Source organism: Adiantum capillus-veneris, chromosome 6 (genome assembly GCF_014529385.1).
Source record: "Adiantum capillus-veneris isolate H3 chromosome 6, ASM1452938v2, whole genome shotgun sequence".
NCBI classification, from domain to species: Eukaryota; Viridiplantae; Streptophyta; class Polypodiopsida; order Polypodiales; family Pteridaceae; genus Adiantum; species Adiantum capillus-veneris.
In genome coordinates this window covers 15,224,202-15,368,380 of record NC_140936.1, presented here as the reverse complement: position 1 = coordinate 15,368,380, position 144,179 = coordinate 15,224,202, and the positions used below count along the sequence as shown (strand labels likewise).

The 144,179-nt window shown below is 44.1% G+C and overlaps 3 protein-coding genes across 3 annotated transcripts; all 3 read right to left on the bottom strand.

Annotated features, from left to right (window-relative positions):
• Nucleotides 1–5,623: 5,623 nt before the first annotated feature.
• On the bottom strand, nt 5,624–6,193 carry LOC147455183 (uncharacterized). Its single transcript, XM_086513673.1, has one exon. It carries the CDS (start codon nt 6,191–6,193, stop codon nt 5,624–5,626), a length of 570 nt encoding a protein of 189 aa, XP_086369799.1.
• A 42,077-nt stretch (nt 6,194–48,270) lies between these two features.
• Nucleotides 48,271–137,623, bottom strand: HEN2 (RNA helicase, ATP-dependent, SK12/DOB1 protein). Its single transcript, XM_086514015.1, has 17 exons — nt 136,366–137,623; nt 104,796–105,110; nt 104,598–104,702; nt 104,447–104,515; nt 102,556–102,723; nt 102,388–102,459; nt 102,195–102,311; nt 50,824–51,051; nt 50,594–50,752; nt 50,382–50,471; nt 50,212–50,307; nt 49,932–50,085; nt 49,416–49,564; nt 49,224–49,316; nt 49,050–49,142; nt 48,739–48,949; nt 48,271–48,638 (listed from the first exon to the last, which is right to left on the bottom strand). The coding sequence occupies exons 1-16, from the start codon at nt 137,386–137,388 to the stop codon at nt 48,839–48,841; spliced, it is 3,042 nt and encodes a 1,013-aa protein (XP_086370141.1). The 5' UTR covers nt 137,389–137,623; the 3' UTR covers nt 48,271–48,638; nt 48,739–48,838.
• Nucleotides 106,419–107,078, bottom strand: LOC147455182 (uncharacterized). Its single transcript, XM_086515163.1, has one exon. It carries the CDS (start codon nt 107,076–107,078, stop codon nt 106,419–106,421), a length of 660 nt encoding a protein of 219 aa, XP_086371289.1.
• Nucleotides 137,624–144,179: the final 6,556 nt, after the last annotated feature.

The window sequence follows — 144,179 nt, the reverse complement described above, 5'->3', positions numbered from 1 at the left end:
AGAAATGATTAGTTAAATTATAAAGATGAAAAGTAGTAATGCTGATGTATGAATCTTGTTAAGTACACAAAGTGCATGAGAAGGGTGAACTTCAAATTCTTTATGATTAACGTTTTTAATTCAAGAGAAAATGGTACGAAAGTTGAAGTATTGCAAGAGAATATTGACTTTTTGCTTCTATGACCTTAACTTGATCATAAAACAAATTTAGACAAAACTACTGCAATTTTAATCCAGATTTGACCAGAGTTTAGACCTAGACTAGCCCTTGGGACAAATGTATAGACTGGCATGTGAAAATGAGCTTGGAGTACATGGATTGAGATCCAATATTTTTGGCAAAATTCACTTTTGATGATATGGGTTGGATTAGATTAACTAGTAGGTACTCAACCATGATACTTTGGGGTTTGGATTTTGTAAATTTTAGAGATGTAAGTCAAGAAGTGGCTTTTGGTTGTGGTTTTCACTTCCAAGCATGAAAAGATTATAGGATTGGATTTTCTTGACACTCTAGAGCAAGGTTGCATGGTTAGATTTTTCAAAGACTTAGGAACATGGGTTGGCGATCCATCATTGGTCATATCTGGGGGTGAGACTCATACACTAGATTCTAGTGACTAGTATAAGCTTATTGGTGAAGTTCAATTCAAATCTAGATTAAACGAACACAAGCTAGCCCTATTTTTTGTTGTTTGACCATAACTTTTTGCTTTTTTAATTTTATTTCTATTTCTTACATACTTTTTAAAGTAAATTTGGGCATTCACAATTTTTTATCATGCTAGCACACAATCTCCTTAAGTAGATGGCTCTATGAGGGTGCTAGTGGTTTAATCTCGTTGCTTTTTGACTTCATGTACTATTGATTCAAGAATTTTGAAACCTCAACAACCTTGAATCAATTTGTGAGTTTCTTGTTATAGTTTTGTTGTCGTGAAGGTTTTCTTAGCTCTCTGAGTGGGTTTAATCTGGTTGCCAAATGTTGGGCTATATAGCACGCTGGATGTATTCACCAATCTTTTTTCCTACTACCACTATGTGGGGGTACAAGGATTGCAATCAATGTGCTAATGATAAATTTACTGCTTTTGATGGTGCAACTTGATAAATGACATTGAGATAAGCTGTTGCTACCACACTTTTGTAGATGCCTCTGATCTCATGATTTGTGATGATAATTATTGGTCTCTGGTAGGAAGTCTGCATATTTTTATCTTTGAATTGCACTCATTGGCTTCAAAGTTGGCCTTGTTTGCCTCTTCATCTATTCCTCATTCTCTTTGATGGAGCTTTCTGGTTGACCTTGAAGCTTATATTTACTCTAGCAAAACATAGCTTCATCTTGTATTTCTTTGCTATGATTCTTTGACCATTGATGTTCTTTATTCCTATTACACTATGTAGATGAAATATGTACAAGAGAATAGTGATGTGTGTTTCTAAATTAGGGTCCAAAACCTGGATGACCAAAGGAAAAAAACCTGATGGAAAAAAGTGCCTTTGGTGTATACTCTTACTCGAATTGAGCCCTTGGCATTTAAGTACTTGTTTGTGGTGAGTTCCTGGGAGAAATAACTAAAGAGTTCCTAATGCAAGTGCTAGTTATGGGACACTCTAAATTTTGTACATGAAAATTGTCAAGAAAAGTATGCGGTGCAAAAAATGGAGGTGATGGGTACTGCAAGAAGGAACAATTATAGCACATGTGACATCAATAGCTTCCAATTTTCCAAGAAGGGGTTTTGATGTAGAAGCTTCTCCACTCATAACTCACTTTCCTCAATACGTGTCTTTGGGACTTTTCTCCTTCACTTTAGCAGACGTATAATACATAGACTTTGATTCTTATGCTCACCTATACTAGCATGAGCGACACAACATATATACGATCAACTCTCTAGCTTGAATAATATCTAAAATAGCTAAGACTCTTAGATCACAAAAAGCATTAGTCAAAGCTTTGTGACTAATTTCTTGCTTATTTATTGGCTTAGCTACCCGACTTTTACTATTATGCCATCTATTATTAATGGAGACTTTGACTTACCTGGTCAATGCCAAAAACCCAATGGCAATGTTCTTAAGACTTAGGCCTCTTGCATTGTTTTGGTTTTTGGATGCTACCAGTTTGTCCAGTAAGCTGGCACATTTATGCTTTTCTTTATTCTTTTGTTGTACGTTGGTAATGCTTTATGAAACGGGTTCTAAGGTTTCAATAGGGGTCGATTAAGCCTTTTGAAACTTATTAAGCTCATTAAGGATTGCTCCTTGTTGTACCTCTATTTTATCTCTTTTGAGAAGAGTCTATAGATGAGGGTTGGGTCTTTGTAGCTGAGTTTTTAATAGCAGTTTGAGAACCCACTTTGCTCTAGTTCCCTGTGTGGATTGATGGACCCTAGGCTTTGGTATCCATATATGTGGCTATTTGAAACCTTGCTCTTGTGGTAGAGGACGAGGGATCCATATGGAGGTTGTATTACCCTTGGTTGTGGTTGGTTGCCTTTGGTTGGAGCCCTGTGCTACGCAACTCTTCTTAGTGGTTCCAAATTGAGATAGTACTTTAAGAATTCATATTTGAGAGTTACCCTCACAGAATCCTTATGCTTCAAGTAGCTTGATCGGAATCATTTATACCTTCACTTGACTTACCTGGGTAGTTTGGAAGTAGTCAAAGGCAAGAAAAATCCATTGGTCAACCTTCAAGATAGTATAAACATAAGTGAGATGATGCTCACATATTCATGGTAAGGACAATAGTAGCTTTAGCAAACTCAAGTGCATTTCTATGCTCAAGCTTAAGAGACAGTAAGCTCATTGTTATACAGCATAACTGGCACATGCTACAAGAATATAGTTTCATTGAGATCAAAAGAGGGTGGATGCATCCATATTAACTTTTATCAAAGCTCACATAAGGTGAGAAATCCATTCAACGAGCCAAAAGGACCTGCATGACTTACATTAGAGTAGGATCTCCCATCTTTTTCACATGGGGAAGTGGAGGTATTAGAGCTTGTAGCAAGAGAAGTGGGGAAGGGTATCCATTTCCTTTGCGTGTGAGTGCAACAAGGGTGACAGACAGGGGCACAAAAGAGGGGACCTCTAAGCAAGATCGTGACGAGGAAGGAAATAATAATTGCCTTCCACAAGCCCAATAAGTATTAGGTGTAGAAAAATAAGTAGAGGTTCCCATTGTACATCCGCAAGTTTTTAACCAATGAGTTAAATAGTGTCCCAAGATAAGGGCATGCAAGTTAAGGACCTATATCTACAAGGTATAGACTCATGGTAGTCACCCACAAGACAATATAGCCATTAGATTCATCATGCATAGTATTGACCAACTACTACGATACATCACTAACATTGTCATTGACCAGTAGTGGTGTTGAAAAAGTTACCATCCTCAAGGATCCTCTCAAGAAGTTATAAGGCCCCAAAGAAAATGAAGTGTAGCTACTAGTGTGAAGCATAGGTCGTGCCTACTTACCAGAGAGAGAGAGAGAGAGAGAGAGAGAGAGAAAGCCTCCACACACACACACACACACATTGTATTACTAAAAAAGCCCCTAGCTTATTATGACATTTAAAAGGCCTCACTTTATTAAAAACCACAGCATGGGACTTGGCCCATCCATTACACTGGAAATACGTGTTTGTCTTTTGAGTGGTTTACCACCCTATGGAAATATTGGCCGTGAAGGCTCTAAGGTTACCTCCCCTGCTACATAGGCGGTCGTGAAGGCGCTAGGGTTACCTCCCCTGCAACATGGGCGGCCTTGCTGTCTCCGAGGAAGAGTCGCTCCACTCATACCAATTCTGCTCATCACAAAGGACTGATGGCCCAGTGCCCTCCTCTATATAAAGAGGTGAGGGTGAAACCTCTGCCTCTCACTTAGCATTTTTTGGTGTTCTATTAAGATCGTGTTTCTTTTTTACACTAAAGTATGGAGCTCACTACAACAATAACTCGGGTTGGCCACACTGCCTGGACATAATTTGTTGCAGGTTTTATTATAAAATAGGAAAGAGGAAAGGGGCATTTATGTAATGATGCCAGTTTTTGATATTTTGGTCTGCATATAGTTTTCGCTCTGAACCTGGTGATGGCACTGGAGTCATCCCCATCGCATTTGGAGCTACCCAAACAACGTCAGGGTTTTTTCAAGGAAATGTCTGCACCCACAGAGCCAATTCCCTCAGGGTTTGAAGTTGTCCGACACTCCTGCATTCTTTGTCGCCATCCTGCAACTACGGAATCCTAAGACAATCGGCCTCGCCCCAGAGGCGGCGTCAGAACAGGAGGTGGTGTGGAAAGAAAATCTTCCTTCCATCCTCTCTTGCGACTCGATGTCCCCACAGTGGCCATCTCCAGTGAAACAGGGGCTACCACTGCAGTAGAAGCACCAGCTACATCCATTACACGTGCAGGCGTATATGGAAACTCCTCACTCGGCACAGAACTCTGAGCCTCTGCAGATGGAGCGGTGTTGCGGGTGATAAATTGATCATCCTCAAAATGACACAAAGGTTTGACGGCAAGAGGAAACACTTGTTGTAAGGGAAACACCAATGTCAAAAGTTGCCCCACCTTTGTATTAGTCAGGGTACTGCACCCCATCTGCCCCACCACTCGTTGACACTCAGCCAATAATCATTCCCTGATGATCACTGCCCAGGCCACGGGCCCAAAATTGGCTAAATGTAACACATTGCGAGCTTTGGCAGAGATGGTATAATTTTTGACTTGTGGCCAAATAGCTTCCAAGAACCAGCGATACGCATCCGTAATTGTTGCATCAGTGAGCCCTGATAGTTTGTATTTCCCTTTCACTTTTTAGCCAAATTCACGCTCTGCCTCTGCAACAGGCATAGCATGTGAAGCACGATCAACACCATCGATAGGCAGACAAAAACACCTTGAAATCCTTTCTGTCATTAACTAAATCTTCTAATTGTTCACTTACACCATATCTCCAAGAGCCAATAGCTCAATCAATGCAGTAGCCTGCGGGTGAACAGGAATGCTCTGCCAGTCAAGGTTGGTGAAGACTCGCAACCGCAAATCCTGCAACCATGCGTCTACCCTTCTGAGAGCCAGTTGTTTCACAGGTGTGAAAGGAATGCACTGAATCAAAGAAGCCATCATGGTGGCGAAATCACACAAAAGAAGAGAGAAACGCAGAAACACAGCAGTGCAAAAGCTCTACAAATAGCGCGAACAAAGTATAAGGAATCTGTTATATGCACAAAACCACTCACAAAGAGTTCTCAAAATAGGGAGTGTCATGGTGTCGCAACCATCATAGCCCTTTTCCCGCTTTTTGAGATTGCATGGTAAAGAATCTCCAATCATGATTAAGGCGGCTTCCGGATCTTGTACCACAGTAAAGGGACACTTGATAGTGGTAGGTGAAAAATAATGGCGAAGCCAGAAACCATTCACCGGAATAGAAATCACCTCCCCCCGTAAATCAGTCAAATAAAATGAAGTGGGTCCACATGACTGAAAGATCTAGATCGGCCCAGACCATCGTAATTTTAGCATCCCGGGCATCTTCCCAAGTCGAGAATTAAATACAAGAACCAACTGGCCTCGCAACAATTTCCGCGCTTTGGGTTAGTCCAGCCATATTTTTCGTCGGGATTGTAGATCTTGCAACACAGCAAAACTGTGCAATCCCTCTTCATCTAATTCTTGAAAAAAATCCAAACAATAAATGACGGAAGCTTCCGTGAGAAGCCTATCCGCAATGAGCATCTGCAAGCTTGGCACAACATGCTCCACTGGGGTAATTGCCTCCATACCGAATGCCAATTTGAAAGGAGTTAGGCATGTTGCCACTTTATATGACGTATGATAGGCCCATAATGCGGAAGGAAGTTTGACATCCCAATCCGTTTTGTGCACATTAAATAGTTTTGTCAAGATGCGGACCAATTGCTTATTAGTTGATTTTGCCTGCCCATTTTCTTGAGGATAATCTAGAGAAGATTTCTTGTGTAACACAAAATAGAATTGGAACATTTTCTCCATCACCTTATTCAAGAAATGGCTACCCCGATCACTAACTAACTCAATGGGACAGCCATATTGGAAAAAGATATCCTTATATAAGCACTCAGCAACAAAAACCGTTGTATTATCTTTCAAAGGCCATGCTTCCACCCATTTGGTTGCATCATCCATGGCCGTCAAAATATACCGATTACTAGTGCTATCTGCTGGTGGTTTAAAAGGTCCAAGAAAATCCAAGCCCCATTTCTAAAATGGCTCCAAAGGTAATACTGGTTCTAAAGGCATTCTGGACATCTTAGTGGGTTGCCCCAATCGTTGACAAACATCACAATGTTGTACAAAATCCCTCGCATCTTGAAATAACGTCAGCCACCATAATCCAGATTGTAGCACTTTCCGTGTTGTGATCAAAGCTACAAAGTGACCCCCAGCAATGCCTGTATGAACCTCCTTTGAAACAAATCCTTGCTCTTGTGGTAGGAGACATCATAGCAGAACATCCACCATTGTGTAATAATACAACTTTCCCATCACTATCTAAAAATTCTGGCTACGAATAGCCATCCGACGATGTTGATGTCATGACAAGAATGAAGGCATTTATCCACTATCCAGAAAATGAAACATCTCCTCATACCAGGTCCACGAAATGCTGGGAATCATATGAAATGATTGTGCAACTGGAACCTCATCCACAACTACTCAAAAAGAGAGACGCATCCAAAAATTCATCTGCAACCCCTGTTGGTAGCTTGCTAGAATCAGGGACAGGTAATAAGCTATCGTATGCTGCACTCCAAGACGATGTCAGAGGAATCATGATAGGAGCTTTGGACATTTGAATTTTTAATCTCCTATAGGCCAAATCACATTCCTGGGTTCATTCAAAAACTTTGGCATGTGCTGCTTGGTTAAGAGGGATCGCCAAATATGCCACCAAAGCGCAAATGCCTCCCATGCCACCGAGCTTGACCCAAAAATATTGCACACTATTTTGGATTTACTGGCGGAAGTGCTTCCATAATTGCTGCAATTTTATCAGGGTCCACTGAAATGCCATCCTTGAAAATCACATGGCCCAATAATCTACCACTCCGCACTGCGAATGCACATTTCAGAGGATTTAAACTGAATTTCACCTCTCGACACTTCTTAAAACATAACCACAATTGCTTCAAATGCTCTAATGCACTCCAAATACAGTGAGGTCATCCAGAAAGATTCACATAAAATCTGTCAAGTAAGCACCAAAAATTTGAAACATATCCCTTTGAAAAGTTGAGGGCGCATTCCACAAACGAACCACATTACGGTGCATGCAAAAACACCCACGCCGTAATGAAAGTTGTTCTAGCTGATCCCCTTCAGCCATCCGAATTTGATTATAGCCACTAAATCCATCCAAAAAAGAATACATTTCATGACCTGCCACATCATGCAAAATAGAATCCAGAAATGGAAGGGGAAAAGGGTCTGGAACAGTAGCCGCATTCAGCTTCCGATAATCCACACAAATTCAAATTTTCTTGTTCTTCGTTGGTACAATAGGCGAAATCCATTATGGGTTATCAATAGAGGTAATAAAGCCCACTTGCAATAAGCGATCAATTTCCACCTTGACTTGCTTGGTCACATTCAGACTCATCCTATATGAATCCTGCTTCACTGGCAGTGCATATGGTTTCAAATGAATCTTATGCTAATAGAACTTCGGATCCAATCTTTTCATATCCGCATACTCCCATGCAAAAACATCCTTAAATTCCATCAACAAATTAATCAAGTCCTCTCATAATCTTGCCTCCAGTCGTCAATTGATATGGATTGGCTTAGTCTCCTCCGGAGCTCCTAGAAAGAGTGTATCCAGTTCATCCTCCTTCACCCTTGTTACTTTACTCATCTGTGCTTGAAAATCACGTTCTTGCCGAATAATCTCCTCCAATGGTTCGGGCATAGGCAAGGTTTTTTCTTGCCCATCTGGAGCTGCCATTTCTTGATCCCATAATGACTTCCCCTCCGAAATCATAAAAACATCTGCAAGATAAAGAGAAACAAAATCCGGATTAGCCTTCAAGAATTGCTCCTCTTCATCCTCTTCTAATCCTTCCATCATATTCATTGTCTCCGCTATCACAAGCCATGCTACCTGGATGGTTGTCTGCATGTTCCCAACATCACCCAAACTTTCTTGCGACCTTTTTTTACTTTCAGCATGTTTGCTTCCTAATTATGCTTTACCTTAGCTTGGCGTAGCCATGGTCTCTCCAAAATAATATGATAATTCTGACTATAATCTTCAATGTTTAACACCACTAACAAAATAGCAAAGGATAGACCAGCCACATCCAGCACAATGCCTCGAAGGAATCCTATTGGTTGTACTCTTCTACACACACAATCCCTCTCTCTCTCTCTCTCTCTCTCTCTCTCTCTCTCTCTCTCTCTCTCTCTCTCTCTCTCTCTCTCTCTCTCTCTCTCTCTCTCTCTCTCTCTCTCTCTCTCTCTCTCTCTCTCTCTCACACACACACACACACACACACACACACACACACACGCACGCACGCACGCGCGCGGACACACACACATATTAATATTGTGAGATGGATCTCGGGGCTTGAGGCTTGAATGATCTAAGTTTTGGGAGTTTAGGGGCTCATCCAAGAGGGCTTGAAGAGTGCTTTCTCTACACATTGGAAGATTTTAGATAACATGAAAGTGGATAAAGCAATTGAAGGAGCAATAACACACAAAATTAAAACTAAAATGCAATCCAAATGAGGGATATATGATTCAATTGATCGGAGAAAAAGGGAGAGGAGATGTCCAATCAATCTAGCATGAAGGGAATTATTTAATCCATGCCCTAATTGCAACCTAAAGAAAATAAATTCTTTCTAATCAAGTTTGCTGAATTCATGGAGGGAAGTGGGCTCTTGCATCTACCAAGGACGTGCCCACACATAGATAGGTTAGAATTTGATTAGCTAAGAGATGCAACTAATTAGGAGAAAATGTCAATAAACCCTACTGATGATTAAGAGATATAAATCATCCCAATGTCTTTGATGCTAGTTAAAAGTTTAAATGGGACTAGAAAGCATAGCATTCATAATAGCATAGTTGAAAAATACAATAATTATGCAATGCAAGAGAGAGAGAGAGAGAGAGAGAGAGATTGTGTAGATTAGAAACTAATGACACTTGGATAAGTAGCTACTTATATAGTAGTCATATGGCTAGGTGCATCTCTCAAGCATCAAGGGCCAACTCCACAAAATGGGGAAAGCTAGGGTGAATGGAATTATCTTTTAGAATCTTGTGCAGCTCACCATGCCATGTGTGCTAGGCCATGTGCTCTCACATGCTCATGCATAAGATGATTGGTGATGACTGTAGTGTTGGGATTAAAGCCCAAGTGGCCTCTTATACGGATATGGCCGCCCGCCCGCCTAACTCACTTATCACTAACTCTTTGTATATACTCACTTATACTTTTGTGGATAATAAGGTTTTGGGAGATAACCATTCAAACTAATTCTATGCGTACTGTGTAAGCTCTCTGTGTATCTCTATGTGTGTCTGTGTGAGTCGATCCACGCTCCACTCCGTCACTTCAATTGGTATCAGAGCTGAGATTCAGTGCGTATTTGCGTAATCGCGCCTGCACATACTTTTCAGGCAGATTCTAGATCTGGAGCTTGGAAATTCACACTCGACGTTTTGGGAGCATTTTCAGCAAGTGACCTACGGTTTTACCCCCCTTTTGAAGCCGTTTATGCCCTTAGAATTTCGTTCTGAGCACTACATCAGAAGATAGGTTTCAGCCGCACGGAGACCCGTTTGGTGTAGATTGGAAAGCAGGAGGTGGTTGGCATCAATATCGGCATTGACATACATCACTCATTCGTCTTCAAAGCATCATCTATAGACGAGGTACATATATCTATCATCAGATATATATATTGCATTCTGCATTGCTACTTCTTGTGCTTGCCAGGTTCCAGGGGAGGTGTGGCCATACGACGGCTTGACACCACTGGCATGTATTGCAGATTGATGTATTGTGATTGTGGGTCTGCTAGTTGTGAGTCACGCTAGCAGACAGACCGCCGCAGCGGTCATAGGACAGTGATTGGTCTATTGTAGGATGTATGCTAGTTCTGGGCAGTTTGCTGAGCCATCTGTGAGGGTCGTGTGTGAGGTTTCTTGAAGCCAAGCACTAGGGGCTGGGTTACCCAGTGTGAGGTGGATTAGGTTGCTGGAGTTCCCCTCTACACGCATCTTCTTCGGTGACTTTTATCCCATAAGGATGTATGACTTTGTGTAGACACTGGATTGCATCTTATGCGTCAGGCCGTTGAGGCATTGTTCAGGGTTCAGTCTTGAGACAGATACAGGTTCTGTCATCGCCCAGACAGGAGACAATGTATGATTATAGGACAGCATATTACAAAGATTTTTAGATCTGTCACTAGTCAGCTATTTATGATTGTTTTTGAGCTATCTTTTGGTTCCCAAAGCTCAGTTTACAGGGGAGACTCTGTCAAAATTTTTCAAAATACTGAGAGTTCCTGAGGAAAGGTGTTCAGCTTGTTGTTTACAGCTTGTTTACTGTGTATAGAGGCCAGTTACAGGGGAAACTCTGTCGGATTTTTCTCAGAAGTAAATAGTTTGGCAGATATGCCATCTTCTCAGAGTGAGACTCTTTACAACATAAAGAAGCTGGATGGCACAAACTTTCCATTATGGAAGAACCAAATTTGGCAGGTTTTGGTGCCGAAAAAACAAGTGAAGCCACTGAAGCTCAAAGGGGAGAGACCAGAAGGTATGGCTGAAGATGAGTGGGAAGAGCTTGACGAGTTAGCTTGTTCCACAATCATGCTGACACTGGCAGAAAATGTTTACTTCAACGTAGCAGAAGAGACTACAGCGTATGGCGTATGGCAAAATCTATGTGGTATGTACAAGAAACAAAGTGCTGCTTCTCAGATTTACTGGCTCAAGAAATTGGTGGATTTGAAGATGAAGGAAGGGACATCCATGTCAAATCATCTCAATGAATTTCACACATTTTTCAGCCAGTTAACAGCACAAGAGATAGCCTTTCCAGATTCAGTGAAAGCTATGTTTCTCTTAATCACTTTGCCAGACAATTGGGATACTTATCGTACAGCGTTAAGTAATTTTGTCGTGCCAGAAGGTCTTACAAGTGCCAATGTAGAAGGCAGCTTGCTCACAGAGGAAGTGAACAGGAAGAACATTGACAAAGGCAAAGGCAATAGTGCTTTGGTCATTCGAGGGAGACAACAGTATAAAGAGAAGAATGGTAAGAAGGCACAAAACCGAAGTAAGTCTCGTGACTCGAAGTCAAAGGATGACATGGAATGCTACCATTGTGGCAAGAAGGGTCAAATGAAGAGAGACTGTATAAAGTGGAAACAAGAAAAAGGCAAAACAAAGAGTTCTGATCAAGATGAAAAGAAGAGTTTAGTGAAGATTGAAGAGGTGAATATCACAGGATCTGGTTCAGACAGTGATTCTGGTATAGCAGCTGGTGACATCTTCCTCACAAGCAATCTTGATTCTGTTTTCTTGACTGCAGAGGATGGACATACTATGAGTGATTGGATTATCGACTCATGGGCATCTTTACATGTTTCTCCGCACAAAGAGTGGTTTACATCATATGTGACTACTAAAGATCATGTCAGACTTGGCAATGAGCAGGTTTGTGACATACTTGGAGTGGGAGATGTGCAGTTGAAGTTTCAGAATGGCTCTTCTTTATGGCTCAAGAATGTCAGACATGTTCCAGCAATCCAAAAGAGCTTGATCAGTACAAGGAAGTTGGATGATGCGGGTTATGTGACAGTTTTTGGGAACAACGCTTGGAAGATCTCCAAAGGTTCGATGACTGTAGTACATGGTAGCAAGTCATGAAATCTGTACACTTTACATGTTTCAGAGGTTAAAAACCATGTATTTAATGTGATTGAGCATCCAAGTGTGTCACTGTGGCATCGTAGGCTAGGTGGCATATGTCAAAAAGAGGAATGGAAATACTTTCTCATTATGGTTATTTGCTTGGATTTTCATTTCAAGATTTCGAGTTTTGTGAGAATTTTATTTATGGTAAGCAAACACAGGAACCGCACAGACCAAAGAGGAATCGCAGGGATGAACGGTTAGCTCTTGTGCACAGTGATCTATGCGGACCAATGCCTAGTTTGTCACTAGGGGGAGCAGCGTACTTTTGTACATTCATAGATGACTATTCTCGCAAAGTATGGGTTTACTTCTTGAAGCACAAGGATGAGGTGCTCAAGGTCTTTAAGACATTCTTGCAGCTTGTGGAGAATCAGAGTGGTCAATGTGTCAATGCAAGGAACTTGCCGATACACCGTGTGCGAGCCACAAATGGCTCCAAGCACACAACAAGCCTAAACTAGTAAGCTCAAAGAAGGCGATGGTGTGTCACTCACCGCTCTACGCTTGCTTCGTGGAGGATTCCTCGTCGTGAAGAAGAAGGAGCCGCCACTGCCGTCGTGCCTTCGTAATGCTCGATCGCCCACACACACACACATACACACACACACAAGGAGGTGAAGAAGAAGAAGATGGAGATGGAGATGGAGCAAGAGCACCTCCTAATGCACAAATGAGAGAATAAGTGAATTTTAGGTTTAGTTGACTTTTATATGAGCTCGCCCCATTCACACTTGGGCGCCCATGCTTAGCCAACTAATCCCTTGAATGTTCCAGTTAGAGTGAGCCTCTCATCGGCGATCACTCTTACCCTTTTCCTATTGGACCGACAAGCCCGATACCTGACTCTAACAAATAAATAATACAATGTCCGTTGTAGGTTACAACGTCCATCGTAGGTAATAGGGTGTCCGTGAGACGTGAGGGTTCACATGTCCCCCTTCCTGATGTAGATTCCGTCCTCGGAAGCTATTGAGTTGAAGCTTGTTATGTCCATGTTGTAGAGCATCTGGATTTGAATCTGCAAGGCAAAGTCACTGTTTCAGCAAGCGGAATTATATTTCCATAAATCATGAGGGGAATGTAAAGTACATGTGGAAATCAGTAAATGCAAGATTTATGAAATGTTAGACTGCCATTAAGGACAAATAAATCGCACTTTGAGTAAATTTATTTAATCAATCATTTTGGGCTTATGTGTGAGTCTATCAATTAGTTAGCTATGACTAAGGTTAAAACAACTACTCTAGTACTAGCTAAGCTAAGAAGATGATCTAAATGCAAGATTCCCTAATTGTGCTTTTCAGCTTTGATTAGCCAACTAGCTCTCACAACTGCAAACAAAAGCTTGAAATGTTAACTGTAAGCTCGATGGAAGTCTTTTAAATGTCATTCATTTTTTTTCTTTTTCTCTTTTTTACTTTGGTGCACAATCATTTGACGTGTGTGCTTATTTTGTATGTCCGGGGCTTTTTGCTTCTCAAAGAAAAGCGCCCACACTGGGAACCTCTAGGGCTCTAGTACCATAGACAATACATGTGAGTGAAGTACCAAATCAAGCCAAGATTTCTCTTCTAGCATTAGATTTTTCATTTGTGGCACTTATGTTTTTTGCTTCCATTTCCTTTGTAATCTCACTAGTGTTTTTGTTGTTTAAGTGAGCAAGCTTCTCCATGCCTTAAACATTCCTAAGGTCTCAAATACGCAGATAATTTTATCAGCTAGGCCTAGTGGTCAAGTAAATGAGTTAACCTAAAGTCACGGTCTCATAATCTCAAGGCTCATCCATAAGATTAAACTCTAGTTCCATCAACTTAAGCAAAGACAAATTTATACATCTATAATGGCAGATAACAAACATGAATCATGGAAAGTAGTACACCTGGAGGTATGGAGTTGCTCATTTCGTCGAAGCAAATGTCCTCAGCCATGTGGATGGAGATCCATATAAGTCCTATCTAACACATCCAAAAGACAAGCACTATACCTCTAGGAGGCATGTCAGTGTGAAAAAATTAAAACTCCTAGAAAACAAACTCAAAACACAATCCAGACCCCTAACCTACCTATCTGTCATCCCTTTTAGAATCAAGGAAAGAGGATATTATATAAACCGGGTGGCAACCCTAAGGCTAGGCCTCTATCCTCATCATTTAGATAAACGAAATATTTTTCGTGAGACCATAGTCTTCCTCGGCATCTATTATTTCTTCTTCATCATCCTCTTGCACAAGCGTGTTAATCAAGAACCTCGTGATGCATGGATACTCATCATGTGCAAAAGAATAAGCATGTGCCACCGGAGAAACATTCGCTACTGGGTAGGGATTAGTAGTTATCCATAGACGTATCAGCCATTCTAACTCCTCAAAATTTCGCTCACGCGCAAGTCTCTCTACCAAATCCCATTCGCAAGAAAGTACAGGGTAGCAGATGTGAAACACTTGAGAAAAAGAAAAAGGGTACCTTTCATCAAAAATAGAAGCGCATGCCTCTGGTGAACTAGCCATCTCTGAGAATACAGATAGATTTGGTTAGGTCTTTAAAACATGAGTTGTTTTTCTGTGTTTCTTGATGTGACATGGTGAATTTAGACTTATGTGTAGGATCTGATAGGATGCTCTTCTCGTTGCTAGTCGCTCTTGCTCTTTTACTTCTTCTTTTTTTTAATCTTTTTTTGTTTGTTTGCTAGAACTAGTATAACACTTTATATATACATTCCCTAGGATTGGAGATTGAGAGGTCAGGGAGGAAGGTTGAGAGGGAAGCAAGTGAATGATGGATGTCAGCAAACACTCCCCCCTTCCTTGGGTAGATCATACCTTTTGGAATGATGTCGTCACCTTTTGAAACCAATTGTTCCAAGTTGTTTTGGGTGAAGGCTTTAACCAATAGTTTTTGATCACCCTATGTGTTTCATTTAGTTGCAAGGGTGGTAAGGTACTCTCCCATGATTTTATTTGCAACATTGTTGTAGGTGGTGAACCTACAACGGGAGGTGCAAACTCTTTCTTGCTTGTATGGATATGTACAATGGTAGGTGGAGGTTGTGTCGAAGCTTCTATTTCCGTATAGGAACTACATGAAGAGCAAGAAGCTTCATTTGCTTTCCCTATTCCTGAGCTAGGTGGAACAAATCGTTCTTTCTTTGGTACCCAAACTAGCTTTGGAGCAGGTGTGTCGCATTCCGTGATTTTTTCCTTTCCACGATTTTCAATTTGTTTTGGATCCACAGGATTGGGTTTACATGGGACAGGTGACGAGTAAGAGTACAATTTACGTTTGGGTACCCAGATTTGATCATTTCCTTCATAGTATCCTTGGGCTTCCAATAGTCGTTTAGGAATCCAACACAATGTTTCTTTACATTTCTTGGAGTGAGTGGGACATTTCTTACGAGGCTTCCGGTTTTTAGCATCAACCATGGTTACTAAAGAAGCTTTAGGGACCCACTTGTATGTTTTCTTTGTTATATTAGGATGGTTCTTGTGTGTCTCAAGCTTTCTTTCAACTACATCAGTTGAACCTCTAGAGAGTTGGGCTATGGGGACATATGGTTCAACCTCCTGGACATTCAATGTCTTGGGTTTTATTTCCTTAGGCAATATCTCAGGGACTATGGCTTGCGTGGCAGGGCTAAGAGTTGGTTTCTGTGTTGTGACACCCCCTCTCCCCCAATCAATAGTGCATTTGGTGGCTATCATCCACGTGCGTCCTAGGTTTATATTACCCTCCGTAGTTCCAACAGGCATGACCAAAAAGTCTTGAGCTACAACCCCATTGTCATAACTGACAGAAGTGTGCCAGATTCCAAAAACCGCAGTTTTTTTCTTATTGACACCCTTGACTTGGATAATACTCTCAGATAGAGGTAGCTTCCCTAACTGACACCACACCCCATATGATAGCAGATTATATTTAGCACCTGTGTCCAATAAGGCGTTATATAGAACTTTTCCATAGGTGCTGTTTAGCTCAATAGGGTATCGTAGAGGTGTGTCAGAGTCCAACCAATCCTCGTCGATTTCAACGTGGAATGCATGTGTGACTCCAAGGTTAGCCTCTCGTTTTTGTCTTATACGTTGTTGTCTCTCCTTAGCCTCAGCTTGAGCTTGTATCTTCTTCAATTCTATTTGTGCCTTGGCTACCTTTTTTGTATGGATGGCACGCAACTCCTCTTGGCTTAAAGGATCATAGTATCTTTTAAATTTGCTCCCATTGAGGAATCCAATGGTTTCAACTCCATCAAGAGTCTCCACACGAATGGTTCCTTGTAGGGTGATCTCACATACTCTATATGATCCTTTTCCCGCATATTTCAACTTTCTCTTTTCGTTACGCACTCCATACATAAGGACTTTATCACCAACATTGATATCTTTGTTCTTTAGATGACGGTCAAACCATTTCTTCCTCCTATCTTTCTCCACAAGTGCATTTTGCACAGCTAATTGCCTCTCTTCATCTAGCCTTTCAAGGATATATAATCGCTCAACTAAGGGGTTACCATCCCAACCTTCTTGAGAAGCTACTCGAAGACTATGAACGACAAACTCCCATGGCATAACCGCTTCTTGGCCATACACCATCTTGAATGGTGTGCAGTTAATGGCAACTTTATACGCAGTACGATAAGCCCATAGAGCTGATGTAAGCTTTAAATCCCAATCTGTGCGATGAGCTTCCACCGTTTTGGTTAAGATAGAGATTAAGGTCTTATTGGTGCTCTCAGCTTGGTCATTTGCTTGTGGATAATAAGGTGTGGATTTATGGTGAGCTATCATAAAGTTGGTAGTGAGTTCTTTTATTACTCCATTTATAAAATGAGTACCATTGTCACTCACAATCTCAAAGGGACAACCAAATCTTGTAACAATGTTCTCAAAGAGAAACTTGGCAGTTGACCTTGCATCGGCCTTACGTGTCGCCCTGGCTTCTGCCCACTTTGTCACATAGTAAGTGGCAACGATAATATATCGAGATTGAGTGCTACGAGCTGCCGGACTCATTGGGCCTACAAAGTCTAAACCCCATTTTTCAAATGGTTGAGTCACTTTAACAGGATGTAAGGGCATCCTATCCTTTTGTTGTGTGATCTTGTAACGTTGGCATTCATCACATCCTTTTGCAAAAAGTGATGCATCCTTAAATAAGGTTGGCCACCAATAGCCTAATTGTTGTTAGTTCCCCTGAGAAATGTCCTCCGGCTATACCCATGTGGGCTTCTTGCAGTATGTATAAATACTTATCCTCACGGGCACAACGTCTAAGGATATCATCCTTCCCTAGCCTGTAGAGTGTTCCCACAATGAGAGAGTAAGGTTCACATTCTTTTAACAGTTTTCGAGCTCTGTCTTTATGAAGCTCTTTGGGTGGAAAACCATTAACTAGAAAGTCCACAATCTTCTCACTCCATTCAGGTATGGTTTCGACTAGGAATAGAGAAGTATCAGGCAATTCATCATCGACTCCAATAGGGGCTTCACCATTGGGTATGCGAGACAAATGATCAGCCATGACATGTCTTTTACCAGGTCTCACCACAATGGTAAAATCAAAGTCAAGGAGAATTAACAACCATCGTGTAATTCTTCCCGTGGAACAAGGTTTATTTACGAGATACAACAAGGCTTGATGATCAACATAGAACACAAACTTGTTGGCCAGAAGGTAGTAGCGAAATTTCTTCACTGCATAAATCATACCTAAACCTTCTCGCTCTGTAGTGGTGTAGTTTCTTTCGGCATCATTCAACTGACGACTTGCAAAGCGAATGGGGTAGTCCAGTTTATGTTCTCCTGGTTGAGCTAGAACACACCCAATAGCAAAGTTCGATGGATCAATATGCACATGAAAAATTACATTCCAATCGGGCACTCGTAGAATAGGAGCGCTAGTCAAGGTCTTTTTCAATGACTCATAAGCATGGTCACACTCTGTAGTCCATTGGAACTCAATAAGAAGCTTGTACAAAGGACGAGCTATCTCGGCAAAGTTTAAAATAAACCGTCGGTAATAACCAACATGGCCCATGAACCTTTGAACTCCTTTATAGTTTGTAGGTGGTGGCAATTCTGCAATGGCTTTAATTTTGCTCTCATCTGTGGAAATCCCATTTTTGGACACTATATGCCCTAAAATGACTCCATGTTTAACCCAAAATTTGGCATTTGAAAGGGTTTAAGGAGATGCGATACAATCTACACTTCTCAAACACTTTTCGTAAGCATGATAGATGTTCTTTCCAAGAGGATTAAACACAAAGGTCATCTAAGAAAGCTTCACAAAACTCCCTCAAATATTCTCTAAAAGCAGTGTTTATTAATCTTTGAAAGGTAGCAGGGGCATTGGTTAAACCAAAAGCCATAACACGAAATGCGAACACTCCAAATTCGGTTATAAAGGTTGTTTTAGCTTGGTCCTCTAGCGCAATTGTGATTTGATCGTAGCCAAAGTACCCATCTAAAAAGCTATAAGCTTCCTTCCCTGCAACTCTTTCAAGCACGTGTTCTGAATATGGCAAGGGGTAATGGTACCTCCTAGTGGCGGCATTGACCTTTTTGAGATCCACGCACTCTCTGAGTTTCCCATTCTTTTTTGGCACAATCACTATTGGTGACACCCATTCTGAGTGCTCAATAGGGTATATGAATCCGCATTCCACAAGCTTTTCAATCTCTTCTTGAACGATCTTTGCATATTTAAGATTCATTGGGTAGGGTCGTTGCTGAACTGGTTTAGCCATGCTATTCATGGGGATTGTGTGCTGCACCACGGAAGGTGGAACACCTTTCATATCATGATATGTCCAAGCAAATATATCCTTGAATTCCTTGAGAAGTTCTTTAAGTACACACTCCTCAGTATCGGTCAGATCTTGGGCAATGAAAACAGGTTTAGACTCTTCTCCTGGGTCTGCTAACTCTATTTTCTTAACTATCGCTGGACCATCATAGACTCCATTGCTCCGATCGATAGGTTTTCTTTGAGCCTTTCTATACACAACCTTACTTTCCTCTATGGTATAGGATTTGAAATGTTCAGGTGCAGGGTGTAAGTCTGTGGGGTCCTATTGTTCTGTGGACTGTGATTTAACTTCTGATTCCTTTTGCTGTTGAGCTAACTCTTGATTTTGTCGTCTCCTTACGGTACGGCTCAACTTTGGCTTCTCTGTAGCCTCTAGTTGTGCGATGTCAATGGGTTGTGGACTACACCACATAACGCTTTGAAGGTATTCACCCCAGTTATCTACCAACTTTCGATGAGCATCACATGCCCCTATATAATTAAGCCATTCTGTGGTAGATTTCTTTTCATTTATTCTAGCACGCACATTTGCTCGATATCGTCGCCTCTTATATCTCTTACTCTTCTTGTTTAATTCTCGATTACGGTCGATTTCTAGTGAAGACTCACTAGATGAATCACTACTTGTGTCTTCTGCTCCCTTGGATAGATTATCATCTAGGTTACCACTAGGCCCTTAATGGTTTGTCCCCACATTTGCACTAAGATTTAACTCAGATTATTTGTCCTCAGAGTCAATTTCAACTGATGATTCTGACCCCAAATCGTGTGGGCTATAGTCTTGTGAGGCGCTACTGGTTTCAATGTCAGTCAAACTTTCATCTTGTAGATCATCAGAAGCTATATGCATTGCTTCTAGCATGTTTAAGGGTACAAGTGGTGGTATTTCATCCCCCTCAGGTGTTACCCAGGTCGTCCCCTTATTTCCCCAAGTGTTTATGGTTGCTACTAGGTGGACCCAATCCACATTGTCCGACTCAGTCATCCCAGGTAGTACATCCATATAAGGAGAATCTTCCCCAACATCAGTGTCCGCTTTACACGTGTAACAATACTGCAATGGGGCCGAGTGAACTGTGGTGTCAGATCTATGATCAATTATAAACCTGTTTCCTAGAGGATGTGCTCGACCCGTCACAAGATCCACTCGAATGACAGAATCTTGGAACTGCAAGTAGACATGGTTTTTGGACCAGTCATGCACCATTTTTGCTTCCCTCATGAAAGGACGTCCTAAGATCATCTCCGATGCCATAGTGTGTTTGGAGAAATCCATAACAATAAAGGTAATCCTTATTTTATGTCCAAAGACCTTGATCTTGAGATCTTCTAGCATCCCAATAGGTTTAACAATAGACCCATTGGCCATCTTCACTACTATGGTTGTGGTCGCAAGGTGAGGTCTTCCCATAGCCTGAGTTTCCCAGCAATTTTTAGTCACAATGCTAACCCCAGCGCCACCATCAAGGATTCCCTTCACAGTTAATCCCTTAGTAGTGATTGGTATAGTCGCATTAGATTCATCACCCTCAAAGTATTGTCCCAACTTGTTAATAGGTATTTCTATAACAAGGTTCTCATCTAGGTTCGGTTGTGGATCTATGTATTCCTCATCTATTGGCATCTCCCCAGCTCCATCCATCTGTGCAAATTGTGGTAGCCCTGTGCGCGTATGTCGCACGTGTCAATGCAAGGAACTTGCCGATACACAGTGTGCGAGCCACAAATGGCTCCAAGCACACAACAAGCCTAAACTAGTAAGATCAAAGAAGGTGATGGTGTGTCACTCACCGCTCTATGCTTGCTTCGTGGAGGATTCTTCGCCGCGAAGAAGAAGGAGCCGCCGCTTCACCGCACTCAACCGCTTCGCCGCCGCCGTCGTGCCTTCGTAATGCTCGATCGCCCTCTCTCTCTCTCTCTCTCTCTCTCTCTCTCTCTCACACACACACACACACACACACACACACACACAAGGAGGTGAAGAAGAAGAAGATGGAGATGGAGATGGAGCAAGAGCACTCTTCTATTGCACAAATGAGAGAATGAGTGAAATTTAGGTTTAGTTGACTTTTATATAAGCTCGCCCCATTCACACTTGGGCGCCCATGCTTAGCCAACTAATCCCTTGAATGTTCCAGTTAGAGTGCGCCTCTCATCGGCGATCACTCTTAGGACCGACAAGCCCGGTACCTGACTCTACCAAATAAATAATACAATGTCCGCCGTAGGTTACAACGTCCGTCGTAGGTAATAGGGTGTCTGTGAGCTGTGAGGGTTAACATGCCCCCCTTTCTGATGTAGATTCCGTCCTCGGAATCTATTGAGTTGAAGCTCGTTCGTCGAGGTGGAAGAGCATTTGAGATGAATGTCCTTATCCTTCTTCAGTCACTGCAAAATCAAACAACATTGGCACAGTAATTGCATTCTCATAAGCGATTAAAAAGCATATGCAGTTTGAGGCAGACAAATTGATTGGTAACAGAATTTTAAACAATTTGTCAGCAATAAACATTAAATTGCAATGTAATAAAATGCATAAACAGATGTAAAGGTAAAAAATTAAACAAGTCTGGGGTCGCTAATTTAACGATCGAAAGGCACTAGAGATTGACTATTAATACCATGGGTAAGCTTCTTAATTTTCTCTGGTCAATTAAGTTGTTTAATCGCGAGAGCCAAGTATTTCATGTTCGAGGACTGACTAGAGGCTATACCTAGAAGACCTTGTAGTTAAGCTACGATAAAAGGAATTTCTCATGAAATCATCACCTGATTTATTACCTTTTCTTTGATCCCCCAAAGTCTTTTCACAATGATTCAATTTTGATGTGTGTGCTTATTTTGTATGCCTTGGGTTTTTTTCTTTTCAAGGAAAAGCGCCCACATTGAGAACCTCTAGGGCTCTAGTACCATAGGCGATACATGTGAGTGAAGTACCAAATCAAGCTGAGATTTCTCTTCCAGCTTAAGATTTTACAATGTGGCACTTTGATTTTTTGTTTGTTCATTTTCAGCATTTTAATTTTGTAACTTTGGGGGGTCATATAACACTGATACACCTCCCCAGGCTCATCACACTAGTAAACTCCCTTTATAATACTTAAGCTAAAGTTCAATAGGGTCAAGCCCACTAGAAAGACCTAGTACATTTCACACAATGCTACCTAAATCGGATTAAGAACTGAAGTAACCATTGATTATTAGGAAGGCATTCCCCATGGTATTAAGAGAATATCTCTAACACCTAACTTGGTCAAACTAGCTAAGTCGGACTTGCTTGATGTTTAAACCTAGACCAGTGTGTTTGATACTAAGCAAATGTGTTGGATATTATGCTACCAATCACAATCAAAGCAGACAATCATAGATGCAAAAAAGATAACGGGCAATGCTAATGGAGAAGAAACACCTGTTTGTGTCGATGGTCACGCTTGATTTGAAGTGTAAATGAGAGAAATATTCCATGAAGGTCCAAATCCTAACCACAGCAACACGTTCCTGTACACACTAAGAAACACAAAGAATACCTCTAGGAGGCACATCAGTGGGAAAAAGGAACTTTGCTAATCACTCAACTCTAAAACAGAAACACTCCTATCGTACTAATTCTACCTACCCTCCATCACTCGAGTGATGAGGATCAAAGGTGTTTCATGGCATAGGTTTCTGTTTCAGTGTACCGGATGTGAATGTGTAGGTCTGGGTCAATGTTTTGACTTTTATTGTGCACTCGTTTGCTAATTGCTCTTGCTCTTTATTATTTTTGTTTTTTGTGAGTATAAGGCTTTGTATGTACATTCCCTAAGATTGGGAGATTGAGAGGTCAGGGAGGAAGGTTGAGAGGAGAATGAGTGAATGATGACTGTCAGTAAACACTCCCCCCTTCCTTGGGTAGATTATACAGTTTGAAATGAGCTCGTCACCCTTTGAAACCAATTGTTCCAGTTGGTAATAGGTGAGTGTTTTTGCCAGTAGTTTTCTCTTACCTTAGGTGCCTCGTCAAGTTGCAAGGGTGGTAAGGTACTCTCCCATGAACGAACTTGAAGTAGTGCATCAAGTAATAACTGAACAATGGGAGGTGTGGATTCCTTTGTAGCTTTATGGAGGTTCACTATTGTAGGTGGAGAGTGTAGAGAAGCTTTTACCTCTATGGATGCATTACATGCGGAGCTAGAAGCTTCATGGGACTCCCCCCTTCCTGAGCTAGGTGGAACAAATCGTTCTTTCTTCGGTACCTAAACTAGCTCGGGAGTGGGTGTGTAACATTTTATGATTTTTTTCTTTCCACGATTGTCGATTTGTTTCGGAGCTACGGGATTGAGTTCACATGGGTCAGGTGACACGTAAGAACACAATTTACATTTTGGCACCCAGATTTGATCATTTCCTTTATAGTAGCCTTGGGCTTCCAATAGTCGTTTAGGAATCCAGCGCCATGTTTTCTTACATTTCTTGGAGCGAGTGGCAGGTTTCTTACAAGGCTTCTGTTTTTTAGTACTAGCCATGATCGCTAAAGAAGCTTTAGGGACCCACTTGTATGTTTTCTTTGTTATATTAGGATGAGTCTTGTCAAACGCTATATGCATTGCTTGTAGCATATTTAAGGATACGGGCATTTCATCCGCCTCAGGTGTTACCCAGGTCATCCCCCTGTTTCCCAAAGTGTCTATGGTTGTTGCTAGGTGGACCCAATCCACATTTTCCGACTCAGTCATCCCAGGTAGTACATCCATATAAGGAGAATCTTCCCCAACATCAGTGTCCACTTTACACGTATAACAATACTGCAATGCGGCCGAGTGAATTGTGGTGTCAGATCTATGATCAATTATAAACCTGTTTCCCAGAGGATGTGCTCGACCCGTCACAAGATCCACTCGAATGACAAAATCTTGGAACTGCAAGTAGACATGGTTTTTAGACCAGTCATGCACCATTTTTGCTTCCCTCATGAAAGGACGTCCTAAGATCATCTCCGATGCCATAGTATGTTTGGAGAAATCCATAACAATAAAGGTAATCCTTATTTTATGTCCAAAGACCTTGATCTTGAGATCTTCTAGCATCCTAATAGGTTTAACAATAGACCCATTGGCCATCTTCACTACTATGGTTGTGGTCGCAAGGTGAGGTCTTCCCATAGTTTCCCAGCAATTTTTAGTCACAATGCTAACCCCAGCGCCACCATCAAGGATTCCCTTCACAGTTAATCCCTTAGTAGTGATTGGTATAGTCGCATTGGATTCATCACCCTCAAAGTATTGTCCCAACTTGTTAACAGGTATTTCTATAACAAGGTTCTCATCTAGGTTCGGTTGTGGATCTATGTATTCCTCCTCTATTGGCATCTCCTCAGCTCCATCCATCTGTGGAAATTGTGGTAGCCCAAACTTCAGTTTTCCATTGAGGAAGGCTCGAAGAGCTGAGACTAGCTCGGGGTCTTTATATATTTTGGACATGATGGTGGTTCTAACTTCTGAAGACATGAAATCCATCAATTTGGAAATGTTTAACGGCACCTTTTGGCCTTGATTCCCTTGACGTGGGGAAGATGGGATCTCCATTTCTTCAATAGCATCAGGTAGTCCCTCTGTAAACATTCTTTCCATCAATAAGTGAGTACGCCCACTTTCCCATGACTTTAAGTCACTTTCTTCTTGGATGACACTAGGTATGTCCAAGGGTCTATGGACTTGGTGAGGTTGTTGTTGCGTAGGGAACACAGTGTCTATAATCTGGATCTTCCTAGGTGCTGGTTCTAGATCCCTTTGGGTATCTTCTACCAAACTCCTTAATTGCTTGACTTGCTCAATCTCCTCTGTAGGGTTTGGGTAAGTTCCTATCTTCTGTTTGGATCCTGGCCATTGTGGCTCATGAAGATCTTCCTTGTTGGTTTCTATGTTAGTGGTCGTTTTGGTCTCCATGGTTTCACCTGAATCAGAATCTCCTTCAGCGTCGTTCATATATACGGGGTCGTCACCAATCCCTATGTTGGTCTTTGAACTGGGGTTTGACTTCCCTGCTTTATGCGATCTCTTTCTTCGTGTTTTCTTCTTTTTCTGAGATTGGGCAATTGATGCCGTGTCTCTTTCCTCAAGAATATAATTTTGTTTTTAGAGCATCGATCGTGTGAGTGCGTTTACTAGTACCACGGGTGTACTTGGTGATGGCTCCTCGGTAACTTCAATCAAGTTGAATGGTGTGATCTTCGGTGCATTTGGATTATTTGGACATTGGGCAATCAAATGATCTATTCCACATCGATTACACATGAGTATCGGCATTGTAGGCGTGCTCGCTTGATTGGTTTGCATTAGTGTGGCGTTCTTTTGTAGCCTAATAGGACACTCGGCTACACGATGTGGACCTCCACACTCATAGCATTGAAGAGGTGGTCTCTTAGCAGTGTAATTGATATTTTGGCCTCTTGCCGCAAGAGCAGCTACTTGATATACAGGTTTGACTTGTTTCTTCAAGCACATCCATCCCATAGGCGATATTAGGATCTATATCTTCCTCATAGCCTTCCAAACAAGAAATAGACAACTCACAACCCACTTGATTCACAGAAGTGATTCTCGGATGTGGTGGTTGCGGTCCTAGCACTGGAGGTGGTAAGGGTGTTGTTTGAACAACATTTTGGGCCCTAGGGACCATGTGTTGTGCTGTTTGTTCAAGAGGTGGGTCCGGCATCAATGTAGGCACTCGAGGTGTGTCTGTCCATGCTAAGGTTGTTCTATTGGCCATCGCGCGCTTAAATACTATGCAATCCTTAGCTTGATGACCATACCTTCCACATGCATTGCAGTTCCCATTGAATTTTACTCTAAAAGTAGGGCATTCACTGGTACTATGCGGTCCATAGCATACTGAGCACCATTGTTGCTCCCTTCTTGGATACATATGATTGTTCTGCGGAGCACGATTTTCTCTAAGACTCTCTTGAATAGCCTTGGTGAGATCTGCTAAAGTCATCTCAGATATCTTTGGCTCCTTAGCAATAGGCTTTAGGGTCATTGGTTGATGCCCTGATGCTTGTGAGCTAACAGATTTAGACTCAACAGACACAATTTCTCCTTGAATCATTAGATTATCCTCCAATTGGATCGCATTGGTGGTGACTGCTTCCCAAGTGGTGATACCTCTAATGACTAGGCCATTGTAGATATCCTCATGTCGTAATCCCCTAATGAATCTATCAAGCAATTGGTTATTGTTGAAGCGCTCATTTGGATTACAACGAGAATTCAAATGCTTCAAGCGACTTATAAAGTCTCTCACCGACTCTCCTTCCTCTCGTTGGGCTTTCTGGAGCTGAGAGGCTACACCCCAAAGCACTCCCTCTCGTATGTATTCCTTTAAGAAGAGTCTCCTAAGAGTAGGGTAAATCATTTTTTCTTCCACCCTTAGGGTTCTATACCAATCCCCAGCCTTTCCACTCAAGGTTAGGCTTAAAGCATTGCTCTTATGTAGGTCATTGTGTTCTCCTAAAGAATCGCATATTTGTTCAAATACTTCGATATGCTTTCTCACATCCCCGTCTCCACTAAATTTTTGTGTGAGCTTGGCTATTTGTACTGCCTTACTTCTAGGCTCTCTATCAGGCGTGTTACGCATATTCTCAGCTACAGATCGACCCATAGCTTGAGCAAATGTTCCCAAGTCACCTAAGTGAGCAGGCACCGTGGGTGAAAGTGCTCCAGAGACTACATGTGGAGTAGGTATTGGCATTGGGCTTGGCACATAGGAAGCCCTTGGGTTCCATGTTGGGTACGATGTTGTACCATGTGGTGGTCCATAGTTCATATGGGTGGCCCTAGGCATGTGGCCCTAGGCATAGCAGACGTCGGATGTGACATGCTAATGCTAGCCGGTATAGTCCCATGGAAATAAGAACTTGTGTATTGTGGTTGTGGAGCAAAGGTAGTTGAAACAATGGGAGGGGTAGAGACTACATGAGTGCAATGACCCATAGGTGCATACGATTGGCACACACTTGTAGGTACTGTTGCAGGCATTGAGCTACCATGTAGTGGTGCTTTACTAACAAATGAGCTCCATGGCATGTTTCTCGGCATGCCCATCATTGGGGTAGGCATGGTAGCCATGGTGTCATCAAGGGAAAGATGAGCTAGACTTGGAAAAGTAAAGCTATCACTTGTGGGCTCAGATTGCATTGAGACCCCTGGCGAAACAACATATCGGGGATCGATGGGACTCACTGGGGGAGTCTCCATTTGTGATAGAGTGGGTTGTTTCCCTTTCCCGTGTCTAAAAATCGCATAGGACCCGTCGAAGGTATGTTTATTCCTCGATTTTTCCTCTCATACTGGATAATCCTATGGATGACATTGCAGATCATGTGTTGTTGTTCCTCTAGACTAGTGGCACTAGATGTGGATTGTACAAGTTCTAACCAACCCACATGGTATGTGTAGCCCATGTATAGGTCGGTCAAAGTCTCCGTCTGTAGGTCATATTCCCAATTTTCATTGAGAAATACCCCGTCCAAACTTGGTGTACTAGAGGGTTGCCGTGAGGTGGATGCAATGTTGCTTCCCGTGTTTTGACTTTTAGTCACCGCTACCTTAGAGGCGACCTTGGAAGGTGGTAGCTCAGGAGGGCCCTCATTAAATGAGGTAGGTAGAATGTCCACATGGACACTCTGCGGGAGTGTGGGGTCTACAGGAGATGTGAATATTGATTCTACTTCCCCACCCCCTTCGTTTACTTCACTAGCCGTAGGTTCAGAGCGCGTAGCTCTACTAAAAGTTTCCATCAAACGGCTAAAAATACTAGTTCCAGGTTGTTGGGCCCAGCTAGGCACGGTTCATTTTTCCCCCCGGGGCTTTGTATAAGATGCTCTTCCATAATATCGTAGTCAAAGGAAGAGTCGCTAGCCGCTATATTTGGGTCTTGGGTTGCACTACCTTGGGTCCCCGCCGAGGGCGTAGACCCTAGCGTGGAAGGATAGTGAGTATCCCCGTAAATCGAAGCACTAGCTAGTTGTTAGGACTCTAGCACACGACCAGAGCGTAGATACATGTGCTTTGGGTGCCCTACAAGTGTCGGCAAGTACCCTCAAAGGTTACTTGCTTTGTTTTGTGGGTATTTTGCACCCCGTTTTCTACTTGATTTTTTCTTGTTTTTTGAATGTTTTTTAATGTTTGATTTTTTTTTATTAAAGTGTGTGATAGCTCGAAACGAGTGTATCACTTACACGGTCTTTGTGTGCTTGACAGCATAATTTTCGGGAATCTGACGTTCCGTTGGTCCTCAAAAAATAGATTTTTAGCTACGTGTAAAGCTAAAGTTCGTTTTTTTAAAAGGCGATTGAGGCCTAGGCCTGAGCGTGAGCTTGGGCTTGGGTCTGGAGGCCTGAGCGTGAGCTTGGGCTTGGGTCTGGAGGCCTGAGCGTGAGCTTGGGCTTGGTCCTGGGCTTGGGTCTGGGAGATATTCCCGATCCCGGTGCTACCTTTAAAAAAAATAATAATAATAATTTTTTTAAAAAAATTATTTTTAGATTTTTTTTTTTATAAAAAAAAGGATAAGGCCGCCGCGGCCTGCGCAAGAGCACACACACACTCTATGTACCTACTTCTAAATAATACACCTACTCTTACGCACTAACATACTCTATTAACTCTCACTATCTACTTCCTACTTACTGTACACAGAAAACTAACTACCTTAATACACAGAGAATAATCACAGAACCTTTGAAATCTCTATTAACAAAGAAAACTAACTACCTTAATACACAAAGAATAAACACAGAACCTTTGAAAACTCCATTAACAAAAAAAAAACACAGTATAACACCAAATCCCTCTTCTCAACACACACACACTCCTTCCTTACCTTTCCTACAATACAAATTGCACCACGGAGAAGCACAGAGTGCTACTCGAGCTTCATGTATGGCATTCCCCGGCAACGGCGCCAAAAATGTGCGCGTATTTCGCACGTGTCAATGCAAGGAACTTGCCGATACACCGTGTGCGAACCACAAATGGCTCCAAGCACACAACAAGCCTAAACTAGTAAGCTCAAAGAAGGCGATGGTGTGTCACTCACCGCTCTACGCTTGCTTCGTGGAGGATTCCTCGCCGCAAAGAAGAAGGAGCCGCCGCTTCGCCACCGCCGTCGTGCCTTCGTAATGCTCGATCGCCCACTCTCTCTCTCTCTCTCTCTCTCTCTCTCTCTCTCTCTCTCTCTCTCACACACACACATACACACACACGCACAAGGAGGTGAAGAAGAAGAAGATGGAGATGGAGATGGAGCAAGAGCACTCTTCTATTTTACAAATGAGAGAATTAGTGAATTTTAGGTTTAGTTGACTTTTATATGAGCTCTCCCCATTCACACTTGGGCGCCCATGCTTAGCCAACTAATCCCTTGAATGTTCCAGTTAGAGTGAGCCTCTCATCGGCGATCACTCTTACCCTTTTCCTATTGGACCGACAAGCCCGATACCTGACTCTACCAAATAAATAATACAATGTCCGCCGTAGGTTACAACGTCCGTCGTAGGTAATAGGGTGTCCGTGAGACGCGAGGGTTAATAGGGAGCAGCGTACTTTTGTACATTCATAGATGACTATTCTCGCAAAGTATGGGTTTACTTCTTGAAGCACAAGGATGAGGTGCTCAAGGTCTTTAAGACATTCTTGCAGCTTGTGGAGAATGAGAGTGGTCAGAAGCTGAAGTGCTTGAGAACTGACAATGGTGGAGAGTATGTTTCCAAAGCTTTTCAAGACTTTTGTGAATCAAAAGGGATTAAGCGGGAACTTACTGCACCATATAATCCTTCACATAATGGGGTTGCAGAACGTATGAATAGGACCATGCAAGAGAAGGTCAGAAGCATGTTGTCAAATGCTGAGTTGCCTGATGGATTTTGGGCGGAAGCAGTGGCTACAGCAGTCCATTTGATCAACAGGTCTCCTAGTAGGGTTCTGGATAAGAGTGAAGTGGTCGAGATGCTATGGACAGGCAAGGCACCTTCGTATAAGCATCTCAGAGTCTTTGGTTGTGAAGCTTATAGCCATATTCCTAAGGAGTTCAGGAATAAGTTAGAACCAAAGAGCAAGAAGTGTATATTTCTTGGCTACGGAGAATCGGGCGAGATGGGTTACCGGCTTTGGGATCCTGAGTCCAGAAAACTTATTTGTAGCAATGATGTGCATTTCAATGAAGCCAAGTTTCACGCTAAGCTAGAGAAGACAGAGGAGATCAGAAGAGTTGTCTTCAGGGAAGATGGACCTAGTGCTAGCACATCAAGACAGCACGGTCAGGCTCAGGAACAGCCTATAGTGGCTAGAGAGGCAGAATCAGTTGTGGTGAGACGTCCTGAGCGTGTCTCCAAACCACCTGATCGTTATGTGCCATCTCTAAATTATGTCATGCTCACAGATTGCCGTGAACCATCTTGTTACAAGGAAGCATTACAAGTTGTTGACTCGAAAAAATGGCAGTTGGCCATGCAGTCATAGATGATAGCTCTACATAAAAACCAGACATGGAAGCTAGTTAAATTACCACAAGGTAAAAAGGCTCTACCTTGTAAATGGGTTTACAAGTATAAGATCACCGCTCATGATAGTCAACCAAAGTACAAAGCGAGGCTTGTTGCCAAGGGCTTTAAGCAAGAACAAGGCATTGACTTTGATGAAGTCTTCTCTCCAGTGGTCAAGATGACTACATTGAGATGCTTTCTTGCATTGGTTGCTATATTGGATTTGGTGTTGCACCAAAAGGATGTCAAGACAGCGTTCTTGCATGGTGATTTAGATGTGGAAATTTACATGCAGCAGCCAGAAGGGTTTGTTGAGAAAGGCAAGGAAGATTTGGTATGCCAGTTGTTAAAGAGTCTTTATGGCTTAAAACAATCACCGAGGGCATGGTACCATAAGTTCCACCAGTTTATGCTTTCTCAAGGCTACAAACGTAGTGAGTTCGATCACTGTCTATATACAAAGAAGGCTAAGGATGGCAGCTGGCTGATCCTTATTTTGTATATGGATGACATGTTGATTGCTAGCAAACACTTGGAAGAAATTTCATCTTTGAAGTCAAAGATGGCAAAATTGTTTGACATGAAAGACACGGGTGAGGCAAGTCATATACTTGGTATGCGCATTGAGAGAGACAGATCAAAGAAATTGATATGGTTATCTCAAACAGAGTATATTGACAAGGTTTTGCAACGTTTCAATATGGAGAAAGGAAAGGCATTGAGTGTTCCATTGCCACCATATCTGAAACTTAGCAAACAAGATTGTCCTGTGTCTGAGGAAGAAAAGGCTGAAATGGATAAGATACCATATGCGTTTGCAGTGGGTAGTTTGATGTATGCAATGATTGCTACACGTCCAGATATTGCATTTGCAGTGGGAGTGGTTAGCAGATATATGTCAAATCCCGGCAAGAAACATTGGGAGGCAGTGAAAGGTATCATGAGATACTTAAAACATACGAAGAGTATGCGCATATGCTATGGTAGTCAGGATTTGAGTGTCAGAGGATACACTGACTCAGATTATGCAGGAGACTTGGATAAGAGGAGATCTACATCAGGCTATGTCTTTACATTGGCTGGAGGTGCCATATCATGGCGATCTTGATTACAAGATTGTGTTACACAGACTACTACTGAAGCTGAGTATGTTGCAGAAAATGAGGCATGCAAAGAAGCTATTTGGCTTGGTAGATTGGTAGAAGACTTGGGAATCAAAATAGATATGCCAGAGTTATATTGTGATAGTCAAAGTGCTATACAATTGGCAAAGAATCCAGTGTTCCATTCGAAGACTAAGCATATTGATGTGAAATATCACTTCATTAGGGAAGTACTTGAAGACAAGCAGATACAACTGCTGAAGATCCACACCAAGGACAATCCTGCTGATTTACTCACAAAGGGACTTCCAGGAGAGGGCTTTGTGCATTGTCGTGAGTTATTGGGCATTGGATAGATGGCAGCCATGTAAATCTTTGTACATTTATGTTCATAGATTTACAGTTACTTAAAGTGCCACATTGGACTTTAAGTGGGAGGTTGTTAGGATTAAAGCTCAAGTGGCCTCTTATATGGATATGGCTGGCCGCCTGCCTAACTCACTTATCACTAACTCTTTGTATATACTCACTTATACTTTTGTGGATAATAAGGTTTTGGGAGATAACCCTTCAAACGAATTCTCTGCGTACTGTGTAAGCTCTGTGTGTGTGTGTGTGTGTGTGTGTGTGTGTGTGTGTGTGTGTGTGTCGATCCACGCTCCGCTCCGCGACTTCATGTAGAAGAGAGAATTTACATACTTGTTGTTGGTACAAGCCAAAGGCCACAATCCCCAACAAATATTTCCATCCTCAAAAAATTACTTAGAACTTAGTTTATTATGAAATATTTGGGAGATGCAAATCACTTTCTTTGTATGCGTATGAAGAGAGAGAAAATTCATGGAATGTTGGAGTTATCTTAAGTGATGTATATCCACAAAATCTTGCAACATTTTAATATGCAAGGGGGCAAGGCTTCATTGAGTATTCAAATGCAGGCATATGCAAAACTTAGCAAAGATGATACTCCCAAGTTTGATTTGAGAAAGTAGAAATGGCAAATGTGCCATACCATTCAGTAGTGGTTAGTTCTATGTATGCCATGGTAGCCACCGGAATAGAGATTGTGTTTGCATTGAAACTGGTTACCAGGTTTATGGAAAATCTTAGCAGAATGCACTGGGAAGCATCGAAGCACATTTTGAGATACCTTAAGGGTACAACAAGCAAGTGCTTATGCTTTGAGAGTAGTGATGAGTCCATAGTGGGTACACAGATGCAAATTATGCAAGTTGTGTGGATAGTCAAAAATCCACATCTAGCTATGTATTCTTGTTTGCTTGAGTAGCCATTTTATGGAGGTCGTGTCTCTAAGATTGCAACTCATCTTTCACCACAGAGACAGAGTATGTTGCAGCTTCTAATGCTAAGCAAGGAAGCTATATTGTTAGGTCATCTAATGGGAGATCTTGTTGGCATTCATCAAATTCCAATGTTGCGTTGTGATGGTCAAAGTGCTATAGCGTTAGCTAAGAACCCCGTGTTTCACGCATAGTTGAAATATATAGAGGTCAAGTATAATGTGATATGTGAGATATTATCTAGAAAATGCATTGAGCTCATCAAGGTCCATATGGATGATAACCCCACAGATGCTTTTACAAAGATAGCCTCAGAGAAATTTTCACATTGCATTAATATGATGGGTGTAGGGTGAAGCCGTAGGGATCCTTCACAATTGTACACAATTGTGAATGCATAGGCCTCAGAGCAATTTTCACATTGCATTGATATGATGGGTGTAGGGTGAAGCCGTAGGGATCCTTCACAATTGTGCATGCATAGGCCACTTGGGCTATGTTGACCTTCAAGTGAGAGATTGTGAGGGCTTAGGCCAACCTAGTAGGACACCCATCATTAACTGACTATTAAGCTTATTCTTTCACTTAATGGAATAAATAACATAGGATAATTATCCTCACTTGTGCTTCAACACTACTATTATGTGTCTTCTCCTTCCCACACTCATCGAACGTACTCACATTATCTCTCAAGGACTCCTTGTGTAATATGTAGATATATATCAAGGAACTTGGTCTCTAATACTAGAGTCATATCGTGGGCAAGTACCGCTATCATGAATGCTGAGGCTTGGGGTGTATATCAAGTTAAGATATCAAAGGTTGGGTATGTTAACCATAAGATGTAATAAAGAATATTTGTATACTTGCTTGAAATCTTGTTGAACTCACTTTTTCCATGTTTTTAGCAAAAAAATTATATTCCAATCCATGTAGGTATAAGTTACACCACATAGGTAAACATGAGAAACCCATAGGTATACCATTCTCTTGTCTATAAAACTTGTCTAGTAGCTCTAGTTTTTATCAAAGGATAGCCCATTCTTGTATGATTCCATTTACCATGCACCAATGTTACAATGTAGTGGGCATGGATTTGAATGAGATGAAGGGTTCCTTTGATTGTGTATAGGTATAATAGACGAGGTTTTTCGTAAGGTTTATGAGCCCATGGTCACCATCATGAGGGATGTTTTCATAAAACTTATTTATATGTATATAGTGGCCTAGCATGTTTAGGGAGGTCTATAATAACCTCATTACCAGTGTCTATTATCCGCCATGCCTGGATTTTTAAGTGTGGCATAATAGTGCTTTCTGGTGAAGTATGTGACCTCTTCTTTTTAGTAAAGGTATGGATGTTCTTAGGATGATAGACATGAAGAGCGATGCTTGTGAAAAGCAAGAGTTTGAGCAACTTGTGATCCATATGAAGGAATCTTTATGATCCTTGTCTGTAGCCATGAGGTATTGCAAAGGTAGGAAATCTCCATAGCCAAACTCTACTAGAGTTATGTTAATAGTATTGATAATGTGAGGGTTAGGTGTGACTTGAAAGTCATTTCCATCAACTCTTCTAGCTACCTCCAATAGTACCAAAGCCTTATAAATCAAGATAGAATTTTTGGTAGCTTTTTTGAACATTAGATACATAACACGTATTTTAGGGCTTGAATGCTCCTTGAATGTCCCTTTATGTGTTTCTTTCTAAGTAGATTTTAGAATACAATATTGAAAGAAATGTTGTATGTCAATCTCAAGACACTCTTTTTGGTGTGGAAACCATCTTATTAGTAAGTAGTACTTGTACCATATACCATAGTTTAGTAATGGTTCTATGTAGACAAAAAGATGGAGGAATTATGTGATTGAGTCCTTCTTCAAGGGGGGCTATCTTGACAACAATAAGGTGAAAAAAGAGTATGTTTTCATGATCTACATTAAAACCTTGGAACAAAATATTACAAGTGCAAGTCCTATTGTCTGACGGAGTAAGGGTTGCCTTTGCATTACATAAAGTGGGTGACTAAAGCTCCAACTAAAAAGACGTTTAGACCAAAAAGAGGATGTGTGCATCTTAAAGCCAAAAAAGAACATATTGAGGAAAATTCTAACAAATATATCCATGATGTGGTTTTGGTACCTACTAGGATAAAAGATGGCTCCACGATGGTGAAGCCAAAGTACATACTGACCATCCCTATAGATTCTTGTACATATCAATTATACGTGATGTTTTTAGCATTTCTCTCATAATAAGATTAAAAGAAGACCTAGCACATGGGGGAGGGGGGTAGTTAGCCACAAATGGAGGAGTTTTTGTCATGTGAGAAGCACCACGAGACCTACTAACAGAGGAGCAGCTAGGGGAGGACTCTACTTGACATGCGAAAGGAGTTCATGACTATTGGAGAAAGGAGGGTGGTTGGTTTAGGAATCTAGGATTGAAGGATTTTTTCTTTCCTCTGCCTTTATTGGGATCCTCTCTTGCTCTTTTTCTAGCTCTAGTGTCTTCAGGGTCCATGGAAGGTAGTACTACCTTTGAAGAAAAAGCTCCAAGTCATTGTTAGGTCAGTTGGGTGGTATTTGCTAACAAACAATTGCATGTTTGACATATGCTTTTAGACTCTCTCTCTCTCTCTCTCTCTCTCTCTCTCTCTCTCTCTCTCTCTCTCTCTCTCTCTCTCTCTCTCTGTGTGTGTGTGTGTGTGTGTGTGTGTGTGTGTGTGTGTGTGTGTGTGTACCTGAGATGAATCAGTAGGGCCTTGACAGCTTCCTAGTCTTAATTAGCAATCCATTTGAAGAACTTGAGAGTGGATAACGTCAAGGAGTCTATAGGGAAGTAAAACAAATATTTTGTGCAACATGAGCCATAGGGCTTGGTCAAACCACAAAATAATACTGAGTGCAAGTAATAAGATCTAGTTTTTGGACACTTGAATGAGTTCAATATAGTTTTCAGTCAATTGAAGTCGCAAGGACTCGTTTTTGACAAAGAGGTGTAGGCTATATTTTTGAGAGGTTCTCTACCTTTCTCATAGGACACTTTTTGCATAATCATAAGCAACTTTGCACCTAAAAGAAAAATGGTTTACAAAGATGTAGTCAAAACTAGTTTGCTTCAAACTTTTTGCTTTACTATTTGCTTGCATAATAAAATTTCATGTTTTTCTAGATTAGGTTAACCTACAACTTGGCACAGGAAACTATTTCTCTTTGGCATATAGAGTTGTAGATGTTGGGTTTTAATGACAAGGTTAATATTGTCCCTAAATTTTTGCAAGGCTTACTTTATTTATATCAAAGAGATCTGTCATAATAACTAACCTAATTCTCCTAAATGATTTTCTCATGTTAAATTGATCATTTAATATAGGGAAGTACCAAGGGAGAAAAAGCTAGAATATTGGTTAAGCTGGCAGACCGGCCACAATAGGGATCAAAACGAGGGAAAATGGGGATCCAAGGGGGGGGGCATCTGCAAAAGAGCGATGTGCAACAATGGGCTTCAAAGACCCTAAGGTTCAGCCCATTAAGACTTTCAAAATGCTAAGGTTCCAAAATTCAATGTAAGTCCAATGGTCAAACCTTAGGGATATTGGATGCTTTGTAAGTGTACACAAAGTCTTCCTAGATCCCTACATAGGAGGGGGCGAGCCCTTTTAGTAGGGGAGAGGGAAACACACACACACATGCTCCCTTTACACAAAGGGAATAGGGGACACATGTGAGCTTCTAGCCCAGTTGTCCCCAAGGTGCATTCAAATCCTATTGGATGGCCATAGAGGTGGACCAATGAGAATTAGGCTAGAGTAAATCTAGTTTAACTCATTTAAAAACACTTGATAAAAGAACCAATAAGAATAAGCTCTCTAGAAGACTATTGGACAGTCTCCCAAGGGGTCCAATGAGCATTCAGCAGCCCAATGGCTTACCTGATTCCTATTGGCCAGAAGACAAAGGGGTCCAACGAGAGTTTAATTGCCTTAATTATTTACCTAAAACTCTCACAAAAGGGGAAAGGGGAACACATGTCACAAGGCTCTTCATTTGACCACTTAAACCCTACTGGCTAAGTTTGGAGAGGTCCAATGGGAAGCCAACAAGAGGGGTCGAGCAAGAGAGAGAGGCAACTGATTTTGTCAAGGCATTATCTCACACACACACACACACACACACACACACACAAAATCTCATGTGTGAAGCAAAGAAGACTCTCTCTCCTTCTCAAGCTTTAATGGAAAGCTCATCATCTACTCCAAGCTTGTGAGAAGGGAGGCCTACACCAACAACTCTTGGCTTTGTGATGCAAATCCAACCAAAAGCCAAGCTTCAATGCATGCTCATCTCCTCTACCAGGCTAATTACTAAGCTATGCTAAGCTTTGATGAGTGATTATGTGAGGAGATATACTTCTTTCTTGTAAGACTACTCCCTCTCAATCTACTCTCATACCCCACTAGCTCTCACCATCATCAAAGGTATGTGAGGTCTTGGGTCTGAGACCGTGAGGGACACAAAGTATTGTATTGTGAAATGTCTCCTTTGATGGGGAAAACCTATAATACCTTTTGAAGGGGGGACTGGCTCCATGTAAATCCGGTCCTCAACTGTTGTCAATAGCTTAATTTCTCTCTCTTTTGAAGTATTGTTCATGCCTATCTAACTAGGTGTTATGCTTTTTGTTGCTCTCTCCGTCCAAGCACTCTTGTTTTCCTATTAGGAATCTATTCTAATGAAATGCTCACTATGTTTATGCTATTTTCCGCTACACACAAGTTACTAGGTCATTAAATGTTACAAGATCGCACTTCACAAGGCTATCATACAACATGGTATTGTTAGATTGGATGTTAATGCTAATACATGAATTCTTTTCTTCTCTAAATTGGATGGTTCTACTTGGCTGAGGATATATGCCTTGACTAAGGAGAATGCGGCCCTCTCTGTCAATTGGCTACTAGAAACTCCTGCCCCAGTTTATTGAGCATGATGAGAAGGATCAAAAGGAGTGGAATGAAAACTCCCACTCCATCATGCGTAAGTTCATGGACATGCATGGAAGAAAGCCAAGAACTAACCTAATGGTCTAGCAAGGTTGCATGCAAATGCTTCAAGGACCATCAACCATATCTCTCAACCCTTCATGCAACAATAGCAATGGGCTTGTTCCTATGGAGCTTGATGAAGCGGCGATGGTTGACCAGCATTATATCTCACCTCTCTCAATCAGGTAAAAGGATTCAAAGCCCTATGAGCTCTACATCGACCCCTTCATCGTTGAAAGACTTCTTGAAGTACATCTTTTGGATGCCAACTAAAGAACATGGGCTTTTGGTAACTGTGCTCTTTTGACCCCTTTCAAAGAAGGTATGCTCCTTACCAATGCATCTAATATCATGGAGTCTTACAAAATGGTTTGCCCCTTTGCCATGAGTAGTTTTGAGACTTAGAGGTGCTCCACTAAATAAGGTTGTATGGTAGGAGTAAAGGGGGTCATCTCATACACTAGGAGGAACTTCATACACACCTAGCTATGAAATGTGCACCAACCCTTCATCAAGTGTGGTTGTTACTTCATAGGAGAAGAAGTGGTATCAAGCGCTTCCATTGTGCATCCGGGTAGCCATCACCCTCTTGGTGCTCAAAGAGTGACTGCAACTACACATTCTGGATCAAGACGTTCTACATCTACTCTTACCATATGGAAAAGTTTGTGTAGTCAAACCTCCTGAAGTGATAGATGTAATTTTCACAAGAAGAAACCATAATTGCAAGAAATAAACATTATGATGAGAAGACCAAGAAACTATGGGGAGAATTTAGAGGAAACTTTGGTAGAATCTTCCTCATAACTAGAGCAAAATCTCAACTAAAAATGATAGAGAAAGATCTCAAAAATCAACGACTGATGCATGAAGAGTAATAGTGCTAGTTGTGTGTATAAATTGATCATTGAATTGAATCAAATAGATTTCCAACAAAGTATAATCACTATCAAGGATAACAAAAAATACGCATAAACAAGCGCTAAATAAGGCAAGCAATAATGCCAATGCCTCTGGGAATATCACTCTCAACAGAGCTCGCAGCACTCAAAAATTATTGCTTTAGGCATAAACTAATATGCATACTCCCATCTAAAAACATAAAATGCTACAAAATCCCTGTCAAAGGAGATGTGAAAAATGGTGCATGGATTTTTAACAATGGGTGTTTAATTGCTTTTGCTTCCAATGATGAGCTTGACATAAGCATAGAGCTGCTTCTCACATCATACAATGCTAGTGTCTTTGCATTCATTATGCTTGGCACATAAGTACTGCGTTTTCTCCACCAAATCAGAGGTACATATTTCTTGCCTTCGAGGGGTGAATTTGTATCATTCAATGATTAACCTGTTGGATTAGCCTCTTCAAGAGCAACCTTCCACTTTCACGCTCTCAACTACGTTCAAGATCTTGTGGCTTCAGAGGGGTTTTTCTGCTTGGCATTCCCCTTACTTGCAATTGTTGGCTACTCCAAAGCAATGTTTTTCCATCTCATTATTCTGCCTCATATATGCCACCAACTAAATATTAAAGACACACTGCAACCTTATATCCGTCTAGTTGTACATCATGCTCAAAGGCAGTTTTTCCAAGCTTCACACTCCCCTACCCGTAAAGAATACCGTTGCTGTATATTTGCTACAATCCGCTTAAAGCTTCTTGACATAAGTCATTGACCAGCAATAGGATTTTTTTCCCCCATGTCAAGGTCTTGCATAATGCCATGTGGCATCCAGATGTAATCATAGGTGACTGCATTTAGAGAGGAGCCCTCACCTTGCATTCTCTGAAAAAATCCCATAGCTTCCTAGGCCAGCCTTCATGTTGCCGTTTTTACCTGCTGCATTTTCCCCATCGCCCTGCACTGCTGTTCAAGTTCACTTCCGTTACAATTAGCCGCTTCAGTACAATCGAAAAAACGCCCCTCCAAGGAAGCTTGCATGCAAGAGAGTGCTGGAGAGCCAGTGCACAAAGATGTTTTGTGCAACAGTTGACGAGTTTCACCTGGAATAATGATGCTGATGTAATCCCCTTGCATCACCACCATAACCCAAGATCTCGAAAACAACACACCACCTGTATTACTAAAAAACCAACCAACCAAGAGTATCACAGCTGAGGGGGACACAATCCCTCATCCTACAAGTCTTATGTTGCATGCATCTCAAGATCGGCATTTATTTACTGACCTACACTCAGGTTATGACAATAAAGGGCTTACCAATCCAACCCAGCTCATGAATCTCCCCTCGCCATATTAGGGGGTATTTTCACAAAAACACCATCAGTAGATAAGAGGAGGAAATACACAAATCTTTTTCATAAAATATGGAATTTGCATCAAACAACACCCATGTAACAGATTTTGGATGTCAGTACTCCACATTGATTGCCACACAGGTTAGGATCTTTGCAAGTGGTTTTACCTTTTTCAATAGCACAATTAATCCTGACTAAGCTCTTCGATAACACACAATTATGCATATACATATATATATTCCTTGCAATGTCGTATTTGTTGAGATCACAAATCTTATACCATGTTTTTAAAGCGTCCTATCCTACATCACATCGCCTCCTTATTACAAGTTTCAACCTCACCACCGGCTTGGATCATAACATCGAGCTTGGAAACATCATCAAAACCGAAAATAGCTTAAGACCTCGTAGTTCAACATCGAACATTTTTCTTTGCTCATTAATGGACATCACAGTTTCCTCTTTAATGCAGACCAATAATCAACACAACAACCTCACAGACACAAGACTCGATTTGCATCATAGCTTTTTTGAAATATGCTGAGATGCAATTTCAAATTTCAAAAATTCAAAAGAACTTGACAAACAGGTGGAGGATGAATTTGCCAATGTTCTGTGCCTCATTGCTTACCCAGGCCAGACCTCAAACTCTTATCACTATTTCCACATAATCAAAGAGGAAAATTGAGCACACAAGAGCTTGGAGAGTGAAGAAGTGAGCTCGCTGCTGCTGTACTCTCCCGCTGCGCCATCACCATCACCATCGCCTCCCCCCCTCCCTCCCTCCCTCCCTCACGTGCTGCCCGCTGTCCTCCTCGTGCTGCCCTCAGCCCCCGCTGCCCCCCGCCTGCTGTCCCTCCTGCCTGCCCTCTGCCCCCGCTGCCCCCCCCCTCGCGCTGCCCTGTTCCAGCCTTTCTGCCCGCCCTCAGCCCCCTGCTGCCGCCACCCGCCCTCAGCCTCATCCCATGCTGCCGCCTCACGCCCTCATCCCTTAGCCCAAACCCGCTTTATCCCCCCCCCCCCCCCGTCTCGGCCCGTTCACCCTTCAGTTTGGGCCCCCCGCCTCAGTTGCTCCCTGCAGTTTCGGCACTCTCGGCATCTGTTCCAACTCCTTGGAGCAGTGTTTGCGCGCCCTTCTGCAGCATCCTCCCGTCGTCCTCTTCTTACGCCACAGCAGTAGACACAGATGGAGGCTCCAGCTTCGCCACAGAGGGACTCGCCTGAAGCCCCCTCGCCCGACCCCGCTGAGCCCACCATTCGACTTGCTCTTTCGCCGACAGAGCAAGCGAGCCTTGCCGCAGAGGTAGAGCGCTTGCAGGCGACTTCGGTCATCTGCAAGTTTCTCGGCACTCGACCTAGCAGAGGAGAGCTGCGAGACCTTCTCCAGGCCCGCCTTCTCGCAGAGGTGGGCAAGATCTTGGATGTCCAGATTCTCGGACGGGGGTACTACCAGATTGAGTTCGAGACTTCCGAGATGGCCTCCAAGGTCATTGCTATGAGTCCACTGGCCATCCGAGCATCACGCGCCCACTTTCGACAGTGGCGACATGGTTTTGACCCGACTTCGGATGTGCTAGTAGAGGAGGCACACATCCCATCTCAGTCTGCTTTCCGGGTTTACGGAGGGAGTACCTTCCACTTCTCTCCAGGATTGGCTCCGCCATCGGGACAGTCCTGGAGACACCTCATACAGCAGCATCAGTAGCTGCCAAGGCGGCTGGCATCCCTTCAATTCGAGTTTTGGTCAGAGATACCCACACGCTCCCGAAGGTCATCCTTCTGCCTCGGGTGAGTGGGGGTTGGTTTCGACAGAGTGTGGAGTACTCGGGTCTCCCGAACCAGTGCTTCATTTGCAGACAGATGGGCCACCTAGCAAAGGCCTGTCCACGGAGGAGACCACGACCCGCACCCCAGCCTCAGCCCCAACCTGCCAAGGCTGGGCCGCAGCCACAGCCAGCGACACAAAGCACAGATTCAGCGCCACCCTCCGAGCCTGGGGCTCCAGCGGAGGAGGGGTGGCAACAGGCCTGTGGCCGTCGACGCCAGGGGCCACAACGACAGCCTGGCACTCAGAGTGGCCCCCAGGTGCCTACTCAGCAGCAGTGGGTTCCCACGGGGAACCGCTTTGGGCCTCTTGAGCAGGAGGAGCCTCCTTCGCCAACCTCCACCTCCGCTTCACCCTCGCCAGCCGCTCCGCCTTCCGATCTCCCCTCCTCCTCCTCATGCCCTCCCCCGCCCTCTGCTACCGCTCACCCCCCACCTCGCCCCCCCATGTCTCTGCCGCCCCACCCCGCTTCTCCTCTCCCCCGCCCCCCCCCCCCCCCCCCCCCCCCCCCCCCCCCCCCCCCCCAGCCCCTTCTCCCCCTCCTCCTGCTTCAGTACCTCAGTCGGCTCAGGAGACTGGACCCTCGCCGGCGGCTAGGAGATCTCTTGGCAGTGCCTTTGCCACGAGTCGCCTAGCGAGAGAGGGTTAGTCCTTCATGCGGCCCCCTCTGCAGATTCAGACATCTTCTCTTGCAGCTATCCTGCGTGGTTTGACGAGCATTGACCTCCGACGCCGCTGGGATTTCTTCGATTACGGGTTTACTCGTTTTCTTGGCGACTCCGCAACAGACCACGAGGCAGCCTGCTTCAGAGTCCACGCTTTGTTCCTCGCCGCTAGGGGGACAGAGGCCTTGGACTCAGGTGGTTTCTCCTTCCCCCTCTGTGGCAGGACTGAGACAGAGTGGTCCCTCGACTCAGTGGTGGGATGGTTGCATACACAGGTTCTCGAGTTCTCTCACCACATGGGAGAACTTGGCGTTACAGATTTGCTACAGACGTTGTGGCCACTGGCCAAGTTTGCGGTGACACCCCCAGACTCAGCAGGATGTAGACACATTGTGGTGTACTTTTTAGCTGATACGCAGCGTTTGCCTTGCTATGTATTCATTCATGAGGACTCCTGGACAGAGGAGGTTGCTTTACGCACAGCTCGCTCTGCTTGGGCTTGGACCAGGCACTCACTGCAGTCTCGCCTATCTAGAGGACGCTCGGATGCGGACTACTCCCCATCCAAGCCTGCTTCGAAGATAGCTCGTCTTGCTGCTGCGGCAGCATCTGTTCTCTCTCGCTCCCCATGAGGATCGTCTCGTGGAACGTGCAGGGACTGGGTGGGCCCCAGTTTCAGCGACAGCGGGGCCGATTGCGTCAGGAGCTTCAGCGTTGCCTTGTGGGAGGAGAGATTGATCTCCTTATGCTTCAGGAGCACCATTTGTCTGAGAGCCGCATTCGGCGATGTGGTCAGATTTTGCGTGGACGCTATGATACCTTTTGGTCAGCTGCTTTTGGACCTGGAGGCATCCAGGGTGGGGTATGTATGACTCTTGCGGACTCACTACAGCAGGCCATTGTGGGCAAAGGGATTATTGTACCAGGCAGGGCTCAGTGGATTACTATGCAGGTTCAGGGTAGCCTTGTGGGTTTCCTGAACATCTATGCGCCCAATGTGGCGAGTGCTCGTGCAGAGTTTTGGTCACAGATTGTTGAGTCTTTGCCACAGGTTGACCAGTGGTGTGTAGGAGGAGACTTCAACATGTTGGAGGACCCTTCTGACAGGATCGGAGGCAGCCATGCTACTGTGCATGGAGTCGAGTTAGCAGCTTGGGAGAGGTTTTGTATGACGCTGAGGGTCTCGGATACATGGCAGCATTCTGGCTTTGTGAGGCCTCCAGAGAGTCTTGCCTTCTCTAGATCGGACCGCAGAGTGGGAGGAGTGAATCTATCGCGCATAGATCGCTTCTACACTAGTGACCACTTCAGTGACTTGGGGGGATCAGTGGGCATCCTGGCAGGGACATCCTTCTCGGACCATGCACCAATGATTCTCACAGTGGCAGATAGGCAGAGGAGTGGGAGCACGATGCTTCGCATCCCAGAGCGGGTCTTGTTGGACTCGGCACTCAGAGAGAGGGTCGAGGCTCTATGGACAGAGGGCATGGACAGCCAGGCTCCACCTGCAGACAGAGTGGCCTCAGGCCTAGCTCAGCTTAGCCACTTCTTTCTCCAGGAGTCTCTGGCTCGACGGGCTGCAGCGAGAGAGGAGGAGCAGCGTCTCAGACGAGGCATTGCTTCACTACAGAGGATGCAGGAGCAGCATCCAGACAGTCCATGGTTGGAGGAGCAGTTACAGCAGGCTCGACAGGAGCTTGCTTGCACAGAGGAGAGGCGCCATGAGTTTGCCTTTCATCGACAGGCATCTCAGTGGACACAGGTGGGTGACAGGGTGACAGGTGGTTTTTTTGAGACAGTGGGACCTCGGCACTCGCATGCCAAGGTCAATCAGTTGAGGAGACCCGATGGGTCAGTTGTTTGTGAGCCTGAGGATATGCGTGTTGTCGCTACTGACTTTTACCGTGAGCTACTGTCGGCTGAGCCCGAGTCAGAGAGACAGGATGCATGCAGGGAGCAGGTTTGGGCACAGATGCCGTGTCTTGTGACTAAGGAGATGCGGCAGAGGCTTGAGTTACCTCTTCAGCTTGAGGAGCTGCACACGGCTCTTAGGGCCCTCCCTCGTGGTAGCTGTCCAGGTGAGGGTGGGCTGACTCCCAGCTTCTTCTTGGAGTACTGGGACCTGCTTGGCCCAGATCTTTGTAGTGCCTTTCAGTACATTCTGCACACAGGAGTGTTGCCGGATAGCATGAGTGAGGGCCTGATTTACCTCATTCCAAAGGAGGGTGGCTCCTTGGATGAGATTCGATAGTGGCGCCCCATCACCATTCTCAACTCAGCCTACAAAATTCTTGCCAACGCTCTGAGTTTGAGGATTCAGCCACTTTTGGAGAGCCTTATACATGGGACTCAAACAGGTTTTGTCAAGGAACGCAGTATCCTTGACAACATCTTCACTTTTTGGGAGGCTTCTGCCCTTGCACGGCTCCGTGGGGAGGACCTTGTGATTCTTCTTCTCGATTTTGAGAAGGCATACGACAGAGTCGACTGGGACTTTCTAGAGGGCACGCTACGCAGGATGGGCTTCTCAGAGGCTTGGATCAGAGGGGTGTCAGCTTTGTACAGACAGGCTCACAGTCAGGTGCTTTTGGCAGGAGGTAGAGGTGAGCGCTTCATGCTCACACGATCGGTCAGACAGGGTTGTCCTCTTGCCCCCTTTCTCTTTCTGTTCTATGCGGAGGCGATGAGCAGATTTTTGGTGTCACAGCAGGTTGGTTTGAGGGGCTTAGCACTCCCTCTAGGGGGAGATGAGCTTCTGGACGCTGAGTTTGCCGACGACTCAGCCTTGTACTTAGAGGGCCAGGAGGCCAATTTACACAGATGTGGGCAGGCTTTGGAGACCTTCTGCTGTGCATCGGGCGCACTGATCAACTGGAGAAAGACAGTGGCTTTCTCGGTTGGTAGTGCTCCTGTGCCAGATTGGATGCCAGGAGAGGGTTTCAGGTGGATTCCTCCAGGGACTGCAGTTCGGTACTTGGGTTGTCAGGTTGGTTTGGATTTATCCCCCGAGCAGCAGATTGCTCCTCTTCTCCTGTCCATCAGGAGAAAGCTGTTACATTGGAGCTCAGCCCGACTTTCGCTGGCTGGTAGAGTAGTAGTTGCCAATCAGGTGTTGTTGGCGACTATGTGGTACATCACTTCTTGCTGGATCTTCTCGAGTTCTTGCATCAGCCAGGTACAGAGGCTGATCAGGAACTTCCTTTGGTCAGGTCGGGACACTCAGATTGCCCGAGCCAAGGTGGCTTGGTCGGTCATCACACTTCCTTGTTCTCAGGGAGGGCTTGGGATCATTGATCCAGCACAGCAGAGCAGAGCCCTTCTTGGGAAGTTCGTCGTCAGAGGACTTCTTCCAGGCGAGGAGCCCTGGAAGGAGTTCTTGTTGCAGAGGCTTCGTGCCAGGGTGCCTCAGTCAGGAGGCCCTTGGCAACCTTCGACCAGATGGATCTTTACAGAGTTGCGTCGAGTTGGTTTGAGCAGGAGACTGGAGGACCGATTCGCTGTGAGTCTGCTTCGTTCTTGGGAGCTATTACGGCGTGGCCTAGAGCAGAGACAGCCGACGTGCACGGAGGAGCGCCTACGGCAGCCCCTCGTCTGGAACCCCATGGTTAGCACTCAGCGAGGCCACTTGGTTGGGAGTAGGCCTCATGTTTCTTGGGGTCCCATGGCAGCAGGTCCAGCGCGCTCTCTAGGTGACTGGCTAGAGTTCACAGGTTTGTCAGAGGAGGTGTAGGTTGTCCAACTACAGGGCATGAGAGGGGTTCAGAGCATGTGTCTGGACATCTCAGAGTCAGTTCCAGCTGACTGGCTCACGCCTCTCGAGCCAGTAGCACCCCGGTGGATGGGAGCCTTCACACGACTGGAGGTTCTCATTTCAGTCAGGGCTTGCTCAGAGACTGTCCCAGCCCTGTTCTTCGAGCTTCAGGGTGGGGGACGACTACAGAGAGTTGCAGTAGAGGCCCCGCAGGTAGCAGAGTGTTGTTTCCAGAGGATCCGAGTTGTGGGCATCTGTGGGAGGACTTGCGTCATAGACCCTGACCCAGCAGCTCTTGAGACAGGACACTGGAGGCTATGGGCTTGGGAGTGCTGTCCACTGGCACGAGTACAGTGGGATCCTGCTGAGTGGCTATGGAGGGACCCATTCTCTTCTGCAGACCGCCCAGGAGTCCCTTTCTTTCAGTACACTGTTCGGCTTGGACGTCATATACTTGCAGCACAGAGTGAGGCCCGCCCCGCTGCAGCACGTCATTGGCAGGAGGAGGGTCTCACAGTTGAGTTCTTGGCAGCTTTTTGGCAGAGGCTGTGGGACTCCAGACAGCCGAGGCGCGTCACCTTGTTCCAGTGGTTGGTTGCACACAGAGCCACAGTAGTAGGGAGCTGGCTTGTACATAGTGGTCTCTCGGCCGCATGTACAGCCTGTGACCAGTTGGTGGAGAGTCAGCGTCACTGTCTTTGGGACTGTCCCTCGGCCCAGCAGGTGTGGCTACGAGTTCTTCGGCTGATGCCTGCCCTCTCCACGGCTCGACAGTACACTTGGGGGGCAGCGGCTTGGTCCACCCTCACGGGCCCGGCACTTCAGTTTGAGCTATCTTCCACCAACAGGATGATAGTGATACAGGGGGGTCGACCTACACTCCAGCCTGCTACAGACCTTACTCCACAGGAGTGGAGCAGTGAGAGAGCGGAGTGTTGGGAGCTCATCAGCGGCCTAGCTCTCTGGTTCATATGGTGGGCCCGTTGTTTCCGCATCTTTGAGGCTCGCCTTGTACCACCAGCAAAGACTGTTCGTGACTTTTGGCTAGAGCTGATCCATACTCTCAGAGGACAGCTTGAGGGACTACAGGGCAGCTCCGACCGCATGCGAGAGCGCCGCGAGGCTTTCCTTGGACTCTGGCGCCCTGGGCCGTTCTACTCCATGGTCCAGGGGGTGCTCAGATGGCACTACTGTCCACCTGTGTGGCTTTTCCCTCCTCCCATCTCTTGATTTAGCCCCATTGTACATATGCTGTTTTTTCATTGGGAGAGTCTCCCCACCATGCTTGTTGTAGCCCTCTCTTGCAGAGGTGGATGTAGCCCTATGGGCAGTTTTCATTAACTAATAGAAGGATCTTTTTCTCAAAAAAAAAAAAAAGAGGAAAATTGAGCAGCCAGCAATGCTCGCACAACTTCCCCATGACATTAGCTAAACACAATAACATCATTCGTGCGTTTATGCATTAGCCGGGACCAAGGCATTTGTTTATTGAATAACTATTGCTCATGTCCTTACAAGCTTCATACATGTCTCAATATTAATACTCCTCTTGAAAAATACTAGGTCAAACAAACTGAACCATCCATGCATTCTTTATCTGAATCGTATGTTTTCAGTAAAGCCAAGTGCATTGTTACAGCTCACTGTACCTTTCGAAAAGAGAACCCAAAGCTTAAAAACGAGTCCCTCTGTGGATGTCTTAAGAAGGGGATCATGGCACATCCCTTGTACAAATAGTCATCCCTCGAAAGGAGCAAGTGGCAATGAAGTATTTGCAACTGAGGCTCACATTTGCAACTCTGTTTAGCAACTTACCTAGAAGTCTTACAAACAATGAGCACCCACTGATTCTAGCCATGGTCCTTACATATCTCGGCAGCGAAGAGTCTGCATCATTCAATGGATATATCACAGAACATTGGGGTCACATAAAGATGTACAAAACGATACTCCAAAATCATGAAACCCATGGGCTATCCATCCAAATAATGGGTCGGCTCTTCATTAAAGCTTTCAAGAAACCTGGACAAAAATCGTCTCATCCATGTTCTCGGGTTGAATAATACAACAGACGATATATTTGGGAAGATAAACCACACCTTGGCTCCATCCAAACTGAGAGTAGTGGCATGAAACAAGGAGAACTGCTTGCACCATGCGAGGTTTTAAAGGAAAAAACTGGATTGAACTAACTAGAGGTAGCAAGAAAAAGAAGTATACAAAGACCAACAAGCTGGTAAGCTTTGAGGTCTGAGACATTGGGCTATCTGTATCAATAATTCCCATAGCTTTCGCTAATGCTCTACTCAATACCTAGGCCCATCCATGACTTGATGTGGTGAGGGCACCTAATGGCTCCACACAAGCATACAAACAGACACATGGACAATGTTAGAAAAGCCCCTGCCAGCATAAACAACACAAAACAACAAGAGCATCGAAGGTTACCTTCTGAGCCACAAAATGTCTCGGTTGGTTGCAAATTGAAACAATGGCACTCACTTGACCTTCAGCCCATCCATATGGTCATCAAAGAACCTCAAGAATGCTACAGATACAAAGAATTCGCAAAAATGATCCCTCGTCGTATGCTCTCACTGCCAGCAGAGAATTTCTCCTCCAGACTAGTGTCACCGATTGCAAGGGCAGCTTCACGCAGCTAATGGCCAAGGTAAAGAAGCCCAGGTTTAGAACTTCCCGTTATGTGTGATTCTTATTTGTATTAAGGATAAAGCACACAGAGAGACTGATTGTCCAACCTGATTCAAAAACTCATCTAGCCTTCTAGCGACCCGGATAATGCTGCCTTCAAAGATGTCAGTTAGCTTGCAAATATCTGCAAATGCTGCACCCTGTTACCAAGATGCACACAAAACGAATTGGTCAGGAGTGGTGGGAATAAAAAATTTTAAGCCCCAATGCTCATCACCAACCTTTGACCAGCTGTAGAATACATCCATTAAGAAGGGCTGATTATTTTGCACATACTCCTCTGGGTCAATCTCCAGCTTACATTCTTTTTGAACCTTGAGTAATCATGATGAAGAAATACAAGCAAGAGAACGTCTTGAGTGTTAAGCCACAATGATAAACAATACCAACTACATTGTAAGGTTGTACAGTACCTCTGCAATCATTCTGGCAGTGTCCTGCATTTTGCGGAGAGGTATGGCAAGCTCTTGCTTCAAGTGAACTTGTTCATTGGACTTGTCTAGAGGCAAAAAACAACTTGACAGAGCTACAAGTTGATGATGATCCAGCTCATTAAACAAACCTGGTTAATACAAGAATATAAATTTCATCATTTGAATTAGCCAGAATTATGCATGACTCCAATTCAGAATGACAGAAGACGCCCTAGATTTAAAACACCGCATTCATTGACACAAAATAGAAAATGTATATAATGGATCTAGCCAACCTTCAATCGATCTTAAAGATAGTTGTTCTTTAGTATCCTTCTTTATGAGAATCAACCAAGCAAGAAAGTTCATACCATAAGTATTAAAGGGTCGTTTTCTAAGAGTGAGATACTGAATTCAATGATAGAAGTAGGGTTATCTGCATACTTTGCCAAAGAATAACCTAGAATTCTTAACCTAGACCTTCAACAATGTGCAAGCAACCACTCAGACTGTTACCATTGAACATGAGCTCCGTAACCAAAAGTTCGTCTGCAGTATCAATAAGGCATGCAGCCCGGCCCTTGAGCTGAACCACACCATCCGTATTGATATGGCCAAGTCGTTTAAGCACTCTTGAGCGATTTCGAAGCTCTTCCCTAAATTTGTGTAGCTACAGAAAAACTCACCAATAAAGATCATCAAGACAATATAGGACACTCTAAATCACAGTTAACACAAGGAGAAAGATAATGCACTGATGTAACATAGTTAATCTAAGGATTTGAAAAGCTGAAACCTGAGAATCCCTCATTGTCAGCTTCAGACGCTGTGCTTCTGCAGTAATTTGTGCTCTCTTTTGAAATAGGGAGTAGTAATCAACTTCCTGTTCAGACTGTGATGAAATAAACGAACCAGTTAAATCCCACAGATGACAAAGAAGTTTAAACCATTACAGTAAATACACACCTTAAAAAGTGGATGTGCAAATAGTTTGTTCTCCTCCACCTCAATCTCTTTGACTATCTTCAAGAACTCTGGGTCAGTAATGTTCATATCCTGAAAACAAAATTCTCAACATAATGACCTCCCTTTCTCAGCACTTTACAATGTTAAAAGGACCTAACATTGAGTCAAAGTGCACGATCTTTGAAATTATATCATTAGCATCTAAAATACACCTCTATGGGATCCAACTTTGGCAATCCATCTGGAAACCGTTTCTGTAGTTCTTCAATTGCCATGAACACACTCTGCCGAGCCTCCACTGGACGCAAATCTTGCGGAACGGCAACTCTCAGAGCACTCACTCCACAAATCAAGGTCATTTGCACAGGAACCTGATAAATAGCCCAAGAAAAGGTTATATACTGAAGTGCACTAAAAACAGAAGCATGAGCCAGATGCTGACCACTTGCATTTCACCCTTTTCCCCTTTGGCACATGGCCTTGGCTTCTGGCGGGGACCGTCTTGCATGGTAGAAGTTGCACAATGAAGTAGTGTATCAACCAGATAAAAGCTAGGCCTGGGGCTCATCATAATGGAAGAAGGTAAGGTACTCTGCCCACCGGGTTGCTTCTTCACTACATTCACCACCACACCCCAGCCCCAGTCATCCGCTCCATCTCTGACCTTCACCTACAACATACAAGCGACGTGAGATCTCAACCTTCACCTGTCCCTCTCATGTTAATTATATGAATAAGGGAAATATACCTTGTCATGAGACAAGCTTCAGCCTATATTTAAGAAGCCAGTATTGCAATAAAATCATACGTAGAGACGATTTTGTAGGTTCCTCACATGTACAGTGCCTAGCTTAGACAATTTTTCCTCTCTTGTTGATTGTGATAATTTCCTTCGTCCAGCTTTCTCGGGAATTATTAGGGCTTGTGAAGTTTGAAAACGAAGGTAGGGCTTAACCCTTCTCGCCATGTAGTCTACCATGTCGGCAAGAGTCATATTGTTACAGGCTTTAACACTCCAAGTTAGAAATCAATAGCAACACACAAACAGAAACTTCAAAATCACTGAACTTTAATAGACACAGACACAGAGAGAGAGAGAGAGAGAGAGAGAGAGAGAGAGAGAGAGAGCCAGGCGTAGTTTTGTGCCCAAAGAGATTGGCCCCAAAGTCTGACGCCCCTTTCGGTATCTCTTTTATATTAATCTTGGCAAAGTACAATGTCCGAGGGTCCACTGAGGTACAATGTCCGAAGGTCCTCTCTCTACTCAGTGCTCCCAAGCTCATCTGAGAGAGAATGAGGCCTTGGCAATCCTTATAAAGGAGCTTGGCCTTTCAAAAGCAATTGCATGAAAAGTTTCAGGTCCAAAAGCATCTGGTCTCAATTCCCTAGCGCCAAAAGCTGCCATGGAAATCGCGAAAATCCGTACAGATGCCACATCAGCAACCAGCGTGAATCACGGAGCTGTCCGTACAGAGCTGCCACATCAGCAGGTCCACGCGATCGCTTTATTTTAATGGTTCTTGTGTCCCTTGGCCCCATTGGACGGGACCCCATAAGTTGGAACAACATATGACACTATCAGTTTTACTAAGGTTTGTCCGCCGGACATGCCACGTCATCACTTTGTGACATACCCCCCTCTTGAAAGAATTGTAATCGCCCTCGATTACACCTCAAAACCGACATAAGCCGGAAACTAGTTCAGTAGACATTGACTCTAAGTATTGACGCACTAGACAGCACAAATCCAGCACTTGCACAAAGACGATAGTGCGGGGAAATCCACCGATTTCCTTGTCTTCCGAGAGTGCCTCAAGCCTTTCAGTATATGGTTCATCTTTTGCTCAAGAGCTCTATCCAGCTCTTTCTGCAAGTACAGCTTCCGCTTTTCTGCATCGTATGTCCTTTCAGCTTTCCTCCCGACCTGAGAGGAGAATCAATGGCCTCACACCATCTCGAGTGAATCTCATCAATCGGGTAATCCTTCAGGTGTTTCGTAAATCTCGGGTCTTTGAAGTACTTGAACAATCTTTTCACACACGTGTAAACCAATAGTTGACGTTTGTACTTTGCTCTAGCAAACTTCGCTACCGAAAATTTGCCCAAGTCTTCATTCTTTTCTTCCATTCCCACGCCGGATTTCAACTTTTCTTTGCCTTCCCACCGAGGGGTATTATCTCAGTCACATTCTCTGTGAGAACCCATGTGTAATCTATGGTGCTTATGCCCTTTAAGAAAGAGCGATGAAGACGGGAATGCGCCCGATGTGTGATGGACGAAGGGTGGGAGTGGCTAATTAGTCCGGGGTCGGGACATGAAGATTCTTTCACAAAAACCTACATGTGCTGCAAAAGGGATCGGATAGCAGAAGAATCTTTCTAAGCTTTGATACCACTGTTACAGGCTTGGACACTCCAAGCAAGAAATCAATAGCAACACATGAATAGAAACTTCAAAATCACTTTACTTTAATATATATATATATATATATATATATATATATATATATATATATATATATATATATATATATATATATATATAGAGAGAGAGAGAGAGAGAGAGAGGAGGACGACACGGCCAGGCGAAGTTCCGTGCCCAAAAAGATTGACCCCAAAGTCTGGCACCCCTTTCAGTATTTCTTTCTATATTTATCTTGGCAAAGTACAATGTCCGAGGGTCCTCTCTCTACTCAGTACTCCCAAGCTCATCTGAGAGAGAATTGAGGCCCTCGCAATCCTTAAAACGGCTCTTGGCCTTCCAAAAGCAGTTACATGAAAAGCTTCAGGTCCAAAAGCATCTTCAATTCGCTAGCGCCAAAATCTGTCAGCACAAATCACGAAAATCCATACAGATGCCACGTCAGCAGCCACTGCAAATCGCGGAGCTGTTTGTACTACGCTACCACATTAGCAAGTCCACGCGATTGCTTTATTTTAATGTTCGTGTCGCTTGAGAAGACTTGGTCTTCCAAATTTGTGCAATCTTGCACTACGCATTCTCTCACAAGCATTTGCTTTTTTTTGCTTGCGCTGCATAGTACATAGTACGTACTACGCTTGGATGATTTTCATTAATTCCTATATATCGCGTAAATGTCCATACTACATAAGATTGCTCAGCTAGTGCTTGTGAGCGCAATTGGAGCACTTACTATCTTGTACACAAGAAGATTCGAAACCGCCTGAGCACTATGCAATTCGAAAAGTTGGTGTACTGTCGTGCGAACATCAAGCTCGTGCATAGTTTTCATGCTTTGGGGTCACCCAATCAAGTAAGTCTTGAAAGAATAAAGATCATTGCTAGTAGCTGCAAGACTAGGAGACTCAAGTTTGTAATTGATACTTGGCTACTTATCCTCTTGTACAGGTAGATCCGAGTCAAGTGAAGATGATTCCTGAGCCTACTGCAGAGGAGAGAGTGTCGGATCAAAGATGAGCAGGAGATTTTGCTTGAGCTTCATAGAGAGCTGGAGAGCGTGGATCGGTGGGTCATGTTACCATATACATGTGGTAGTGATGTGTGTGAACACACTAGGACCGCCGGGGCATTTTTTACCTCTTTAGGAGGTTTTTTTCCCGGTGCATTGTATATACGCCCATCACTCTAGGGCTATCTATCTTTCCATTGCACACTAAGTAACACACTCTCTATTGTGTGCCTTGAGCTTCCTTCGTCTTCTTCAAGCTGTGTGTTTCTCTGCAACCCTAATTCCTACAATTGGTATCAGAGCTGGTCACGTCCTCCCGGGCTTAGTCACCAGCTGCTTCAGCACACGCCTGCTCACTTTCTCTGATTTCAGTGAGCTTTGGAGAGCGTTCGCAGGTCGACAAAAATTTTGGGAAAGCTCGAAGAGCTTAGTCTGCTCAGAGTTCTGATTTGGGCTCATTTCGGCCTCCGTTTCCACTACAGGCAGTATTGCACAGGCTATTTCGTCATTTTGTGCAGAATTTCTGTCAGTGCCGTTTTCTGCATAACAGGTGCCTTATAGTCTTCTACGGTTTGTGCTATATAGCACAGGTTGTTCCCGCTCAATTTCTCCTATTTTCGGGCAGTTTTCACATCAGGTGCAGCATTTACCATGGCTGACAACAACAACACAGATGTGTTCAAGATGTTTGCTGTTGAGGACAGGTTGGATGGAGACAACTACCCTATGTGGGCTTATATAATGCAACATGTTCTTGGGTCAAAAGGTGTCTGGAACATTGTGCAGGGCATTGATATACGTCCTGGTTCTGAGGATGTAGGCGATGTTGAGGATGTTGCAGGTCTTGCTGCAAGGATTGCAGTTGTTAGAGTTGTTTTGCCTACGGCAGAACAAGCTCGTTGGGATGTTAAGGATGCGCAGGCTCATGCATTGATTGCATTGTCTGTGAAGCGCACCATTGTTCCTCACATCCGTTCAGCAAAATCTGCAAAACAGGCTTGGGATATTCTAGCAGGTCTTTATGCAAGCCGCAATGAGGCTAAAATTGCTTTGCTGCGTAAAGAGCTGGAGTCGAAGATTATGCATGAGGAGGATGATATGGACACTTTCCTTGCTAGTGTCAAGGATATCAATGAGCAGCTTATTTCTGCAGGTGAAGTCATTTCAGACAGTTCCCTTGTGCATACTGTTCTTGATGCCTTACCAGATTCCTACCAGACTTTTGCTAGTACTTGGAGACTGATGACCCAAGGAAATCCAGAAGTTGTCAAGTTTGATGCATTATGCACATTGCTGTTGCAAGAGTCATTGTCCAGAAAAAACAGGACTAGACAGCGTGTAGTTGAACAGGCTTTTATTGCTTCTCAAAGAAAGGGTGGTAACAGTAATGCAGCCACTTCTTATGGTTCTGCTGCGAGTGGCAAAAATTATGTTCCTAATGCTTCTGCTGGCAGCACTTCGTCTGGCAATTCTGGTGATAAGGGCAAAAAGAAGATGCGTTGCCATTATTGTAAAGCCAATGATCACTTGATCAAGTCGTGTCCTAAGTTGAAGGCCAAAGAGGCTAAGAAGAAAGAGGGTGGCTCCACTGCAAATGCTGGTTCCACTACAAATGCAGCCATTGTTGAGTCTTCTGTGAAAGGAGATTGTGTTGCTGATGTTGATGCAAAATGGGCTTTTAGCACAGAGTGCACTTACAATCCTGCTGTCCATGATGCATGCTTGTCAGTTGCTGCAGATTCACATGTGTGGTATTTCGACAGTGGTGCTACAGAGCACATTACCTCACATCGTGAATTGTTTACCTCTCTCGAGTCTGTCCCTCATGGGAATTCAGTCACTTGTGCCAACAACGCCTCTTATCGAGTTCAGGGAGTTGGAAAGATTGTGCTCACTGCTGCTAATGGCAGTTCCTTCACACTTGTTGATGCACTGTATGTACCTGGGATCAAGAAGAATCTCTTGTCTGTATCCGCACTTGCTAGACTTGGACTTGTAGTCAAATTTGTGGATGACAAATGTACAGTTCATGATCTCAGTTTTGGTGATGAAATTGTTGCATCTGGCCTTTTGTGTCGTGGGCTGTATAAGCTCACTTTGTATGACAAGTGTGGACAAAATTTTGCAAATGCTGTTGCAGATTCAAGGGCTATTTCAGATGCAAAACTTTGGCATGCACGTTTTGGTCATCTGAATTTTGCCAGTTTGCTGCGTTTGCAGAAATCTGATATGGTTGCTTCTTTGCCACCTCTTGAAGCACCTGTCAAACATGTTTGTGAAGGCTGTATTTTGGGTAAGATGCAGTGTTCTAAATTTCCAAAGGATGGTTCAGTTCGGGCCACATGCAGGTTGCAGCTTGTGCATAGTGATATTTGTGGGCCCATGCAAACTCCGTCCTTGGGCAATTACCTGTACTTCGTGACTTTCATTGATGATTACACGAGGCGTGCATGGGTATTTCCGCTTAAAGCGAAGTCCGAAGTTTTTATGTGCTTCAAACAATTTCTGGCTATGGTTGAAAATGTCTCGAAATGTACTATGGGCACCCTCCGTTCCGATCGAGGGGGGGAGTATATGTCTCATGAATTTAATGCATTTCTGGCTAGTCGTGGGATAAAACACCAATGTACAGTGCCTTATACGCCTCAGCAAAATGGTGTTGCTGAGAGGAAAAGCAGGTCACTGACGGAAATGGCACGATGTATGGTCAAAAGTCAAGCTTTACCGCATTCTTTTTGGCTTGAGGCCATCATGTGTGCCACTTATGTACTTAACAGGTGTCCTACGAAAGCTTTGCAGTCTATTACTCCATATGAAGCATGGCATGATAGAAAGCCTTCTATTGAGCACATGCGTGTTTTTTGGCTGTTTGGCATATGCTTTGGTGCCACAAGTGCAGCGCAGAAAATTGGATGATAAGGCTGTCAAATGTATTTTTGTTGGTTATAGTGTTGAAAGCAAAGGTTACAGGTTGTATCATCCGCAAACAAAACGTATTCTGGTTTCTCGGGATGTAGTGTTTGTGGAAGATTCTGTTCAGCCCTTGTTGTCATGTACTAGACACAGTAATGTAAGCTCACAGGACATTTATGACACTTTGTTGCCTCTTTTCAGTGGTGGAAATACGAATGTAAGTTCCAATGAGGCAAATGTACAGCCTATGGGGGTTTCTGAAAATGTTTTAGATCAGCCTATTACTGATGCAGATGTACATGATGTACTTGATGAGGAAAGGGCTGAAAATGAGCAGGCTAGAGGTATGCCAAAATGGCTGGTGCACACTTTGCGTGACAGTAAATTGGATGCACCTTTGTCTAGTCGTACTCGTTCAGGCTCTCGCCATGCATCTTATGCATCAGATTGTTATGCTTTGGTTGTGTCTAGTTTACATGATGTTGAGGAGCCTCTGTCTTTCGATGAAGCACAGAATTCAGAAAATTGGATGGCTGCCATGCAATCAGAATATGATGCACTTATAGAAAATGACACATGGACTTTATGTGATTTGCCTCCTGGCAAAAAGGCCATTGGTACGAAGTGGGTTTACAAGTTGAAACGCAAGCCGGATGGTGAGATCGATCGCCATAAGGCTCGACTTGTTGCAAAGGGTTATGCAGAGCAAAAAGGCATAGATTATGAAGAGACTTTTGCTCCCACTTGTCGTTTGACTACTGTGCGTTTTCTATGTGCATTGGCAGCTCATTTTGGTTGGGATGTACATCAATCAGACATTGTTACTGCTTTCTTGAATGGTGACATATTTGAGGAAGTTTATCTAACGCAGCCTCGCGGTTTTGTCATAAAAGGACAAGAGGACAAAGTGTGCAAATGTAACAAGGCTTTGTATGGGTTGAAGCAATCTCCTCATGCTTGGTATGAGAAAGCTGACACTCATTTGGTATAAAAAGGCTATCGTAACAGTCCAACAGAAAGCACATTGTATGTAAAGCGTGAGGGTGATGTACTTCTCATTGTGGTTCTTTATGTCGATGATTTGCTGATCACTGGACCAAATGAGAGACATATTGCTGAATTTAAGGCTGATTTGAATGCTACTTTCAAGATGAAAGATTTGGGGCTGTTGCATCATTACTTGGGTATACACTTTAAGCAGTGTGATGGTGGTATTGCCTTGTGTCAGAAAAGTTACATAGAGACATTGCTATGTAAGTTTGGACTTGAGGATTGCAAACCTATTGCCACTCCCATGGAAACAGGTTTGAAGCTGAGTCTACATGATGCTGGTGATCCTGCTGATGTCACTCTTTACCAAACTGTTGTTGGCTGCCTCATTTATGTATGCAACATGAGGCCGGATATTCAGTTTGCAGTCTCACAGGTCAGCAGATTTATGCATAGCCCAAGGTCTAAGCATTGGCAGGCTGTCAAGAGGATTTTCTGCTACCTTAGTGGCACTTTACATCTTGGCTTGTTTTATCCCAAGGGGGGATCATTGCCACCAGACTTACATGCTTTTTCGGACTCAGATTGGGCTGGTTGTTTTGACACGAGAGTGTCCACAAGTGGTTTTTGTTTCATGCTTGGCAGTTCATGTATATCATGGTTGAGCAAGAAGCAACCTACTATGGCCACTTCGAGTTGTGAGGCTGAGTACAGGGCAGTCTTCACAGCTACGGTTGAGTGTGTATGGCTCAGACGCCTTATGGCTGATTTGGGTGTTGGACAGGACACTGCCAACACTATCTACACTGACAGTCAGAGCGCATTGACAGTTACGGGGAACCCAGTTTTTCATGCTCGCACAAAGCACATTGAGGTGCATTACCACTATGTCAGGGAGAGGCTCTCAGCAGGAGAGATCAGCTTGGCTTATGTGCCAACACAGGACAACCTTGCAGATCTTTTCACAAAGGCATTGTCTCGTGAGAAGCTTGAAGCTTTCCGCAAAGCTTTGGGCTTACTCCCCTTTGTGGACTGATCCTGTCCTCAGGGCATGGCACTTCCCTTTACTCATGTGCCAGCTCTCGTTCACCGCATCACTCCAGGGGGGATTTGTTACCATATACATGTGGTAGTGATGTGTGTGAACACACTAGGACCGCCGGGGCATTTTTTCCCTCTTTAGGAGGCTTTTTCCCCCGTGCATTGTATATACGCCCATCACTCTAGGGCTATCTATCTTTCCATTGCACACTAAGTAACACACTCTCTATTGTGTGCCTTGAGCTTCCTTCGTCTTCTCCAAGCTGCGTGTGTTTCTCTGCAACCCTAATTCCAACAGGTCACTCAATCACGAGCACGATCTCACAACATCCCTCTTCGCCAGGAGGTTGCAGATCCAGAGAGAGCACGACGCGAGAGCATTCGGCGAGGCAAGTTGCCTGTGCGTAGTAGTCGTGGTCGAGGGAATGAGGCAATGCGTCTCATTCAGACTTCGGAGCAAGATGACGCGTTTGAGCAGGAGGCAAGTGCTTCAGGAGGTCCGACCGTTCTTGAGCCAGAGTTTGACGAGGAGGGCAATGTCTTGACTGAGAGAGACATAGTCTCCTCATCTTCAAAGTCAAATGATGATGTTTGAGTTTCAAGATTGTTCATTCTCATGTAGACAGTAGTATGTACTTTGCAGCTGCTACTAGCTAGCATGCTTTCTAGTTTCGTTGACTATTGAGGTTTGAGAATTATGGATTATTAGATGTCCTTTTTTTGTATGGTTTCTGGATTCTATCATCTTGGTATTTTGATAGATCAATGATCGGGGTTTACAATTTACTATCGATTTTTCGTGTGCAAATTGGAAAATCATCATCAATATGAATTTTGAAGTTCTCGAATCTCTATAGTAACTAGTTTGTTGTGAAATTTCAAATTTCAGGTTGTATATAATATTTAAATTGTATATGTTCTTGTCACTGACTCACTTGAATATTGATTCGTGAAATTTTGAGCAAGGAGTCATGACTTGTTGTTATTCGTATGAAAGCTTAGAGCTTTGCCTTGGTTAAAGGTTTGTAGAATAGTGAACTAACATGCTTGCAGTGATACTTGTGAATTTTTTATCAAGTACGCACCATATTGTAGGTTTTTGGCTTTTAGGAAAAAACTTGTACGAATTTTACGTACCTAACTCTATGCATTCGGTACTGCGTACAGGAAGTACCAAATATGTATCGTACCTTACCACCTTGCTTTGTGACACATATAATAGCCCATGTATACCATATGATAGCCATATGCCTTGTTCACTTGGCATTGCTAACCCATGTCATCATGGCATACCCCATAATGCACCACATGATGTCATCCCTCTCTATGCATATAAAAAAGGCACCATTGTACACACTTAATGTTATCTCTATTCACTATTTTCATTGCGACTGCTTCATTAGTGTATCCAAATAAGTGGTCGAGGTGGAAAGGTACGTACTGTACGGTTCGGTTAGTGTACGTAAGGTATGGTTCGCGGTACTAGAAAAAAAATCAGTACAATACGTACCATTTTTTCGCAACGCAAAATAATGTACATTATTGCATTTTCATAAGATGTCAAGATTATTACTTTACTTCAAGAGTCAAAACTAGGCTCTAGCACAGCTACAGTAGTCTCTACTTTAGCATGATTCAGACACTTCAACATAATTCAGTGACTTACGGCTTGACAAGAATTGGTTCCTCACTTAACAATGTTAGGTGGTTGAGCTTGATCTCTTTCACACCACGTCTTTGGACCACCTCCCTTTATTTGTGTCGCCAGGGGGATCCGAGGAGGGGTGGCGACACAAATAAAGAGAGGTGGTCTGTCACATGACACATCCAACCCTGTGTGTCTGTGGACAAGCAACAGCATGATCAGGGTTCAATCAGTCCAATCAAGTCTAGATTAGAAGTGATCTGGCACTTTTGTGAGTCTATTCGTAGACCGTGCATGCCCAATCACTTAGCATAGATGCATATCCTCTGGTTGCACACAGCATGATCATCAGAATTCCCATCAAAATCCATTAGAATCAATTAGGGGAATTTTCCAGTGCATTTAGCCTATTTTCCCTATTTTTGGTATTTTTCACTTATTATTTTTAACTGACTTTCCAACAAAAGTAGGTAGGGCAATTTTGCTAAATTAATATATAAGCAAACCCAAGTTAGCACTCAATGGCAGAAGAGGCAGCAGGAGCTCCCCGCTCAACAGGCACCTTCTCAACAAGAACCCATCATCCCTAGCGTTTTTGGTCTCCATCCTCGCCACAGATACCCCAGCGTTTTTGGATTTCCTCAGCACCTCCCCGATACCTAGCGTTTGCAGATTTGCTTGATCACCATCAGTACTTAGTCCTAGCGTTTTCCAGATCATCGCCAGCACTACCAGAATTGCAGCGTTTTCACTAACGCCAGCAGCAAGCCCCAGCGTTTTTGGTTTTCAGTCTCAATCGCATTAGATGCAGCAGCGTTTTCAGCTTCGAAGACGGTAGCAGATTCAGCCCTAGTTGGTTGCAGATATCCCCCATTTTCAGCCCATAAAAACGCAGCCAAAACAGTCATTTTCAGCCACCGAAACAGTCCCGAAATTCCGAAGATAGAAGACCACAGATTTCAGCCCTAAAGTCCTCGTCATCATCACCGTCGTCGTCCCCGGCATAGTCCCAAGTTGCATCAGTCCATTGCATCCGCATTGTACCACTTTGTGCAATCATAAGTAGACCACTCTCGCCGACAAGAGTGGGGCCTTCGGAGGAGGGTTTTACAACGTCTCTGGTACCGTATCTGTTTTTTCTCTCTATACCTCAGTATCATACACTTGCACGCACAGTGTCCATTCACTTTGTTTCTGATCATAGCACTTTCCATTAAGAACGAAAGGCTCTACCTTCCATAAGAACTAAAAGGAACCTTGAGCACAGTTCGGAGCACTCATCTTGAGCAAAGCGCAACAATCATTCGGCTGCACCTAACATTGGTAGCAGAGCTTTGGCAGTGTTCTGTATCACTCAAGGAAAGAACCACAAGAACCACAAGAATTTTTTTTGCTTGTTGCGGTCGCACGAACCCAAGTTCGCTTGGGCGTGTCGATTCCTAATCGTGTTTTTTGAAGAGTGACAGGAATCCCAAGAAAGAAGGGCTTGTCCAGCATCCCCTTGTGTCTCTTTTCAATCATTGAGAGCGGACCGTGCACTTAACGGCCGGCCAATCGACGTGAGGTGGGAAAAAGCAACCTTGGTGTGAGCGCAAGGCCGCCAAGGGGTGCGCCCGCGGAAAGGAGTAGAACTCGGGTGAAGAGAAGATTCTTCTCAAACACGGTTTGTAAGAGAAAGAAAACCTCAAGACCCTCAAGAACCTCAAGAACCCAAGAACCCAAGACCCTCAAGAACCCAAGTTCCTCGTGAACTTAAGAACCAAAGATCATAGTGCATGGTCGTCACCCGAAGCACAATGAATACTTCGCATACAGGTGATGAGCATGAGAGAGGCGACGAAGACTTTTCCCCACCAGGAGATTTTTTCAACCCTCCCCCTTCGCCATCTACGACGCCAAGTGTACCAAACCCTATGGAGGAGATGGTCAAGCAAATGATGGCCATGATGGATAGACAAAAAGCAAATCGCCTTCCTACGGACCGCGAGCAAGAAGCAAATCGCCTTGCTCAAGACCATGAGCGCGACGAAAGAAACGCAAGACTTGCCGCACAACAAGAAGACAATCGCCTTGCTTTAGAACGCGAGCACAACGCACGCAAAGAACGAAAACAACAAAGAAAGGCGGACGAGGCGATAAGAAGCGCGGCCTTGGAGGCCGAGCGTACAGCTCAAAGATTGGCTTTGGAGACCGAGCATGAAGCTCAAAGAGAGCTACGTACTCAAGAATTGCTTCAACAAGCGCTAGCCTCGAAAACCGAACTGCCCAAAGATCGTGGGAGTTTCTCAAGTGGTGCAAGCCACGATGCAGATTCCAACCATCCAGTCACAGAGAAGTTGACTTTCAGTAAGTATGACGGTAAGATGGATGCTACGGTTATTCATTCTTGGTTGCATCAATTTAATGCTTATTTTGCGACAACTAAGAAGACAGGAAATAGCAAAGTTTTGACGGCAGCTATGTACCTTGCCGGTGATGCCATCAATTGGTACCACGCATGGCAAGAGGCACAGCTAGCCGCGCACCTAGAGGAAGCCGACAGATTCACGTCTCTTTCCTTCAATTGGGCTGATTTCCAAGACAAGCTCAAGACGCGGTTTATGTCACCTCAGTACCTTGCACGATTGAAGGACGATTGGCGCTCTCTCAAGCAAAATGGTAAGCCGGTTATGTCTTTTTCTAATCGTGTTTTGCAGCTAGGTACCCAATTGTGCAAATCGGATGATGAGCGCAAAGAGGCTTTTCTCTTTGGATTGGACAAGTATATCAAGTACGATATCGAGGTGCTTGATCCAATCGATCTCAACAAGGCGGTAGTAATTGCTCTCGCACAAGAGATGAAGCACAACAAGGGAAAGCCTAAGGAGAACAAAAATTCCAGAAGTACCTCGCAGACTTCTTAGAACGGTAAGAATGGTAAGAATGGTAACTCTTCTAACCAATCTTCCAACAGTCTCTCAGAAAAGAATTCTTCCAATGAATCTAAGGGTAAGGCTAATGAATCTAAGGGTAAGGCTAACACAATTGCTAAACCTAAGCTTACTCCAGATGAAAAGGTAGCACAAGGAATTGTAGGAGGATACATCACGTCGGAAGAGCAAAGCACTTATTCTAAGGAAGGTCGTTGTTTTCATTGTCACATTAAGGGTCACATAAAAAGAACATGTCCTAAGCTTGAATCGAATAAATCTAAAGAATCCACAGAACCCACTTCCTCTGTCAATGCAATGAATGATAACACGAGTGTGCCCCACGTTTCTCCTAACCCTCCCATTGATGATTCTCTCATTAAATGTTATGGTCGTACGTCGGGGCAGCGTTTTGTGATATTGTTTGACCCAGGTAGTATGCATGATGTGATCAGTCCCTCTCTTGTTGAGAGAGCCCGCCTCGAAGTTAGTCTGAGATGTCCTATCGAGGTCTCTGGCTTTCGTCCCGGTATGGACGATCTCATTACGGAGGAGTGCCTTGATGTGTTGTTTGCAATTCAACAAACTGCCTTCACTTGACGATTTGTTATTTCTCCTCTCTCAGAATATGGGGCATTCGATGGTTTCGTGATAATGACGCTCTCATTGATTTTAAGACTAACACTATAACTCTCAATGCCAAAAGTGATTCTCCTATTGTCATTCATGGAGAGGACATTGTTCATTCTCCATCTCTCATTGCTCATATGCAGAACAAGATTGAAAGGATTCAAGAAAAGGAGACTCTCTCAGTCTCTTTTTCTCCACAGCATGACACACAGAATTTGCATGATTGTGTGAAGCATGATGATAATTTGATTGACAATGACTTGCATGATGTTTTGATTGACAATGATCAGCACAATGATTTGCATAACAAAGATAAGCATGATCAAGATGTGATTTCTCACAAGCATGATGAGTTGCATGAAGATGATGTGATTGTTCACAAGGATGATGTGTTAGTGGATACTTTCTCTAGTGAAGCTAACCTCGTTGTAGATTCGATCAATCACGAAGAACCGATCTTGGCTTTCGAGTCGAGGTCCAAAGAACCCCCACAGGACGATTCCATCATTCAGGAAGAACCGATCTTGGCTCTCAAGCCTAGCTCCAAAGAACCCTCACAGGAAGTATTATGTGTTCGCATGATTGATACGCACGCATTGTTCGAGTGTTTCATTCGTGATCATTTCCTGTGTTTTAGTCAGCATCGTTATGTGATCCCTTTTACTAGGCATGACATATTGTATGTTGAGCACGTTTCTCTCATGGATGTGCACGAATGTATGCGGATTTTTCATGAAAAGCTGAAAAGTATGTATGTAAGGAAGTCACATTCCATGTCTCTTCCTTGGCATGACACATTTATAGAAAGAGCACATAAAAATATGAGCACCAAGCCTGGGCATTTCCGTTGTGAATTGCCTCAGTTGATTGCTCTAGATCCTAAGAGAAAGATTCGATTTCATTGTTTGCGTGTATATGGTGAACGGTTTAGCACTCCGTTTATTTGTTCATCTACATTGCATGCACAGTCTTTGAGGAAGACAAGCTTTTTTTCCCTTCACTTTACATGGAATGGGTATGTTCATGGTTTTGTGTTGGAAATGGTTTTAGGAATTTTCAGCCATGGAGATTCTTGAAGAAGAAAGAAGCAGGTCTCTAGACGAAGTTGAAGCATCGAAGGAGCCACAGAAGACTTTGTGTCGCTTTCGGTGCAGCCCAAAGAAGCAAGCGTTGCAGACCTTTATGAAGTTCAAGTACTGCACGACCCACACATCAGAGTGGGCAAGCGAAGAGTCCCTTCCAGGATTCCGGATGCTATTGGCGATCTCCCTCGACGCCATACAGCTCGGTACCAGTACCTCACTTTGAAAAGGAGGGGATGTCACGTGACACATCCCAACCCTATGTGTCCGTGGACAAGCTACACCATGATCAGGGTTCAATCAGTCCAGTCAAGTCTAGATTAGAAGTGATTTGACACTTTTGTGAGTCTATTCGTAGAACGTGCATGCCCAGTCACTTAGCATAGAGGATATAGCATAGATGCATATCCTCTGGTTGCACACAGCATGATCATCAGAATTCCCATCAGAATCCATCAGAATCGGTTAGGGGAATTTTCCAGTGCATTTAGCCTATTTTCCCTATTTTTGGTATTTTTCACTTATTATTTTTAACTGACTTTCCAACAAAAGTAGGTAGGGCAATTTTGCTGAGTTAATATATAAGCAAACCCAAGTTAGCACTCAATCGCAGAAGAGGCAACAGAAGCTCCCCGCTCAACGGGCACCTTCTCAGCAAGAACCCATCAACCCTAGCGTTTTTGGTCTCCATCCTTGCCACAGATACCTCAGCATTTTTGGATTTCCTCAGCACCTCCCCAATACCTAGCGTTTGCAGATTTGCTTGACCGCCATCAGTACTTAGTCCTAGCGTTTTTGGTCTCCATCCTTGCCACAGATACCTCAGCATTTTTGGATTTCCTCAGCACCTCCCCAATACCTAGCGTTTGCAGATTTGCTTGACCGCCATCAGTACTTAGTACTTAGTACTTAGACCACTCTCGCCGACGAGAGTGGGGCCTTCGGAGGAGGGTTTCACAACGTCTCTGGTGTCGTATCTCTCTCCTCTCTCTATCTCTCACTATCATACACTTGCACGCACAGTGTCCATTCACTTTGTTTGTGATCATAGCACTTTCCATTAAGAACGAAAGGCTCTTCCTTCCATAAGAACTAAAAGGAACCTTGAGCACAGTTCAGAGTGAGCAAAGCGCAACAATCATTCCGTTGCACCTAACATGGTCTAGGCCGGAAATAGATGCTTTTTGCACTTGATTTTTGTCACGAGGACGTGGCAATTTCTAACTTGAGTTGTTGGTTTCTTTCTGATGATTATTGTTTAATTTTTGGGACCCTCTGTTTGAAGTTGCAATTGGCCGAACATTGTATGGCCAGTGCGAAACGGCCGACAGCCGAGAGTTTCACCCGCAATCGGGAAGGGCAGGTCACCACGAGTTGGTTGGGCCAATGGACACTAGAATCCGAGCAGTAAAAGGGTGTCTAGGCTCAGTTCAAAGTCATTTAGCCCCCTCGCGACACTTATAAGTTGATGGGTACTAGGAAATTAACTCAAAAGAGGCATAAGGGGCACATGGCGGCTCTAGATCATTCTGCGAGATCTGCATGAAGAGGGGCGCCTGATTTGAGAGTGGAGGCTGATTTTTGCTCATTTGGGTGCTACAATGTGTGTGAGTAGTGGGTGCAGGTGCTCATAGCTTTAATAGAAAGCTTGCCTTCTCCCTTGCTCTATGTAGCGCGACGATTTGCTCTCGGGCATCTCTCTCCCCTTTCCACTTATGGCAATGCCCCACTAGTTGGGCTTCTCAGATGACCATGTATAGTTCTGGGGGGTTTTATGCATGTTTGCCAAGGCAAGAGCCTTCTATACAGGAACCGGATTAGCTAATTGCTAATCCCCTTCAAGTACGCACAGTTCCATCATGAAGAAATGCGAGAACGGAGAGTTTTTTCGCATGAAAACTCGTCCGATTTACAAGGGAACTGTCCCATTGTGTGCGACGCGTAAGAGTGCTCGCTCCGCTCGAAATGGTCCAAAACAAAGAATTACAGCCTGCTGTGTTTTTCTGCAGGTTTAGGATTTCGCACCTAAACTGCAGGGAATTGCCAGGGGAGCCTCGGAAAGGCCTTGGGATGAGCGTTCGGGCAGTAGGCACCTAACAGTGGCAAAACAGAAAATTACAGCATGCTGAAATTGACCTGCAGCTCACTGGAAAGCTTCCATACCGCAAGGGAAAGTGTCCTTGACGTGTACTTTTGACCTACAGGGATATTTGCGCCGTTATGTTGGCGAAATTGGGTCATAAACATGCAATTACAGCCATGGACAGGTTTGGACAGCTTGGTGAGGGTTAGGTGGAAGCGTTCGGATTTTATTTGTCAGGGGAGCCTCGGGAAGGCATTTGGTGCTTGTACAAGACAATTTAGAGAGATTTCCCGTGAGGAATCTCGTCTAATTCAAGGGACAAATGACCCTACAGGTGCGAGAAAAGTGATCGGCACGCGGATCGTAGTGCAAAACAGAGAATTCAGCGAGCTGCAATTTCTCGCCAGGTTTTGCAAAAAGCTCTAAAGTGCGTGGAAAGTCAACTTTGCTTGGGATTTTGTCCGTGGAGACTTCTACTGTGGTTATGTTGCCGAAATCGGATTGGAGTAGAGGAATTTCAGCCCGATAAAAGTGAGACAGCTTGTAGAAGATTACAGGTTTTTCTCAAGTATATTAAGCATAAAGAAATACCGAAAGGAGCGTCAGTCTTTCGGGCCAACAGGGTGTCGTTGTTTGCTTGGTAGCGCTCTAGCTGCCAAGCCGTGGTTTGTCTTGAAGTGTTGAATTCCAGTCACAAGCTTATTCGGGAGTTCCTCTGTGTCCTAAAGTCTAAAGTAAAGTTTCAGGTGAAAACCAAAGTCTACAGCCCTACGGGCCGGTTTCAATTTTGCATATAATTTCAATCAAAATTTGGGGGGGGGGGGGGGGGGGGGGGGGGGGGGGGGGGGGGGGGGGGGGGGGGGGGAGAGAGAGAGACTTTGCAATACTTGGATGCTTCCAACCCATGACTGTCTCAGACAACTCAATATGTTCAAACGGTTGTCCAGCCAAAAAGAAAAATATTCGCATACAGTACCTTTCCATACGTACGGATGTACCGTATGTACGGATACAACCTTGCAAGTGGTATCGAAGCCTAACTAGTAGGCTTAATCTTGCTCTAATTTCTATGCTTAAGTAGATTCTCTCTCTCTCTCTCTCTCTCTCTCTCTCTCTCTCTCTCTCCCTCTCTCTCTCTCTCTCTCTCTCTCTCTCTCTCTCTCTCTCTCTCTCTCTCTCTCTCTCTCTCTCTCTCTCTCTCTCTCTCTCTCTCTCTCTAATCATAACCCAAAGGGCTTCTTCCTAAGGGGTAGCTTCAAGCAAAGAGGCCACCTCAAGCAAGAGGCAAGATTCTCAAATAAAACAAAGCAGGAATCAGATGGGCAATCAAAGATAGCCAACTCAGTGGTTTTGGACTTGTTGAAGTCTTATATCTTTGATCATAAAACTCAATGGGAGAAGTACTTGCCTCTAGTGGAATTTGCTTACAATAACACAGTTTGCATTAGAAATTGTCGAGAATCTCAAAAAGGTTCCACTGATTCTGAGCACCAAGGATGTCACGTGCACGTCTAACCCTATGTGTACGTGGACAAGCTACTTCATGACATAGGTTCGATTCAATTCAGTTCAATCAGCCTAGCTTAGAAAGTGTTCTGGCACCTTTGTGAGTCTGTTCACACACCGTGCATGCCCAGGCACTTAGAGTAGATGCATATCCTCTGGTTGCACACAACATGATCATCAGCATTACCATCAGAATCCATCAGGAGCATTTTCCAGTGCACAGAACCTATTTTCCCTATTTTAGCCATTTGTCACTTATTATTTTTAAGTGACTTTTGTTGGGAACTCGGTAGGGCAATTTAGCAAGCTTCTATAAAAGAAAACCTAGCACTAGTGGAATCTGGCAAAAGAGGAAGGAGAGGACAAGCATCAAGTTGCAAAAGGTCCTCTGGAAAGCTTCTCAAGCAAGAACCCTCCCATAACCCCTAGCGTTTTCAGCCTTGGACTACTAGCGTTTTTCGCCTTTTCCAGCCTCGACAGATACAAACAGATTCAGTGTTTTCCAAGCAACAGATCAACGTTTTTCCAAGCAACAGATCAGTGTTTTTGCCAACCAGCAGATCAGATGTCACGTGACACATCCAACCCTATATGCCCGTGGACAAGCTACAGCATGATCAGTGTCAAGTCCGTCTAGATTAGAAGTGATCTGGCACTTTTTGTGAGTCTATTCGTAGACCGTGCATGCCCAGTCACTCGGTATAGATACATATCCTCTGGTTGCACACAGCATGATCATCAGTATTCCCATCAAAATCCATTAGAATCAGTTAGGGGATTTTTCCAGTGCATTTAGCCTATTTTCCCTATTTTTGACATTTTTCACTTATTAATTTAAGTGACTTTCCAACAAAAGTAGGTAGGGCAATGTGGGTAAGAAAATATATAAGCAAACCAAAGTTAGCACTTAATGGCACAAGAGGCAACAGGAGCCAAGCTCAGCAGGCAACTTCTCACAAGACCCTTGGTGGATTCCTCCCAAGCAAGAACCATCGCCATAGCCCCCTTCCCTCTCCTAGCGTTTTTGCAAATGCATCCCCAGCATGGCGTTTTCTGCATCAAATCAACCTCGCCAACAGTAATCATGCCTAGCGTTTTTTATCAAGCCATCGCTAGCAGACTTCCAACCTAGCGTTTTGGTACAGTAGCGTTTTGGACAGTTTTCAGCTTTGGACGGTTATGCAGCGATTTCAGCCATGAAACAGTAACAGATTCAGCCTCCCTAAAGGTAGCAGATTCAGTGTAATAGACTTGGACACTCCAAGTCAAGAATCAACCGCGACAGCACCAAATAACCACTTCAAAACAATTCACAGATCACAATAGATTTGCACTGGCCCGGCGGAGTTCCGTGCCTAGAGATATTGGCCCCAAAGACTCGCGCCCCTTTCGGTATTTCTTTTTATATTAATCAATCATCAAAGTACAAAAGAGCGGTTAGGGTTTCACTCTCAGACTCTGCGTCCAGATGCCCTGAGAAGTGAGGCCCTCACCACTAATTTAAAGGTTACAAGGGATGCCCAAAAGCAGAGCCCCAAAAGCAGAGCCCCAAAAGCTTCAAATCAAAAGCAATTGCTCTCTCTCTCTCACAGAGAGTCAAAACATGAAAGCAAAAGCATTCTCTCTCTCTTTCTCATTTAAGTAGAGAAAAAGCGAAATTTGCGTCGCTCATCATTTTCCAATAAAAAATTTATTTTATTTTATTTTTTTAAATTTCAGCCTCCGCGATTTCCGGAAATTAGGGTTTCTGTTGTCCGCCACATCATCACTTTGTGACATACCCCCCTCTTGAAAGCATTGTAATCGACCGCGATTACGCCTGCAAAACCGACAAAAGCCATAAACCGTCTTAGCAGACACTGACTGTTAGTACCTACGTACTAGGAACACACATCTAACACATGTACAAAATCGACAGACACATCACAGGACATCACCAGACATCACAGGACATCACATGACATTCAACATTCATTCGGATCTTAGACCATGATTTATCGGCAATGTAGCTAGCAATCACATCTAGGTCCAATTGGGACCTCATCGATGTCCGATTGACTAACCCCTATTGCAACCATGTCTATTCGAGATCAAGTAGACCAAAATGCTGCAATCATTTCGTCTATCAGTTCCTCCACTCACAAGAAGTCCAGAACAAATCAGTATCATAATCAGGAATTCCATTTCATAAAGTCATCTAGTAGAATACTGTCAGCTCTCAGTATCCCTGAAGCTCAAAGAGACATCAGTGACTTTAGTATCAAAATCGAGACATCTGTTGACATGGGAGCGGAGTGACTCCCCTCTTGTGCATCCCACTGCACCAGATCTCCGACCAAGCTGAATTCTGGGTTCCGTTTGGAGTAGACTATGCTAAACCAAAACATCGAGGTAAAGTTTCACAATCCGAGGAGTATCTGCTAGATCCTCCTCCTCCATCCACTTCGCATCAAATGCAGGAAAGTTCTTGAACTTAACCAAGAACCGCCTTCGGACTTTACCTTTCTTCGTATCATTATGTGCCAAAATCTGTTCAGAAACAAGGATCTCCTCGTTTTCTTCCACTTTGGGTTGCTCATCAAGCTCCCCATCATCAGGCACATCACCCTTAACAGGTTTCAAGAGACTCACATGCAATGCATTGTGAATCCTCCAAGTATCTGGCAGTTTCAATCGGAAGGAGACATCATTTATCTTGTCAATGATCTGGAAAGGTCCGTAGTATCGCATACTAAGCTTTGGAAAAAGCCTCTCCTTTCCCTTTTTCTTTCTTAGGCGTGCCTTCTCAAAAGTAAGAGCACCCAATCATCCTCCTTCAATTTCAAGTCGCGACGATGGCGATCCGCTGCCTTTTTCTGTCGTTCTTGAGACTCCTGCAAAGTCTCGCGAACCTTGGCAAAAGCCGTATCCAAATCTCGCGAATATTCATCCGCTTCAAATTTCTAATCTTTCGTGCTCAGGAAGGATGGAACCTTCGCAGCAGTTTCAACAATCTCACATGGCGTCTTCCCCGTCGAAGAGTGTATCGTGTTACTATAGGCAAATTCCACCAAAGGTAAGTTCTTTTCCCATTGAGTCTTCTAATCCGAGATACAAGACTTCAATAAATCTAAAATCACTTAATTGGCAATCTCAAAGTGCCCGTCAGTCTGCAAGTGGAACGATGACGAGAACTGCAACCGCGTGCCAATGTTCTCCCAAATTGCCTTCCAAAACAAACTCATAAATCTAGGGTCTCTGTCGGAGACAATCGTCTCATATGTGCCATGTAATCGGAAAATCATCGTGATCATTCTGTGTTCTTGGGAGATCAAAAATGAAATCCATTGCAATACTTTCCCAGGGGTGGGTGGGTATGGGTAAAGGCTGTAACAATCCCTTTGTCTTATGCCTGTCAAACTTGACCTCTGGCATCCCAAGCAACTGCGCATAAACTCTTCCACATCCTTCTTGAGTCTCCGCCAAAAGAAATATCTCTCTACCCCTTTCATGGTGGTAGCAATGCCGCGGTGACCCGTAAAAGGTGGACAGTGGCAATCAGTCATAACCTTTTCCCTCAACGGCTGTGTAACGCACAACATAGTCTTTTTCATCAAGTAGCCTTCCCGAAAGGAGTATCCAGCTACTGTCTCCCCATCCCGTATCCGTGTGAAAATATCTGCAAAATTTGTATCTGTGGCATAGTGATCGACCATATCCTCGAAGCTCCTATGATGTATCGCGGAAATAGCCAGAACCAACGGTTTTCGAGACAAAGCATCTGCCACCACATTCTTCTGTCCCTGCACATGGACAATCTGGAAGTGGAACTGTGACAAGATGTTCACCCACCGCATCTGCTTTTCCGAAAGCTGCTTCTGTGACAAGAAGTAGCGCAAACTCTGATGGTCTGTAAAGACAGTGAAATCCGCTCCGAGTAGGTAATGCCGCCACTGAGTAAGAGCGTGGATAACCGCCAAAAGCTCTTTCCCATAGATCTGTGCTGTCATCTCCGGCCTAGAGAACAAACGGCTCTGGTAAGCTATGACATGGCCTTCTTGCATCAAGACCGCACCCAAACTACGACCACAAGCATCACAAAATACTTCAAATGACTTCTGCAAGTCCGGCAAAGTCAAAACTGGTCCTGTAGTGAATTTCTCTTTCAATGTCCGAAAGGCAGTCACCTCTGTGGGTCCCCACGAAAAAGGTACTCCTTTCTGTGTCAAGGTATGCAAAGGGGAAGCAACCTCTGCAAACTTTCGTATGAACCGCCTGTATTACGAACACAGTCCCAAGAAGCTTCTAACTTCATGGACATTCCTCAAATCGGGCCAATCACGGATAGTCTCTATCTTGGCCGGGTTCATTTGCACTCCTGCTGTTGACACAATGTGTCCCAAAAAATGTATCTCTGGTAGGAAAAATTCACTTTTCTTAGCATTAATCACTAATGTGTGATCTCGTAATGCTTGAAAGACTTGAAGCAGATGATCTCTGTGTTCTGCCTCATTCTTGGAGAAAACAATGATGTCGTCAAAGAAAGTGCCAACAAATAGCCTGTACTCTCGAAAAATCCTATCCATCATCCGGTTAAATGTCGCAGGAGCATTGGTTAAGCCAAAAGGCATCACCAAAAACTCAAATAACCCAAAAGTCGTCCGAAAAGCTGTCTTGTAGACATCTCCTGGCGCTATCCTGATCTAATGATATCCACTCTTCAAGTCAATCCTGCTAAAGCACGAGGATCCCTGTAACATGTCGAGTATATCATCGATCCTAGGAATCGGAAATCTGTTCTTGATGGTGATTTCGTTGAGAGTGCTATAATCGATGCACATTCTCCAAGATCTGTCTTTCTTCAAAACCAACAACACTGGAGAGCAATACGGTGAAGTACTAGGCTGGACAAGACCCTTTTCCAAGAGGTCTATCACTGAGTTCATAATCTTTTCATTCTGTACTCGGCTCACACGATAAGGTGGCCAATTCGGTGGCATGCTTCCAGATATCAGATCAATGGTATGATCTTCAAGCCCTCTCAAAAGCAATCGGCATGAGCGTGGAGAAAAAAAATCTTGGCGTTCTTTTCTTCAGGTCAAAACATATTCAGCCTTTATCCATCGTTCAGTTCTCCCAAAAGAATGAGTAAGAAAACTGAAGTTCATCAAGTACAATCTCTAAGCCCTTCATTTATCAAAGTCGCTTTCTCGGCCCGGTAGTCAACCACGGCGTAGTTCTTGTGGTACCAAGGGATCCCGAGTAGAACGTCACTCGCATGCCCTAAACACCCCTGTCATTGCAAACAAAGTTTGCCAATGCTCGGTGTAATGGCAACATCCCATCCGGGTGCCAGTCGAACTACCTCCGCCTGTGGTGTCAGTCTGTCGGGCGTAGTTCCAAATCGAGCCGCCAATTCCAAGTGAAAAGAAGTTGGCCTTGGCTCCTTCAAAAGAGCTTCCTGATCCTTCACTTTGCCCCAAAAAAAAACGGCAAAGTTTGTACTTTCATTCATTTGATTCGGTGCAAGTCCCACGCCATGTGGTACCAGTTCTACTTTTCTATCTGCCTTTTCTGCCACATTCCTCAGCTGCTCTCGAACTCTCAGACCTGTCGTCGTCTTTATCATTCTGTTCTTTCTGTGCCTTATCAGGGCACTTTGCGGAAATATGTCCATGTTTCCCGCATCCAAAGCACTTCCCCTCTCTGATGAAGCGAGCTCTCTCCTCAGGAGTAAGCTTGGGTCGTGCATCCTTTTTTTTCTCTGGGTTGCTCTTTTTCATTCTACTTTCATCCCAGAAGTCTGTTCGGCTCGTTGTGTCATGGCCTCATCTGTGGGGTAGGTCAGACTGCCAGAGTGAATGGCAAAGCCCCGCTTCGCATGACTCATCAACTCCTGAATAGAAGCTGACTTCTGTTCCAAGCAGTGATCTCGGATCTCTGTAGGTAGACCCAAGGTAAACCGCTCAATCTGTTCTCTGAACGAGATCTTCTTGAATGAAGAGGCAGGTAGAAAAGAGCTCCAGAATCTTTCACAATAAGAATTCACTGTATCGCTCTTGGTCATCCGGAGATGGTTCCAAGCAACTCGTATATCTCGCTCAAACTCTTGAGTCAACCAAGAAGAAATAAAAAGCCTCTTGAATTTCAGCCATGTAACTGGCACAGTCTTGCTTAATAGAAGCGTGGACCACCAAGTACGAGCATTCCCCTTAAAGTAAGAGGTAACTCTCCGAATCTTGGAGTGCTCTGAATAGCGTCCTCCCGCGAAAGCGATGTCAAACTGCTGTATAAAAGACAAAGCCTTCAAAGCATATGAGTATACTGAAAAAGTATCAAACTTGATCGAGTGGCCACCTTCCTTAAACTCTCGGACTTTCTTGCTTTCATCTTCGAGAAAGTCATACTGGTTGGCTTTGTCAAAATTCTTCTTGTTCGCATAAAACTTTCCGTCATCGGAATCTGAGCTGTTTGTAGACGAGTCCTCAGTAGAACTGTCAGTCTCTGGGCGAGATGTAGCCTTCTTTGCCTTTCTCTTGCCCTTTCCAAAGCGTTGCTTCTTGCTTCGCTTTTTACCTTTTCTGTCTTCTTCGCTCGAATCCGAGGAGCTAGAAGAACTGTCAGAAGAAGGAGAAGAAGAGGACCAAGATCTCGCCAAGTTCCTCGACTTCCGACTGATCTTCAGCTGGCATATCTTCTGGCACGTCACCCACATAGGGTCTGAGAAGACTCACATGAAACGCATTGTGAATCTTCCAACTGTCAGGCAATTTCAGCCTATATGCAACATCACTGATTATGTCGCATACTTGAAAAGGCCCATAGTAACGCATGCTGAGCTTTGGAAACAGTCTTTCTTTGCCCTGCATCTTCTTTAACCTTGCCTTTTCAAAGCGTAAAAGCACCCAATCACCAAGTGAATATACCACTTCACGACGGTGACGATCAGCTGCTTTCTTTTGCTTTGCCTGAGTCTTTTCTAAGGCCACTTTGACCTTCTTGTACATTTCATCCATGTCCTGAACATACTTATCTGCTTCAAATATCTTGTCCTTTCTATGCAGTATGGGAGGAACTTTCTTGCCACCTTCAACTATCTCAAAAGGTGCCTTGCCAGTTGATGAATGCACTGTATTATTGTATGCCTACTCCACCAATGGCAAATACTGCTCCCACTTTCCTTTATGCTCTGACACATAGCACTTCAGCAGATCTAGGACAGTAGAATTTGCCTCTTCTGACTGCCCATCTGTTTGAGGATGAAATGACGAAGAGAATTTGAGCGTGGTGCCCATATTCTCAAACAAGCCTCTCCAGAACAAACTTGTCATGCGTGGATCACGGTCGCTAACAATCGACTGTGGCATGCCATGATACTTGAAAATATTGCTCATAAACAAGCGTGCCATCTGATCTGGCTTTATCTTCTTCTTGACAGGAATAAAATGAGCCTGTTTGCTGAATCTGCAAATAATGGACCAAATACCATCGTTTCCTGTCTGCGTTCTCGGAAGATCAAAGATCAAAATCCATAGCAATACTTTCCCATGGTTTATCTGGAATAGGTAGTGGTTGCAATAACCCTGGTACCTTTTCCCTGTCAAACTTGACCTTTTGGCATCAACCACGTTCTCCAGTTCCTTCTCCGTATATTTCTTGGAGGCAGAAGGTTTCTTGAGAGCGGGTTTCGGGAGTGGTGTTGTGGTTCTCTGCCACTCCATCTGTACCTCTTCCAAAGGGGTCTGGTTCATATATTTTGCCATCTTTGGATCCTTGGCAAAATTGAGCATCATCTTTGTTGCATCGCCAATCAATTGACGACGCTCCATCTCTCGCCGCTCCACCTGAGTAGACCGAGGCGGGCCATACTCTCTGTCTGAATCTTCGTTGTGATCCCAGCCCGCATCTCCAGATGCAGAAGGAGTCGACTGATCATTGCCTGAAGCCATAGGTGCCGCGGAAAAAAATTTCGGGGATCGGATTTCCCATAGAAGAGAAATCGGCCGTGCTCTGATACCACTGTAACAGACTTGGACACTCCAAGTCAAGAATCAACCGCGACAGCACCAAATAACCACTTCAAAACAATTCACAGATCACAATAGATTTGCACTGGCCCGGCGGAGTTCCGTGCCTAGAGATATTGGCCCCAAAGACTCGCGCCCCTTTCGGTATTTCTTTTTATATTAATCAATCATCAAAGTACAAAAGAGCGGTTAGGGTTTCACTCTCAGACTCTGCGTCCAGATGCCCTAAGAAGTGAGGCCCTCACCACTAATTTAAAGGTTACAAGGGATGCCCAAAAGCAGAGCCCCAAAAGCTTCAAATCAAAAGCAATTGCTCTCTCTCTCTCACAGAGAGTCAAAACATGAAAGCAAAAGCATTCTCTCTCTCTTTCTCATTTAAGTAGAGAAAAAGCGAAATTTGCGTCGCTCATCATTTTCCAATAAAAAAATTATTTTTATTTTTTTTTTAAAATTTCAACCTCCGCGATTTCCGGAAATTAGGGTTTCTGGCAGAAATTAGGGTTTCTGCTGTCCGCCACAGTATCACTTTGTGACATTCAGCCCCAGAAAGACCTCAGTTTTCAGCCATTAAACTGCAGATTTTCGGCGTCAAGGAAGCACCGAAAACAGCCCACAAAAAATCAGCATTTTTGGATCAATTGCAGATTTCAGCCCATAGCGTTTTTGGACAGCAGTAGAAAGATTGCAGATTTCAGCCCTTAGGTCGACTTCGTCATCGCCGACATAGCCTAGACTTGCATCAGTTTCATGCATACCATTTGTACCAGATTGTGCAATCACAAGTAGACCACTCTCGCCAACGAGAGTGGGGCCTTCGGAGGAGGGTTTTACAACGTCTCTGGTGTCGTATCTCTCTTCTCTCTCTACCTCTCAGTCTCATACACTTGCACGCACAGTGTCCATTCACTTTGTTTGTGATCATAGCACTCTCTCATTAAGAACGGAAGGCTCTACCTTCCATTAGAACAAAAGGAACCTTGAGCACAATTCGGAGCACTCATCTTGAGCAAAGCGCAAACATTCATTCAGCTGCACCTAACATCAACGGTTTTGCACCAGTAGATCCAACGTTTTCAGCAGCAAAATCGGCAGTTGATCCAACGTTTTCAGCAGATAAAGAACAGCCAGCAGATAGCATTTTCAGGCAGCCATCGTCGTCGCCATCGTCTCCAAACTTAGATCCAACGTTTTCAACAGATAAAGAACAACCAGCAGATAGCATTTTCAGGCAGCCATCGTCGTCGCCATCGTCTCCAAACTTAGATCCACATTGCATCATAGCCTCACGAACTTGCATCAGCATCTTGTACCAGATTTGTGCAATCAATAGCATAGACTTCTCTCGCCATCGAGAGAGGGGCCCTTGGAGGAGCGTTTGACAACTTGTCTGGTGTCGTATTCTTCTCTCTCTATCTCTCATTCTCACTACTTTCATTCACAGTGTTTGCCACTTTGTTTGTGATCATTTGCACTCTCTCACTAAAGGAACGGAAGCCTCTCCCGTCCGTAAGTAAAATGAATCCTTGAGGACAGTTCGGAGCACTCATCTTGAGCAAAGTTCAACATTCACATCCGCTGCACTTAACATTGGTATCAGAGCTTTGGCAGTGTTTTGTATCACTGAAGGAAAGAACCACAAGAATTTTTTTGCTTGTTGCGGTCGCACGTAACCCAAGTCCTCTTGGGCGTGTCGATTCCTAATCTTGTTTTTGAAGAGTGGCATGAAACCCAAGAGAGAAGGGCTTGTTCAGCCTCCCCTTGTTTCTCTTTTCACTCATTGAGAGCGGACCGTGCACTTAGCGGCCTCCAATCGACGTAAGGTGGAAAAAAGCAACCTTGGTGTGAGCGCAAGGCCGCCAAGGGGTGCGCCGCGGGAAAGAGTAGAGCTCAGGTAAGAGAAGATCCTTCTCTAACACAGATTGCAAGCTAAAGAAGAACCTCAAGACTCAAGATCCTCAAGAACCTCAAGAACCTTAAGAACTCAAGACCCTCAAGAACCCAAGAACCAAGACTCTCAAGAACCCAAGAACCAAGAACCACAAGAACCCAAGTTCCGAGGAGCTTAAGAACCCAAAGACTTCAGTAGATGGTCATCACTCAAAGCGGAATGGATACCCTCCCCCTTCCCCATCTACGCCAAGGATTGCAACAACTCTTATGGAGGTTTTCGACAAGATGATGATGGACAGAAAGTAAGAACGCGAAGAAAGAAGAGCATAAATGGATCGCAAGCACAAAGAAAGAAGAGCTGAAATAGAGCGTGAGCACAACGAAAGGAAAGCCACATTGGTCCTACTATTTTCTAATGTGCAGACGCAGATTAAAGCGATTCAGGAGAAGGAGACTCGCTCAGTCTTGTCTTCTCCAAAGCACGACACACATGATTTGCATGAAAATGATAAGCGAGATGATAAGCATGATGATTTGCATGATCAAGATGTGATTATTCACGAGCATGATGATTTGCATGATAATGTTGTGATTGTTCACAAGGATGATGGTTTAGTTGATGCTTTTTCTAGTTAAACTAACCTCATTGCAGATTCGATCAATCACGAAGAACCGATCTTGGCTCTTGAGTTGAGGTCCATAGAACCCCACAGGAAACAGCACGCATTGTTCGAGTGTTTCATTCGTGATGCTTTCCTGTATTTTAGTCACCGTCCTTATGTGATCCCTTTTCATAGGCATGCCATATTGCACGATGAACACGATTCACTCATGAATGATCACGGATGTATGCGGATTGCTCATGAAAAGATGAAATGTTTGCACCCAAGGAATTCACATTCCATGTCTCTTCCTTGGCATGACACAGTATCCGAGAGAGCACAAGAAGGATTGAGCATCAAGCATCGGCATTTCCTGTGTGTTTTGCCACAGTTGATTGATTTAGATCAGAAAGTCAAGATTCGACCCCATTGTTTGCGTGTGTTTAATGGACGGTTTGGCACTCTGTCACTTTGTTTATTTGCATTGCATGCACAGTTTTTTCGAAATAATAGTATTTTTCTAGTCATTTTACATGGAATGGGTATGTTCATGTTTTTGTGTTGAAAGTGGTTTTAGGAATTTTCATCCTCGGAGATTCTTGAAGAAGGTAGACGCGTGACTATGGACGAAGTTGAAGCATTGAAGGAGCCACAAATGACTTTCTGTCGCTTTCGGCGCGGCCCAAAGAAGCAAGCGTTGCAGACCTTTATGAAGTTCAAGTTCGCAGGACCCACGCATCAGAGTGGGCCGGCGAAGAGTCCTTTCTAAGATTCCAGACGCTGATGGCGATCCCTCGATGCCATATAGTTCGGTACCAATACCTCACTTTGATAAGGAGGGGATGTCACGTGCACATCTAACCCTATGTGTACGTGGACAAGCTACTTCATGACATGGGTTCAATCAGCCTAGCTTAGAAGTGTTCTAGCACTTTTGTGAGTCTGTTCGCACACCATGCATGCCCACGCAATTAGAGTAGATACATATCCTCTGGTTGCACACAGCATGATCATCACCATTACCATCAGAATCCATTAGGACCATTTTCAAGTGCACAGAACCTATTTTTCCCATTTTAGCCATTTTTCACTTATTATTTTTAAGTGACTTTTGTTGGGAATTGGGTAGTGCAATTTAGCAAGCTTGTATAAAAGAAAACCTAGCGCTAGTGGAATCTGGCAGAAGAGGAAGGAGAGTACAGGCATCAAGTTGCAGCAGGCCCTCTGGAAAGCTTCTCAAGCAAGAACCCTCCCATAACCCCTAGCGTTTGCAGCCTTGGACTACTAGCGTTTTCAACCTTGGATTACTGGCGTTTCCAACCTCGACAGATACCAGCAGATTCAGCGTTTTCCAAGCAGCAGATCAGCGTTTTTGACAACCAGCAGATCAGCGTTTTTGCGCCAGCAGATTTAGCGTTTTTGCACCAGCAGATTCAGTGTTTTCAGCAGCAAAATCGGCAACTGATCCAGCGTTTTCAGCAGATAAAGAACAGCCAGCAGATAGCATTTTCAGCCAACCATCGTCGTCGCCGTCGTCTCCAAACTTAGATCCACATTGTATCATAGCCTCACGAACTTGCATCAGAATCTTGTACCAGATTTGTGCAATCAATAGCATAGACTTCTCTCGCCATTGAGAGAGGGACCCTTGGAGGAGGGTTTGACAACTTGTCTGGTGTCGTATTCTTCTCTCTCTATCAGTCTCAGTACTTTCATTCACAATGTTTGCCACTTTGTTTGTGATCATTTGCACTCTCTCACTAAAGGAACGGAATGCTCTCCCTTCCGTAAGTAAAAAGAATCCTTGAGCACACTTTAGAGCACTCATCTTGAGCAAAGTTCAACATTCACATCCGTTGCATGTTACAAAGGACAAGATTTTTGAAGCAAATCAGTATACGCAAGATCTAGACACTGCTTTGGCCAAGGTAAGGGAGGCTTTACAAAAGTCTCAAGCACGGCATAAGAAGGCAACAGACAAGCATCGACATGACTTGCAATCGAAGGAAAATGATTTGGTGCTACTCCGGTTTAAGAAAGCACGAATACGAAAGCGTACGGGTAAGAAGAGGCTTTTTCCAAAGCTTAGTATGTGATGCTATGGGCCCTTCCAAATACATGAAATGATAAGCGATTATCATTCCGACTCAAGTTACCAAATACTTGGAAGATTCACACTACATTCTATGTGTCACAAATTGCTAACATGTCAAGCCACTAAAGACCAAGAGGGTTAGGGCTCCCCGAGCCTAACCCTAGGCAACCTGCAGATCCTTACCGAGGGGTATAAACCCTAACAGAAGCACAAGAAGCAGAAGGATTTACCAACTTACCAAGTCTCGTCAAGCGGCCCGATTATTAAAGTAGGGTTAGGATTAAAATCCTAACCCCCAACAACTTATGGGACCCCGGCCAATGGGGTCTAAATTAAAGCGCACACACACTCACACAAATTATTGCGTAGAGATCTGATGATGTGGCAGTTGTACGAACGCTTGCATTTTGCGCCAACTGCTAATGTGGCAACTGTGCGGATTTTCGCGAGTTGAGCTAGTGGCCTATGGCGCTAGCTTTTGGGGCCATATGCTTTTAGACTTGATGCTTTTCATGTATACTGCTTTTGGATGGCCAAGGGCCTTTAAAAATAAACTGCAGGCTCACTCTCTGACATGCTTCCGCGTGGAGATGCACAGTTGTGTTGCCTGCATTGTACTGAGTTGAAGCAATATAAAGAAATACCGAAAGGGGCGCCAAAATTTGGGGCCAGTGCACTCTGAGGGTGGAACTCCGCCACTCCGTGTCTCACGTGAAGTGTATCTCTTACAGTTCACTTGTTTTGAAGCCACTAAAGTCTATTCAGTTTGTTCTTGCCATGTGGTGCCGCCCCGTTACAGTGGATATGAGTCTCTTGAGACCTTTCAAAGGTGACATGCCCGAGCATAGGGAGTCCGACCAGGAATCAAAAGTGGAAGAGATGGAATAGATTCTCATTTCAGAGCAAGCCTTGGTACACAAGGAAAGAAAAGTGGAAGGTAAGCTAATTTGAAGATATTTGGTCAAGTTCAGGAATTATCCGGCTCTTAATGCCAAGTGGATGGAGAAAGAAGACACGGCAAAATTCTCCTTAGATACTAGAGCTTTACCTTGAGGCTTTTGGTTTAGCTCAGACTAAGTTACCAATGAATCAGCAAGTTGAATCTCGTGTGGTGCGGACTGCACACGAGGGGAGCCACTCCACTTCTTTGTCACAGGTTACCTCGATGGGAATAAAGTTATTGATTTCTCTGAGACTTCAGGGATACTGGCAAGCTGAATGACTTTATGAAAAGATGTACATTTCAAATGGGAATTCCTCAAATGAATTTGTTATATGTGCTCCCTCATGTGTGTATTGTTTCGGTATGTGTCGGAAAGACGAAATGACTGCGGCATTTTGTCTAGTCACCTAAAAGATGATGCGAATGTGATAGTAACAAGATTTAGTAGATCAAGACATCCGTGAAAAGATTAGTGTAGTTTGGATGTGATTGCTAAATAAGCTACAATGATCATGATTCTCATCTGAGATCTCGATAAGGATAATGTAAGGTGAATGTGTCACAAATGGTGACGTGGCTGCCCATTCACACACACTCTCTGGCCTACATGGACAAGCCCCGGAAATTGCAGGCTGACGTGGCTGGCAGTACAAACAGGCCCACATTTAGCGGAAAGAATGCCGCGTGGCTACGTGTACAAACCTCCGCATTTTACGGGGCTGATTGCGGAAATTTTTGGCAGCTTTTGGACGATGCTTTTCCTACGCAAATAATAGAGAGAGAGAACTCCTTTGCTTTATTTTGTGCCAAGTATGGCTTGAGAGAGAAAAGGGAAAGCTCATGCTTTATTTTAAAAAAGGGCTTTTAAGTTTACCAGCTTTTGGGGCTCTACTTTTGGCATCCCTTGTACTCTTTAAATAAGTGGGTAGGCTACTCACAACTCATAGCATCTAGACGCAAAGTCTGAGTGTGAGCGCCTGCCCGCACTCTTGTACTTTGAACACAGATTAATACAAAAAGAAATACCGAAAGGGGCGCCAGTCTTTGGGGCCAATATCTCTAGGCACGGAACCCCGCAGGGCCAATGTCGAATCATTTGTGAACTGTGAACTATTTTGAAGTGGTTATTTGTGCTGTCGCGGTAGATTCTCGACTTGGAGTGTCCAAGTCTGTTACAATGGTATCAGAGCACGGCCGATTTCTCTTCTACGGGAAATCAGATCCCTATTTTTTTCCACGGCACCTATGGCTTCAAGCAAAGATCAGTCGACTCCCTCTGCATCCGAAGATCCGAGAAGGGATCACAACGAAGATTCACGCGAGGAATATAGGCCGCCTCGGCCTACTCAGGCAGAGCGTCAAGAGATGGAGCATCAACAATTGATCGGCGACAATTGATCTTGAGCAAAGTTCAACATTCACTTCCGCTGCACCCTACAATAAGCTCCAAGTATCAGGCAAGCCCTCACACATGGCACGGTTGAGCATAACTGCTAGCAGCTCTGCGAGCAGATCCCTTGCATGTATAAAATGCTCAGCCACTAAGCCATCATGATAATATGTTGTCCCAGTCCTCATCCTATAAATGGCCTTCTTCACCATCTCAGCGGTGAAAAAAGCACACGTATGTGGGTATGAATCGGGGGGGGGGGGGGGGGGTCGCGAAGGGGCGGCTGTCTAGGAACTGTGTACAAAAATGATGCGTATTGGCCAAGCCTCTGTAGAGGTAATGGCAGAGGGTGCGGAGTGCTCATGAAAGAGTCGCCATGCCTCGCGTGAGTCCTGACTCAAGGATAGCCAATATAGATCCTGCTCTAGTCGAGCTAAAAAAGCCCTCTTCTTTCGCCGCACTAGGCGTCGGATGTCACAAGGCGGGCACCGCGTGCCAATAGAAAAGAACAGACTACACAGACTTTTAACACTTCAATAACAATTGAACTGAAAGAGAGAGAGAGAGAGAGAGAGAGAGAGACGACACGCGACACGGAGTGGCAAAATTCCACCCCAGAGAGTATTGGCCCCAAACCTTGGCGCCCCTTTCGGTATTTCTTTATATTGCATCAACACAAAACAAGCCGGTACTCGAGACTCTGCACCTTCTCCAGGAAGCATGCCAGAGAATGAGCCCTAACCTCATATTTAAAGGCCCTTGGCCTAAAAAGCAATTACAGTGAAAAGCCTTCAAACTTAAAAGCATTTGGTCCAAAAGCAAAGCCAAAAAGCTGCCAACGTAAATCACGGAAATCCGTACAGCCTGCCACGTCATCAGCCAGCGCAATTTTCAAAATTCTCTATGCTGCCCTTAGGGTTAGGGTTAGGGTTAGGGTTTCCAAAATAAGGTTTTGCAGGTTTTAGGGTTTCTACAGTTTTAGCGTTAGGATTTCCAAAATTAGGGTTTGCAGGTTTTAGGGTTAGGGTTTCCAGAATAAGGGTTTGTAGGTTTTAGGGTTAGGGTTTCCAAAATTAGGTGTAGGGCTTTCAGCAAAAATTAGGGTTAGGGTTTTTGCTCTCGGGCAACCACGGCATCACTTTGTGACACTTCTTCTGTTACTTGTTTTTCTTAGGGTTTAGGCCCCTCGGCCACATCTGTAAGTTGGCTCCATTCTTTAGGCTTTGGCACGTCAGCAGTTTGTTACATCTCCCCTTCTTGAAAGAGAGTAATCGTCCTCGATTACAGCATATCTGCAAAACAACTCAAGTTAGCTCAAAAATTCCGAGGGTCGTTCAGAGGGACATTCCGAGGGACAATTTGTTTGCTCTTTTTATTAAGGAGTTAGCTTCTCCTTTCTGCTCTTTTGATCAAGGAGTTAGCTTCTCCTTTCGGCTGTTTTGATCAAGGAGTTAGCTTCTCCTTTCTGCTCTTTTGATCAAGGAGTTAGCTTCTCCTTTCGTCCAGATCGGAACTCTTGATATTCCGGCGTAGTAAAATTAGCCATCACACCCAGACCGTACTGATCTTCCACGGGTGTCTTGATGCACTAAAATTACATACCCAGGCAATCTCATCCAATTAGGAATATTCAGTGGTTGGCACATCACAATGCAACACAAATGCTTACATATGCATGTTACAAGACATAGAAACATAAAGCCGCCGATGAACACTCCTCCCGCATAACCTAACAAGGTCCGGGCAAGGAGATATTCAATGACTCCCTCATCACTCCTCCCGCATAACCTAAAAAGGTCCGGGCCGGGAGATATAGAGGCCTTTTACAACCAAACGCCCCCCAAACCGCAGCCTGCGTCGTTTGGAGGTGTTGAGAGTAACCACTGCTCAGACTTCTTAATACTCCTCCCGCATAACCATCCAAGTCCGGGCCGGGAGTCACAACAACAATTATTTTACAAGCATACAACCAAATGCTCCCCAAACATCGGCCTGCTCGTTCGGAGGTTTTCAAACATACAACGAAACGCTCCCCAGGCATCGGCCTGTGTCGTTCCTAGGTTCAAACAATACCAAAACAGTATTTCTCACGTCTCCACCAGGGTTTGCAGGTTTTAGGGTTAGGGTTTTCAGAATTAGGATTTCAGTAGTTAGGGTTTTTGGTAAAAATTAGGGTTAGGGTTTCTACTCTTGGGCAACCACGTCATCACTTTGTGACACTTCTTCTGTTACTTGTTCTTCTTAGGGTTTAGGCCCCTCGGCCACATCTGTAAGTTGGCTCCATTCTTTAGGCTTTGACACGTCAGTAGTTTGTTACATTGGAAGTTAGTAAGCTCCTTAGAGGTCGCCCTGGCTCCTCAGCGCACAGGCGTCCATAGATCCCATCTATGTATACAGAGTCCGTCTCCCGCGTGAAGGTGTAGCGAGTAGGGACTGCTGCCCGTGGCCTATGTGTTACACTAAGCTGGAAAGAGATGGTCATCAACACAAGGGCATGATCTACTGCCACACCAACAGGTCTGGGTCCAATCGTGAGATCCTGGATACTAGAAATGAAGTTCGGTTGTGCCATGACATAATCCATTGTGTTCGCTCCCCGTATATGGAAAGCATGTAAAACCTCCCATAGCGGGAAATCTCTGTAGGCCATTCAAGATGGTCAGTCCATGTGCAATCCCCATGTTTATCAAGTGTCGTCCGTACCTAGTATGCTCCACATCCTGTGATAGTCTAGACAGGCCCGTCTCTGCAACATCCAGCTCCCTCCGCATCTCCTTTGAAGTATCATTAAAAACTGTTTGGTGGTGGGCAGTCCTAGCATTGAAGTCCCCTAGGATGATAATATCACCATCTCTAAAGAACGCCCATATGTCATCATTCAAAATAGAAAAGGGGGACTATCCTCTGGGTGGTGTATATACTGATGTACTTGGGGGTAAGTAGCAAATAGCAATGTAGAGATATCTTCCTATCTCTGCTCTCAATCTCACCCACATGTACCTAGCCCGCTCATCCCTGCGGACTATATATATATCAATGGCTGCAGCTCCTCCCTCAATAACATTGTTACTCTCCCTGAGCCACGCCCTTTGTGCTCTGATCGTGTCTCCTGTCTGCAGGCTGTCTCCCATCTGTATCCACTGACGTGAGGCATAGACTGCCCAAGGGCCTAATGTGTCTCAGCGTAGAAAATGATCTCTCTCCCAATAAAACTATGCTCAAAGCACCCACATCAAGGCGCATAGATCCATTACAATTCTAGGTAGCAACTTTGAGTGTGGTCCCATAGGTCTCGCACCGTCCTGTGGGCGTCGCTCCAATATCACCACCCTTCCATCTCAGTAAAAGGCAATCTTACCTTTTTCCCTTGCCGCTCTAATCTCCGGCATTACCTCCTGCATGAGCGATCTACGAGAGGGTAAGGTCGTCCCCGAGAAAGATGCCCGTCTTCTTAAGAGTTGGTCTCTTCTTCAAAAAGTCCTTCGCTTCCATGGAGGTAAAACAAAACATAAGTGCCCTTTCTTTCGATGTTTCCTTTTACTTCCGCTTTTCTTATTGCCCACTCTCCAAGCTCTCGTGTGCATCGGCTCATTAACCCCCATCATAGTCATGAGTACTTTTACCTCTTCGTCCACATTATCTTTGTCTTTAAGGCCACAAATTCTCACATGTAAAGTCCACACACATCTTCTTTGCTCCTCTTTTAGTGTCAGGTTAATAATGGTGGGTGTGGACATTGTTTCCTTGAGAGAGAGAGAGAGAGAGAGAGAGAGAGAGAGAGAGAGAGAGAGAGATTTTGTTAACTTTCAAAGGCTGTAACTCGGCCTATGAGACAAATCCCTATAGAGTTGTGGTGTAGCCTCTGTCACTCAAAAATAAAAAAGGAAAGCTGAACAACAAAACTAAAACTAATACTAGAGTTGGAACTGGTGAGTGACTAGAGTATACCTGAGAGAGGGTAATGTAATGTGATATAGTATAGAGGAGGATGAAGTTGAAACCGGCCCGTAGGGCGGTATGCTTTGGCTTTCACCCGAATTTCTTTACTTTAGACACACACACAGAGCACTTTAGAAAGGTAACCTGCGAAACGGGAATTAACACTTAAGCACACACACAGCTCGGAAGCTAGAATGCTCCGAGCTTACGCCGACAACCTGTGGGCCCCAAAATTGGCGCCCCTTTCGGTAATTCTTTATTCTTTCGAAGGGTAAATAACAAAGAACAGTCCTGGGAATCCTTTAACTGTATCCCGCTAGATACCACCTGTTCTTGCAAAATTTCGGCAACATAACAACCCCAAAACTTGCCCAAAACCAATTCCCTTGCTGGAACTCGCTTCTATTGTCACAAAGTGATGACGTGGCTAGAAACCCTAATTTCTGCCAGAAACCCTAAAAATCCTGCAAACGCTAATTTCTGTCAGAAACCCTAATTTCTGGAAACCCTAACCCTAAATGCTGGCTGAAAATCCTAAATGGCTGGAAACCCTAATTTCGGGGGGGGGGGGGGGGGGGGGGGGGGGGGGGGGGGGGGGATGCCACGTGGCAGCAAGTATGGATTTCCGAGATTTGCGGCGCGCATCACGGAGCTGAAAGAAAGCTGAGCGACGCAATTTACCTGGCTTTTTGGCTACGTGGAGAATTGGATGAGAGAGAGAGAGAGAGAGAGAGAGAGAGAGAGAGAGAGAGAGAGAGAGTTGAATTGCTTTATTTTTTTTTACTCTCATTGAGAGAGAGAGAATCTGCTTTTGCTTTTAAAGCTTTTGAGGCTCTGCTTTTGGGCATCCCTTGTAACATTTAAATATGCGGTGAGGGCCTCACTTCTCAGAGCATCTGGACGCAGAGTCTGAGAGTGAAACCTTAACCGCTCTTGTACTCGGACATTGTTTTTTAATACAAAAAGAAATACCGAAAGGGGCGCCAGTCTTTGGGGCCAATATCTCTAGGCACGGAACTCCGCCGGGCCAATGCAAATCTATTGTGATCTGTGAATTGTTTGAAGTGGTTATTTGGTGCTGTCGCGATTGATTCCTGACTTGGAGTGTCCAAGTCTGTTACAGTGGTATCAGAGCACGGCCGATTTCTCTTCTACGGGAAATCCGATCCCCAATTTTATTTTATTTTCTGCGGCACCTATGGCTTCACGCAAGGATCAGTCGACTCCCTCTGCATCTGGACATGCAGGTAGGGATCACAACGAAGATTCTGGCAAAGAATATGGCCCGCCTCGGCCCACTCAGGCGGAGCAAAGAGAGATGAAGCGTCGTCAATTGATCGGCGATGCAACAAAGATGATGCCCAGTTTTGCGAAGGATCCGAAATTGGCAAAATATATGAGCGACTTCTTTTCAAGAAGTGCATGCGCAGTGGCAGAAAACCACTACACCACCCCTGAAACAAGCTCTCAACAAACCTTCTGATCACAAACAGTATTCAGAGAAGGAATTACAAGAGGTGGTTGATGCAGGGATTACTCAGCTTTTTGACGCGCAAAAGAAAGCCAAAAAGCACGGCAAAAAGCAGAAGAAAAGCCTGACTTCCCGGGATATTTGGGTCGTTAGTCGACTTTTGACAAGGCAAAGTAACAAAAGAAGCGTGTTCGATTTGAAGGAGTACCCAGTTCTTCTTCTTCTTCTTCTGACAGTTCTTCTAGCTCTTCAGATTTGAGCGAAGAAGAAAGAAAAGGCAAAAAGCGAAGCAAGAAACAACGCTTCGGAAAGGGCAAGAAAAAGGCAAAGAAAGCTAAATCTCGCCCAAAGATTGACAGTTCTACTGAGGACTCGTCTACAGACAGCTCAGATTCAGATGACGAAAACTTTTATGCGAACAAGAAGAATTTTTACAGAGCCAACCAGTATGACTTTCTCGAAGATAAAAGCAAGAAAGTCCGAGAGTTTAAGGAAGGTGGCCACTCGATCAAATTTGATACTTTTTCAGGATACTCAGATGCTTCGAAGGCTTTGTCTTTTATACAGCAGTTTGACATCTTTCGCGGGAGGACGCTACTCAGAGCACTCCAAGATTCGGAGAGTTCCCTCTTACTTTAAGGGGAATTCTCGTACTTGGTGGTCCACGCTTCTTTTAAACAAGATTGCACCAGTTAAATGGCTGAAATTTAAGAAGCTTTTTATTTCTTCTTCGTTGACGCAAGAATATGAACGAGATATACGAGTTGCTTGGAACCATCTTCGGATGACCAAGAAAGATACAATCAATGCTAATTGTGAAAGATTCTAGAGCTCTTTTCTACCCGCCTCTTCATTCAAGAAGATCTCGTTCAGAGAACAGATTCAGCGGTTCACCTTGGGTCTACCTACAGAGATCTGCGATCACTGCTTGGACAGAAGTCAGCTTCTACTCAGGAGTTGATGAGTCATGCGAAGCGGGGCTTTGCCATTCACTCTGGCACTTTGACCTACCCCACAGATGAGGCCATGACACAACGAGCCGAACAGACTTCTGGGAATGGAAGTAGAAAGAAAAAGAGCAACCCAAAGAAAAAGGATGCACGACCCAAGCTTACTCTTGAGGAGAGAGCTCGCTTCATCAGAGAGGGGATGAAACCGGCCTGTTCAATCCAAAAAGGGCGGTAGACTTTACTTTAAACCTTGATTTAGCTTTCACCCATTATTAGTCGTCTATTTTACCTGTACTTTCAAGACACAACAAAGGGGAGAGGGATACAGGCTGCTAGATTGCACCTGTATGAGTAGACGGACACCAGATTGGCCCCTAACTTAGGCGCCCCTTTCGGTATTTCTTTATTGTTCAAAAGAGGGAATAAACGCTGTGGTTCCCTACAAGCTGCCCCGCACAAACTCGGCTGAATTTCCACTGTTCCAGCCCGATTTCGACAGCATAACTGTACTAGAACCCTTCACGGTCAATATTCCCACGCATTAAATGACTTTCCCGACGCATACGGGCACTTTGCAAAACCTGGCGAGAATCTGCAGCACGCTGAATTCTCTGTTTTCAGCCCTGAAAATACGTCAGATCACCTGTACAGCGGTCCCCTTGCGTCCCCGAACCTCCTGGGGGTATTAGGGTCCGTTTAGGGCCAAAACCCTAAACCTGCAAAAATACACAGCAGGCTGTAATTTACTGTCTCGGGCTCCGTTTCGCGTGCCGGTCGCATCCGTAGCAAGTCCTCGAGCTCCCGCACCTGTAGGGCTACTTGCCCTTTGAATCGGACGAGATTTCTGGCGTGAAACCTCTCCGAATTCACCTGTACCTGCGGGGGGATTAGCCGCTAGCTAATCCAGTACCTGTGCAAGAGGCTCTTGCCTCGGCAATCGCGCATGAACCCACACAATTGTACATTGGTCAAATGAAGAGCCCACTAGAGGGGCATAACATACTGCCAAAGGGGAGAGAGAGAGCAGTGCATAGCGTGCAGGGCATCACTCCTGGCACCGCACTGTGCATAAGAGGGAAAGCAAGCACTCCATAGCTCTTAACCTGTGACAAAAACTGAAAATGAGGCTCTCCCCCTCCTAAATTCAGTGCCACTTCTTGTTGCATGAGGAAAGTGCACCAGAAGGTGCCGCTTGGCACATTTATAAGCATTTTCCCGTTTCGGGGTTGCCGTCTAAAAATATCCCAACCGGTTTCCCAGTTGACTTCACGGCAGAGTAAGAAAATGTTCCCCTTGTCATTCCGGAGGTAATGACGTCAACACAATTTCAGGTCCCAAAATAGCAGTTCCCTAAATTTTAGGAGATGCTGCCATTGTATCTGTCTAGGTCATCCGACCCTCTTTGTACACTGCGGCCACATCTAGAACTGAAATGTAGCCTTTGTAGCAAAGGATTCCACCCTGGCTAGTCAATGACCCCACTTGGCTAACCATAGTCCTTGTCCAACTTTAGTGCTCTCTTGCCCTTAGGCCTGGACTCCCTCTGGACAGTTCCACACTAGCTATGCAATGCAGGGCAGTTAGATTTCCCGAGGGGTGTTTCCAAAAAGTGAAAGTAAATAGATAATAAGAAAGAAATCAACAAAAAGGATAGATCGTAGTCACACGCTGGTGACATACCCCCCTCTTGAAATCTCAAACGTCCTCGTTTGCATCTATGTCGTTCATGCTCCTAGTCAACACTGATGTATTCAACACCTGTCGACACATGTACGACACATACATGCTCATTGTCAACCCTGGTGTATTCAACACCTCGTCGACTCATGTATTGCCTGCGTGTGAACCCTGTCCCAATGACATAGTGGTAGCTTCGCACTCTGCCATTGCTTTGAGTCACTAACGTTCCAATGACAAAATGGTAGCTGCACATTTTGCCACTGTCTTATAGTACACGTTGGATCCCGTAACACTTTCGAGCATACCCAAACCGACAGTTTAAGAATGCAGTTACACATGTACTCCTCAATAGAAGCAATCATTGTATCCTTGACAAACTGACAAGAAATACTCACTTCTATAGCACTAACCAAACTTTTGGACATTCCATAAGAGCAATTGCCAAACTGACAATCTGTACAGCTCTAACATTCATGTAACAGGTATTTGATTTGAGCTCACTTTAAATACCATATACATCATTTGTTTCAGAAGCCATTGTCACACTGACAATCCATGTAGCTTTGAAACTCAAGGGGTCAAGGTAGGTTGCAAATCCAAGGCTTCCAGGTAAAGTGATAACACAGTTGGTGACTCTGCAAGTTCACCTTCTTCCATCCACTTAGCATCCATTGGTGGATAGTTTCTGAACTTTACCAAGTAACGCCTAGCAACCTTGCCTTTCACTTTCCTTTCTTTGTGTGCCAAAATCTGTTCAGGGACCAAGATCTCGCCAAGTTCCTCGACTTCCGACTGATCTTCAGCTGGCATATCTTCTGGCACGTCACCCACATAGGGTCTGAGAAGACTCACATGAAACGCATTGTGAATCTTCCAACTGTCAGGCAATTTCAGCCTATATGCAACATCACTGATTATGTCGCATACTTGAAAAGGCCCATAGTAACGCATGCTGAGCTTTGGAAACAGTCTTTCTTTGCCCTGCATCTTCTTTAACCTTGCCTTTTCAAAGCGTAAAAGCACCCAATCACCAAGTGAATATACCACTTCACGACGGTGACGATCAGCTGCTTTCTTTTGCTTTGCCTGAGTCTTTTCTAAGGCCACTTTGACCTTCTTGTACATTTCATCCATGTCCTGAACATACTTATCTGCTTCAAATATCTTGTCCTTTCTATGCAGTATGGGAGGAACTTTCTTGCCACCTTCAACTATCTCAAAAGGTGCCTTGCCAGTTGATGAATGCACTGTATTATTGTATGCCTACTCCACCAATGGCAAATACTGCTCCCACTTTCCTTTATGCTCTGACACATAGCACTTCAGCAGATCTAGGACAGTAGAATTTGCCTCTTCTGACTGCCCATCTGTTTGAGGATGAAATGACGAAGAGAATTTGAGCGTGGTGCCCATATTCTCAAACAAGCCTCTCCAGAACAAACTTGTCATGCGTGGATCACGGTCGCTAACAATCGACTGTGGCATGCCATGATACTTGAAAATATTGCTCATAAACAAGCGTGCCATCTGATCTGGCTTTATCTTCTTCTTGACAGGAATAAAATGAGCCTGTTTGCTGAATCTGCAAATAATGGTCCAAATACCATCGTTTCCTATCTGCGTTCTCGGAAGATCAAAGATAAAATCCATAGCAATACTTTCCCATGGTTTATCTGGAATAGGTAGTGGTTGCAATAACCCTGGTGCCTTTTCCCTGTGAAACTTGACCTTTTGGCATATTAGGCATTCTCGCACAAAGGCATCCACATCTCTTCTCAATGTAGGCCAATAGAAGAATGTTTCAACCGCTTTAACTGTAGCATCGATACCACGATGCCCTGCATACGGTGGGACATGACTCTCTTCCATAACTTTGCGTCGCAATGGCTTTGTGACACACAATCTGCCATGCATCATCCTGAACCCGTCTTTAAGAAGATAGTGTTCATGACGTTGTCCTTGCATTAGCTGCTCGAAGACCCTTGCAAAATCTTCTTCATTTTCATACTGTTCTCTCATATCATCAAGTTCATGATGATAAGGAATTGACACAGTTGATATTTGTGGCTTCCTTGACAAGGCATCAGCCACAACGTTCTTCTTGCCTTCCATATGCACAATCTGAAAATGGAACATGGACAAGATATTTGCCCATCGCATATGCTTCTCAGATAACTTTGTTTGTGTCAAGAAGTATCGCAAGGTCTGATGATCCGTTTGGACAACGAAATCTGCACCTAGCAGGTAGTGTTTCCAACTTAAGAGCGCATGAATCACAGCCAGTAACTCTTTCTCATAGACCTGCATGGTCATCTCTGGCCCTTGCAAAATTCTGCTCTCATAGGCTACTACCCTGCCATCTTGCATTAGCACTGCACCAATGCTACTACCACAGGCATCACACCGGACCACAAATGACTTCCTGAGATCTGGCAACACAATGACTGGATCTGAAGTCATCTTTTCCTTTAAGAGATTAAAAGCTGAAATCTCTTTTTGTGTCCATGTAAAGGTGACTGCCTTCTTTTGAGGAGCATGTAAAGGTGAAGCAATCTCAGCGAAATTTCGGATAAACCTTCTGTAATAGGAGCATAGTCCCAAAAAGCTTCGGACATCATGCACCGTCTTCAAATTTGGCCATGACTTGATTGCTTCAACTTTTGCAGGATCCATTCTGACACCATCCTTTGAGACAATGTGTCCCAGAAAGTGAATCTCTTCCAGAAAAAACTCACTTTTCTTTGCATTGATGAGCAACCTATGACTGCGTAGCTCTTTGAACACAATGGCCAAGTGATGCCTATGCTCCTCTTCATTCTTTGAGTAGACTATCATGTCATCAAAGAATGTACCAACAAATTACTGGTGTGGATGGAAAATTTTGTCCATCATCTTATTGAATGTAGCAGGAGCATTTGTGAGACCAAAGGGCATCACTAAAAATTCGTAAAGGCCAAACGTCGTTCTAAAAGCAGTCTTGTGCACATCCTCTGATCTAATGCGGATCTGATGGTACCCACTCTTTAGATCTATCCTGCTAAACATAGCTGCTCCTTCTAATTTGTCCATAATATCATCAATTCTAGGTATAGGGAACCTATTCTTGATGGTATTCTTGTTCAGTGCACGGTAGTCGATGCACATATGCCATGAGCCATCCTTTTTCTGCACCAACAACACTGGAGAACAGAATGGAGATGAACTGGGCTGAATCAGCCCCTTTTCTAACAACTCCTGTACTTGGCCCATTATCTCTTTCTGCTGAGCCGCACTAACCCTGTACGGAGGCTTATTTGGTGGGCTACTGCCTGGCACCAAATCTATCGCATGGTCCTCGGGTCTCTCTGGCGGTAATTGAGACGGTAATGAATCGGAAAAACAGTCACTGTACTGTTGTAAAAACATTGACCTTTCTTTATCCAGCACAGATAAATTTGATTCATCACAATCTGACACTTCACGTGAAAAAACCAAGTACACAGAAAGATGCTTTTTCATTACAGAAGTAATAGCAGAAGCTGATACAGTCGGAATAGACTCCCCTTTAAGCTTTACATCCAGAATGTGAGTCTTTCCCCTGCTCTGTACAGTGATCTTTTTGTTGTAGGCATCCATGATTCCCTGTACACGAAACAACCAAGGAATACCTAACAACACATCACATCCGTCGAGTGGCATGATGTAAAATTCTTCAACATCTACATAGGACTGGATGTGTAGACGCAACTTTCCAATGATGGGTGTCACAGCCTCTGTATGGCCAGGACATGCCAAACCTGCCTCTGCTGTATACCCCATCTCTTCAGGTCTGATTCCCAACTTTGAAGCCAATTCTGGGGAAATGACATTGGCTTTGGCACCTGGATCAAAGAAGATAAGCACTGTTTGATCTCTGACCTTTCCCCATGCTCTGCAAAGCTCACTTGCATCTGAATTTGGCTTGTCGCCCACCATATCTCGCACTAGACCAGCCATGGGCTTCTTTCCTTTCTTGTCTTCCTTGTCATCAGAATCAGCTGGCCTTTTCTTTGTAGGACAATTGTAAGCAATGTGGCCAGGCTGCTCACATATAAAGCATTTGTTCTCTGTCCTCAGGACCTTCTTTTGCTCTTCTGACTTGTGAGGAAAACGTCTTTTCCATTTCTTTGCTGGTCCTTTTTCTGATTCAGCCGTAGCTTTATGTTTCCCTGCGTTGGCTGACTCCTGAGTCCCTTTAGGAGCCTCATTGGGAACGTGCTTCTTGGCTGAATTTTTCTTGCCTGATCCTGCCTTGACGCCAGTGTTAAATTCACAATCTTCTCCCTTGAGCAAACCATTCCCAGTGTTTGCTACCTCGATGAGCTGCGTCAAAGTAGTGACTTTTGTCTTCGTGCAGTATTTTCTCAATCCTTTGGGTAGGCCACAACAGTATTTTTCAATCTGTTCTGTCAATGGCACAAACCTATAGGAAGTTACTGGAAGTAGAGCTTTCCAAAACTTCCGATTGTAATCATCCAGATTTCTGCAAGTGGCAGCATTTAGCAGGTGCCATTCTGTCATGACATCTGCTTCAAAGTCATCAGATAACCATGTTGCTGCAAAAATCTGCTTAAAGTAAATCCATGTGGACGGAGCTTGCCCTGAAAGCAATAAAGTTGTCCACCATTGTCCCGCATTCCCTGTCAAGAAAGTGGCTGCCTTGCGGACCTTTGAAGCCTCTGTAAAGTTTCCCCCTGAATAGGCCTTGTCAAACTGCTGGAGGAATGAGAGAGCCTTCTTCCTGTCATCAAACCCTGTAAAGGTCGTGAATGTCACACCTTTGCCACCTTCTTTGTACGGAGTTGGCCTCTCCAACGACGTTAAATTGTCATACGGAAGTGACTGAAACATGGGAACACTATTAGGGTTCATCTGTGTTCCTTGGCCGCTATTAACTTGACCTGGAAATGCCATATTTGGCTGCTGATTTGTAATTCCAGCCATACCAAAATTTGCCTGTGGCATCCCAAATTGGCCCTGAGTGCTCTGAAAGCCTGGTAGCATGCCTGTGACACCATACATGGGGTTAGGCATCATCGTTTGAGCACCCCCGAACACTGTTCCTGGAGTGTAAAACTGATTTCTAGGTGCATGACTAGCCATGCTCTGGAATATCGATCCACCTCCAAAATAGCCAGGGTGTACTGAAGGTGGTGGGAAGACCTGTTGCATAGCCTGTAGGTTGCTTCCCTGCCCATTAGAACCAGCTATAGGTGCTGAAAGGTGGCGGGCTGAACTGGTACAGCTTGAAAGACTGGCATCTCAGCCACCTGTTCTTGCACCTTAGGCATAGGTTGTGGAGATTGCATGTTCTCCGTCAAGTGTACAGGTGTTTCCATTGACTGTGCGGTATGAATCACCTGTGCTCGAGCCTTAACAGGCTTTTGAATATGATCCAGTGACCCAACTTGCTGAGACGGAACAGGAGGTTGCAGAAAGGCTAAAAACCTTGGGTTCTGCATTACTTGTGTAAACATAGCCACAACAGTAGCCAACTGGGTCCTGAATATATCGTCATCTGTCTGTGGTGGTCTTGAGGACTCACCCACTTCATGTGTCTGTTGACCCTGTGAAGAGGAAACCTCTTCAGTCACATCATCTGGTCTGTCAGCCATAATTGCAATTCCCTGTGTCTGGTCTATAATCGCCTGTGTCTTCAAGCCTAAAACTGACCAAGGCTCACTTCTATGGGAAAAAGTGATTTAATCCCGGCAATGGAACCATGAAACCGGCCTGTTCAATCCAAAAAGGGTGGTAGACTTTACTTTAAACCTTGATTTAGCTTTCACCCATTATTAGTCGTCTATTTTACCTGTACTTTCAAGACACAACAAAGGGGAGAGGGATACAGGCTGCTAGATTGCACCTGTATGAGTAGACGGACACCAGATTGGCCCCTAACTTAGGCGCCCCTTTCGGTATTTCTTTATTGTTCAAAAGAGGGAATAAACGTTGTGGTTCCCTACAAGCTGCCCCGCACAAACTCGGCTGAATTTCCACTGTTCCAGCCCGATTTCGGCAGCATAACTGTACCAGAACCCTTCACGGTCAGTATTCCCACGCATTAAATGACTTTCCCGACGCATACGGGCACTTTGCAAAACCTGGCGAGAATCTGCAGCACGCTGAATTCTCTGTTTTCAGCCCTGAAAATGCGCCAGATCACCTGTACAGCGGTCCCCTTGCGTCCCCGAACCTCCTGGGGGTATTAGGGTCCGTTTAGGGCCAAAACCCTAAACCTGCAAAAATACACAGCAGGCTGTAATTTACTGTCTCGGGCTCCGTTTCGCGTGCCGGTCGCATCCGTAGCAAGTCCTCGAGCTCCCGCACCTGTAGGGCTACTTGCCCTTTGAATCGGACGAGATTTCAGGCGTGAAACCTCTCCGAATTCACCTGTACCTGCAGGGGGATTAGCCGCTAGCTAATCCAGTACCTGTGCAAGAGGCTCTTGCCTCAGCAATCGTGCATGAACCCACACAACTGTACATTGGTCAAATGAAGAGCCCACTAGAGGGGCATAACATACTGCCAAAGGGGAGAGAGAGGGCAGTGCGTAGCGTGCAGGGCATCACTCCTGGCACCGCACTGTGCATAAGAGGGAAAGCAAGCACTCCATAGCTCTTAACCTGTGACAAAAACTGAAAATGAGGCTCTCCCCCTCCTAAATTCAGCACCACTTCTTGTTGCATGAGGAAAGTGCACCAGAAGGTGCCACTTGGCACGTTTATAAGCATTTTCCCGTTTCGGGGTTGCCGTCTAAAAATATCCCAACCGGTTGCCCAGTTGACTTCACGGCAGAGTAAGAAAATGTTCCCCTTGTCATTCCGGAGGTAATGACGTCAACACAATTTCAGGTCCCAAAATAGCAGTTCCCTAAATTTTAGGAGATGCTGCCATTGTATCTGTCTAGGTCATCCGACCCTCTTTGTACACTGCGGCCACATCTAGAACTGAAATGTAGCCTTTGTAGCAAAGGATTCCACTTTGGCTAGTCAATGACCCCACTTGGCTAACCATAGTCCTTGTCCAACTTTAGTGCTCTCTTGCCCTCAAGCCTGGACTCCCGCTGGACAGTTCCACACTAGCTATGCAATGCAGGGCAGTTAGATTTCCCGAGGGGTGTTTCCAAAAAGTGAAAGTAAATAGATAATAAGAAAGAAATCAACAAAAAGGATAGATAGTAGTCACACGCTGGTGACAGGGGAAGTGCTTTGGATGCGGGGAACAAGGACATATCTCCGGGAAGTGCCCTAAAAGGGAACAGAAAGAACAGAATGATAAAGACGATGACGGGCCTGAGAGTTCGAGAGCAGCTGAGGAACGTGGCAGAAAAGGCAGATAGAAAAGCAGAACTGGTACCACATGGCGTGGGATCTGCACCGAATCTAATGAATGAAAGTACAAACTTTGCCGCTTTTGGGGCAAAGTGAAGGATCAGGAAGCTCTTTTGAAGGAGCCAAGGCCAACTTCTTTTCACTTGGAATTGGCGGCTCGATTTGAAATTATGCACGACAGACTGACACCACAGGCGGAGGTAGTTCGACTAGCACCCGGACGGGATGTTGCCATTACATCGAGCATTGGCAAACTTCGTTTGCAATGACAAGAGTGTGCAGGGCACGCGAGTGATGTTCTACTCGCGAGTGTACCACAAGAACTATGCCGTGGTTGACTACCGGGCCGAGAAAGCGACTTTGACAAATGAAGGGCTCAGAGATTGTACTTGATGAACTTCAGTTTTTCTTTACTCATTCTTATGGGAGAGACCTGAACGATGGATAAAGGTTGAATATGTTTTGACCTGAACAAAAGAACGCCAAGATTTTTCTCCACACTCATGCCGATTGCTTTTTAGAAGGGCCTAAAGATCATACCATTGATCTGATACCTGGAAGCACACCACCAAACCGGCCACCTTACCGTGTGAGCCGAGTACAGAATAAAAAGATTATGAACCCAGTGAAAGACCTCTTGGGAAAAGGGTCTTGTCCAGCATAGTACTTCACCGTATTGCTCTCCATTGTTGTTGGATTTGAAGAAAGACGGATCTTGGAGAATGTGCATCGATTATAGAGCTCTCAACAAAATCACCATCAAGAACAGATTTCCGATTCCTAGGATCGATGATATACTCGACAGGTTACAAGGATCCTCATGCTTCAACAGGATTGACCTGAAGAGTGGATATCATCAAATTCGAATCGCGCCGGAAGACGTCTACAAGACAGCCTTTCGGACATCACAAAGTGATGACGTGGCTACCGACAGCAAAAACCCTAATTTCTACCAGAAACCCTAAAAATCTTGCAAACCCTTATTTCTGTCAGAAACCCTAATTTTACAAAAACCCTAATTTCTAGAAACCCTAGCCCTAACTTCTCGCTGAAAACCCTAACTAACTGGAAACCCTAATTTCTGGCGGGGAAATGCCACGTGGCAACAGGTACGGATTTTCGGGATTTGAGGCGCGAATCACGGAGCTGAAAGAAAGCTGAGCGACACAATTTGCCTAGCTTTTTGGCTACGTGGAGAATTGGATGAGAGAGAGAGTTGAATTGCTTTATTTTTTTTTTCTCTCATTGAGAGAGAGAGAGAGAGAGAGAGAGAGAGAGAGAGAGAGAGAGAGAGAGAGAGAGAGAGAATGTGCTTTTGCTTTTAAAGCTTTTGGGGCTTTGCTTTTGGGCATCCCTTGTAACATTTAAATATGCGGTGAGGGCCTCACTTCTCAGAGCATATGGACGCAGAGTCTGAGAGTGAAACCCTAACTGCTCTTGTACTCTGACATTGATTTTAATACAGAAAGAAATACCGAAAGGGGCGCCAGTCTTTGGGGCCAATATCTCTAGGCACGGAACTCCGTCGGGCCAGTGCAAATCTATGTGATCTGTGAATTGTTTGAAGTGGTTATTTGGTGCGATCGCGATTGATTCTTGACTTGGAGTGTCCAAGTCTGTTACATCTATTGGCATAAACCCTCTGATTCCTGCCCAAAAACAGTAAATTCAGCACGCTGTATTTATTGGTTTTTGCCCTGTTTTCAGCCCTAAGCAGTCCCCGAATTGTCCTCTGCCAGTGGGGATGGTTCTGGCGTCTGTATGGCTGAAAAACAGTCAGAATACGGCACATAACGAGCGCTGAAAATTGCACCTGTACGGTGAGGTTATCACCCTCACGGGTGCCTGCTTTTCGAGTAGCAGTCAGCTACTCCTGTTCCTGCTCAAGAAGGCTCTTGCCTCAGCACAAAAGCATGAAACCACACAACTGTACATCAGTCAAATGAAGAGCCCTCTTGTGGGGCATCACATAACTGTACGTAGGGGAGAGAGAGAGAGCAGTGTGTAGTGTGCAGGTCATCACTCCTAGCACCACACTGTACATAGAGGAAAGGAAGCACTCCATAGCTCTTAACCTGTGAGACACGTTTCACAATGAGCCCTCCCAGCTACAAAATTCAGTGTCCATTTTTTTGCTAGAGAAAAGTGCACAGAAGTGTGCCACTTGGCGCGATTACAAGCATTTTCCCGTTTCGGGGTTGCCGCCTAAAAATCTCCCGATTGGTTGCCCAGTTGACTTTGCGGCAGAGTCCTAAAATGTTCCCCTTGTCATTCCGAAGGTAATGTCGCGAACACATTTCATGGCCTAAAATAGCAGTTTCCTAAATTTTAGGAGATGCTCCCGTTGGGCTCCCACTGGTCTTCTGACCATCTATCCCCATTGGGAGTCGGGACCGCATCCAGAAATGCAATGTGACCCAACTGTCGGGTATTTTCCTTTGGTGGTCCCACCTTGACTTTATGCCTTTATTGAGTTCACTTCCTAGTATCCACCAACCTGCGAAGTGCGACGGGGGTACCTACATGATCTTGAACTGAGCCTAGACATCCTCTTACTATACGAATTCCAGTGCCAGCCAACTTCCCATCTGCGAGTGAAACTACCGTTCACATTGGCCATACAATGTCCGACCATTTGCAACTTCAAAATGAGGGTCTCAAAAATAAAACAAAAATCATTGGAAAAGAAACCAACAACTAAGGTTAGGAATTGCCGCGTCCTCGTGACATAGTTAACAATTGCCACGTCCTCGTGGCAGAAGCTCTATACCTAGGGGTTCAGAATGCACACTATATTGGGTATAGAAACATTACTGCATAATCTAGTTAGATCCATCTGGTACCATAGTGTGTGGCTGGGACCATTTACCACGATCTGTTATATCTAGTTTCCCTAGTGCAGTTATATGAATAAAATGGTTTATAAAGTCCAAGCCACAATTTGTTCTATCTAGTCTCTAGTGCCAACAATATGAATGAAATGGTTTAAGTAACTCCATCATCACAAGCGTGAAAGGTAAAACTTTCAAAGTATGCTCATAATTTTTTCATCTTTAATATTGTATTGAAACAAGATTTGAGAAAGGGTGTGGCAGCGTTATTCCCCCTAGCAGCACCTGAGATAAGTATGTCTGATGAAATCAAAGCATCACATTTTTTAGTGCAGCAGAGTGATCAAACAAAAAGGAAAAATTTGTTTCCACAAAATCAATATAACACAGACAGATCCTGTTAATCTAACAAGCATGTCCTGAAAGAGCTGTTACCAGCCGGCCAGGGGCTAGAAACACCAGTATACGCTCTGGTCGCAAAATTTCTGACATCATTTGCTTCTCCAGCTGCACAATTTGTAGCCGTAACCTGTGATATTCTGCTATCGAGTCCTGTTGTCAAGAGAAAGCTTCAGTATAACAGTTCACTGTGTTGTGTCAGGGGAGCGGTCAGACTAATATGGTGTACCTCTCCTACTGTATCTAGTGTTGCTGCTTCTTTCTCCAATTTTGAGACTTTGTCTTTTACATCTGGTAAGGCCTATCATAGAAACTTTGTAAGGTAACTTAACTCATCAAATGCAATTATGGTGAAACAAGAGTAAGCTATTATGACTCACCAAATTCATCATAATACCTTATCGTGCTGAAACTGATGAAAAGAATTCTTTATAACATATTCAGCATCAAATTGTCCTTCTGTGCGACTCATCAGATTGAGCAGTGTAAAATAGCTAAGCCTAAATGTGCTAACCAATGGAGCAGGCTTTCCTAGCACCAGTTCTTTGCAGGTTTTCATGTCCATCTGTAATATTACAACAAAGACAAGCATTAAGAACAGGCTGCTCAAGTGCCCAAAAAAGCATCACGTCCGAAGCAAATTTCAGAGAGTGAACTCATTTTCTTAAAAATGTATGTAGGGAAGCTGTTCATTGAGCAAATTCTTAAACAAAAATGTATCCGTCTGTAGGGATAAAATAACAGCTTTGTTGGCAGGAATAGACATTTTAAACAAAAGGCACAAACGTGCTAGGGCCATTTTGCTGTGCGATGCTGATTTGCTACACGTCTGGCTTCTCCTCCTCAACGCACTGGTGGCCCTGCCTTCCTTGCCAACCTTATGGATGCCGCCAGTGCTTTCTCGGGTCAATATTGCACCCAGACTGGTTTTTTTATCACAATGCTGCTCGCTATCAGCATCGACAGAGCCCAAACCCCCCCCCCCCCCCCCAAATTAAAAAAAAAAAGCCAATCTCTGTGTTACATGATGATCTTCTGGTGGATGGGGTTCAGCCGCCGTGCTGTCCCAGTGGTCGTGTGAGAGTGAACAGCAGAAGAGAATATGAAGGTACACTGGAGGACATCATCCTGCTTGGAAAAGGTACTTTTATAATTTATTGCCGTTTTCTCATTACAGGAGCTTGCCTCTTAGGGTCATCAGTCGCACTCCTCTCACTTTTGGAGACAGACTGATTTTTCTGCATCCATTCCTCATTAGCTGCTTTGGAGGATAGAGGCCAAGTCCATAAGTCCCGTATGAAATTGCTTTTCCAGAGCAACCTGCACAGTTTTGGCCGGCAGCCATGTTAGGGAGATGGTTTCTATTTTTGGCATACCATTACCCTGCAGAAAGTTAGCCCACGCGGCACTTTACATGCAAGCACAAGTCCAAGCGGAAAGCCAAGTCCATTGTTCCACGCATGAACTCAAGGTCCAAGACCCAACGGAACACCAAGTCTAATAAGGACACCTAGAAAACGGTGTCAAATTATGAAGTCCCCGTTGCAAAAATTGAGAATAAACCACAAGAGCGGTCAAAAAGGTGACACAAAGCATCTTGACTAGGAGATATGCCACTTTTCCATCAAACTGCCAATGAAGGTCGACTAAATCTCTCTCAAACAACTTTCCTAACACCTTATGCACCACTAAGCATGCTAGCTATTGTGATGAATATCCACATCTAGTTTGCTCCTTACCCAAGCTGTAAAATTTGTATGCTACCAACAACCTTTAAAGCATAGGGCTCATCGTCTCTAAAGCATCACAGCTAGCACAGTCCCCATGCCCACAGTCAAAGCATGTTGTGCAGTGAACCTGATACGTAATCTCCCCCAAATGCTCATATGAGCAACCCTCGTGACACAATCCAAATTATAAACAACCAGTACAATCAAATAATATTCACGATGTTAGGATTTTATGGAAGGCTACACGAGTTTTTTTGTTTATATCATAAAGTTCCAATTACATAGACTCAAATGCCTGGGCTCTATCATAGCCTTAAACATGATCAATGCAGGTAATAACATATTTCCAGCTTCTTGACTGTCAAATCATGTTACAAAAACTTAAAACCCCCAAGCACTCACTAAATATTTCTTGACAAGCTCTATCATAGCCTTAAAACATGATCAATGCAGGTAATAACATATTTCCAGCTTCTTGACTGTCAAATCATGTTACAAAAACTTAAAACCCCCAAGCACTCACTAAATATTTCTTGATAACCTCTTAGGAGACTTTACCTGCTCATCTATCATTATTATAGAGATCCCCCTCTCGTCTTTACCACGACGACCAGCTCTTCCACTCATCTGCAAAGTACAAACATTAATAACCCCAGACACAGCTGCAGATGAACTTAAAAAATCTTCATAAATAGCAAGACTTACTAACCTGAATGTACTCTCCTGAGGACATCCAGCGGTGACTATCCCCATCCCACTTTCGAACTGCTGTGAATACAACAGTTTTGGCAGGCATATTTAAACCCATAGCAAACTGCAAAACGGGCAAACCTTCTTGATTCAGTCAAATTGATTATGTCTATAACCAATAAGAAATTATGTTGAACCTTTTGAAACAAGAGGTTACCGTTTCTGTGGCAAAAAGTGCTTTAATTAAGCCTTCTTGAAAGAGAATCTCCACCACCTCTTTCACAATAGGCAGGAGACCTGAATGATGCATTGCTATCCCTTTCTCCAAAAGTGGTAGAATTGACTTTATAGGGGCAAGTTCTCTATCCTCCTCATTCAAACATTGTATTGCATTCTTAAACACGTCGTTTACAACACCTTTTTCGTCTTCACTATTGAAATCAATTTTGGATGTTGACATCGCATACTGTTCGCATTCACGCCTACTGAAGCTGAACACAATAACAGGCTGAAACTTCCTCTCTTTGATCATCTAATGCAGAGATACACACAACATAATCAATCAACAAGGTAAAGTTACTCTCACAATTATCTCAGAGCAGAAACTAATGACCTAACCATCCTTATTTGCAACATACATTTGATTGATTCTATAATGCAAAGTTCTCAACATACAGAACAGTGAAGCAGATTATAGAGACAGATCAGTCCCCTCTCAATGCAAAAAAGCTGGTCTAAGGGTGCTCTCAGCCACGAAACCGCAGCCACAAGTCACCCTCTTGCTGGCTGAAAAACGCAGCCTCCAACAGCCACTCTTCATGCTCCTGATCCGCTAGGCGTCGTCAAGCCTAGGCTTTGATACCATGTCAAAGTGCAAGGGGAGGCATGTTGACAAGGCACCTCCCCGGGGGGGTTTGGTTTTTTTTTTTTTTTTTGTGTGTGTGTGTGTGGGGTGGGGGGGGGGGGGGGGGGGGGGGGGGGGGGGGGGGGGGGGGGTAAGAGAGAGAGAGAGAGAGATGAAATGTTAAATTAAACACCTTCAAAAGGCCAAAATGACCTATGAATCAAAAGTTACATCCCAATAGAATCTGATACTCTGTCTAGAAAGCTATGAAAATAGAAAATGAACAGAAATATACCTTCATAAGTTCAGAATAGTCTAAACTCACGAATTATAAGAGGGAATAAAGCACTCATAAAACTATAAAAGCAAGGGACACAAGAAAAGAAAAGAAAGAACAAAAACAAACAAACTAAATCACTTTGTGTGCTACGAAACAAAACTAGATAAAACAAAACATTATTAACCTAAAAATGTTTTTAGAAAAGGCATGCGTAAAATAAGTTGACGCAACTTACTTGCTTAAAACAAGTACTCTAAGCAAAAAAGCATAAGACATCTTAAAAACTTAATCCTAGAAATCAAACTTTACACAACGACTTCTAAAGGAACACGTTCTTAAGTCCTCAGGTAAGCTAAATACGAAATCGAAAATTGAATACTACTACAAACCTACGAAGAGCAAAGATCCAAACTCGACAATATGCGACCTCAACTTCGTTGCTTGTCCAAACAGGAAGAATAAGATTATCACCTTTATCATGCATAGCTTGGACAACATCCCTACTCACGTCGTCAGTGCCCAAGAGTAGGTGCAAGTTTGTATAGAGGTCATTCATGCTTTGAACGTACTCTACAAAACCGACGAGTTGAGTTTGTATCACCCTCCGTAGGTGATGGGCATACTCGGCCATGATAAAGGCTAGCAGCATTTGTCAAGCTATAGTAAAAATACTAGAAGCGCTAGAGATCAAAACAACAACATAAGGTGTTATTAAGTCAAACAATAAGTGGGCTTTTTAGCTCCCCACTTCTATTGAATTTACTACTGATTATCTTGAACATTCCAAAGGAAGAAACATTAAAAATAAACTTACTACGATGCAAAAATGAACAAACGTTTTTCATGGTTCTTTTGAATGAGTATCCTTTTTCAACTAGTAAAGAAATAAGATAGCAAGATTGAACAACAAAAGCAGATTTACCAGAACAAAGACGAGAAAATCTAAATAGTTGAGAGCAAATGACATCGTACTTAGCTAGAAGAGAAATGTTCGAAGAAATGTGAGACATATGGATGATATTTAGATTGGCATATTCTAATTCAAGGCGCTTATCATAGATATCTACTTCTAATCCCAAGGGAGTCTGAAAAATCTTAAGGTCTAAAAAGGCACAACAATCACTATTTGAAGTACAATTTAGTTTACAAAACTCCTTAGAATAAATGCCTCTGCCTCCAGAACTCGAATTCAAGTACATAAAATGTTGAAAAGAAGGAACGTCGGGAACAAAAAGGTCATCTACAAAGCATCTTACATTGCATAACTTGTGCAAAAATATTGGGCAAGTATTAGCAAGGACAAGACGCTCCATAAAATCAAACTCATAAGTAAAAAGATACAAATTAGCAAGAAAAACAGCACAATTGGTGCCCATAGGGATACCAATTGTTTGCTTGAAAAGAGAGTCGCCGATGGTTATATATAAATTGTCCAAAAGAAAATCTAACCATGATATGATATCAATGTCGTCTACAATCCTGGTGAATCTCTTTCTTCCTTTGTCTACATCTACATTCTTACTTTTCAGCCATAAGAAGTCAAAGTTCAAGGCTGACTTTTCTACTAGCAATGCCTTGTACCTATCCTTCTTGAGCTTGTACGCAAAAACTTTTGAAATAAGAGACTTGACTCTAAATTTAAGGTCCTCCAAATTTAGCTTTGTGTATAGTGTTGTAAAGTCAAAAATTTGGAGACATAAAGGAGAAGATTTCTCCTTAAGGCTTCTTGAAGAGTTCAAGAACTTTATAACAGGAATCACACCTACTGAATTATTTAAAATCCAACTTGAATCAGTAGGTACGTCTGCTTTCTTTAGCATATTTTTCCACAATTCATTTACGATAGGTAAAATGGCTTTGAAACAATAACTAAGCCATTTGGAAACATCGATCAAAGAGGTGTTAAGAAGCAGCTATAAATCTAGGCTTTATAGGGTTCTTCTGGAACTTCCAAACGGTATATAAAAAAGGTAATTTAGGTTGGCACTTGAAACCAAAAGACTTACAAAAGTTTTGATGTTTCAAGATAGTCTTTACATCGAAAGATCACAATCATTGTAAGTCGGAGAGTTTACTTCACCTAACAAGCATTCTAAATAGAACTTTTTGCACGTAACAACAAAGTTATTAGAGCACTTATCTACGTAAGAGATTACAAAATCACGATGAAATTTCCTAAGAGCATCACGATCAGAAGAAGATAAGCTAAAGATAAGCTATTCCTTCCTGAAGAAACTTTCCTAAAACAAGATGTTAATTTCAAAGAAGCTTTCTTGAGGACTACAGACTTCCAATGGGTAAAAACACCTTGAACTCCTAAAGACTCCTCAAACTTTACTATGAAACTAGAAATTCCTTTCTCTATGGCTTTGAGAAGGCAAGAGTCATTTGAGGAAGGGAGCTTATATTTAGTACCTCTTGAGAAAAGGTCTTTCAAGAAATCCGAAGGAAGAATAAAACAATCAACAGTAACTACATGACCCAATGCTCCATTTACGTAAGAAGAAAAAGCAGTTTTACTGCAAGGGCAATCAATACTTAAGATTGCTAGCCTTTCTTGCTTGTTAAGATTACGTCCGATGTCACTATAGTTGAAAGCTTTTGTCCTAAAGTTTTCACATATTTGAAAGCTATGACGGGATGGTTCCATACCTTTCTCACACAAGGAGGGAGAGCATCCAAAGCTTCTTGAGATCTCAAAATAGAGCTTAATCCAATCTTGTCCAAGTCAAGGGAGGTAAAGATAGTTATCAACAGATCTTTCTTTCCAACCAAGGGATTTTCCAGACTAGGACGACTTCAGAAATTTGCCTAGCAGTACTCTAAGTTGAATACTATGAGACTCTCTTAGCTCCAAATCTTCATAAGAGTAGTTCTCAAGGATATACAAGAGCTTAAATAGAATCCTTATATTATACCTTTCAAATAATTTATAAGAAAAAGAACTCAATTCCATGGCTCTAAATAGGTAAATCAATCTCTATATATACCTAGATGAATCCAGGATATACCCAGATTCACCCTTGAAGGAAAGTGTAAGGTATAGACTCATGGTAGTCACCCACGAGACAATATAACCATCAGCTCCATCATGCATAGTATTGACTAAATACCACGACATCCCCACTAACGTCGTCAGTGCCCAATAGTGGGTGTAGAACTAGGTACAAACATATGCTCCCAAACACAACACACACCAAACGCACACACACATGAGCATACATCAACACAAAGTTCAGAGTGTTGAGTTTCTGTCATGACTCCGGAGATCAAGGGCAGACTCAGCCATAATGAAGCCTAGCACTAAGAGAAGCGTTAAATTGGAAAAATTAGCACAAAAGAAAAGGTAGTTGATAGGGCATACGCACCACAAAAGATAGAAAGAATTAGCACAATATCAACTGGTCGTAACTCGGACGAAAACTTCACAATGTGAGGTCTGCATGTCCGCTATACGACTAAAAAATATACCTAGATGAATCCAGGATATACCCAGATTCACCCTTGAAGGAAAGTGCAAGGTATAGACTCATGGTAGTCACCCACGAGACAATATAACCATCAGCTCCATCATGCATACTATTGACTAAATACCACGACATCCCCACTAACGTCGTCAGTGCCCAATAGTGGGTGTAGAACTAGGTACAAACATATGCTCCCAAACACAACACACACCACACGCACACACACATGAGCATACATCAACACAAAGTTCAGAGTGCTGAGTTTCTGTCATGACTCCGGAGATCAAGGGCAGACTCAACCATAATGAAGCCTAGCACTAAGAGAAGCGTTAAATTGGAAAAATTAGCACAAAAGAAAAGGTAGTTGATAGGGCATACACACCACAAAAGATAGAAAGAATTAGCACAATATCAACTGGTCGTAACTCGGACGAAAACTTCACAATGTGAGGTCTGCATGTCCGCTATACGACTAAAAAATATACCTAGATTAATCCAGGATATACCCAGATTCACCCTTGAAGGAAAGTGCAAGGTATAGACTCATGGTAGTCACCCACGAGACAATATAACCATCAGCTCCATCATGCATAGTATTGACTAAATACCATGACATCCCCACTAACGTCGTCTGTTTGAAATCCCTATAAGTAAAAATTCTATGGTTAAAAGGGTCATCACTCTCAATTTTAGAGATTGAGGCCCTAGGGAGACCTTGTACTCTACTAGAAATAGTGTTGTGCAAGACAACTGGATTGATTTCAGGAATAGAAGGTGGATCTGAACAAGAACCTTTAGGAATCCAAGTTCTTTTAAACTGACTTGAAGGGAGAACTAACTCGGGTTTGGGATGTCTTCGCCAAAGCATAGGTTCCTTATGGTAAATTGTCTTATTTACGTAAAGAAGACTTTCCTTCCAAGTTGAAACCTTTAGGGAAAACAGTATGCAAAGTTCTCATCCAAAACAACTCTCGAGGCCATGCTGATTTATAAAACTCTTTAGAGTTTCTAAAATTACCCTCTATGTGCTCAATGGCAAAACAACGGAAAGACTCAAAGCCATGTTTTGCTATTGCCACATGCAAGGGTTTCACACTTTCACATACGGTGCTCTTACTTTGAACTTTTCTCACTTCTCTTACATGTTCCTAAAAACGGACAAAAGTTGTTCGAAAGGTTTGGCCAACATACATCATAGAACTATCATGAGTACTATAAATAACATAAATAACTTGAGAGGTATGAACCGGACTTAAAGGACAATCTACCACAAGATGTTTTTTCCTTAAACGCCTCAAACGATTGAGGGCTTTTATGGAAGAACTTGTGTAATGAGTACTAACTAAGACATTCTTGAAAGAAGCCCAATGAATAGGACCATCACCAAAAACATGCAAATTCTTCAGATTAGACTTAGCTCAAAACTTAAATCTTTCTTGATACAGATTATGACTACTTCCAGCTATTGAAGGTCGAAAAGACATACCTGAGAGTCATCAATATTGTTGGTTGAAGCTAAAGGAGGAGTAAAATCTATGTATGTCATACGTTCATTGGCCATTGAGAGGCATAACGAATCAAACATGGTAAACAGCGTAGGGGAGATGAGAGCTAGAGACTATCATATACATCAATACACGAGAGGAGTGGGGGAATAGGGGTAGACGCTCAAGGTGTACAATAGCTCATCTTAGAGAGCAAGCAATGGTCTCCGACGAAGGTGTCAATGTCCTCCATGCTAAGAAGCTTGGCAGGTCGTGCTCGATGTCAATCAATGATGATCCTAATCCACCTATGTATGCATCTCAGGTGATGTGAGCATCCCCGTAGTCTTGGAGTTGGGCTCGTCCTACTAGACAGCTCTTATCAAGTGATGTCTGAAACCGGCCTGTTCAATCCAAAAAGGGCGGTAGACTTTACTTTAAACCTTGATTTAGCTTTCACCCATTATTAGTCGTCTATTTTACATGTACTTTCAAGACGCAACAAAGGGGAGAGGGATACAGGCTGCTAGATTGCACCTGTATGAGTAGACCGACACCAGATTGGCCCCTAACTTAGGCGCCCCTTTCGGTATTTCTTTATTGTTCAAAAGAGGGAATAAACGTTGTGGTTCCCTACAAGCTGCCCCGCACAAACTAGGCTGAATTTCCACTGTTCCGGCCTGATTTCGGCAGCATAACTGTACTAGGACACTTCGCAGTCAGTATTCCCACGCATTAAATGACTTTCCCGACGCATACGGGCACTTTGCAAAACCTGGCGAGAATCTGCAGCACGCTGAATTCTCTGTTTTCAGCCCTTCTTCGCCGAGATCGACTTCGCGACTCGGTCTCGGCGACATCTGGTACACTCCGGGCAGCCATGGGCATCATCAACAGCAACATCTTCATGGCTGAAATTCGCAGCAGCCCATCCTTCTTGCTAGCGCTGGATTTTTCTGGTGCCCAAAGAGTGTGAGAGAGGTTTGCTTTTATTGTCTCTGGCAGCCGGCAAGAATAGGGCATACCTCCCTGGCAAAACTAAGGGAACTTTGGGGCGCTTAGGACTGAGGAGAGAGGATTCGCTGGGTTGCTGCCAAAAGAAGGGAGAGAGGGGTCGTGGGCTGCCAGGAAGAGCAAGAAGAGGGGGTGCTGGGTTTTTAGCTGCTTTATTTATCTGTGGCTGCCCACTTATTAAGTGGGCAGCCAACCTCTTTAAAAAATGGTGTAAACCTGCTAAAAATTCAGTAAAACCTTATAAACTGAAAGCAATGCTTACACAGCACTTCCCAGGCGTCCCTGGATGCAACCACATGCACGGACGTAATGCATACATAGACCTCTTTATGGAAAAGCATTTGCTTTCCAAAAAGCAACCCGCTTTTTCAAATAGCATCTGCTTTTCTCAAATTTTCCTTTGAACCCATCTTCATTCAAGTGCTTGCTCATCCTTGTGCACAATTCTAACGCAGTTCGGAATTTCCTCCCAACTATGGAATATTCCCTTCTCGATGCCACTGTCACCCACCTTGTGACGCATCAGGAATATCCATCGCCTAGTCCTTTCCTACCGAACTTAAGGTACAATCTCCTTCGTGACGCTCTATGTCACCCATCCTATGACGCATCAGAGATGTCCGTTCCCAGATGGTCAAAAACTTCTTCCCAATGCTCCCTGTCACCCATCTGATGTGATGCATCAGAAGTACCCGTTCCATGTGGCCTTACAGATATTCCCGTTCACAGTGCTCCCGTCATTACTCTGAATGACGCACTAGACATATCTATATCAAATGTCTCCAATGAGAAAAACACTCACTTAAAATTCCAATAATTCATTTAGAATTATTTTTCTAGTGTCCCAAGCGAGAAAACCCTCACACTTATAAATCCAATAATTCATTTAGATTATTTTTATGTCAGATAAAGTTAATTTAGCAACAGTCTTGGCTCAGAACGTTGTCAAGTGTGTAGTTTGCAGTTATCTCTATGTTTCCATCCGATCACTCATCGGAAGTGATTACAAAGGTATCAGAATAAAGTCTGCTCCATTGCCGTTTGCAAACCAAAGCACGATCCTATCAACATGGACGAAGCACCGGGAGATCACACTGTTGAAGGAGGAAATCCACCGAGCCCATCCACCCCCTGAGGAGACACATGCCCAATATGTGGTACCACAATTGGTATATTTGGTAGAATTACAAAGACAAAGGCGTTGCAACGGATGACAGAATTGACTCGAAAGCTTTGCATAGCTATTTGAGCACCCTAAATCCCCCGGCTAACCCTGTTATGCGACCCAACCTTCCCAGATTTATTTCTCTCTTCCACCCGATTCTTCCTCTTGTTATAAATTATAAACTGTGTCAAAAAATACTTAACTCATCTGCACAACATAATTTCAATCGCAAAAGCTATTTGAAATAAGTCTAACCCCTCCATGATCACATTTAGAGACCTTACATATGCTACTCAATGACACAAGACGATGGGATTGATGCATAAGCGCAATAAAATCGCATGGTAAACCCTCAGATGTTAGTCCCAATTTCTGCATTATAGCATAAGCTATACAATAGATGTTGCCATCCAAGCCATGGCTACCAACCATCAGGTGGATGCAGATCAACTAATATATGCACACCCCTAGATAAATCCACAAAGAGCCAAGATCCACCTTTAAAGGAAGGCGCAAGTTACAAACTCATGGTAGTCATCCACAAGACAATAAATTTCAATATAACCATCAGCTCCATCATGCACAGTATCGTTTAAGGACTATGGCATTTTCATTGACCAATGATCGGCATAGAACTAGGTTCCAATCTATGCACCCACATACACAAGAATCAATGAACAATGATCAAGGTAAAACAAGGTTTCAATATAAGCTCTCTCTCTCTCTCTCTCTCTCTCTCTCTCTCTCTCTCTCTCTCTCTCTCTCTCTCTCTCTCTCTCTCTCTCTCTCTCTCTCTCTCTCTCTCTCTCTCTCTCTCTCTCTAGCAGCTAAGGTATGGCACGGGACGTTTTATACGGGGCATTTAATATGCATACTAGACGTATTTTTCGAGGATCAAGATAAAATACGTCGCTTTTTTTCAAATATATATTTTTTACAAGTATTATATAAAAAACACGTTTTTTAGCTTCTCTCTCTCTCTCTCTCTCTCTCTCTCTCTCTCTCTCTCTCTCTCTCTCTCTCTCTCTCTCTCTCTCTCTATATATATATATATATATATATATATATATGCCATCCAAAAATGCAAAGAGGAAATGCAAGAGACCATCAACAAGAGACCATCAATGCTTGAGGATAGGGTGGGGTTATTGCGCTAATGCATACAAAGGCTTGGCGAGTAGGTAACAAGAAAAGTGTAAGTGCCACAAACTGCTGACATGTTAAAGCCCTGAAGAATGGAGCCAACTTGCAAATGCCGGCCGAGAGGCCTAAACCCTAAGAAGAACAAGTAACAGAAGAAGAAGTCCTACCAACTTATGGGGACCCCGTCCGATGAGGCCCCAAGTGACATAAAGGATTAAAATAAAGCAGGACCCGCACACATGCGTAGCAACTGATGACATGGCACTTTTCGGATTTTCAGCTGACAGTGCTGACGTGGCAGATTTCCGGGCATTGCTTTTGGACCAAAAGCTTTTGAGTTTGAAGGCTTTTCATGTAAACTGCTTTTCATAGGCCAAGGGCCTTTAAATATGTGCAAAGAGCTCATTCTCTGGCATGCTTCCTGGAGTAGGTGCAGAGTCTGGAATATTGGCTTGTATTGAGTTGATGCAATATAAAGAAATACAGAAAGGGGCGCCAAGGTTTGGGGCCAATACTCTCTGGGGTGGAATTCCGCCACTGTGTCGCGTGTCGTCTCTCTCTCTCTCTCTCAGTTCAATTGTTATTGAAGTGCTAAAAGTCTGTTCAGACTGTTCTTTTCTATTGGCACGTGGTGCCCGTCTTGTGAAAGAAAGCAAGGGGGAAACTTCCAAGGGAAGAGCGCTTATCCTCCGCTTCCTCTCTCTGAAAGCAAAGGAGGACTTTTTGAAGAAAAGACCCACTCTTAAGAATATAGGTATTTTTCTTGGGGACGACCTCACACTCTCGCAGATTGCTCATATGAAGGAGGTAATGCCAGAGATTAGAGCGGCAAGGGGAAAAGGGAAGACTGCCTTTCATAGAGATGGGAGGGTTGTGATAATGGAGCAACGATCCACATGACGGTGCGTGACCTATGGGACTAAATTAAAGGTGGCCACTTGGAACTGTAATGCATCTCTACGCCTTGATGTAGGTGCCTTTGAGGATAGTTTCATTGGGAGGGACATCATTTTCTATTCCGAGACACATCAAGCTCCTCGACAGTCCATGCCACAGGTGAGCGGATATAGATGGGAGACAGCTTGCAGATGAGCGACCCGATCAGGGGTTCAAGGGGAGTGGCAGTTTTATTCAGGGAGGAGTTGCAGTCATTCATACATATAGCACGCAAGGATGAGCATGCAAGGTACATGTGGATGAGACTCAAGGCAGAGACATGCAGATATCTCTACATTGATATTTGCTATTTGAAATTTCCCTCCTAGTACGTAAGTATATGCACCACCTAGAGGACAGTCCCCCTTTTCTATTTTGGATGATGACATATGGGAGTTTTCTAGGGATAGTGACATTATCATACTAGGGGATTTCAATGCTAGGATTGTCCATCATCAGACAGTATTTTATGATACTTCAGAGGAGATGCTTAGGGAGCTTGATGTTACAAAGATGAGCTTATCCACACTATCACAGGATGAAGAGCACACTGAGTATGGCAGATACTTGATAGATATGGGGACTGCACATGGATTGACCATTTTGAATGGCCTACAGAGATTTCCTACATCGGGAGGTTTCACATGTTTTCCACGCGGACATGGGGCTAGCATAGTGGATTATGTTATGGCCCAGCTATGCCTCATTCCATCCTTCCAAGATTTCATGGTGGGCACTAGGCCAGTTGGAGTAGCAGTCGATCATGCTATCTTGTCTTCCACTCTCACGTTTCAGTTCAGCACAGCTCCACTAGGAGAGGTCTCCACACACACTCGGTATACCTTCACGAGGAAGACGGATTCCGTGTACATGGATGAGATATACAGGCAGCTATGCACTCTGGAGCCAGAATGGCCACTAGATGACCTCACTCAGATACTGGCAGAGACGCTCCATGATGCAACATCAGAGGCAAGCCTACACAGAGACGATCGGGGAGCATGCCCCAGTACAGCTGGTATGATGAGGAGTGTAGAGAGACGAGGATCAGATTGCAGAGGGAGGTGATCATGGGTACTACCACACATAGACATTCACAGATTGTCTTTCGCCGCCTAGTGCGACGAAAGAAGAGGGCTTATATATCTCAGCTAGAGCGGCATCTGTATAAGCTGTTTATGAGCCAGGATTCGGGCGAGGCATGGAGACTATTCCATGAGCATTCACCACCACCAGCCATCACCTCCACAGAGACATGGGGGAAATATGCCACATCTCTCTACACAGTATCAGGGCAGCCACCTTTGCCGGATCCACCGGAGACATGCCCTGAGACATGTACTTTCTTTACGGTTGAGAGGGTAAGGAAAGCCATTGACACGATGAAGACAAGGAAAGCACATGACCATGATGGTCTGGAAGCAGAGCACTTCATCCACGCCAAAGATATGCTTGCAGAGCTTCTTGCTATGATGTTTTAATCGAGCCATGTATGAGGGTTTTCTTGAGACAAAAACAATCATTTTCAACCCCCAAAGTGGTCCAGATTCTCAGCCATTACCCCTTTGTGGACAGCAGATAGAAGAGCATCGAATTCAGCCTTAAAGTCATCATCGTCGTCATCGGCATAGTCCCCATTTGCATCAGTCCATGCATCATCATTGTACACCTTTGTCCAATCAAAAGTAGACCACTCTCGCCGACGAGAGTGGGGCCTTCGGAGGAGGGTTTTACAACCTCTCGTGTGTCGTATCTCTCTTCTCTCTTTCTCTCAGTCTCATACACTTGCACGCACAATATCCACTCACTCTCCATAAAGACGGAAGGCTCTCTCCTTCCCTAAGAACTAAAAGGAACCTTGAGCAAATATAGATCACTAATCTTGAGAAAATACAACATTCATTCCGCTGCACCTTACATTGGTATCAGAGCTTTGGAAGTGTTCTGTACTACTCAAGGGAAGAACCACAAGAATTTTTTTTGCTTGTTGAGGTCGCACAAACCCAAGTTCGCTTGGGCGTGTCGATTCCTAATCGTGTTTTGTTGAAGAGTGACAGGAATCCCAAGCAAGAAGGGCTTGTCCAGCCTCCCCCTGTGTCTCTTTTCACTCATTGAGAGCGGGCCGTGCACTTAGCGGCCGGCCAATCGACGTGAGGTGGGAAAAAGCAACCTTGGTGTGAGCGCAAGGCCGCCAAGGGGTGCGCCCGCAGAAAGGAATAGAACTCGGGTGAAGAGAAGATCCTTCTCAAACGCGGTTTGCAAGCGAAAGAAAACCTCAAGAACCCAAGTTCCTCGCGAACTTAAGAACCCAAGATCATAGTGCATGGTCGTCACCCGAAGCGGAGTGGATACTTCGCATACAGGTGATGAGCATGAGAGAGGCGACGAAGACTTTTCCCACCAGGAGATAATTTCTTCAACCCTCCCCGTTCGCCATTTACGCCACCAAGTGCACCAAACCCTATGGAGGCAATGGTCCAGTAGATGATGGCCATGATGGATAGACAAGAAGCAAATCGCCTTGCTTTAGAACGCGAGCGCGGCGAACGCAAAGAACGAAAACAACAAAGAAAGGCGGAAGAGGCGGCACGAAGCGCAGCCATTGAAGCCGAGCGTGCAGCTCAAAGAGTGGCTTTGGAGATTGAGCGTGAAGCTCAACGAGAACGCCGCACTCAAGAATTGCTTCGGGAAGTACTTGCTTCAAAGTCCGACCCACCCAAAGATCGTGGGAGTTCATCAAGTGGCGCAAGCCACGATCCGGACTCCAACAACCCGGTCACCGAGAAGTTGACCTTCAGTAAGTATGACGGTAAGATGGATGCTACGGTTATTCATTCTTGGTTGCACCAATTTAATGCTTATTTTGTGACAACTAAGAAAACAAGCAATAGCAAAGTTTTGACGACAGCTATGTACCTTGCCGCTGATGCCATCAATTGGTACCATGCATGGCAAGAGGCACAGCTAGCTGCATACCTAGAGGAAGCCGACGGATTCACGTCCCTTTCCTTCAATTGGGCTGATTTCCAAGACAAGCTCAAGGCGCGGTTTATGCCACCTCAGTACCTTGCACGATTGAAGGACGATTGGCGCACTCTCAAGCAAAACGGTATGCCGGTTATGTCTTTCTCTAATCGTGTTTTGCAGCTAGGCAAATCGGATGCGGAGCGCAAAGAGGCATTTCTTTACGGATTGGACGAGTATATCAAGTATGATGTCGAGATACTTGATCCAATCGATCTCAACAAAGCGGTAGCGATTGCTCTCGCACACGAGATGAAGCACAACAAAGGAAAGCCTAAGGAAAACAAGACTTCTCAAGAAACCCAGCAGAATTCTCAGAACACACAGAATGGTAAGAATGGTAAGAATGTTAAGAATGGTAATTCTCCTAGCCCTTCTTCCTCTAATTCCTCGAAAAAGAACTCTAACAAAGAATCTAAGGGTAAAGCTAAAGCACCTGCAAAACCTAAGCTAACCCCTGATGAAAAAGCTTCACAAGGAATTATAGGAGGATACATCACGGCTGAAGAACAAGTGATTTATGCTAAAGAAGGTAGATGTTTTCAATGTCACGTCAAGGGTCACATTAAGAAGGCCAGTCCCACCTAAAGAACCAAAAGCACCCACAACTACCACAAGCACTGTCACAACACAACCTGCATCTTCTCCTGACTCTGACACACACATTGATGAGTCTCTCTTGAAGTGTTATGGTCATGTAAAGGGGCAGTGATTTATCATATTGTTTGATCCAGACAGTATGCATGATGTGATTAGTCCCCCTCTTGTTGAGAGAGCCCGCCTAGAGGTTAGTCAGAAATCTCCTCTCGAGGTTTCTGGCTTCGCTCCTGGTATGGACTCTCTCATCACGAAGGAGTGCCTTAATGTGATGTTTACCATTCAACAAGCTTCTTTTCGTAGGAAATTTTCTTGTGTCTCCTCTCTCAGGATGTGATATGATTTTGAGCATTAAATGGTTTCGTGAACTCAACGCTCTCATTGATTTTGAGGCTAACACTCTCATTTTACATGCCAAACCTGATTCCCCCCTCATCATTTGTGTTGAGGAGGGCTTGCATTCTTTGCCTCTCATCTCTCATGTGCAGGTAAAGCGTGAATTACAACGAGGAGCACCAGCAACATTCATCTATCCTGCTCCAGTTTCCCAGAGCATTCAGGCTCCAGCTAAGTATTCAGAGTTTACCAAGTTTAAACATCTCTTTTTGCAAGATGATCTTCCACCTCGTCTCCCACCCGAGCGGCCGGAGGACCATCGCATCGAGCTTATGGAGGGAGCGCAGCCTGTCAGTAAGGCTCCCTACCGTTTGAACAAGTCACAGGAGGAAGAGTTAGAGCGACAACTCACGGAGTTGGTGGCTAGAGGATTCATACGTCCTAGTGTAAGTCCTTTTGCTGCCCCTATTTTGTTTGTTCGCAAGAAGGATGGTTCGTCTCGTTTGTGTGTTGATTACAGAGCATTAAACAAGATGACCGTCAAGAACAAGTTTTCGATGCCTCGCGTTGAGTATATCCTCGATAGGCTCAATGGGGCAAAGATTTTCAGCAAGGTTGATCTCAAAAGTGGATACCATCAGATACGGGTATTCAAAGGCGACATTTTCAAGACCGCTTTTCGCACCGAGCGAGGGCAGTGGGAGTATATTGTTATGCCTTTTGAATTGACAGGTGTCGTGGATACGTTCAATCGTCTCATGGTAGGTCGTTTCGGCGATGTGGTCGGTGTATGTGTGTTCATCTTTTTAGATGATATTCTCATTTTTTCTGCCTCGTGGGAACAACATGAAAGAGATGTTGAAAGGGTACTAACTCATTTGGATGAGTGTCAGTTGTACATTGCAGCTAAGAGGTCTGAATTTTTTCTCACTGAAGTCACTTATTTGGGTTATATCATTTCTGCAGAGGTCGTCAAGCTAGACCCCGCAAAGGTGGAACAGGTTCGTAATTGGGATTTGCCCAAAACTGCATATGATGTGCGTTCTTTTCTTGGTTTATGTCAAGCATATAGTTCGCACATAGAGAATTTTGCACGCATTGATGCACGTATGACTGATGTTTTGAAAGGAGCAAAGACTCGCTGTCAGCGCGTAGACTTGCCCGAGGCAGCCATTGAGGCTTTCGCAGCTCTCAAGGTTCCGGTGACAGAAGCACCGTGTCTTATCCTTGCCTCTTGGGATGATCCCTTTGAGGTATGGACGGATGCGAGCAATGTCGCCATAGGCGCTGTGCTCCAGCAGCATGGTCGTACTGTAGCTTTCCTTGGCCGGAAGCTCAATAGTGCGGAAAAGAATTATTTAGTTTATGATAAAGAACTTTTGTCTGTCATTCACTCTCTTAAGCATTGGAAGCATTTTTTCTATGGTAGAGAGTTTACAGTGCGCACAGATCATCAAGCCCTCAAGTGGCTCCAGTCTATGCCTAGTGCACATTGGAGTGATCGCCAAGCGCGGTGGTCACAATTTTTTGAGCAATTTGGAGGTTTGATTGAGTATGTGTCTGGAAAAGCTAACCCTGTTGCAGATGCGTTGAGTCGCAAAGCACAAATTTTGGCTCTTGAGTCAAGAACCACATTTTCTATACAGGGTGAGTCTTTTGACAGCATGAAGAATCAGTATGCAGATTCGGAGTTTGGTAAGTATTGGTTACAGGCTCTTGCTTCCCAAGGGCCCAGCAACTATCTCATTCGTGATGGATTGATATTTTTTTCGTCAGCGTTTATGTGTGTTGCCCTCTCTCAGGCCAACCATATTGCATGATGCACATGATTCTCTCACGGGTGGGCACAGGGGAATGAACACCACATTGGAAAAGATTGAACGATTTTTTTATTGGCCTAAAATGAGAAAAGATGTGTTTCATTATGTCACACAGTGCACTATATGTCAAAAAGTAAAAGCTCCTCGGGGTAAGCAGCAAGGCCTCTTGCTTTCACTGCCTATTCCCGAGGGACCTTTTCAGGATATCTCTATGGATTTTGTGACTAACTTACCACCAAGTCTACATTCAAGGAACACTCAATGTTTAATAATTGTTGATCGTTTCAGCAAATTTTGCATATTGATTCCTTGTAAAGCCACAGTTACTGCACAAGACGTAGCATGATTGTTCATCAAGCATTGGTACCCCCTCTATGGTTTGCCAAAGTCCATTGTTTCAGATAGGGATGTTAAGTTCACGTCCAACTTTTGGCGCGCACTCTTTGAAAATTTTGGCACAAAGTTGAATTTTTCATCGGCTTTTCATCCACAATCAGATGGTCAAACAGAAATTTACAATCAGTTGGCTTTCGATGTGTTAAAATCTTATGTTCATGATCAACAATCTCAATGGGAGCTCTATCTCCCACTGGTTCAGGCTATTCTAAATGACTCCTTTTCTTCTGCTATTGGTCGAACTCTGTATGAGGCAGCTTTTGGCCGTCGGTTCCAATCACTTTTGACTAGATCGGTCACTCAAATGCCTGATGCCAATGCTGAGAGTCAGTCATTGGATGAGATTTCTGAAAGTGTGAAGCTTCAGCTAAGCGAGGCTCAGGAATCTTATTCTCGGCAGGCTAACAAGCATCGTCAAGAGGTCTCGATCAAGGAAGGAGATTGGGTGTATCTACGAATCATGAAACAACGTCTTAAGCAAGTTGGAAAGAAATGTCCTAAGTTGTCTTTTCGTATGTATGGTCCATTTCCAGTCATCAAAAAGATTAATGAGGTTTCAATGAAATTGCAGTTACCTAACTCATGGTCAATGCACAACGTTTTCCATGTTTCTTGGTTGAAAGTGTTTCAGGGCACACCTCCAAAGGACGTTTCGGAAGAAGAAGAACCGGAGATCATCGATGAAGCTGAAGTCATGGAGCCGGAGCAAGTCTTGTTGCATCGGTTTCGCCATGGTTCGAAGAAACAAGTACGACAATATTTTTTGAAGTTCAAAGATCGAGGAACCGATGAAGCGGTGTGGGTGGACGAAGAGTTCTTCAAGGATTATCCAGAGTTGTTGGCAGACTACAAGGAAGCCATGCAACTCGGTACCAGTACCTCACTTTAAAAAGGAGGAGATGTCACGTGACACATCCAACCCTATGTGTCCGTGGACAAGCTACACCATAGCAGGGTTCCCGTCAGTCCAGTCGGTCTAGATTAGAAGTGATCTGGCACTTTTGTGAGTCTATTCGTAGACCGTGCATGCCCAATCACTTAGTGTAGATGCATATCCTCTGGTTGCACACCGGATAAGCATAAGCATTTCCATCAGAGTCAGTTTGGGGATTTTTCCAATGACTTTATCCTATTTTTGACATTTTTCACTTATTTATTTATTGACTTTTCTTGGGAACTAAGTAGGGCAAATTGGGTAAGTCAATATATAAGCAAACCCAAGTTAGCACAATTGGGCAGATGAGCAAGGAGCACAACAAGCTTTCAAGCAACAGGTACTCCCTCCCTCTCTCAACAAGAACCTCTTCAAGCTTGCCTTGGTGAGACCACCCCCATCAGCCCTAGCGTTTTGGGATCGCTACATCCTCTCCCCCCCTTCGCGTTTTTCCCCCAACAGCCATCGCCAGCAAGGCCGCCTTCTTGGCGTTTTTGCCCATGACCGGCAGCCCCAAACCCTAGCGTTTGCTATCGCCAACAAAGCCTACAAGTGGCAGCGTTTTCAGTCATAAAACGCAGCCCAACACCTGCAACAAAACAGCGTTTTCAGCCTTCGACGACAGCCCCAAAAACGCAGCCTGATCGTGCTAAAACCTCAGCGTTTTTGTCATCCATATGAGCCTCGACAAATCAGGGATTTTCAGCCATAAAAACAGCAGCAAAACAATCATTTTCAACCCCCAAAGTGGTCCAGATTCTCAGCCATTACCCCTTTGTGGACAGCAGATAGAAGAGCATCGAATTCAGCCTTAAAGTCATCATCGTCGTCATCGGCATAGTCCCCATTTGCATCAGTCCATGCATCATCATTGTACACCTTTGTGCAATCAAAAGTAGACCACTCTCGCTGACGAGAGTGGGGCCTTCGGAGGAGGGTTTTACAACCTCTCGTGTGTCGTATCTCTCTTCTCTCTTTCTCTCAGTCTCATACACTTGCACGCACAATATCCACTCACTTTGTTCGTCATCATAGCAATCTCCATAAAGACGGAAGGCTCTCTCCTCCCTAAGAACTAAAAGGAACCTTCAGCAAATATAGATCACTAATCTTGAGAAAATACAACATTCATTCCGCTGCACCTTACACCCTTATACACAGTGTATGGGACCTCCCTAGAGACAGACACGCTCGGCTAGCCTTGGAGTCATCCCGACAGCTAGCACTGCAGGATGACACAACATGTTGGTATGGGCAGATGACATCATGGTTTCAGCATGGATAGATTCACTCCCTTCTAGTACTCCTTGGATGCACCCTCCCTATCTCTCACACAGACAGGGATCACCAGACTCATCCATCAGGATCTGATTCAGTTAGATACCAGGAGCACATGGATACAGTTGGCACAGGAGTTGAGCACGAAGATGGCTTCTATAAAGAGAATCTTCTCCAAATCACGGAGGACGGTTTTGTGACTAGGCTTGCATACATGGATACACACTTATCTCATGGGATACGATCTGCTATTGGGCAGATATGCACATCCTCACATCAGCTTCAGATTGAGACTGGAGGGGTACCAGCAGAGGCTAGGATATGTCATTTATGTCGCCTAGAGCCAGAGTCAGAGTTGCACTACACATGTCACTGTCCGGTGTACTATGAGATACGAGGCTGCTTCCACTATCTATTCAGAGAGGATTTTGGACCATTTTCTAGAGTCATGACATACGAAGATCAGAGATGTCTTGGATTGTTTCAACTAGAGCTGCGCAAACATAGAGAGAGCTTATTGAGGACATCACGGGAGAGCCAATCTCAGAGACTAATCACAGACTTCTTTACGCCAGCCCGATGACAGTCAGAGGAGCAGTCATCACAACACATCTCAGATCCCACCCACACCAAAGGTACACGGATCGATCGAGCCATTGAGCTAGGTAGATCCACGCGTCCACGACCACGAGGGGCCTCACATCATCGACGGAGGTGGCAGTAGAGGATCAAGACCATCCTAGCTCGACATGCAAGACGACCAGTCAAAGTATTGACCACGGAGGATATTGATGAGATTCGGCAGCGACCGATGAGGGATCTCATCTGATGATTTGTATCTCAAATGATCCATTTTTGTTTCAGCTTTGTATCAGCTAACCCATTATATCAGCCCTTACCCATCACCCCTCCCCACCTATTTCGTTACAGTTTCAGTTTTTCAGTTCTTTGTACTTTTTGTACTCAACACACTATATCTGATTCACCAATTGTAACTTTTGGTCTCATATGCCACTTTGGCCTCTTGAAGACGTTAATATAACATTTCATTTCATTTCATCTCTCTCTCTCTCTCTCTCTCTCTCTCTCTCTCTCTCACACACACACACACACACACACACTTTTTTTTTTTTTGTAAACCTATTTGATTAATTTATTAGTGGGAAACCTCAAAACGAGGAAAACCTACCAAAAGGGTAATATACAAGGGGAAGAACACACAACTACTCAGTTGTACTAAGTAGCTAGAAACATTCATAGGAAAGCCGATGTATCTCTACAGTGATATCACCAACTGTCACGTGACACATCCAACCCTATGTGTCTGTGGACAAGCTACAGCATGATCAGGGTTCAATCGGTCCAGTCAAGTCTAGATTAGAAGTGATCTGGCACTTTTAGTGAGTCTTCGTAGACCGTGCATGCCCAGTCACTTAGTGTAGATGCATATCCTCTGGTTGCACACAGGATGATCATCAGTATTCCCTTCAGAATCCATCAGATTCAGTCAAGGGAATTTTCCAGAGCATTTAGCCTATTTTTTATATTTTTCACTTATTATTTTTAAGTGACTTTCCAACAAAAGTAGGTAGGGCAATTTTGCTAAGTTAATATATAAGCAAACCCAAGTTAGCACTTTCTGGCAGAAGAGGCAGCAAGAGCACATGCTCAACAGACACCTTCTCAGCAAAACCCCCAGCATTAACCCCTTGGCGTTTTGGTTCCTCCATCCTCGCCATAGACACATCAGCCCCAACCTTTCTCAGTTGCATCATCGCCATCATCACCACCTTGTGTAGCGTTTTTGCATACCATCGTCAGCACCAGATCCCTGGCGTTTTCAGCCTCCCCGTCTTCGCCAGCACATCAGAACTGCATAGCGTTTTCACTAACGCTAGGAAGTCAAAGTAGCGTTTTTTTGTTTTCAGCCCATTCCGCATCAGAACAGTAGTGTTTTCAGCCCTATGGGACAGCAGCAGAATCAGCCCTAGAAGCATTGCAGAAGACCCCCATTTTCAGCCCTCAAAAACGCAGCCAAAACAGTCATTTTCAGCCACCCAAAACAGCCCAAAGATTAGCAGATTTTCAGCAGTTAGAAGACCGCAGATTTCAGCCCTAAAGTCATCGTCGCCATCACCGTCGTCGTCATCGGCATAGTCCCAAGTTGCATCAATCCATTGCATCCACATTGTACCACTTTGTGCAATCATAAGTAGACCACTCTCGCTGACGAGAGTGGGGCCTTCGGAGGAGGGTTTTACAACGTCTCTGGTGTCGTATCTCTCTTCTCTCTCTATCTCTCAGTCTCATTCACTTGCACGCACAGTGTCCATTCACTTTGTTTGTGATCATCGCATTCTCTCATTAAGAACGGAAGGCTCTACCTTCCATAAGAACTAAAAGGAACCTTGAGCACAGTTCGGAGCACTCATCTTTAGCAAAGCGCAAACATTCATTCCGCTCCACCTAACATTGGTAACAGAGCTTTGGCAGTGTTCTGTATCACTCAAGGAAAGAACCACAAGAATCACAAGAATTTTTTTTGCTTCTTGCAGTCGCACGAACCCAAGTTCGCTTGGGCGTGTCGATTCCTAATCGTGTTTTTTGAAGAGTGACACGAATCCCAAGAAAGAAGGGCTTGTCCAGCCTCCCCTTGTGTCTCTTTTCACTCATTGAGAGCGGACCGTGCAGTTAGCAGCCGGCCAATCGACGTGAGGTGGGAAAAAGCAACCTTGGTGTGAGCGCAAGGCCGCCAAGGGGTGCGCCCGCAGAAAAGAGTAGAACTCGGGTGAAGAGAAGATCCTTCTCAAACACGGTTTGCAAGCGAAAGAAAACCTCAAGAACCTCAAGAACCCAAGAACCCAAGTTCCTCGTGAACTTAAGAACCCACAAGCACCCACAACTTCAGAATGGTCATCACTCGAAGCGGAATGGATACTTCGCTTGGAGGTGATGAGCATGAGAGAGGCGAAGAAGAATTTTTCCCACCAGGAGGTTTTTCTGACCGTCGCTCTTCACCATCTACGACACCGATTGCACTAACTCCAATGGAGGAGTTGGAGCTGTTGTTTATGGAACAAAATTTACAACGCGAAGCAAGAAATGCAGCAAGAATGGCAGCCATAGCGCGTGAGCGCGAGCAAGCACGCTTGGAAGCCAAAGAACGACAAGCCAAATTAGATCGTGAGCACGCAGAAAGACAAGCAGAGAACAAAGCAAGACAAGCAGAATTTGATCGTGAGAACAAAGCAAGAAGGGAAGAGATGTTGCGACTCTTTTCTCAAGTGCAGGCACAGATGCGAGAGATTCGGAAAAGGAGACTCTCTCAATCTCTTCTTCTCCAAAGCATGACACACAAGATTTGCATGATTGTGTGAAGCATGATGATTTGGATGACAACGATTTGCATGATGATTTGGATGACAAAGATAAGCATGATGATTTGAATGATATTGCTAAGCACGATGATTTGGATGCCAATGACAAGCATAATGATTTGCATGATCAAGATGTGATTTCTCACAAGCATGATGAGTTGCATGAAGATGATGTGATTGTTCACAAGGATGATGTGTTAGTGGATGCTTTTTCTAGCAAAGCTAACCTCGTTGTGGATTCGATCAATCACGAAGAACGGATCTTGGCTTTCGAGTCGAGGTCCAAAGAACCCCCACAGGACGATTCGATCATTCAGGAAGAACCGATCTTGGCTCTCGAGCCTAGATCCAAAGAACCATCACAGGAAGTATTATGTGTTCGCATGATTCATACGCACGCATTGTTCGAATGTTTCATTCGTGATCGTTTCCTGTATTTTAGTCAGCATCTTTATGTGATCCCTTTTCCTAGGCATGACATATTGTATGTTGAGCACGTTTCTCTCATGAATGAGCACAGATGTATGCGGATTTCTCATGAAAAGCTGAAAAGTATGTATGTAAGGAAGTCACATTCCATGTCTCTTCCTTGGCATGACACAGTTGTAGAAAGAGCACAAGAAACTATGAGCATCAAGCATGGGCATGTCCATTGTGATTTGCCACAGTTGATTGATTTAGATCAGAAACACAAGATTCGATCTCATTGTTTGCGTGTATGTGGTGAACGGTTTAGCACTCTTCTCTTTGTTCATCTACATTGCATGTACAGTCTTTGGCGAAGACAAGATTTTTTTCCATTCACTTTACATGGAATAGGTATGTTCATGGTTTTGTGTTGGAAATGGTTTTAGGAATTTTCAGCCATGGAGATTCTTGAAGAAGAAAGAAGCATGACTATCAACGAAGTTGAAGCATCGAAGGAGCCACAGAAGACTTTGTGTCGCTTTCGGCGCGGCCCAAATTGTTTGCGTGTATGTGGTGAACGGTTTAGCACTCCGTCTCTTTGTTCATCTACATTGCATGCACAGTCTTTAGCGAAGACAAGATTTTTTTCCATTCACTTTACATGGAATAGGTATGTTCATGGTTTTGTGTTGGAAATGGTTTCAAGAATTTTCAACCATGGAGATTCTTGAAGAAGAAAGAAGCATGACTCTCGACGAAGTTGAAGCATCGAAGGAGCCACAGAAGACTTTGTGTCGCTTTCGGCGCGGCCCAAAGAAGCAAGCATTGCAGACCTTTATGAAGTTCAAGTACTGCACGATCCACACATCAGAGTGGGCCGGCGAAGAGTCCCTTCCAAGATTCCGGATGCTATTGGCGATCTCCCTCGACGCCATACAATTCGGTACCAGTACCTCACTTTGAAAAGGAGGGGATGTCATGTGACACATCCAATCCTATGTGTCCGTAGACAAGCTACAGCATGATTAGGGTTCAGTCAGTCCAATCAAGTCTAGATTAGAAGTGATCTGGCACTTTTAGTGAGTCTATTCGTAGACCGTGCATGCCCAGTCACTTAGTGTAGATGCGTATCCTCTAGTTTCACACAGCATAATCATCAGTATTCCCTTCAGAATCCATCAGATTCAGTAAAGGAAATTTTCCAGTGCATTTAGCCTATTTTCCCTATTTTTGATATTTTTCACTTATTATTTTTAAGTGACTTTCCAACAAAAGTAGGTAGGGCAATTTTGCCAAGTTAATATATAAGCAAACCCAAGTTAGCACTTTCTGGCAGAAGAGGCAACAGTAGCACATGCTCAACAGGCACCTTCTCAGCTGAACCCCCAGCAGTAACCCCTTGGCGTTTTCGTTCCTCCATCCTCGCCATAGACACATCAGCCCCAGCGTTTCTCCGTTGCATCATCGCCATCATCACCAACTTGTGTAGCGTTTTTGCATACCATCATCAGCACCAGATCCCTAGCGTTTTCAGTCTCCCCGTCTTCGCCAGCACATCAGAACTGCATAGCATTTTCACTAACGCTAGGAAGTCAAAGTAGCGTTTTTGGTTTTCAGCCCATTCCGCATCAGAACAGCAGCGTTTTCAGCCCTATGGGACAGCAGCAGAATGAGCCCTAGAAGCATTGCAGGAGACCCTCATTTTCAGCCCTCGAAAATGCAGCCAAAACAGTCATTTTCAGCCACCCAATACAGTCCAAAGATTAGCAGATTTTCAGCAGTTAGAAGACCGCAGATTTCAGCCCTAAAGTCGTCATCGTCGGCATAGTCCCAAGTTGCATCAGTCCATTGCATCCGCATTGTACCACTTTGTGCAATCATAAGTAGACCACTCTCGCCGACGAGAGTGGGGCCCTCGCAGGAGGGTTTTACAAGGTCTCTGGTGTCGTATCTCTCTTTTCTCTCTATCTCTCAGTCTCATTCACTTGCACGCACAGTGTCCATTCACTTTATTTGTGATCATAGCATTCTCTCATTAAGAACGGAAGGCTCTACCTTCCATAAGAACTAAAAGGAACCTTGAGCACAGTTCGGAGCACTCATCTTGAGCAAAGCGCAAACATTCATTTCGCTGCACCTAACACCAACTTCCAAGGCAAACTGTAACGATTGCCTAAGGGTGTCACGAGGACGTGGCAGTTATTAACCATGTCACAGAGATGTGGCAACTGCTAACCTTGGTTGTTGGTTTCCTTCCAATGGGGTTTATTTTATTTGTTTTGAGACCCTCTTTTTGAAGTAGCAAACGGTCGGACATTGTATGGCCAATGTGAACGGTAGATTCACCCGCAGACGGGAAGTGGTCGCACTGGAATTCGTATGGTAAGAGGATGTCTAGGCTCAGAGCAAGATCATATAGGTCCCCCCGTCGCACTTAGCAAGTTGGTGGATACTAGGAAGTGAACTCAATTAAGGCGTAAAGTCAAGGTGGGACTACCAACAAAAAGTATCCGACAGTTGGGCCACATTGCATTTTTGGATGCGGTCCCAATGAGGATAGATGGTCAGAAGACCAGTGGGAGCCCAACGGAAGCATCTCCTAAAATTTAGGGAACTGCTATTTTGGGCCATGAGATGTGTTCGCGTCATTACCTCCGGTATGACTAGGGGAACATTTTATATCTCTGCCGCGAAGTCAACTGACGCGTCGGTTGGGATATTTTTAAGCGGCGAACCCGAAACGGGAAAATGCTTGAAAATGCGCCAAGTGTCACATTTTCGTGAACTTTCCTCTTGCAGAAAAATGGGCGCTGATTTTTATGCTGGGAGAGGCCTCATTTCAGCTTTTGTCACAGGTTAAGAGCTATGGAGTGCTTCCTTTCCCTCTCATGTACAGTGTGGTGCTAGGAGTGATGCCTTGCACACTACACACTGCTCTCTCTCTCCCCTACGTGCAGTTATGTGATGCCCCACAAGAGGGCTACTCATTTGACTGATGTACAGTTGTGTGGGTTCATGCTTTTGTGCTGAGGCAAGAGCCTCCTTGAGCAGGAACAGGGGTAGCTAACTGCTGCTCCAAAGCAGGCACTGGTGAGGGTCATAACCTCACCGTACAGGTGCAAAATCAGCGCTGTATATGCGCTGTAAATTCACTGTTTTTCAGCCATACGAACGCCAGGACCATTGGGAATCGTGCCCCACTGGCAGAGGACAGTAAGGGGACTGTTTGGGGCTGAAAACAGGGCAAAAACCAGTAAATACAGCGTGCTGAATTTACTGTTTTTGGACAAGAATCAGAGGGTATACGCCAGTGCAAGTGAGTTCCAGCAGGGGAATTGGTTTCGCGCAAGTTTTGGGGCTGTTATGCTGCCGAAATTTGGCCAAATCAAATGGTATCTAGGTGGATACACGTGAAGGATTCCCAGGACCTTTCCTTGTAATTTACCCTCCTATAGAATAAAGAAATACCGAAAGGGGCGCCAATTTTGGGGCCTACAGGTTGTCGGCGTCTGCTCGGAGCATTCTAGCTTCCGAGCCGTGTGTGTGATTAAGTGTTAACTCCCGTCGCAGGTTTTCTTTGCAAAGTGCTGTGTGTGTGTATAAAGTAAAGAATTTCGGGTGAAAGCCAATGCCTACCGCCCTACGGGCCGGTTTCAAAGGGAAAGCTTGAAGAGCGGGAACGGGTCTGCAAGAGCACGATGAAACATGTAAGCATTACGCTGACTGCGCAGGGTCTAATAAGCCCAGTATCTGACCCACATAAAGAAGACCACAAAACGTTGTAGTGTCGGTGAGAAAATACCAAATACCAAGAACCTTTTGTGAAAAACAACCCCAGGAAAGCAGAGCAACATACAGGCCGATACGGCGAAGGAAGTCTCAAGTAACGCAACAATCCCACAAAAGAAATGATAAATATCTTCTTCTGCAGTGGAGCAACGGACGCAAGAGGAGGAGCGAATATGACGCTCCCTAAGAAAAGTGCCAACAGGAAGCACTCCAAGCAAACAACGCCAAAGAAAGAGTCGCTCCTTCAACGGCAAGTGACTTTTCCACAAGGCAGAGAGAAGCTTCCTCCACCAAAGATCAGATTTGTGCACGTGCGAAAGGGCATTACGATGATCAGCAAGCCAAGATAGTGGTGGCAGAAGAGCATAAATTCGACCCATAGAAATATCCCGAAAAGGCGTATCTCGAAGAGCCCAATCAGACATGCATCACCATCAGGTAAAGGTGAAACTGGTAAAAAGTAATGCAACATACTTTGAAGTTCTCTCCAAAACTGACGGTAATGCATGCCCAATCCAAAACGACGAGCGGCGAAGGGAAACTCAAAAGTAAATCCAGCCTCATCGACGACATTCTCAAGCACATGAATGCCACGGCCTGAGAGAAAATAAGCCTGGTGAGGGGAGCGGTCGACCAAAGTAAGAGAAAATGCTCGGCTCCAATGGACTCTCCAAACGAATTGAATCACCTTCCTGCCCAGGATTCCATAAAAGATGAATCGTAACCTCTTTCCAGGCAGACACTAAAGTGGAAGCAAGAGGACATCCAGGAATGTACCCTTCCATCTTGCCGAAAACCACCTCCCAGATAGATGGTTGCCAATGGCCAAAAGAGGAAGTAACAACATGCAGACCAAGGTGTGCAAACATAAGAGTCCAAGGCTCAATTTGCTGCGCAAGTGTAGGCAACAACGTAGCTTTCCGAGCAAGAACATGCCTGCGCAAATCCAAAATGTTAAGGCTACCCATGCGTTTAGGAGTGCAAAGCTTTCCCATAGACATCAAGCGCAGGCCTTTTTTCTGTGCATGGGTCCGCCACAAATGGGCATAATGTCTGACATAAGAGAATCAAGGCAACGACGAGGGCAATGCATCAATGGCAAAAAGAACTTAACATAAGCCAACAGGATACTCTGAACAATTCACAGACGAACATGCAATGGCCAAGTGAATAACTTCCAGTAGTGCAATTTGACTTTCAATCGTTGCATAACCCAATCCACTTTCTGAGAATGAGTGACATTCCATCCAATTGGATAACCCAAATGCCTAGTAATCACGTTTGGAGAAATAATATCACCTAGCCACAATAGACTGTGCCAATCACAAGAACGAAGAGGCAGAAGCTTCGATTTACAAAAGTTGACTTTAAGCCCAGCCGCAATGCCAAAGAGTTCCAATGCTTCCATAATCACTTCGACAGCAACCTTCTGATTACGAGGCATAAACAACGAATCATCTGCATAAGCCTGGCCAACAAAGGTACGACCCGAAGGTAACTGCGAACCATGAAGACGCTCAACCGAGGTCAAGTGATCAAAATAAATCAACAGCGGGTGAGTGGCTATAGCACACAGCAATGCACTAAGGGGCAACCCTACCTGACCGAACAACCAAGAGGCCAGGATTTTGTTAATTCGCCTTCCAAGATTCCCGAAGACGTGCTACATGCATACAAGAAATAAACCACATTGGCAATTTTAGGACCAAACCCTAGGCACCTCATAGTGACAGCAATGAAATCCCATTGTACAGTGTCAAAGGCCTTTTCAATATCAACTTGCATAACCAACACATCCTGATGTGTATACTTAGCATACTCCATGCCAATCATAACATTAGCCAAATTGTCCAAAATCTGACGACGTGGAATGAAACAATATTGAACCTGATAGTCCTGCAAAAAGATGGTCCTTAATGCGGTGCACCAGCATCTTAGCCAATATCTTGTAAATCACCGGCATCAAAGTAATCGGGCGCCAGTGAGAGAATCGCTCGCAAAGCGCTTGCTTAGGCAACAATTTAAGTAAACCTTCTTTCCAAAATAGAGGCAAATCCTGTTTCTGCCATGCTACATTAATCATGAAAAGCAATGGAAATTCAAGATCCTCCCAAAAGGAGAGAAAGAATTCCACAGTAAGCCCATCCCAACCGGGAGACCACCAACGGCCCAAAGCAAGTAACGCACTATGCAATTCCGAGGCAGTGAACGGATCCTCAAGGCAACATGCATCCTGCGAGGATATGATCGGATGAACAAAGGAAAGCATCAATTGACGCGCATGGCAAGCAACCGAGGATGCCTGAGAAGGAGCAGCAAACACCTGTCGATAATGCAAAACCATGGCATCAACAAGTTCTTGCCTTGAAGAAGTCCAAACACCTGGGGAAAGCATAACCCGCTTGATTGCTTGCGAGACCCTCGCATGATGCAAATGCTTGAAAAATTGCTTCGAAGCACAACCTTTATCCACGAAAGCCGGTTGACGGGCATGCGTCTGCCATTTAGCAAGTTTACGCTTGTCATTATGTTGAATACACACACAGGCTTCGCACAACTCCGATATCTCAGAGTCAGACAAAGGCCGCAAATCAACCAACATTTGCAACTGTTTGACAAGCTTGCTTCGCATCCTTAACATCCCTCCGAGTACACTGCATGTAATGCGTGCCATAGTCATAAATGACACTTTGCACCCTCATAACTAAGCGATACCACGCAGCATCAAGATCAAAATGCATGTGAGCAAGAAGCGCGGGAATAATATCAGAAATCATGTCACGAAAGGCCGCATGAGTGAGATAAGCATTGTTAATATGTACCAGGCGTTTCCTAGAAAGAGGTCGATCACAACGAGACTGCCCAAAACTCACATTCAACAAAACAAGGTAATGATCAGATAACTGTAAAGTGTAATCGATACTGACCTCACATACAAAATCCTCATATTGTTGCAGATTAGCAAATACCATCGATCCAACCGCGCTCGATAAGAAGAGTGAGCAACATGCAAAAGTAAATCCAGGGGCCTTTGGGTGCAAATGCCGCCATAAATCGATCATCGAAGTAGCAGCAAACAGATTATCCCATTCTAGCCTTCCCGCAGACAGCATGTGTGAAATACCTGTGGTGCTATCATCCATCGCAGGGATATTATTAAAATCACCACAAAGGAATGCATTTGAAGTCCATAAATGAGAAGAGCTGTCTCGCCATAGAGCAGCCATTTGCCCAAATGTTGTATGCGCATAAACACCTCCAAATTCATAAACCTGACCGATCATCAGGCATTGAACTACCATCCAACGGCCCTGCGGATCATTGTACAAGAGGGCTGGCTGAAGCTCATGCCGAACCGGCATCAATAAATCTGAATAGTCTTGCAAACCAGCATATGCAACCCAATAACCAGCAAAATAAGAGCACTGACCAGCAAAGTCATGCTGATTGTGTTCTTGCAAAATTACTATATCTGCCCTACATGTATGTACATAGTACCAGGTCAATCGTCATTTGTCAAGGTTACATAACCCACGCACATTGTATGTAATGCATTTAATGGAACTGTGCATTAGAAATCATATGTACATCGACGAGAGACACAAGGATCAAGTCGAGATGCCCATATGGACATCTCCATCCACCACATCCATACCAGAACCCATTCGCTGAGTGAAAACAGGAGACTTGTCCATAGGATCTGCCTGAGAGGTGGAAGCCTCACCCAAAAGCACATCCTTATAAGAATGCATCGCTATTTCCCAAGCATCAATCAACGTGCGATTGTCATTGCAAGGAAGCTGCTTAAACGATACATTCTTGTTGGCATTAACCAGAGGAACATAATTACGGGAGGGGGTTGGAGTACGAATTTTCACTGTCTTTTTAGGCACCGCCCATGAGCTAACATCACCTGACCCAACCTTCTTGCCTTTCCCTGCATTTACATTCCCAACGTCAATAGACTACGGATTTTTGTTTTTCCCTTTGTCTACATTGGGAATCACCTTCATAGTAGAAACTCCATTCAATTTAGCTTCACTACCAGATTTGCCTACAAGGGCAGGGGCAGCCGAAAGAGGAGGCTGTACAACTGGTTCAGGACATTCAGATTGCATGTGACCAAATCTACCACATCTGAAACAAGAGTTCGCAAATTTTCCCCATTTGAGTTTAAAAGGAGCTTGCCAACCCATGGACCCCCTAAATCCACCATGATTCCATCCGGGGTATGCTTGTCCGTATCCCAACGAACGCAAAACCTATTGGTATTCGCATCCAATTTTGGAGGGCAAATTACCTTGCCAAGCTACGCAGCCAGCAACGGAAGAAAATGCCTCCACGTGCAAGGGAAATCAACTATTTCCACCAACACTGGACATTTGTGACGAATAAGACTTTGATAGTCCTTCGTAAGTGACCACAGTAGAACATGAGTCATCTGCGTGCCAACAAAGAGCGGAGACATCTCCAACAAAAGGTTTCTAGCTTCAGTGTCTGCCAGTAAAACCTCATAGAAACCCAGAGCACCAAAAGAAACGCCTCAAACAGCCTGATGTTTAAGAAGGAAATCAATCCATTGTCCGACATTCTCCGCAATTGGCATTTTGCCCGGGAAAAACAAGATGACCGCATTCTTGGCGTATTGTGCTACCGGATTCATAAGGTCCTGTACTGGAATTCGCACCTCAAGAGCAGATGCCTGACCATTCCAAGCTTTACGGGCTTCTTCGAAGTCTTCATACAGACAGCTTTTGATTTCAGAAGCACTCTCGGAAACGTTATCCATGGCTTTATGACGCTTAAACACACACTGGAACTCTGACATGCAGCAACTGGACCACGTCCCAAACCAAAACGAAAGATTTTTTTTGTATTTCTGTTTTTTATCTATTCACAAAGGCCGCAGAGATATATACATCAGCCACAGAAGATATACATCTTGCAGGGCAAACTGTGCAAATTTTAGAGCCTGTAGAATCAAACTGTTACGAACTGCCTGTACAATTGCAAACTGTGCAAATTTTAGAGCCTGTAAAATCGAACTGTTATGAACTGCACTGACTGTAGTACGCCTGGCGCTGAGGATGCAGCAGGTCGCACAAGGCTGACGGGGGCAAGCCCACAATAGGGTTAAGCTGCGCAGGGCAGACTGCTATAGGCACACACACACACACACACTCTGCTGTATACCACACACACGCGCGCTTCTAACAGCAGCCTGCGGGCTCGTGACAGGCAGGCAGAAAAAACAGCGCGCTGCACGCAGAGGGTGCAGGCCAAACGCGCGAGGAGGGGCTGCCAAAGAACTCCCCGCAGGGCAGAGGGGGCAGCCCACGCAGGGCAAAGGGGGCAGCTCGCGCGAGACAAAAACGCTACAGCTCCACACACACACACACACACAGAGACAAGAGCATACATCAATACAAAAGTCTGTGTACTGAATTTCTATTAGTACATGTCATACACGTTAATTACCATGATAGAGAAAATACCTTCACAATCTTGTACACATCCAGACCTGTGTTAGAACCACCACGACCACCACCACCAGCTCCTCCTCTCCCCTTTGCTCCCCTGCCTCCCCTTCCACCTCTGCCCATTCCGCGTCCACCACCACTTGGTGAAGCAAAACCATCTTCTTGGATAGAATTACTTTCAAAGGATGATACCAATTTGCTGTAGCTGTCTTCTCTAAATTGCCCCTTTTCATCTACCACTAGGTACAGGCCAGAGCCCCCTACTGGAAAGGCATAATGCTGTAATGGAGTTGGTCTGAAATCAGTGTAAACAACATGGCATGGTTGCTTGTGCAAATGGCAGATCCACTCTGCAAATTCAGTGGCATTGGACATTGTTGCCGATAAAAAGACCATCTTTATAGCTGGAGGCAGAAAAATTATGCTTTCTTCCCAAACAACACCTCTTTCCCTGTCCCTCATGTAATGGATTTCATCAAAGATGACCCATGCGACTTCCTTGAGAACCTCAGAACCTCTATATAACATTCCACGGAGAATCTCGGTGGTCATGACTATGCAGCTTGCATTAGGCGATATAGAAACGTCGCCAGTCATAAGTCCAACATCACTAAACTCCTGGCTAAGTTCCCTGTATTTTTGATTGCTGAGGGCTTTGAGTGGAGAAGTGTAAATAACCCTTTGATGGTCTCGGAAGGCCATGGCGATAGCATACTCAGCTACGGCAGTTTTCCCTGCTGATGTGTGAGCTGAAACAAGAACAGACTCATTGCGCTCAAGGCAAGCAACCGAGATTTCCTGGAAAGGGTCCAAGGTAAACGGATATGTCTTTGCAGAAGGACCTTTGTAGACTGGATTGTCAATGGTTCCATGTGTATTCTCATCTTGTAAGCACACAAATCCAGGAGGCATGGCCACTTCATGTACACAGGAGCGTGTGACGCTGTGCCGTTTGGGCTCAGACGGCATGGAAGCACCATTTGCGTTTTCTAAACTCTTCCGCTTGCCAAGAGTAGTACTGCTCGGAGCTTCGTCCATCGCCACCTTGTGAGAATGTCGCAATTGCAGTTCAAAAGCTACGGCTATGAGAAACTAGCAGCTTAATCTGTGCAAACCCTACTAGAATTGAAATTCAAGTGACCTGCAGAACGCAAAATTCAAACCCTACGCGTAGACAAGAAAGCCAGACTGACGCTCCTCCGACGCGAAGGCTCCGAATTGCATGGAGCGTAACATGAGCGTAACATAGAAATGGCCTCCTTAGGTTCATTTTTTGAATGTTGAGACTCCGACTCAAGCACTTTGACATTCGATTCAATTTTTTGGAAAAATGTGAGGGTCGCATAGATGAGGAGTGATGGAGGGGTGAGGTGGTTTAGGTTAGGGTGGGGCTTTTGAGGTGGTGAGTTGAGAGTAATCTTGGGACCTAGGATTCTTCTCTCTCTCTTGGCAAGCGTATGTTACTAGAGCGACGGGTCTATAGGTGTGAGCTATGGGTCTATAAGTGTGCCCTTTTTGCACGAGGGCTGAGTGGGGCTACCGTGTAGGATACTTTTGATTAGGTTTTAGGTCTTTTGGAGGGGAGGCTTTTGGGCACAACCCTTGTGCTACACCCCTCCTCTCCCAAAGCTTTTCACCCGCCAAATATGTCCCTACACTGCACTTGCCACTATTTCTCACGAGCATTGTGCCACACTCCTCTATCAAACCTTGTGCAAGATGTGCTCCTACACCAGCTGCAGGTTGTCGTGTTTGTAGATGACCTGAGGGCCAACTAACGAGGAATCGAGATAGATGGTGGGGCCAAGGTCGGGTCATGGTGAGTAGGATCCATGGGATAGGTCATGAGCATGGGAGGCCAGATCTGAAGTTGCGCCTTATGAACACACGTGGATGGCTTTTTCTTTGTGCCTACCATATCTACTCCCTCATTGCTGTTTAGTTTTTATGGCATGCCCAAAGGGCATGAGCTGTAGTGTTGAGTATCCCTTTTGCTACTAACTAAAGATCGGATTTTATTTTAGAATTGGGAAATTTAGTGATTGGTTGCAGCAGTTCGTGGGCGCTCATTAGAGTTGCAAGTATTGATCCTTTTCTCTAGATTCTAAGTTTAGAAGCATCATTTTGCATGCTCTATACACAGTGTGTAGGGGCCTATTTCCATGAAGAAAATGACTCACAGAAATGTGCCATTAAAGACCATCGATGTTTTTAAATGTCCAACACTCAAAAAGGACGTTAAGCCACAAGCTGGAATCTTCATGCTCAACATCAATTCGACAGTTTTATTCAATGTCATTTTTGGCCTCTGGTGGTCATGAGTTGCAGAAATGAACTCTATTTGTGGCCAAGAAAGGTGGCCACTAGATGCCCCAAATGTGCACATTTTAACCCTTTGTGTGAACAGGCCTAGAACCACTACACAGAGCTTTTCGAATTCCAATGGATGGCATACAGCCAGTTTGTAAAGCATCGTATGCATTCTTTTCTCCAGAGTCTAGACTCTCTCTCTCTCTCTCTCTCTCTCTCTCTCTCTCTCTCTCTCTCTCTCTCTCTCTCTCTCTCTCTCTCTCATCACCGAGAATACGTCCACATGCTTTAGCCTTGCCAGTTTCAAGCTCTCATGTTGCCGTGTCACTAAATGACACCTCAATTTTAGAGGGGATGTGTGATTGAAAATTGGCATCATGAGGCAGTAAAGATCACAATTGTTGATCTTGAATGTGAACTAAATGTAAACTATGTGTAAAGGTGGACAAATATAAACTCCTTGTGAACGAACTTGGTGTGAATTGTATGTGAACTCTCCAAGGTATGTGCATTGCATTGCAGTGTTGTGAACTAAATGTAAACTTGGTGTAAATGTGCACGTCGATCGCACGTGTCAAAGCAAGGGACTTGCCATACACTATGTGCGAGCCACAAATGGCTTCAAGCACACAACCAGACTAATCTAGCAAGCTCAAGAGAGCAAGGGTGTGTCACTCACCGCCCTATGCTCGCCTTCATGGAGGATTCCTCGCCGCGAAGAAGAGGGAGCTACCACAGTGCCATGCTCAACCGCCTCGCCGCCGCAATGCTCGATCGCCCCCACTCTCTCTCTCTCTCTCTCTCTCTCTCTCTCTCTCTCTCTCTCTCTCTCTCTCTCTCTCTCTCTCTCTCGCATACACACACACACACACACAAGGAGATGAAGAAGAAGATGGAGATGGAACAAGAGCACTCTTCAATTGCACAAATGAGAGAATGAGTGATTTTTAGGTTTAGGTGACTTTTGTATGAGCTCGCCCATTTACACTTGGGCGCCCATGCTTAGCCAACTAACCCTTGAATGTTCCAGTTAGAGTGTGCCTCTCATCGGCGATCACTCTCACCCTTTTCTTATTGGACCGATAAGCCCGGAAAAACTGCTATAAGTGCATACCAGTGGTTAACATGCCCCCCTTCCTAATGTAGATTCCGCCCTTGGAATATAACAGTGCAACATCGAGATCCACGATAGGAGTACCTGTAGCAAAGAAAAACAACATTGTGAAAGCTCAAAGGCAGCATGTGCAGGCGTGCAATAAGTGAGATGCATACATGATATTCTAGGAAATGCAAAAAAAATCATGAATTGTAACATTGCCAACTAGAACAAGCGTAGTACCTGAATGAAACGCAATTGAGTTAAGGTCTATTAGGTTGACTCTAAAAGAAGTATACGAGAGCAAGGGCTAAAGTAAGTACTAGATTGACCAACGTCAATTGAAAAATGTCGACTAAAGAGTAGTTAACCCTAGGAATGCTCGTCGGGGTTTAAAGACTAGTGATCTTGTCACTTATACCACTTAAGTGTGATCAACATAAAATACAAGGAAGTTTGTGCTATTTGCTTTCTCTTTTCTTTTTTATTTTTTTTCTCTCTTTTTTGTTGTTGTCATAGTTGCTACAAGTAGCTAGGGGACTCGAGGTCTCAAATACGAGCAGCTGGGAGACTCGAGGTCTCAAATACCAGCTTAACACATGGACTTCCACAACACAAGTCACACTTAGGTAAAATAAGCTAGAGAGAACTATATCCTCATAGCCTAAAACATTACTAAAGTTACTACAATTAATAGATTATTTAGGAATTAAAGTCAGCAATTAAGTGGCTTAGTTTAGCCTAAAGTCATGATACCTACTTAAAGCCAACTAATAGACCAAACTCAAAGAGAAGAACAATGTACTAGAAGTTTGAAAAAATTATAGCATGTAAATTGGCAATGTCACAACTTCATAAAATTTATGCATTGTTAGAAACTCAAATGACAAGATGCAAACATGTAACGGTGGAACGCATAGATAAAAGGAATTAGTACAACTGATATAATGGAGAACATCCGTTGTAACATGTAAACATCCATTGATGTTGTCCTTCGAATGCATCCTTATGTAGTCACAAACTGCACAATAGTCACCACCAAACATCCACCTTCTAGAGGCACATCAATGGGAAGAGGTACCAACTCTTATTGAACACAATTAAACAACATAAGGAACCCTAACCTAATTATTTGCACTCCCTCTAGAGAGTCAAGGGAATAGGATATTGTAAAGATTGGGGGGAACCCTAAGGCGGCTAAACCTCTATCCTCGTCGTCGAGAAAAACAAAGTCATCATCCGTGAGACCATATGTGCCATCTGCGTAATCCTGTAAATCATCTTCATCATTAGAGGCACCAATGTTTACTAAGGTCACTAGACGTCTATAGTCATCTTAGTCAAAAGGGTAGGCTTGTGCAATGGGAGAGACGCTCTCTACTAAGTATCGATCAGTCGTGGTCAAGAGACGTATCAGCCATTCTAACTCCTCGAAATTTCTCTCACATGCTAGCGTACCTACCAAGTCCCATTCACAGGCACTGAAAAGGCCATGTGAAACACTTGTGTGTGTGAAAAGTAAAGAGGGTACCTCTCACCCAAGGCAGGAGTGGATGACTCTAGCGTACTAGCCCTATCTGTACACATAGATAGATGATGATTAGAGTGCAAATATTATATGGGTCGCGTCAAAAGGTCGTGTCCTCGTGCATAATGTGTTTTTATGATTTTGTGTTACGTATAGAACTCCTAGGTTTCCAGAGTTTTTTTGGTGGCTCTTGCTCTTTTACTTTCTTATTTTTGTTTTTTATGAGTATAAGGCTTTATATATACATTCCCTAAGATTGGAGATTGAGAGGTCAGGGAGGAAGGTTGAGAGGGAATCAAGTGAATGATGGATGTCAGCAAACACTCCCCCCTTCCTTGGGTAGATCATACCTTTTGGAATGATGTCATCACCTTTTGGAACCAATTGTTCCAAGTTGTTATGGGTGAAGGCTTTAACCAATAGTTTTTGACCGCCCTATGCGTTTCATCTAGTTGCAAGGGTGGTAAGGTACTCTCCCATGATTTTATTTGCAACGTTGTTGTAGGTGGTGAACTTACAACGGGAGGTGCAAACTCTTCCTTGTTTGTATGGATATGTACAATGGTAGGTGGAGGTTGTGGTAAATCTTCTATTTTCGTATAGAAACTACATGAAGAGCAAGAAGCTTCATTTGACTTTTTTGTTCCTGAGCTAGGTGGAACAAATCGTTCTTTCTTTTGTACTCAAATTATCTCTGGAGCGGGTGTGTAGCATTCCGTGATTTTTTCCTTTCCGCGATCTTCAATTTGTTTTGGAGCTACAGGATTGGGCTCACATGAGCCAGGTGACAAGTAAGAGCGCAATTTACGTTTTGGCACCCAGACTTGATCATTTCCTTCATAGTAGCCTTGGGCTTCCAATAGTTTTTTAGGAATCCAATGCAACGTTTCTTTACATTTCTTGGAGCGAGTGGGACATCTCTTACCAGGCTTCTGTCTTTTAGCACTAGCTACAGCCACTAAAGAAGCTTTAGGGACCCACTTGTATGTTTTCTTTGTTATATTATGATGGGTCTCGTGTGTCTCAAGCTTTATTTCAACTACAACAATTGAAGCTCTAGAGAGTTGGGCTATGGGGACATATGGTTCAACCTCTTGGACATGCAATGTTCTGGGTTTTATTTCCTTAAGAGGCAATACCTCAGGGACTATGGCTTGAGTGGCAAGGCTAAGAGTTGGTTTTGTGTTGTGACACCCCCAGTCCCCCAATCAATAGTGCATTTGGTGGCTATCATCCACGTGCGTCCTAGGTTTATATTACCCTCCATAGTTCCAGCAGGCATGACCAAAAAGTCTTAAGCTACAAACCCATTGTCGTAACTGATAGAAGTGTGCCAGATTCCAAAAACCACGGTTTTTTTCTTGTTGACATCCTTGACTTGGATAATACTCTCAGATAGAGGTGGCTTCCCTAAATGACACCAAACTCCATAGGATAACAAATTATGTTGAGCTCCTGTATCCAATAATAAGTTATTTAGTACTCTCCCATAAAGGCTATTTAGTTCAATTGGATATCGTAGAGGTGGCTCAGATTCCAATGAATCATCATCAGTGTCTTCAAAAAACGCTTCCGTGATTCCCAGATTAGCCTCTCGTTGGCATCTAAGGCGTTGTTGTCTTTCTTGAGCCTCAACTCTTACTTGGATCTTTTTATGCTCTACATGTTCTTTGGTTGCTCTCTTTTGATGGATGGCTTGTAACTCTTCCTGGCTTAGAGGATCATAGTACCTTTTGAATTTACTCCCATTGAGTAAGCCAATGGTTTCAAGTCCATCTAAAGTCTCCACACAAATGGTTCCTTGTAGGGTGATTACACACACTCTATATGGTCCTTTTCCCACATATTTCAACTTTTTCTTTTTGTTACGCACTCCATACATAAGGACTTTATCACCAACATTAAATCTTTGTTCTTTAGATGACAATCAAACCATTTCTTCCTCCTATCTTTCTCCACAAGTGCATTTTGCACAGCTAATTGTCTTTCTTTATCTAACCTCTCAAGGATGTATAAGCGCTCAATTAAGGGTTACCATACCAACCTTCTTGTGAAGCTACACGCAGACTAGGAATTACAAACTCCCATGGCATAACTGCTTCTTAGCCATATACCATTTTGAATGGTGTACAATCAATATCCACTCTGTAAGAAGTACGATAAGCCCATAGAGCTGATGTAAGCTTTAAATCCCAATCTGTACGATGAGCCTCAATTGTCTTTGTCAAAATGGAGATGAGAGTTTTGTTGGTACTCTCAGCTTGGTCATTTGCTCATGGATAATAAGGCGTGGACTTATGGTGAGCTATCATGATGTTGGTAGTGAGTTCTTTTATCACTCCATGTATAAAATGAGTACAATTGTCACTCACAATCTCAAAGGGACAACCAAATCTTGTAATAATGTTCTCAAAGAGAAACTTGGCCTTGCATCAGTCTTACATGTCGCCCTGGCTTCTGCCCGCTTTGTTACATAGTCAGTGGCAACGATAATATATCGAGATTGAGTGCTATGAGTTGCCAAACTAATTGGGCCTACAAAGTCCAAACCCCATTTTTCAAATGGTTGAGTCACTCTAACAAGATGTAAGAGCATCTTATCCTTTCATTGTGTGATCTTGTAATATCGGCATTCATCACATCCTTTTGCAAAAAATGATGCATCCTTGAATAAGGTAGGACACCAATAGCCTGATTGCAACACCTTTCTAGCTATTAGTTCCCCTGAGAAATGTCCTCTGGCTATACCCATGTGGGCTTCTTGCAGTATGTACAAATACTCATCCTCACGGGCACAACGTTTAACAATATCGTCCTTCCCTAGCCTGTAGAGAGTTCCTGCGATGAGAATAAGGTTCACATTCTGTTAACACTTTTTGAGCTGTCCTTACGAAG

Coding starts and splice junctions, on each gene's coding strand:
- LOC147455183 (XM_086513673.1), bottom strand. CDS start 6,193: ATGGATGATGCAACCAAATGGGTGGAAGCATGGCCTTTGAAAGATAAT.
- LOC147455182 (XM_086515163.1), bottom strand. CDS start 107,078: ATGGGCACCAATTGTGCTGTTTTTCTTGCTAATTTGTATCTTTTTACT.
- HEN2 (XM_086514015.1), bottom strand. CDS start 137,388: ATGGACGAAGCTCCGAGCAGTACTACTCTTGGCAAGCGGAAGAGTTTA. Junction 50,308..50,381: donor TTGCACATCCACTTTTTAAG/GTGTGTATTTAC, acceptor ATTTCATCACAG/TCTGAACAGGAAGTTGATTA. Junction 48,950..49,049: donor TAGATGAGTTTTTGAATCAG/GTTGGACAATCA, acceptor CTTGGCCATTAG/CTGCGTGAAGCTGCCCTTGC.